Source organism: Aquarana catesbeiana, linkage group LG02 (genome assembly GCF_042186555.1).
Source record: "Aquarana catesbeiana isolate 2022-GZ linkage group LG02, ASM4218655v1, whole genome shotgun sequence".
Classification (NCBI taxonomy): Eukaryota; Metazoa; Chordata; class Amphibia; order Anura; family Ranidae; genus Aquarana; species Aquarana catesbeiana.
Window position 1 is genome coordinate 195485284 of NC_133325.1, and position 140719 is coordinate 195626002.

General features: G+C 42.0%; 2 protein-coding genes across 2 annotated transcripts; both read left to right on the forward strand.

Moving 5' to 3' along the window:
• The first annotated feature begins 23928 nt into the window (after positions 1-23928).
• On the forward strand, positions 23929-99767 carry LCP1 (lymphocyte cytosolic protein 1). The gene is made up of 16 exons (XM_073614146.1): positions 23929-24082; positions 43384-43468; positions 45392-45555; positions 52683-52812; positions 55744-55876; positions 62773-62854; positions 67575-67740; positions 69372-69514; positions 74822-74917; positions 75530-75725; positions 76404-76482; positions 84705-84819; positions 85767-85900; positions 89013-89136; positions 95884-96008; positions 99378-99767. The coding sequence occupies exons 2-16, from the start codon at positions 43405-43407 to the stop codon at positions 99505-99507; spliced, it is 1881 nt and encodes a 626-aa protein (XP_073470247.1). The 5' UTR covers positions 23929-24082; positions 43384-43404; the 3' UTR covers positions 99508-99767.
• A 3810-nt stretch (positions 99768-103577) lies between these two features.
• Positions 103578-113657, forward strand: LOC141127564 (type-1 angiotensin II receptor-like). The gene is made up of 2 exons (XM_073614147.1): positions 103578-104308; positions 111542-113657. Exon 2 carries the CDS (start codon positions 111572-111574, stop codon positions 112571-112573), a length of 1002 nt encoding a protein of 333 aa, XP_073470248.1. The 5' UTR covers positions 103578-104308; positions 111542-111571; the 3' UTR covers positions 112574-113657.
• Positions 113658-140719: the final 27062 nt, after the last annotated feature.

Below are 140719 nucleotides of genomic sequence, written 5' to 3' on the forward strand. Positions count from 1 at the left end.
TGGCCAACAAAGGATGGCCTCCCCCTCACCTCTCATCGCCCGCGAACGAGAGCCGACCGCCTATGGCACCGGGGGGGGGTCCGATCGGACCCCCCACCCGCGGGAGGCAGATCACGTACGGGTACGTGATTCTGCCTGCCCGTGCCATTCTGCCGCCGTATATATGCGTTAGGCGGTCGGCAAGTGGTTAAAAGCGAACACATATGAATTACACAGGTTCTGAGGCTAATTTATTGCAGATAAGGCGCTAAGGCTGCTTTCCCCCTGGGGCGCTTTACTGTCGTTTTAGCTGCACTTTTCGGTCACTAGCGGGTGCTAAAACCATGTTGCGACGCTTCCGAAGTGCCTGAACCCATTCACTTCAATGGGCAGGGGCGAGCACATAGCTCCAAACTGTCCCTAATTTGGAGCAATGTCCCTCTGTCCCTCCTACCTCCTCATTTGTCCCTCATTTTGGTCTGATCTATAAAGATGTATATAAAATGCACTTTTTATCTATCAAAAAGTGTTTTGCAGTGCTAAACCTTTCATCTGATTTCTAAATTGCTGTATTTGTAAATTCCAAAAGCCGATATAAAGGAATAGTAGTGGTTAAAAAAAAGCACTTGTGGGTTTAACCAATCTTTTTTTTTGTACAATTCTCCTTTAAGGGGACATGGTCAGGGGTGTGTCCTATGCCTGTATACTTTTGCTGATAGGTGTCAAGGTATGCAAGCGCTCCTACACCGCCCCAAAGATGCGTGATCCGACACTCTGGCTTTCACACATGAGATCCGACACTCTGGCTTTCACACATGAGAGGTGCTTTACAGGTGCTATTTTTAGCACTAAAATGCCTGAAAAGCACCCTAATGTGAAAGGGGTCTAAGCAGGGGTCAATTCCTGGGAAAAAAAGTGTGGGAACTCTCCAGGAGGTAGGTGTATGTGTGTCAAAGTCAACAATCAAGAGAAGACTTCACCAGAGTGAATACAGAGGGTTCATCACAAGATGTAAACCATTGGTGAGCCTCAAAAACAGGAAGGCCAGATTAGAGTTTGCCAAACAACATCTAAAAAAGCCTTCACAGTTCTGGAACAACATCCTATGGACAGATGAGACCAAGATCAACTTGTACCAGAGTGATGGGAAGAGAAGAGTATGGAGAAGGAAAGGAACTGCTCATGATCCAAAGCATACCACCTCATCAGTGAAGCATGGTGGTGGTAGTGTCATGGCGTGGGCATGTATGGCTGCCAATGGAACTGGTTCTCTTGTATTTATTGATGATGTGACTGCTGACAAAAGCAGCAGGATGAATTCTGAAGTGTTTTGGGCAATATTATCTGCTCATATTCAGCAAAATGCTTTAGAACTCATTGGACGGTGCTTCACAGTGCAGATGGACAATGACCCGAAGCATACTGCGAAAGCAACCAGAGTTTTTTAAGGGAAAGAAGTGTTATGTTATGCAATGGCCAAGTCAATCACCTGACCTCAATCCGATTGAGCATGCATTTCACTTGCTGAAGACAAAACTGAAGGGAAAATGCCTGAAGAACAAGCAGGAACTGAAGACAGTTGCAGTAGAGTCCTGGCAGAGCATTACCAGGGATGAAACCCAGCGTCTGGTGATGTCTATGCGCTCCAGACTTCAGGCTGTATTAGACTGCAAAGGATTTGCAACCAAGTATTAAAAAGTGAAAGTTTGATGGCTGATTGTTAATCTCTCCCATTACTTTTGGTTCCTTAAAAAGTGGGAGGCACATATACAAACTGTTGTAATTCCTATACCGTTCACCTGATTTGGATGTGAATACCCTCAAATTAAAGCTGAAAGTCTGCAGTTAAAGCACATCTTGTTCATTTCATTTCAAATCCATTGTGGTGGTGTATAGAGCCAAAAAGATTAGAATTGTGTCAGTGTCCCAATATTTATGGACCTGACTGTGTATATATATATATATATATATATATATATATATATATATATATATATATACACACACACACACACACACACACATAACGTCCTCAGGCTGCCTGTGTTGATTGTACAAAGTGGGGCCGAGGACCTGGGCTGCTCACTCCTCAGTGCCCATCAATTGCAGCCTTACCAGTATCTATAAAATGCAGCTTTACCAGTGTCCAGCAATGTGGCCTGCCCAGTGTCCAGCAACGCAGCCTCACCAGTGCCCAGCAATGCAGCCTGATCAGCGTCCCCAGCAATGCAGCCTCACCAGTGCCCAGCAATGCAGCCTCACCAGTGCCCAGCAATGCAGCCTGATCAGTGTCCCCATCAGTGCAGCCCGATCAGTGTCCCCATCAGTGCAGCCCGATCAGTGTCCCCATCAGTGTAGCCTGATCAGTGTCCCCAGCAATGCAGCCTCACTGTGCCCATCAATGCAGCTTTACTGTGCCCATCAATGCAGCCTCACTGTGCCCATCAAATGCAATTTCACTGTGCCCATCAATGTTGCCTCACTGTGCCCATCAATGCAGCCACACTGCCCATCAAATGCAGCTTTACTGTTCCCATCAAATGCAGCCTCACTGTGCCCATCCATGCAGCCTCACTGTGCCCATTCATGCAGCCTCACTGTGCCCATCCATGCAACCTCACTGTGCCCATCCATGCAGTCTCACTGTGCCTGTCCATGCAGCCTCACTCCATTCAGCATCACTGTGAACGTCCACAATAGGGATAAAACTTTTTCGCAAAAGAGAGTTTAATAAGACTCGTGGCCACTCATTACAATTAGAAGAAAAGAGGTTTAACCTTAAACTACGTAGAGGGTTCTTTACTGTAAGAGCGGCAAGGATGTGGAATTCCTTCCACAGGCGGTGGTCTCAGCGGGGAGCATTGATAGCTTCAAGAAACTATTAGATAATCACCTGAATGACCGCAATATACAGGGATATGTAATGTAATACTGACACATAATCACACACATAGGTTGGACTTGATGGACTTGTGTCTTTTTTCAACCTCACCTACTATGTAACTATGTAACTATGTAACTATGTCTCACTGTGCCCATCCATGCAGCCTCACTCCATTCAGCCTCACTGTGCCCGTCCATGCAGCCTCACTGTGCCCGTCCATGCAGCCTCACTGTGCCCATCAATACAGCCTCAGTGTGCCCATCAATGCAGCCCCACTATGCCCATCAATGCAGCCCCACTATGCCCATCAATGCAGCCCCACTATGCCCATCAATGCAGCCCCACTATGCCCATTAATGCAGCCTCACTATGCCCATCAATGCAGCCTCACTGTGCCCCTCAATGCAGCCTCACTGTGCCTGTCCATGCAGCCTCACTTCATGCAGCCTCACTGTGCCCGTCAATGCAGCCTTACTGTGCCCATCCATACAGCCTCACTGTGTCCGTCCATGCAGCCTCACTGTGCCCTTCAATGCAGCTTTACTGTGCCCATTAATGCATCCTCACTATGCCCATCAATGCAGCCTCACTATGCCTGTCCATGCAGCCTCACTATGCCTGTCCATGCAGCCTCACTGTGCCCACCAATGCCGCCTTACTGTGCCCGTCAATGCAGCCTCACTGTGCCCATCATGCAGAGTCATTGTGCCCATCAATACTGCCTCACTGTCCATCATATGCAGCCTCACTCTACCCATAAATGCAGCTTTACTGTGCCCATCAATGCAGCCTCACTGTGCCCGTCCATGCAGAGTTACTGTGCCCATCAAAGTCACTGTGCCCCTCATGCAAATTCACTGTGCCAGTCTATGCAGAGTCACTGTGCCCGTCCATGCAGAGTCACTGTGCCCATCCATGCAGAGTCACCAGTCAGTAACTGGATTACACACAGTGGTCCCCCCGCTGTGTCACGGAGCTGAGTCTGAAATAATCATCCATGCTGTGACAAAAGTCCTGCCTCCTCCTAGACCAGCTCGTGTGATAGACGGAACAGTGATCTTATGGCAGGAAATTGAATCAGTGTTCCGTCTATCACACGAGTTGGTCTAGGAGGAGGCGGGACTTTTGTCAAAGCACGGCCAAACATTTCAGACTCAGCTCCGTGACACAGCGGGGAGACCGCTGTGTGTGACATGTAAATAAGAGGGGGAGGAGGAGGAGGAGGAGAGAAGGAGGGGAGCACTGCAGCCACAGCTCAAAGCTGTCCCAGGGCAGGCAGCCTATGGAAAATGTCCCAGTATCCCGGTAGGCCAGTCCATCCCTGCTCACAGCCCTGCAGGATGCTTCTGCTAATGGGAACAGTGTTCCTGCTCTGAAAAAAGTGCAGGAACGTCGTTCCCATGCGTTCCCGCAGGACTCGAGCCCTGGGTCTAAGTGAGTTTAATTACCACCTTAATTAGCAACAAAACCTGTGTAATTAATATGTGTTTGGTTTTAAAGGGATGAGGTGGCAACTCTAGAGCAGAAAGCAGTTATACCAAGATCATGGCTACAGCTGCTGCAGCCAGGGTTGCCATTGTTGTGCCGAAAACTTCAACTCACCAAAATATCCAACCATGTCACCCCGGTGACTCTTCAGCACCAATCATTTAAGATTTTGATGAGTTGCCTGTTTTTACATAAGAGCGGCAGAGTATACAGTATGGTACACCAGGAGTTGGCTGTTTTCACAGAACACCAGGTAAGGAGGAAAAAAAGTTGTCGCCACCTTGGAGGCGGCCATGTTGTTGATTATATTGGGAGAACTAACATTGTCCACTCATTATATGGTGTACCGTAGTGTATATGCTGCCGCTGTTCTGTGAAAACAGGCAACTCGTTGAAATCTCCAATTATTGGTGCTGGAGAGTCACCGGAAGTGACGTGATTGGAGATTTTGGCAAATTGGAGTTTTCGGCAGAACACCACCTCATCCCTTTAAACCCGAACACATATGAATTACACAGGTTCTGAGGCTAATTTAATGCAGATAAGGCACCAAGTGAGTTTAATTACCACCTTAACCAGTCACAGAACCTGTGTAATTAATGTGTTTGGTTTTAAAGGGATGAGGTGGCAACCCTAGCTGCAGCCATGATCCTGATATCAATTGTTATAGCTGGAGAACAGCTTTCATGCAGAAGTAATACAAGTGTCTTCAGAGCTGCACAATCACTTTTACAGGGCCATTCCTTTGCTCTTCATTGCAAGGACTGCATGCAGTCACATTGGCTGCCCACCAACTTGACTGCTTGCAGCAGTCCTGGGAATGAAGCTGGGAGTGACACGGATTTTGACACCTCCAGTTTTAGCCAGGGAAGATCTGTGCCTTGAAGGGCAGAGGAAGGATCAAAGGTCTACTAAACCCCTGATGTCTTAATGAAGAGGATCCTCCCCATCCCACAGTGCTCACATGGAAATGCAAACATGCACGTAGATTCGGCACGCGTATGTAAACACTGTCTGCATAACACATGTGAGGTATCGCTGTGAGATATGAGAAGGCTTCTGTTTTGCTAGACTATACCAAGAAGAGCAGTTTATGCAGAAATATGTGGTTTACCAAAGGCAGGCATAGGCATAGGAGGGTGCTGAAACATGCAGGCAGGATCTCACTAGGGTTGCCACCTTTGTTCTGGCATAAAAAGAGACAAAGGTGTGGCAGGTGACGTGGCAAGTGGACAATCCGCAATGTGTGGCAGGTGACGTGGCAAGCGGACAATCCGCAATGTGGAGCAGGTGACGTGGCAAGTGGATAATTTGCAATGTGTGGCAGGTGACGTGGCAAGTGGGCAATTTGCAACATGTGGCAAGTGACAATTCACAACTTGTGGCAGGTGACGTGGCAAGTGGACAATCCGCAATGTGGGGCAAGTGACGTGGCAAGTGGATAATTTGCAATGTGTGGCAGGTGACGTGGCAAGTGGGCAATTTGCAACATGTGGCAAGTGACAATTCACAACTTGTGGCAGGTGACATGGCAAGTGGACAATTTGCAACGTGTGGCAGGTGACGTGGCAAGTGGACAATTTGCAACGTGTGGCAGGTGACGTGGCAAGTGGACAATTTGCAGCGTGTGGCAGGTGATGTGGCAAGTGAACTATGCGCAATGTGTGGCAGGTGATGTGGCAAGTGGACAATCCGCAATGTGTGGCAGGTGATGTGGCAAGTGGGCAATTTGCAACGTGTGGCAGGTGACGTGACAAGTGACAATTCGCAACTTGTGGCAGGTGACGTGGCAAGTGGACAATCCGCAATGTGTGGCAGGTAACGTGGCAAGTGGACAATCTGCAACTTGTAGCAAGTGACAATCCCCAACTTGTGGCAGGTGACGTTGGCAAGTGACACGCTCAAGGCTCCCACTGATTCTGCATTATGGTGAGTTGAACTATTTCATTTTATTTAACAATGTAATAATAGAAATATTGTGTTTCCATCATCCTGACACCATACCAATCATGGTGCCATGATGATTGAAGCGCCAACGTTCATTGTTCATTTTTTTTGTTGGGGGGGGGCCCATACAACATTTTGCTATGGGGCCCTGTGATTTCTAGTTACGCCCCTGAATGGTAGGTTTATTTTAGTGAGAGACTAAATAACAACAAAAATATCCAGAAAAAAAAACTTTCAAAAAAGTTATAAATTGAGTTGCATTTTAATGAGTGAAATAAGTATTTGATCCCCTATCAGTCAGCAAGATTTCTGGCTCCCAGGTGTCTTCTATACAGGTAACGAGCTGAGATTATCAGCACTCTCTTAAAGGGAGTGCTGATAATCTCAGCTCGTTACCTGTATAAAAGACACCTATTCACAGAAGCAATCAATTATTTAGATTCCAATCTCTCCACCATGGCCAAGACCAAAGAGCTGTCCAAGGATGTCAGGGACAAGATTGTAGACCTACACAAGGCTGGAATGGGCTACAAGACCATCACCAAGCAGCTTGGTGAGAGAGTGACAACAGTTGGTGCGATTATTCACAAATGGAAGAAACACAAAATAACTGCCAATCTCCCTCGGTCTGGGGCTCCATGCAAGACCTCACCTCGCGGAGTTTCAATGATCATGAGAACAGTGAGGAAACAGCCCAAAACTACATGGGAGAATCTTGTCAATGATCTCAAGGCAGCTGGGACCATAGTCACCAAGAAAACAATTGGTAACACACTACGCTGTGAAGGACTGAAATCCTGAAGGGCCGCACGGTCCCCTTGCTCAAGAAAGCACATGTACAGGTATGTCTGAAGTTTCCTAATTAACATCTGAATGATTCAGAGGAGAACTGGGTGCTAGTGTTGTGGTCAGATGAGACCAAAATCAAGCTCTTTGGCATCAACTCAACTCGCAGTGTTTGGAGGAGGAGGAATGCTGCCTATGACCCCAAGAGCACCATCCCCGCTGTCAAAAATGGAGGTGGAAACATTATGATTTGGGGGTGTTTTTCTGCTAAGGGGACAGGACAACTTCACCGCATCAAAGGGATGATGGACAGGGCCATGTACCATCAAATCTTGGGTGAGAACCTCCTTCCCTCAGCCAGGGCATTGAAAATGGGTCACGGATGGGTCTTCCAGCACGACAATTACCCAAAATACATGGCCAAGGCAACAAAGAATTGGCTCAAGAAGAAGCACATTAAGGTCCTGGAGTGGCCTAGCCAGTTTCCAGATGCTAATCCCATATAAAATATGTGGAGAGAGCTGAAGGTTCGAGTTACCAAACGTCAGCCTCCAAACCTTAATGACTTGGAGAGGATCTGCAAAGAGGAGTGGGACAAAATCTCTCTTGAGATATATGCAAACCTGGTGGCCAACTACAAGAAAAATCTGACCTATGTGATTGCCAACAAGGGTTTTGCCACCAACTACTAAGTCATGTTTTGCAAATGGGGTCAAATACTTATTTCACTCATTAAAATGCAAATCAATTTATAACTTTTTTGAATTGCGTTTTTCTGGATATTTTTGTTGTTGTTCTGTCTCTCACTGTTAAAAAAAAACTACCATTAAAATTACAGACTGATCATTTTTTTTGTCAGTGGGCAAACATACAAAATCAGCAGGGGATCAAATATTTTGTTCCCTCACTGTATGCCTACTATTCTGCAGACAGTAGTACCACATCACTGTCACAATATCGGCCGAGGTGACTTTGATGTGTGGGTTTTGATTGCAAGCCTATGCAAATCCAAGGGATTTGTGATTACTAAACCTGCTGGATTCTAAAGATCTATTCATGGTGGACCCATTGTATTATATGTATGTTCGACAGTCAGGCAAAATTTGGTCCCAAATGATGCTGGAGAGAAGAGGGGTCCCTCATGCAGCAGCAGACTATTTTAACTGTGACTTAATTGTGATTGACAATCTCTCTTCACCTTTGCTGTGCTGAGCACAAGGCAAGATGGCAGCATACCATTAGGGAATAATTGTGTCTCTGGGGACAGACTAAAGCACAGAGACTTATAAAGCTTGTCTGAACTGTCAGAAAATAGAGGATGGAGAGTTGAAGTTACACTCCACAGAGCTCAGTGAGAGTTGATTTGGAGGGAAGGGACACATCCCCTTCACAAAGCACACAGGAACAGAGCTGAGGCTGTCAATCGGCTGGAGCTCCCTCCTGTCACTTTTTTTCTCTTGGTGTCAGGAAAACTTGTCCTAATTGATTCATGGTGATAACAGAGGAACGAAGCAGCAGACAGAAATGAGACGTAGTGCTTTTATTTGAGACAAGTATACGCTACAGAGGGATATACTTTGTTCATATTTCATGTCTGAGGTTTACAACCTTTGCTTAGTCAGCAAAGAACGAGGAGCCAAACAGCAGTTCCAAATTTTCTATTCTTGAAGGACCACACTGGTCTGCTGAAATTCTGCTGCAACTGATAAAATCACTGATAACTTGTAGAACATACTTGTGTAAGCCAAGTTCTGCTATTTATTTATATCTAAAGGCAAAACTTTTTTTAGATTTGGGTGGGCTAGAACCACCGTCAGATCTTTATTGCTTTGGGAATTCATGCTCTCCATTTGTCCCGGTGACCATTGTCACTGTGATTAAAAGTTAGGGTTTTTCAGAATTTTGAGTTGCCACCAGAACAGGAATAGAGGGGAAATGTTCCAACAGGGACACTTTTTCGTGTGATGCCTCTCTAAGAGGATATTTACCGCATAATATAAATAAGTCCTCTCACTTCCTGATGAATGTGCAGGACAGGAAATGAAGAGATATCTTCCGAATGAGGCATAAATGGCAACAAAAACAAATTCAAGGGTAATAACATATGAAACTTCAGATGTCACCATATCTCCTTGAAGGAATCAATGTAAATGGGTATAACTGTTATAATAATAAATGATCAACTGAGTATTATAATGTTTTTCATGTGGAGAGGCTTTGATATAGGATATAAATCCGAATGTTCTGTTCTGCTGAATCAAAGATTTTCAGTGCCAATCACTGTCAAAAATCTAATTATAGCTTTGCTGCCTGAAGTGACCAATAATTATTGGCTCCATCCAAACACTAAATAAAGACTAAGCTAACATATACAGAGCAGAAAAGGAATTCACAGGGCAGAGAGCAACACTGCACAACCAAAAAAGCAAACAGCTATGCAATGGTCCAAACAAAATAGCATTAATGTGGACCCTGAAGTGTGTACATAACAAGGTCTTTCAGCAATGAAGAATCAGAAACAGGCCAGTGATGAAGCAATGTTTAGCAAATGTAGGATCCTTAATTATATCTGCATCATTATTCAATATCTGTAGGGTCCAAGAGAAGCACAGTAGAACAGCCAGGCATCAGCTTAATCGGACCCTTATAGGTCAAAGTATATTATACCCTGCATAAATATGAAATTGTGAATACCTCTAAATGGGATTTTAAGGGCAATTATAGAAAAACGGGAAATATATATATATATATATATATATATATATATATGTATATTTTTTAGAAAAATTGAAAATGTATTAATACAAAATTTTTTACATAATAAAAAGATTCCCACAAGGGAAACCCAAAACACATATACATGTATCATAGTGAAATAAATAGTATCACAAGTGGTATCACCCCACTACACATAAGGAGTACCATCCATACAAATTACAGAGGATGGTGAGTAGTGGGAGTATCCAACGCGTTTCAACATATGTATGAATTGTATTCTTCTTCAGGGACTGATACCACTTCTGAAAATAGAGAGTAAAGTATAAATACATTTTGAAATCCAAATCAATGAATATTATATGAAACATGAAGAATATTTTCGAATTATCAAACTTACATATCAATTATATTATTGTAGAGAGAATTTGCTCAACACTGATGACCATCTTAACAGCTTCCGGACCAGCCGCTGCAGTTTTACTGCGGCAGGTTGGCTCCCCTGCGCGAAACCACGTAACTATACAATGGCTCGCGGGGTCCAGATAGCAGGCGCACTCACTCCCGCTGCACAGTGGGGGTGCCGATGCTCCTGGCCAACTGTCGCTATGACCACTAGCCACGAGCGATCATGACCAGGAGAGACAGAACAGGGACGAGTGTGTGTAAACACACACTTCCCTGTTCTGTTTTGACAGGAGTGACAGATCGTGTGTTCCTATTAGCTAGGAACCATGATCCGTCACTTCCTCTAGTCAGTCCCCTCCCCCTTCAGTTAGAATCACTTCCCAGGGAACACAGTTAACCCCTTCACCACCCCTAGTGTTAACCCCCTTCACTGCCAGTGACATTTTTACAGCAATCAATGCATTTTTAATCACACTGACCATTGTATTATTGCAAATGCTCCCAAAAATGTGTCAAAATGTGTCTGACATAATGTCGCAGTCATGATAAAAATCACAGATCGCCGCCATTACTAGTAAAAAATAATAATAATAATAAAAATGCTATAAATCTATCCCCTATTTTGTAGATGCTATAACTTTTGCGCAAACCAATCAATATACGCTTATTGCGATTTTTTTTACCAAAAATATGTAGAAGAATACATATCTGCCTAAACTGAGGAAAAAAATGTTTTTTTATATATTTTTGGGGGATATTTATTATAGCAAAAATTTAAAAAATAATGCATTTTTTTTTCAAAATTGTCGCTCTTTTTTTGTTTACAGCGCAAAAAATAAAAACCGCAGAGGCGATCAAATACCACCAAAAGAAAGCTCTATTTGTGGGAAAAAAAGGACATTAATTTTGTTTGGGCACAACGTCGCACGACGTAAAGTCAGTGTCAGTAAAAGCAACGCAGCCCGGAATCGCAAAAAGTGCTCTGGTCAGGAAGGGGGTAAATTCTTCTGGGGGCTAAAGTGGTTAAAGTCTGCAGAAAATACACCTTTCATCACATAAGGGGGCCACTGGACTAATCCCATAAGGGCATCAAAAAAGCAGGAACAGGGAGGGAACCCAAAATTTCCAGCTGAAAAAACTGAAAAAAAGATATATTTGTAACAATATGCTCAATTCTGTGATACTATTTATTTCACTATGATACATGTATATGTGTGTTTTTGTCTGAGTTTCCCTTGTGGGAATCTTTTTATTATGTAAAAAATTTTGTGTTAATACATTTTCCATTTTTTCAAAAAATATACATATATACAATTCGCATTTTTCTGTAATTGCCCTTAAAATCCCATTTAGAGGTATTCACAATTTCATATATACAGGGATGATGGCAATTTACACGTCAGCTTGCATGAGTCTAACTATTTTCTACACAGTAGAGTAACCAGGCACCAATTTCCTGAAGGTTGTATAAGTCAGAGTACTGTATATCGTAAGCTACCAGGAAGGCTTAAGGCACATAAGTTACTGCGTAACATGGAAGACTGTGGAGACCAGAAGTCCCTGTCTTGCATATAAACTGTGTAGCCATCAGTCATCCATGTCCAGCCTTTAAGCACAGAAACTGAAAGATGGGATAGCAAGGGTCACTTCAATGCTGAATTGAAAAGCCATGTCTTGGACCTTCCTCACTGCAAGTCATCAATGCAGCATGGTCTTGCACGGGTCTCACCATGTGATTGGAAGGATAAGGCACAGCAGCATACTGATGAGGCTATGTCTGTGCTCCTGTCAGCATGCTGATTGTTTGTGCAGCACAGAAACACACATCCAGTGTAAACACAATGATTGCACCAGTGTAAACATGGCTCTGCATTTTTAGTTTTAATTACACTCCATAAAGCTGGCCATACACTACATGGATGGAAATTTGGCTGGTTCAGCAGGGACCAGGCGAATTTCGATCCATGTATGGGCAGACTGGTTGTACAGAAGTTGATCTACCAATCAACTTCTGAAAAACCAGCCTGTTGTATAAATGCTGCTCAATTAGCGCTGATCAGTGTGTTCTGATGGTGGAGAAGTCTCCCAGCTGTCAAAACACAATAGCTCAGTGGGGGAGAATTCCCCCACCGAGCTCCCCACACATAGCTCCCCACTGAGCTATGTGTGAATTGGGTGATTTTTTTTTTTTTTTTATTCAACTTGTTGGTTGAATGAAAAAAAAAATTCATCTACTCGGATACACAGAGTTTCTGCTGCTATTTTGACCTGTATAAGTGGTGTGGAGAGGAGGAAATGCACAGCTGTAGTATACAGGAAATCTTACATATTCTTAGCTGCAAGACACATATAAAGTTACTTAACAATCTATGTCTCTATACAGATGACATTTTTGTTTTCTGAATTATATTTAGGGTGGATTTACAAAGCTTGGTGTTGTTCAGAATGTATGGCTGTAAACGTATCTGCTATGAATATATATAGAAAAAATGCCCAGCTTTGCGAATCTCATGAATGTGTATCACAGTAAGATTCTAAATAAGACTGCTAACAAACACCTTTGTTTTGAATCAGTACATCTGAATAAGCAGCAGCAGGCCCCATGTACATGGGACGCTGCTAAACGGAGGCAGTTGGACCCTTTTTTCAACTGCCCCTGAACTCATTCAGTGTTATCCTATGTGACTATGTACACAGTCTCGTTTATTGTCGTTTTTAGGCAGTTGCATTTAACAGCGTTTCTTTGAAAGCAAAAAAAAATGGGTTCAGACGCCGAAGATTTCCACGTTTCAGATGCCAAATGTGACTAAACGCGGTACCGGCGTTTAGACGCAGTTTCGTTTAGAAGCGTTTTTAAAGTTACCCTATATTTTTGACCTGAAAAGACAAAAAATATGATGGAAAACGATGAAAAAACATTAAAAAAAAATTAGGTTTAAAATGTTTTAATTACTTGTGATGATTCATAGACCATATATAGCCCTTGATGCAATGCAATACACCACTAGCATTGCTGTATCCAAATTTTAATTGGAATTTGACCCATATCAAGAGCAACGTCAGGAGCATTTCCTCACATATGCTCATTATGAGATCCATTGCAGAAAAAAAGCACAGAAATGGAGGCAAATACAAGTAGACAACTGCTCTCTCTACTGCTGCTACTCACTCTGGTCAAAATGGCTGAAATAGTTAAACAACAATGTTTTTTGAGCTTGGGGAGGGTCTTAATGAGGTTATCTTAATAAACGCTTCTACACGCAAACACAGTAAAACGCCGCTAAACGCGGCATGCAAACGCAGCAAAACGGGCGTTTCTAAACGCCGGTTTCAAGTTCGTTCAGAGGAGTTTGCCCCAGTGTCCCGTGTACATGGAGCCTAATAGTCTGTGGTGTCAGTATAAGAAATAATAAAAAAAATATATTGGTCTGTTTAGTAAAGCATTGCAATCAGGAACAAAGATATCTAAAATGTATTGTTCTATAGCTACTTGTAGCAATAATTCTCTCTTGCTTTATGCAGGCTATCCACTACAAAGAAAGACGCTAGCCATTAGTTGCTGGTATTTGCACATTGCTGTTTTGCTCTATTAAACAAACCCAGAAGTTTTTTATCTTTTCATATTTTGCATTGGCTGCCTTTTATCAGACAGTCCCAAGTTTTGTCACACAAGGGTCTGCTTGATAAGTTCAATGCAATACTAGTGCTCAACCATAAGGTTTGATTACTGAAAAATGTATGTCCAATTTTAACATTGCAGTGCAATGTTTGGGTGTGAATCAAGTTGTGTAAGTTATGTAACATGGCATCATAAAATCTGCCTGCTGAATGCCTCAATTTTCATAATGACCTTTATCTTCTACAACAAGCCACCCTTGTTTACCAAAATTCCCAAAGATTACAGGGACCTTACCTTCCGGGTGGCAACAAAGATATCTATAGACATTAGATGATAGCTGTCTCATACAACATACAGTGCCTTGAAAAAGTAATCATATCCCTTGAATTTTTCCATATTTTGTTGTGTTACAACCAAAAACGTAAATGAATTTTATAAGGATTTTATGTGATAGACCAACACAAAGTGGCACATAATTGTGAAGTGAAAGGAACATGATAAATGGTTCTCTAAATTTTTTACAAATAAATATCTAAAAAGTGTGGCGTGCATTTATATTCAGCTCCCCTGAGTCAATACTTTGTAGAACCACCTTTCACTGCAATTACAGCTGCTGAGTATGTCTCTGCCAGTTTTGCTCATTCTACTTTGCAAAATAGCTCAAGCTATGTCAGGTTGGATGGAGAGCGTCTGTGAACAGCAATTTTTAAGTCTTGCCACAGATTCTCAATTGGATTTACAGTAGGTCTGGACTTTGACTGACATTCTTTTTTTTTTTTTTTTAATTCTTTATCTAATTTATATATAGCCATACAAAAAAGAGTTTACAATAATCATACCACCAATACATTAATAACTCCCCTCATATCCGCCATAGGTCCCCCCTCCCCCTTGATTAAAACCCAAAAGCCCCCCCCATCCCTCCCCTGCAGACTCCACTCTTTTGTTTCCTACTTGCCCCATTTGAACCAGGTCAACACAGCCTCTTCTCCGCATACCTTGCTGATTTCTTAAAGACCACCCAACTTGCCCATCTACCTCCCTCTGTCTCGTGCTCCCTAATTGACGGGTCTTTCTCCTTTTCCTCTAGCTTGTATGTTTCCTGCACTCTTAGGAGCCAATGGCTAATCTTGGGGCCTTCGACATTCTGCCATTTCTTAGGTATTTCACTTTTTGCTGCATTCAGTAAAACGGGACAATGGACATATTGTACTCCCGCTTTCCTCCCTCCGAACTGTGAAACAGGCAAACCCACGGGTCGTAAGGGATCGTTTTGCCCGTGATCTCCTCTATAATTTGGAGTACCTCCTGCCAGAACTTTTTGACCACCGGGCAACTCCACCAAAGATGGGCCATAGTTCCCACCTCCCTACACCCCCTCCAACAGTTTGGAGATCTATCTGGTTGATATTTGTTGATTTTATCCGGCGTAGCATACCATCTGGATAAGCACTTGTATTTTGTCTCTGTCATTTTAGTATCCATTGTCGAACTGTGTGTTGCCTTCAGAATGTTACTCACTGCGTTTTCCTCTAAAGTTGCCCCCAAATCCCATTCCCATTTTTTAATGAATGGCGGCATTTCCATCTCTTCACTGTTTAATAACATTTTATAAATCACTGAAACATATCCTCTGGACCTGATACTGCTAAATATTTTTTCTATTGGTCTAAGATCTTTTTCCTCTCTTATGGGCCCAGGGAGACTTTCAACAAAATGAGAGAGCTGTATATACCGCCAACCATTTACTTTCATTAAATCCTTTTGTGTAACTAAGTGCTGAAAAGTGCAAATTTTCCCATTCTTTGTGATATCTTTTAATTGTGTTTCGTTATTTATGATCCAGTTTCCACCTACTCCCTCCCTCCCCGGGGGAAACAGTTCATTATTTTTTAAGTATATCAGCGGTGAATTATATTCCCAGCTATTATTTGTGTGCATCAAGTCTCAGGTTTTGAAGGTGAGTTGTGTGATAATGTGTGTATCAGGGCCTAATTTTCTAAACCGTGGGGGATTCCATAACAAATATTTCAAACGTGAACCACTTAACCCCATTTCTAAACTAACCCATCTTTTATTGTGCCCTCCCTTAACCCAATCCACTGCCCGTGCAATTACTATTGCATTAAAGTATTTTTTGAAATCTGGCATGGCCAGCCCCCCTTGTGCTTTTTCTCTGCAAATCACTTTATGTGCTACTCTGGGTTTCTTATTATTCCACACAAACCCATTTAATATTTGTGTTAATTTTTTAAAATAAATTTGGGGCAACGGGATTGGCAGCATCTGCATTTTATAGAACACTTTTAGGGCCAGCACCATTTTTACTGAGTTGATTCGCCCAATCCATGAGATCGGGCGATGAACCAGCCTTTTAACTTCTGCTCGGATTTCATCCAATAGCAGGATAAAATTTAATAAGTAGGTCTTCTTTACCGAATTTGATAACTTGACTCCTAAGTACTTTATGTTTTCTCTTACTGGGAAGGGGAATGTTACTCTGATCCACGCCTCTTCCTTCTTGTCTATGTTGATGTTTAGCGCTTCGGATTTCCCCAAATTAATTTTATAATTTGAGATCTCTCCGAACCTCTTCACTGTAGCTAATATATTAGGAATCGAGATTCTAGGGTTTGTAACGTATAGAAGAACGTCATCGGCATAAGCAGCCACCTTATGCTCCTCCCCTCCAACCCCTTATGTCCAGGTTTTTTCGTATAGCAGCCAACAGGGGTTCTAGTGTCAGAACAAAAAGGAGAGGAGAAAGAGGACAGCCTTGCCTGGTACCGTTCCTCATTTCGAACTGGGCTGAGGCGATATTGTTGACTTTTACATAAGCTGGGGGATGATTATATAAAATTTCAATCCACTTTATCATTTTTTCTCCAACACCTACTGCTTCTAGCGTATTGATCATGAAACCCCAGTCTACTCTGTCAAAGGCCTTTTCGGCATCTATTGACAGAAATAGTCCTGGGGTTCCGCTGCTCTTGATGGCTTCTGTAATGAGCAAGGACCGCACCCCATTGTCTCTGCTCTCTCTCCCTGGGACAAAACCCACCTGGTCTGGATGGATCAGGTGAGCCATCTTCTCCTTAAACCGCGTTGCCAGCACCTTCGCATACACTTTAATGTCTGCGTTTATAAGCGCTATAGGCCTATAACTGGAACACAGGGTGCGGTCCTTTCCCTCCTTCGGTATTAAGGTCACAGCCGCCAACAGAGCACCCTCACTCAGCTCTCCCTGCGTCCCAAGCTCATTCCATAATTGGCATAGCCTCGGGACCAAAGAGTCCCCAAATGTTTTAAAGAAACAAGCCGTGAAACCATCAGGGCCGGGGCTCTTCCCGGAGGGAGATGATCTTAAAGCCGAGCGGATTTCTTCTTCCGTTATGGGGTTATCCAGATCTTTTATGTCCTCTTCGGTCAGCTTATTTATCCCTGCCTCCTTTAAGAAGGCCTCTACCCTTTCCTTTTTTCCCCTCCTACATCCTTTTGTGTCGACAGAATATAGAGATGCAAAATACTGTCTGAATTCCTCGCCAATTTCTTTTGATGAAAACCTCAGGTCCCCTTTTTTATTTTGAATCTTATCAATAAAGTTTTTATCACGTTTTCGCTGCAGAATTTTTGCCAGATGTTTACCTACTTTATTACCCCACCTCAATTTGTCTCTCAAATGTCTATTTATAATTTGATTTGTCTCCTCTTCCATTAAGTCTCTTAATTCATCTCGCCTGCTGATCAGCAGTTGTAATGTGGTCCTACCGGATCCTGTTTGGGTTTTATGCATCTGTTCTAATTTAAAAATTTCTGCTATAAGCATTTCTTTTCTTTTTTTCCTTTCTTTTTTCAATCCTGCCCCCACAGAGATCAGGACCCCTCTAATATATGCCTTGAAAGCTTCCCATACTGTGGCCCCCGGTATCTCTCCCGTATCATTAATTAGAAAAAACGAATCTATTTCCTGTTGGATCTTTTCAGCAATCTTAACATCTCTAATTAGACTCTCATTTAGCCGCCATGTAAACGGGGGTTTATGGACTTCTTTAAATCTTAGTTTCAACGTAGCAGGGGCGTGATCTGACAGTGTTCTGATCTCAATCCTGGTTTCTTCAACTGCCTCCAGCAACCTATGATCCACCATCAGATAGTCCAATCTGGAATAAGTCCCATGCACGGAGGAGAAGAAAGTAAAGTCCCTGACCCCCGCATGTTGAATCCTCCACACATCTATCAGCTGACAGTCATGTAATTTTTTCCCTATTCTTCTCAGAGTACTCTTACTCATCCCCCGTGCATTTGATGAACTATCCAAGGATGGATCCAAGCTGAAGTTAAAATCTCCTGCTACTATCATTTCCCCCTCTCTAAATTCCAGCAGACTGTTGAGTACCTTAGAAAGAAACTTGGTCGGATCCCTATTTGGGCAATAGACGTTAGCCAGGGTGAGGGTCCTCTCTCCAATTCTAATCTTCAAGAAGAGAAAACGCCCTTCTGGATCTGTCTTCCTATCTATTAAGACATAATTCAAACCTTTCGCGAAGCCAATTGCCACCCCTTTTGCCCGTCTCCTAGGAGTATCGCTGTATATCCAATTTGGAAAATACCTAGAATAAAGCTTTATACCGGATTCCCACATTAGGTGGGTCTCCTGTAAAAAAACCACGTCTGCCTCATAGTGTTGCAGCTCTCTCAGCACTTTATGCCTCTTTTTGGGCGAATTTAACCCTTTAACATTATAAGTCAAGCATTTCAAATTCATTTAACCTGTACCATGAACCTTGTTTAGGACCTGGTGTTTACCTAAAGTGCTCTTCGAAGAGCGAGTCTGCACAGGAAAGAACCCCCCCTTCCTCCACCCTCCCCCACCCCTTCCCCTCTCCCCCCACCAACCGCCCTCCCCCCCACCTCCCACCCTCCCCCTCACCCCGCATCCCTCCCTCTCCCCCACCCCCCACCAACCTCCCTCCCCCTCCCACCTCCCGCCACTACTAGGCCGCTGGGTCGCAGTGCCGAGTTCACCATACTCATGCCCTGCACACCCTTGTGCATTGGAGTGGGGCCCTGGTGATGGACAGCGGTGACAATAGACCTCCCATCTTCAACAAACTTCAACATCACCTACCTACCTCCCCCCTCCCGCCCCACCAACCTCTGTAGTGTTTTTACTTGTTTTTCTAGCGTTGAGATTTCTTCTCCCTGCTGTTCCACCACCTTCTCCACTTCTTCCACTCTTTTAAGAAGATGGCCCATATCTGTCCTTACATTAAGAATTTCCGCTTTAATTACTTTTTCCAGCTTCGAGAACATGTCTTGTATCTCCACTTTCGTGGGAAAAGCTTCACCTGCAGATCCTGCAAGGTCCGTCTCCATACTTTGATCTGGTTCTCCTTCAGAATGGGTCCCTGCATTAGCTGACCCCCCCTGGGCCCCTTTATTTTTAGCTAAAGCCTTTTTTTTTTCCTTTGTCTCTTATTTGTTTTCCATGCCGGGACTTTTTAAGTATTTTTGAATTGTACTGGAGTTCAAACTGTCTCTGGGTTTATTAGGATCTGCTGATTTTTGGGGACGTCCTCTCATATTCATCCCTCCTTTGCACACCCCCCTGTCCCCCTTTATGTGTTGGCTTTAATCACGCACTGTGATGACAGTCCTGTTCTCAGCCCAGATATATCTCGTAAATAGGGACATTTTTACAGCTTGTATTCAAATCTTCCCAGCTCGTCACTTTAAGGGGTTGAAACAATTCACTTCACTGCTATGATTACTTGATAAGGGTACAGGCAATAGCTACAGCTCCACTCTGTATGATTGTTGATTTCTCAAACAGTCCCTTTACAAACCTCCAGTATAATTGATCAGTTTTCTTTCTGCAATCAGCTATCGCTAGCAATTAACTCAGGCATGTAACACAGTTCTTATAGAAAGAGTTCAGCCAGGCTGATCCTACCTGGATCCTGGGGACCTCCGGGGGGGGGGAGTCTCGAGCTTCTGTGTGGGCTGCTTGATCCTTTTTCACTGTCAGCACTGCGATGTGGGAGGGGGGGGGGACCTCCGCACCACCCGTTTCCCCGGTCACTGCCACTGATCGTCCTGTTTTAGGATGAGAAGGCACATCCACTTTCCATGCTCTGTCTCCACGCGACCGCCAGGCTGAGGTGGGCAGGACGGAGCACTGTCAGGGATCCACAGGCGAGGAAGGGGGGGGGAGAGCCAGAGGGGGGAGAGCCAGGGGATGCCGCAGCCGCGCACCTCCGCTCCACAAATCCTCCGTAAGCTGCGCTGATGTCAATACCGGCCCGCGGTTTCTGTACGGCCGCCTCTGCTACTCTCTGGAGCCAGCTGCCTGCCGCCTCGGAGGAGGTATATCCTTCAGTCACGGGCTCTCACCCCGTGCTTTCTGGAACGCCATCCCGTTCAAAGATGCCTCGTCCACCGCCCCACCACCGGACCCCGTCCCCAAACCTCGGCACGTCACATCCTCTCCCTGAAAGAAAAGATCCCGTGTTGACTGACATTCTAACACATGAATATGCTTTCATCTAAACCAGGGATCTCCAAACTACGGCCCTCCAGCTGTTGCGGGACTACACGTCCCATGAGCCATTGTAAAACTTTGACATTCATAGACATGACTGGGCATGATGGGAATTGGAGTTCCTGAACAATAGAAGAACAACAAGGGCGCCACTCTAAGTGCAGTATTTAAAAACAAATTTAATACATCTTAAAAGCGGGTCCCTGTAGATTAGGAAGAAGCAATCCTCTGGGTACTGTAGGAGAAGAACAACAAGGGCACCACTCTAAGTGCAGTATTTAAAAACAAATTTAATACATCTTAAAAGCGGGTCCCTGTAGATTAGGAAGAAGCAATCCTCTGGGACTTAGCACTTAGAGTGGCGCCCTTGTTGTTCTTCTCCTACAGTACCCAGAGGATTGCTTCTTCCTAATCTACAGGGACCCGCTTTTAAGATGTATTAAATTTGTTTTTAAATACTGCACTTAGAGTGGCGCCCTTGTTGTTCTTCTCCTACAGTACCCAGAGGATTGCTTCTTCCTAATCTACAGGGACCCACTTTTAAGATGTATTAAATTTGTTTTTAAATACTGCACTTAGAGTGGCACCCTTGTTGTTCTTCTCCTACAGTATCCAGAGGATTGCTTCTTCCTAATCTACAGAGCTGGCTTCTATAGTTGCTCTTATTGGACTATATTTCAGTTCTTTTTGGACTTTAGCAGCTCAGAGTCTGTTGTTCTGATTACCCATTTATCATTATAGTTCCAGATTGTTAATTAATGTTATTAGTTGTGTATTAACCTTCCTAACCACCCCATTTTTCCTCCATTAAAAGAAATTAGTTTCTGGGGGGTTACAACTGTTTCTAATTGTGCTAAACTTAGCGCTCACATCCACATGGAGTTCCTGAACAACTGGAGGGTGATAGTTTGGAGACCCCCTGATCTAAACCATTCCGTTGTAGCTATGGCTGTATGTTTAGGGTTGTTGTCCTGCTGGAAGGTGAACTTCCACCCCAATCTCAAGTCTTTTGCAGACTCTAACAGGTTTTCTTTTAAGATTGCCCTGTACTTGGCTCCATCCATCTTCTCATCAATTCTGACCAGCTTCCCTGTCCCTGCTGAAAAAAAGCATCCCACAACATGATGCTGCCACCACCATGTTTCACAGTGGGCATGGAGTGTTCAGGGTGATGTGCAGTGTTAGTTTTCCACCACACATAGTGTTTTACTCATGGGCCAAAAAAATAATTTTGGTCTCATCTGACCAGAGCATCTTCTTCCACATGTTTGCCATGTCCCCCACATAGCTTCTAGCAAACTGCAAACGGGACTTCTTATGGCTTATTTTCAACAATGGCTTTCTTCTTACCACTCTTCCATAAAGGCCAGATTTGTGGAGTGCACAACTAATAGTTATCCTGTGGACAGATTCTCCCACCTGAGCTGTGGATCTCTGCAGCTCCTTCAGAGTCACCATGGGTCTCTTGGTTGCTTCTCTGATTAATACTCTTCTTGCCCGGTCTGTCAGTTTAGGTGGAAAGCCATGTCTTGGTAGGTTTGCAGTTGTGCCATACTCTTTCCATTTTCGGATAATGGATTGAACAGTGCTCCATGAGATGTTCAACGCTTGGGATATTTTTTTAAAACCTACACCTGCTTTAAATTTCTCCACAACTTTATCCCTGACCTGTCTGGAGTGTTTCTTGGCCTTCATTACACTGTTTGTTCTTTAAGGTTCTCTAACAAACCTCTGAGGGCTTCACAGAACAGCCGTATTTATACTGAGATTAAATTACACACAGGTGGACTCTATTTACTAATTAGGTGACTTCTGAAGGCAATTGGTTCCACTAGATTTTAGTTATGCCCCATACACACGGTCGGATTTTCCGACGGAAAATGTGTGATAGGACCTTGTTGTCGGAAATTCCGACCGCGTGTAGGCTCCATCACACATTTTCCATCGGATTTTCCGACACACAAAGTTTGAGAGCAGGCTATAAAATTTTTCGACAACAAAATCCGTTGTCGGAAATTCCAATCGTGTGTACACAAATCTGACGCACAAAGTGCCACGCATGCTCAGAATAAATAAAGAGATAAAAGCTATTGGCTACTGCCCCGTTTATAGTCCCGGCGTACGTGTTTTACGTCACCGCGTTCAGAATGATCGGATTTTCCGACAACTTTGTGTGACCGTGTGTATGCAAGACAAGTTTGAGCCAACATCCGTCGGAAAAAATCCTAGGATTTTGTTGTCGGAATGTCCGATCAATGTCCGACCGTGTGTACGGGGTATTAGAGGTATCAAAGTAAAGGGGGCTGAATACAAATGCACGCCACACTTTTCAGATATTTATTTGTAAAAAAAATTGAAAACCATTTATCAATTACTTTTCGCTTCACAATTATGTGCCACTTTGTGTTGATATATCACATAAAATCCCAATAAAATACATTTACATTTTTGGTTGTAACCTGACAAAATGTGGAAAATTTCAAGGCCTATGAATACTTTTTCATGGTACTGTACATCCTTTTTATGCAGCGAGAGGAGGTTGCTCGATATTCAGCCCATGAAAACGCAGCTGCTTTCTCCTCATAAGTCTCTCCTTGGGCATTGTAGTCCACTGGTCCATTAACTGTCATAGCATGGTTCCTTTCTCAAACTACATCTCCCACATTTCAATGCAGCCAGCATCCAAGTCTCTTGAGCTCCTTCTGCTTGTCAGCTCCCCCTGTCAATCCATTCAGCCTGATAGTTTGGTGGGAACACAGAGAGCAACTGCAGCACAGTGTCCTAGAATCATTCTCTCTCTAGCCAAGCACCTAGCTGCACACAGCACAAGTGCTCTCTAATGTATGTGGTTGCCTTGTGTATGAGCTTATAAAGCTGTAAGCCAATGGGGTTGATTTACTAAAATCAAATAGGCTATTTACTTTGCAAGAAAATGTTCGCTTTGCAAGAGAATTTTCCCTTATCTTAGTGAATGAGGTGAGCCTCTGCTGACCTACTTCGTCCAATCATGTGCAAGCAAAAATACTATCTTTTTATTTGCATGCACTTGATTGAGTATTCTTTACAAAGTGAATTTTCACCACATTCACTAAACTAAAGGAACATTCCCTTGCAAAACGACAGCCTATTTTTCTTAGTAAATCAAACCCAATGTGTACTCAGACAACAATCTCAGTGTACCCACTCCTGCCTTGCCTCTGCAATAAAACAAAAAAAAAATGTAATATGCTTTCACATGATTATTGAAATCTATTGTAAATTATTTGCCACGTGAAGCTTGGAGCCAACAATTTCACAAGACAGGATGTAAGTAATTGAAAGGCTCAAAACCTTGTAGCAAACTGGTATTTGACGCAAAACCAAGGCTTAATCACTATGAAAAGTAGAATTAAATTCACAATTTTATTTGTCTAAACTGTTGTAGTAGCGACTATCAACGCAGACATTGCATAGCTGAAAAGTATCACTAGCAGCACTCCAAGTTGCAAAAGCACTCTCTAAGCAGCTTAGGAAGTGGGTAGCAGTGTTAACATCTTTTTGACTAATCAGGTGGCGCTTGAAATAGGGGAAGGGTTAAAACGGCTGAATTTCCTTATAAAGACATAAATTCATGTCAGTTGTTTCCTTCTTCTAACCACAAAATAAAGCCTGACTAGGGTGCTTGCTTGATCTAACCCTACTTGTCTTACACGTAACTAACATCATTTGGAACAAGGTAAGCTTTTCCTAATAATGTATAACCAGCAAGCACTTACTATAGGGTCATGGTTGGTCTTTGCATCAAGCAAACCAACGAGATAACACTGTATCTTTTCTATGCCTAAATCATCCCTACAACTGCAAAGGAAATATGTGGTCAGTAAGCACATCAATCAGTAAATTGAGGCATGTGCTAGATTTTTTCATTTGTAAGTCTTTGTAACATGTCATTTATATCTTATGGTTTCTTTTGGAAAATGTTGATATTGATCAGAGGTGTAAGGCCTCTTTCACACGGGGATCCGTATGTCCGTTTTTCATCCTTCCGTTTTCGGATGAAAAACGGACATACATTCATCCCTATGGAGCGTCGGATGTCAGCGGTGACATGTCCGCTGACATCCGACCCCGCTCCGATCCGTAAAGTGTAACGGAGGAAAAACCTACTTTTCCCTCCGTTTTCGGATCGGATCGGATGACGACGGACACTACGGACCGTCATCATCCGATCCCCCCATAGGGGAGAGCGGCGCTCTGACAGGTCCGTCGCTGCACACTGTGCAGCGATGCACCTGTCATCTTCCTGCTCAGCGGGGATCGGCGGAGCTATCCCCGCTGAGCAAGCGGATATTCACGGGGCGGATCATCACTGATCCGCCCCGTGTGAAAGAGGCTTAACTTGGTATTTTTTCTGGGTTTGATACAATTTAATAACTTTCTTTAAGTCAAGCTGAAGTGTTTAAATGTCTTGTCCTTTTTTTACTATGCCTGGAAGATTTCCCAAGACTGTGACAGTCCTATTGAACACTGTTTTTGTTCAGGGTGAAATATTATCCACATTTCCTTTTCTCTTCCGTTGAACTGCCATGTCTGGCATACTACCACTGTACAAAAAGTACGCTGTAGGAAAATGCAGTTCTTAAAAACATTTGGCTCAACTAGCGGAAGTAAAAAGCACGTGTAACATGCCACGATAATCTTAATTTTCAGCCAAATAAATTTTATTTTTTTGTTTTATTGATGAAAAGAACGGTTAATTATGACAAATAATGATTTTTATGGCATAGTAAATTAGACCTATAATCTATGATAGAGAAAATAGAACAGATTTGTCTACTGCACAAGAAAGCTGGGCCTGGTGGTGTTTTACGTCATTGTATTAATTCTATTAACATCAACAGTGCACCTGTATTGAAAAGTAATATTTGAACATTTCTGTCTTTAGATTTAAAAAGTGTTTCTACTTTTGAAAACTTGAGCTCACTACCATACAGCTTTAATGTTTTCAGTGGAAGGCAACAAAATTATTATAGCCTGTCTCTGCTATTGGTCAAGGCCCCAAAAGATGAAAACCTAGGTGGGCATTGGGAGAGTTATGATGTACCTTCAAGTTCTTTTGAACATATACCATTAAAGTCAATGTGGAAAAAATGCAAGTGTCACCCTGAGCAATCAATAATTCTTGCAATCAATCAGTACTGTCCTTGTTTGAAGTAGATTTAAATGGAAAAAAGAATCAAATTGGTTGTTGAAGGCAGTACCTCCATTTCCTCTGCTTATAAATTATATCCTCCTAATCAACAATTTGATGTTTTTGTTGTAAATCTTTATTTCTTAGTAATTCCTATGCTTCCATTATAATATACTTTTAAAAGTATTAGTAAACATTTAATTAACATTGTACTATATTTTAAACTTACTGAATTAAACCCCTATTACATACAACATTGTTAGATAATATATAATGTATACTGTATAATAAAAATAGCTATGACTATTCAATGAGATGGCCACTATCTAGCTCTTATCTGATTTAAATCTGTTGCATGCTTTTCATGTGTAGTATGTCAGTCTGCTTTAAAGTTGATTTCCACTTTCCATCAAGACCATAAATATAAATGATTGGATGTTCAAATATCATTTTCATCTCGTTTGACCTTTCTAACCAAAGGCAATCCTGCTGCTGAAAACGGATTTCAACTAAACCGTTATCTCAACTTTGGGTGGATGTTGGGTAGTTGAATTGCTCTTTACCATTTCATATCTTTTGGGAAATAAACTTTTTTTTTAATCAACTGTGGTCATAATGACAAGTTCCTATTGGCTTTTTCATTTAATTTTCATGACAGTTGGAGGAATGAAATTGGGTGTCATTGAGTTCCTTTTGGCCCACATGATAGAGTCATGTTTACCTTACCTTACACTGATGAGGGTCAAAAAGCACAAAACAATCAAATGTCATTTATAATAAAAAGATTTACATGGCATCTTTGCTATTCAGCAACAGTTCTGGGGTGCAAAGGAATAATTTGCATGACTCGGACTCTGCCCATTATTCTAAGTCATATGATTGTGTCTGTCCTAGATGATTTATTCTCCACCAAACCTCATCAGCTACCCAGCTTTTTAACAGTATAGCATTCAGAGAACAGGGAGTGCGGAATAAGCCTACATTCAATAAAAGGAAAGTGGCTTTAAAGCAGCACTATACAGTATCAGTAGTACCAGACACCCAATAGGCCCCTTTGAAGTCCCACCTGCCCTCCTCCCCACACAGCAAGTCTGACAGCAGCTTGGAAGGAGATGGATCCTTGGTAACTTTCCAGGAGATGTTCCCATCTGTGGTTAGGTATAATGGAATGTCCACACAATAGATGCCTTCGGCCTTCACATTAATAAAGTGCATCAGTATTTACAAGCAGTTCATTCAGCATTCCAGGTGGAGGTAGCACAACCTTGTGGCTCTAAAGGCTGAAGGTTTTTTACCTTAATGCATTCTCTGCATTAAGGTAAGAAACCTTCTGGGTACAGCCCCCCAGCTTCCCCATTATATATATATAATTTTTTTTTTTAATCTTTCAATTTTTATTTGTTTCTCAGATACATTACAAATGCTTCTTGGTACATTTACATATAGATACAGAAAGGAAAAATACATATAAACAGGATAAATAAACAAAGGTGTTATCAATCCAATCTACAATTAAATGTTGTCAATGAGTTACAATACAATGGTAAGAACTACATACCCTATCGACCCCGTTAGGACCATATTGTCATTAGGGAATGTTCCTAAACCAAAAAGGATGGGGGGGGAGCCAAAGGAAAGGAATATATGGATATGGAAGTCACTTTATAATTCAACATGTAACATAGTTATTAAAGTCCTTCAGATATTTTGAAGCGTTAGGATGTAGCAACCAGGCTTGCCAAATCCTTTTAAATTCTGCAATGTTAAAATTTTTTGTATGCCAACATTAGTTCATAGTGGGCCTGTGTGTTTACTCTTAATTTCTGCCCCATTATATTTAACTGAGCCTGATCTTGGTCCAGCGCTGTGCATGAGAGCAGCAGCTCTCTAAGCTCATTCCCTCCTCTTAAGTTCAGAGACAGCAGCGAGGAACAGAAAAACTGCTGCACACTACAGCAGGATGCTATGCGATGCTCTTTTTCCAACGATGATATCAGAAGCAGCACAAGATACAGGAGATGTTGACACATTTCACACAACAAAGTGCTTAATCATTACCAATTCCTCCTACATGGTGAGTCCTGAGCTAGTCACCTCTGAGAATCCAATTCCTCCTTCTGAGCCTAGTTACTACAATCCCAAGGAACTTTTTGCCTAAATTATACACACATATTTTATATATATATATATATATATATATATATATATATATATATAGCCACCCCCACTGTCAGAAGCAGGGCATAAGTTTCTTCTAAGAAACTCCAAAGAAACTTTCTCCTAAGAAGCTTAACTCACGGCTTCTTATAGGGACACCTAGCGGGGGAACAAGGGAACTATAATGGGGAATTCCTGTCCCCTGAAGATGTCCAATTGCTGATGAAATGCATAGGGTGGGGCTTTGGCCTGTAGTGTCATCACACCTGCCGGTGTACAAAGGGGTGATGTTACATGCCTTGCCTCTAAGATGTTTGTGAGATTTTTTTTTTTTTTACACAAATAAAGCATGGAATTTTGGTGGTTCAGCATTTTGGAAAAACTGCATGTCTAGTTTAAAAATAAACTTGAGGGGAAAATTGGCCTTTTTTAAGTTAAAGTATAACTAGAGTGGAGAGGGATGAGAACCCCTGTCAGTTTTTATTGCTGTCAATGCCCAGTTTAGGGGTTTATTTGTCCTGTTTACCATTAATATTGAATGTCAAATTAAAGAAAATCCTGCATTTTGGGTTGTTCAAGAAAGGTAATAGAGGGGAAATCTTCCAATAGGGACATTAGTTCTGGTAACCTGGGGGTACCCAAGGGATTCCCTAAATTGGGAAGGATTTTCTCTCACTTCCTGTTTGGCCATAGGATAGGAAGTTCAGGGATGCACTATGTACCAAGTGCAGGATTCATGGGTGTGCTATGAACAGAGTGCAGAGTTCAGGGATGCAATGTGTACAGAGTGCAGGGTTGAGGAGTTTGCTACATACAGACTGCAGGGTTAAGAGATGTGATATGCACAGTGTGCAGGGTTCCAGCTGAAATAAGCCCTAGGTGCGAGGGCCACATGAAATGGCCTGGCAGGCCGGATTCGGCCCATGGGCCCTGTGTTTGACACATGTGCTTTAGATGGTTTATATTTTTCATAGCATGTTAACAAAATCTTACAATGCATATTGCTAAAATTCATGTGTAAGAAATACAGACAGCACAAGCCTTGTTCAGAAAAGCAAAGTTTACAGTAATGATAATGCACAAAGTGTGCTAATCTATAACATTCTATAACAGCTTCTATCTTATTTATAATAAAATCAGCCCTTTTTTTGCAATGTCCATAAATGAAACATCTGTAGAGATAATGGATTATTTGAATATGGACATGAAATATAGTTATGCACAAATATTAGAAAAAGCTGAGAAAGAGGAAACAGGTGTAACCACAGAGTATAAATATTTAATTTAAATAAAAGTGTATTTTTAATAAGTGATGGACCTAAAACAGAGAGGGGCAGATTTATCAGGGAAAATAAAAGTGTATCTGATGCCCAAATCCTATGAGTACATAATTTATTTTCTCCCTAATTACCTAATTTGCAAGTGCAGATTGTAAGTAATAACATTTTTAGCAAATCAGTTTGTTCTCATTGAAAAATTCTCAATGTGCCACACAGGAGAAAGATGGAGGGAAGCTTCCAACATGAGCTCCAGCAGAACATTCTGTTCATGATCTGTGACCTGCTGACAGTGGGGCTCTATGTTCAGAACTTTTACTGTATGGTCATAGTTATTGGGAATACAAAAAACAAACTGATTATTGATATAGCTTGAAGTGGTTGTAAACCTCAGACTTGAAATATGAACAAAGTATATCCCACTACAGTGTGTACTTGTTTCAATTAAGAACACTAAGTGTAATTTCTGTCTGCTGCCTCACTGACAAATTTTCCTGACACCAAGAGAAAAATGGTGACGAGGAGGGAGCTCCATAAATTGACAGCCTTAGCTCTGTCCCTGTGTGCTGTGTGAAGCGGGGTGTGTCCCTTCCCTCCAATCAGCTCTCAGAGCTCTCCTCACTGATGTAACTTCAGCTCTCCGCCCCATGCCTTTCAGACCTGAGAGATCCTGTGTATATTTTGCACTTTGAATGGATGTAGGGGACAGACAGCTGTAGATATACAGGTACAATTTATGTTGGAGGATTTTTTTAATCTCTGTGTATCACCTGAGGCCAGTCACTTCGCTGGGTATACAGTATGTAAGGGTTTACAACCACTTTAAAGAATAAGGGGAAGCTGTGCTCACTTCAGTGGTGCAAATAATGTGCAAGCAAAAGTCCTGTTTTCCCTGCCTCCTTAAAGTGGAACTTTATAAACGTAATAAAAAATAATGTTCTTTAGCAAGGAACATACATTCCACATTATTAATTTTGCTACCAAAATGAGTGTGTGCTGTAAATTGCCTCCAGCATTGCTCCTATTTCTTATTGCTGAAGGCTGCCATTTTGCTGAAGCCCAGAGCCCCTAAACAGCACTAAATCATAAAGTGGAACCAAACCCATTGATTTAACGGTTTTAAAAAACAGTTACATTCCTGGAATGGCGGGATAGCTAATTGTTGCATTTGCTTGTGATCTCAACCAAACTGTCAAACCATCAAATGGCTGGTGTCATAACTGATCACATGTGCAACAACATAGCAGTTGCAAACAGAAGCAGCTTTCTTGGCTGTAAAAGATAGGAAGGTTTAATTCCACTTTAAGGCTGTCGGTAGATTGGCCTCTATAAACGCGGCAGTGTTTAAAAACACCTAAAAATGGAGAGCAACTGAGCATGTGCAGAGCAGGGTGAGACAGTGTATTGTTGGATTTTAACCAGTATAGGCACTTATTTTTTACATAGATATACTCTGCAAAATCGGCCAGCTGGAAGTGATCTAGCAAGACTTAATTTTCTGATTAAAGTTCCACTTTAAGTTAATCAACAGCTGCATATCTGTGATAATAAACATGTCTTTTAAACTATTGTGGGTTATGGTTGTTGACTGAATGTGAAGCTCAATTTGTCAATCCACATTTCCTACCTGGTACTGCAAGAATGAGAAACGCAATCTGTTTGGTCACTATACGCAACACCTAGATGATGCTTTTCCCCTCTTGTAAATCCACAATACGTAAACTTTATAGCTGAACTCCAGAGGGATGTAAAAGACACCGGTTAGAGCAGCACTGTATTTCTGTATATCAATAAATTTATTTTTAAGGGCAAACACTATGCCACAGTAGTTTTACCCTGTAAGAGACAAAAACTATTGTTCTCAGTAGGAAAAGCAGAACTGTAAAAGAGAAGTAAAAACAGTTGAAGCAAGGGAAAGACCAGAAGAGAAGCAAGACTGAGAAGTTAGACAGGAAATGATGTGTCATATCTATGTAAGTTTAGATCATTGACTTTATTTTTCTTATCCACAATGGTACCATTCTAGAAACAATAATGATTAGATCTGCATATGCTTTGCCGCCATTTGTGCTGATTATCTGTGCTCATCACTTTTTTCAGCACGTGATTTGGGTAGAGAGTGTTTTTTTTAGCAAATTTTTGTATTTTGCATTTTATTAGAATAAAACATAAATGATATTTTATGGCCATTTTCAGATTATACCCGCCACAAAGATGCTGCTTGCAGGACTTTTCAGAACATCGTGCAAGCGCACCGCCCCAGTGTGAAAAGTTACACTGAAATGAATGGGATTTCAGGCATTAGTTAGAGGCTATTTCTAGAGCTGAAACGTCTGAAAAGCTTGAGTGGAATTCCGTTGGAAAAACCGTCCAAGTTTTTCCCGATGGAAAGTCCGCTCGTGTGTACAGGGCATAAGAAATAAATACCACATGATTTTTTGTCTTAAAATCATTCATGCAGTATTTATGTCAAAAGTGCTATAATCAATTCACTAAAAAACATGCGTTATATAACAAATTTGTTAAATATTAATATTTGCGATATTTAGAATTTAAATCTGGTATTGTTTTTTTTGTTTTCTTATTGCAGTTTTTTTCACAGGCTAACACTGCACCAGAGGAAGATTTGTTCTGCGAATGAAGGCACACAGAAATATTTTGAAACTTTGATAACTTCCTGTGACTTCATTTAGGGTCCTTTCACACTGGACGGATCCGTTTGACGGACTCCACTTGCTTAGCGGGGGATCGATCTGCTGATCCCCGCTGAGCAGGCGGATGACAGGTCTGTCTCCACTCACTGTGCTGAGAAGGACCTGTCAGAGTCCCGCTCTCCTCTATGGGGAAATCAGATGAAAATGGACAGGGGGTCCGTTTTCATCTGATCCCATCCGATCTGAGCCGCCAGACGGATGGAAAATAGGGCCACTGTTCATTTGGATTTGGTGGACGGGATTGGATCTGATAGCAGTGGGTGTCAGCGGACATGTCACCGCTGACATCTGCTGCCCCATAGGGGTGAATGGAAAGTCCAGTCAGGTCCATGTGAAAAACTGACAGGCTCACCTGATCGGAAAGCCTGTGTGAAAGGAGCCTTACAGAACCATCTTCTTGTACTGAAATGTTACATTTATTTATATTCCTGTGCATAGGGCAGAACATTACCACACTGAAACCAGGGGCGGATCCAGAGTCTAGTCTCGGGAGGGGCACTGCCAGAAAATATATTTTTTTGGGGTACATCTATCGGGGAAATGGCTGGTGTTGGCGCTTCAATCATCACTGCACCATGGTTGTTATGGTGTCAGGATGATTGAAGCGCATTATTACTATTATTACATTGTTATAAAAAATTAAATAGTTTAACTCACCATAATGCAGAATTAGTGGGAGCCCCGAGTGTGTCACTTGCCACGTCACCTGTCACCAGATGCATATTGTCACTTGCCACGTCGCCTGCCACATGTTGCGGATTGTCACTTGCCACGTCGCCTGTCACCAGATGCAGATTGTCATTGGCCACATTGCGGATTGTCACTTGCCATGTCACTTGCCATGTCGCCTGCCACATGTTGCGGATTGTCACTTGCCACGTCACCTGTCACCAGATGCAGATTGTCACTTGCCACGTCGCCTGCCACATGTTGCGGATTGTCACTTGCCACGTCACCTGTCACCAGATGCAGATTGTCACTTGCCACGTCGCCTGCCACATGCTGCGAATTGTCACTTGCCACGTCGCCTGTCACCAGATGCAGATTGTCACTTGCCACGTCGCCTGCCACATGTTGCGGATTGTCACTTGCCACGTTGCCTGTCACCAGATGCAGATTGTCACTTGCCACGTCGCCTGCCACGTTGAGGATTGTCACTTGCATGTCACTTGCCACGTCGCCTGCCACATGTTGTAGATTGTCACTTGCCATGTCGCCTGTCACCAGATGCAGATTGTCACTTGCCACCTGCTAAGGTGGTCTCTTGTGTCCCAGAGACAGGCAGCAGAGAGATGATGTAATCTCTCTGCTGCCGCAGCTGCCTGCATGGTGGGGGGGGAACTGCAGGGATGCAGGGCGGGCGGTGAGAGATGATGTCATCTCTCTGCTCCCCCGCCCGCCTGCTCCCTGATTGGCCACACATGTCAGCGGTGCTCTGTCACCTATGGAGCCGCCCGGCGGCTCTTTTACTCACAGAGCCGCCCAGCGGCTCTCTCTCTCACGGAGCCGCCCGGTGGCTCTTTTACTCACAGAGCCGCCCAGCGGCTCTCTCTCTCACGGAGCCGCCCGGCGGCTTTTTTACTCATGGAGCCGCTCAGCGGCTCTTTTACTCACAGAGCCGCCCAGCGGCTCTTTTACTCACGGAGCTGCCCAGCGGCTCTCTCTCTCACGGAGCCTCCCGGCGGCTCTTTTACTCACGGAGCCACCCAGCGGCTCTCTGTCTCACGGAGCCGCCCGGCGGCTCTTTTACTCACAGAGCCGCCCGGCGGCTCTCTCACAGTGACACTCACCTGCATTTCTCGGAGGGGGCAATTGCCCCGTTGCCCCCCCCCTGGATCCGCCCCTGACTGAAACATTGTATACTTTTAAAGTGGTTGTAAATCTGTGAAATGGAAAATAAACAAAGCAAGCACTTCTATACTGTAAACATGCTTCAATCCAAAGCACTGAGTGGGGGATTTATGTCTTATGTCTTCTTCCTCTGCTATTTGCATGAGTCACTTCTGACATTTTATGTTGACTCCAAGCAATCACAGGTGATGGGGGAGGAAGGCTCCAGCACACAGAGTGTGATTCACAGACTCTGCTGTGCATGTTTCCCTGTAAGGTTGTGTGTGTGATGGTGGTGGTGGGAGGTTGGGGTGTCCATTCCCTCTACTCAGAACTCAGATTACACTCAGCTGTGCAGTATTTGACATCAGATCCCCGCCCCCTGCCTCTGAAAGCTGAAAATGCTGTGTAAAATATACACTTTGAATGGCACTGGAGAACAGATTGCTGCAGATAAACAGGTAGCCAAGGGACAAGCTCCTTGTTGCAAACCATGAACATGGGAGAATCAGTGCTAATGAATTTATTCTGACAGTGGGGAATGTCCAGTGGCTAGGCATCAAAAGGAGACCCAGCTTAGGTGATAAGCTCATCTCTCTGTCACTCTGCTTTCTCTTCCTATCAGCAAGCTTCTTGTCAGCACATGAGCTAAATGGCTTTTTGCACTGCTTCCTCCTATTACATTCCAGCAGTGCTAATTTTGACATAAATTTTCTAATTAGTTTTAAGTATAGTCTTTTGATTAAAATGCCATTTTAGTTTTAGTCATATTTTAGTCTACTAAAATCTCCAGAACATTTTAGTCGAATGGGTTTAGTTAAATTTTTATGCATTAATACAGTAAGAGTAAAAATCTAATAACATATTATTATTTATGGTATTAAAGGAGAAGTCCAGGCTGAGCTCATTTGGCTTGGTTCTCCTATGGATCACAGGAGTGCAATTAGTTTTGCACTCCTGTGACCCGTTTTCAGCAGAGAAGGGACTGAAGTCCCCTCTCTGCTGACGTCACGGATATCAGTCCAGGCACTGCGTCATCCCGATAATGGGAGTCTGGATCCGCCAGGTGCCTGGACTGATGCCCATCTCAGCATATATCATACATATTACCTGAATATATTACCAACATTTAAATATCAAGAAAAAAAAATAAAAGCCTTTTTTCTTATTTTTTTTTTCTTTTAGCAACTTAGTAGATGCCACCCCTACATATTCCTACAGTGCCTTGAAAAAGTATTCACACCCCTTGATATTTTACACATTTTGTCATGTTACAACCAAAACGTAAATGTATTTTATTGGGATTTTATGTGACAGACCAACACAGTGGCGCATAATTGTGAAGTGGAAGGAAAATAAGTGGTTTTCGACAAGTGTGGAAAAGTGTGGCGTTGTGCATTGTTATTCAGCCCCCCTGAGTTAAAAAATTTGTAGAACCACCTTTCGCTGCAATTACAGCTGCAAGTCTTTTTTGGTGTGTCTCTACAAGCTTTGCACATCTAGAGAGTGACATTGTTGCCCATTCTTTGCAAAATAGCTCAAGTTCTGTCAGATTGGATGGAGAGCAATTGTCAAGTCTTGCCACAAATTCTCAATTGGATTTAGGTCTGGACTTTGACTGGGCCATTCTAACACATGAATATGCTTTGCTCTAAACCATTCCATTGTAGCTCTGGCTGTATGTTTAGGGTTATTGTCCTGCTGGAAGGTGAACCTCCACCCCAGTATCAAGTCATTTGCAGACTTTAACAGGTTTTCTTCTAAGATTGCCCTGCATTTGGCTCCATCCATCTTCTCATCAATTCTGACCATCTTCCCTGTCCCTGCTGAAGAAAAGCATCCCCACAACATGACGCTGCCACCACCATGTTTCATAGTGGGCATGGTATGTTCAGGGTGATGTACAGCATTAGTTTTCCGCCACACATAGCATTTGGCTTTTAGGCCAAAAGGTAAATTTTGGTCTCATCTAACCAGAGCACCTTCTTCCACATGTTTGCTGTGTCCCCCACATGGCTTCTCGTAAACTGCAAACAGGACTTCTTATGGCTTTCTTTCAACAATGGCTTTCTTCTTGCCACTCTTCCATAAAGGCCAGATTTGTGGTGTGCATGACTAGTAGTTGTCCTGTGGACAGATTCTCCCACCTGAGCTGTGGATCTCTGCAGCTCCTTCAGAGTCACCATTTGCCTCTTGGCTGCTTCTCTGATTAATGCTCTTCTTGTCCAGCCTGTCAGTTTAGGTGGAAAGTCATGTCTTGGTAGGTTTGAAGTTGTGCCATACTCTTTCCATTTTCGGATGATTGAACAGTGCTCCGTGAAATGTTCAAAGCTTGGGATATTTTTTTATAACCTAACCCTGCTTTAAATCTTCTCCAAAACATTATCAATGACCTGGCTGGTGTGTTCCTTGGCCTTCACGATGCTGTTTGTTCACTAAGGTTCTCTAACAAACCTCTGAGGAATTCACAGAACACCTGTATTTATACTGAGATTAAATTACACACAGGTAGACTCTATTTACTATTTAGGTGAGTTCATAGGTGTGCGCAGCCTATTGCATTAGGGTGTGCACCCTTAAGCTCAAACACACATGTATGTGCGGGTGTCTACATATATATGACCCCGGCACATTGATCTCCCTGACGGCACAGTGAAAGAGAAGAGCATAAACACTTCTCTTATGGCAGAGCCGGTAAGAGGGAGATCTTTCCCCTGTTTCTACTGCTATACAGAGTGATAACACTAATGTGCACGGGGTGATTAGGGTGTGCCTGGGCACACCCGGCACACCCTGTGCGCATGCCTATGGGTTAGTTTTGAAGGGAATTGGTTCCACTAGATTGTGGTTAGGGGTATCAAAGTAAAGGGGGCTGAATACAAATGCACGCCACACTTTTCAGATATTTATTTGTAAAAAACTTTGAAAACCATTTATCATTTCCACTTCACAATTATGTGCCACTTTGTGTTGGTCTATCACATAAAACTCCAATAAAATACATTCACGTTTTTAGTTGCAACCTGACAAAATGTGGAACATTTCAAGGGGTATGAATACTTTTTCAAGGCACTGTATGTGGTCGTGCAGTGTTATTTTAATGTCAAGATTCAATTTCATTTTAGTCATAGTCTTTTGACTAAAATGCCATTTTAGTTTTAGTCATATTCTAGTCTTAACTAAAATGCCATTTTAGTTTAAGTTGTATTTTAGTAATCTCAATTGGTTTAGTTTTAGTTGTATTTTAGTCAACTGAAATAGTATTAATTTAGTAGATGAAAATATTTCAGTCAACAAAATTAACACTGCATTCCAGTCCTGCTGTACAGGGACTGCAGGATTCTGATCCTGAGTAAATCTGCTTGCAATTAAAAACAAAATTTTGGCTATACTAATGATAACAGAACTGTAATAATTGCGTATTGATGGACCACTTGGTCTTCTGCTGCTGTCACTGTTTGAGGTTTCAATATAAAAGTAAATGTCCTGCCTAGGAGCAGATACAACAAGATGCCAGCTATCATGCGCAAAAATCCTCTTCAGTGCCCTTTTCTGATTTAGTTGCACTTTGTTACTATCCCTGTCCATTACAAAGGCCCTTACTGGTCACTGAGGAAGTCTCATTAGACAGGGGGAAGGCAGTTGGTGAAACCTTACCATTAAGTTAGCTAAAGCCAGGCCCCAGTAACAACGTGAAACTATGTCAGAAAGGGGCACAGAATATAATTTAGCTATAGTTGTTTCATTCTACATTTTAATGAGCACATGTAATTTAGCAGTCATTTTGTTTATGAGGATAATACAGAAGGTGGATATTGTTCTTGAGTGTCATAGTGATTAAGGGTTTAATGTATTTGAAAAGTGTGACGTTTAAGCCTTTATTTACCATATGAAACAGGAGTGGCTGGTCCATTAGGGGTGCAGGGGCGCTGCCCCCCTGCAAGGCACCTGACTCATTTTTTTTTTTTTTTTTTTTCAAGCCACATGATGATAGGAGCCTGAGGCTGGCTTGAAAAAGGTTGGGCTCTGGGCCACCCACTTGTGACAATAGCGAATTAATATTTGCTATTGTCTTCCGGCTTCTCCTCCTGGCCAATCAGGACAGGAGGCGGATCGGGTTGGCCGGCAGGAGAAGCCAAGGAAGCCATGGAGGGGTCCATCACTGTGGAGAGGCTGAGTGTGGGCAGACCGGGGGGGGGGTTTGTTTGCTGCCTCTCCCAAAAAAGTTTAGCACCAGTCGCCACTGATATGAAACATATTAATAATGCAGCAGGATGGTAGAAAGCAGCATCAAACTAGAACCTTTACTATTTACACTTACAGGCTTGTTTTATATTTACCTTGTTTAGCCACTCCTAAACACCTTTGGGTAAATCTATAGGCAGGATTTATTTAAGGAGGGGTGAAGGGCAACTACAAAGTGTCTAAAAGACTCTCTGCAGCTCATGTAATCTATGGTCTACTCTTTCTTTAAGCTCTTCATTGGTTAACTGTACTATTGTTTTGCATATGACTCAGACACCATTGCTCGCTCCAGTGTAGAATTCTGGCTTTAGTATTAAAAGTGTCAGTACCGTAATACAGATGGGGAAAGAAGTGGTGTGGCCTGAATATAAGATTGCAAAATAAGCTTAATGTTAAGCTGGCCATACACTGCGGGCTGAATGAAAGCATTCTAACAGAAGGATCCATCCACGCTAACAGCAGGGATCCACAGAACTTTGGCTGTAGGCTATTGTACTCTGCCACCTGTCAAAATCCTCAAAGAGTGCCCGCATCTGATTTGATACAGGTGCTGTTTGGCCAACAATTTTCAACCTGGCTTCTTCGACAAAAGTCGATCTGTCTTCAACAGGGTTGAATAAGCCCAAACTCGATGAATGTATAGCCAACTTAAGTCCCCACAAGATGGGCTTTGAAATATGTAACCCTAGGCTACAATTCTTTTTATCTTCCCCAGTGGTACACAGACAAAAAATAACTTGGCAGGATCTTTAGCCCTTCCGTACTCACCAATGAAAACTAAAAAAAGAATTGTCTCTACATACACTTTAAGGTGTGTTGTGTTAGGCAGCCCATTTAAAATGCATAGGCTGTCAAAGCGCCTCACTGCACAGAAAAACAGATCCTGCATGATGTTTTCCATGCAGGGCAACAAACAATGCACAGAGCATATGTGAGTGGTGGTGTGCTATAATGCAGGTTCTTTTTGGCATAATGTAAATGTACATTGGGATGAAGTTAACCACTAGCCGACCAGCCGCCGTCATTCTACTGCAGCAGGTCGGCTCTCCTGCACAAACCACCGTAGCTGTACGTCAGCCCTTTAAACAGCTATAGCAGGTGCGCACCGCCGGAGGGGAACCTGATGTGCGTGGCCGGCGGGCACGATGTCCACTGGCACACGTGATTGCTGGCACGAGAGCCAGAACAGGGATGTGTGTATGTAAACACACTAATCCCCATTCTGTAAGGAGAAGAGAGACAGATCGTCTGTTCGTACTAGTTAGGAACAATGATCTGGCTCCTCCTCTAGTCAGTCACATCCCCCCACAGTTAGAAACACACACAAGGGAACACAATTAACCCCTTGATCGCCCCCTAGTGTTAACCCCTTCCCTGCCAGTGACATTTACATTTGCATTTTTTTTAGCACTAATCGCAGTATAAATGTCAATGGTCCCAATGGTCCTCCTGTCAGAAACCATGAGTCAGACTGAGACAGAAGTACAGTTAAATCACACTTGTTTAATAATAAAAAAAGTTAAACAGAGTAAACATACTCAAAACATAGCCAGAGTTCAGGAACCGGAACGGATAGTCAGACAACCCAAAACGTCAGGGAGACAGAGATGAGCGTAGTAGAACAGCAACCAGGATCTGGAGCCTGTCAGCCAAGCAAGTCTTTAACAGGAACACAGGAGACGTCTCTAGAGATGTAACCAAGGCCAAGGTAGAGATCATCTGGACTGAACGGCTTAAGTAGGCAGGACTGACGAGCAGGATATCATAAGCAGGTGAGTCACTGTGGAAAGAAAGGAGCTGGCAATTACCAGCTGAGCAGCCAGCTTTGAGAAGGAAGGGCTGAGCCCAGCCCTGGCACCTCCGCAATGTCGCAGTACCGATAAAAATCGCAGATCGCCGCCATTAATAGTAAAAAAAATAAAAAATAAATAAAAATGCCATAAATATAGCCCCCATTTTGTAGATGCTATAATATTTGAGATAACCAATCAATATACACTTACTGCAATTTTTTTTTACCAAAAATATGTAGAAGAATATATATCAGCCCAAACTGAGGAAGAAATGTGTTTTTTTATATTTTTTGGGGGATATTTATTATAGCAAAAAGTAAAAAATATTGCTTTTTTCAAAATTTACGCTCTTTTTTTGTTTATAGCGCAAAAAATAAAAACCACAGAAGTGAACAAATACCACCAAAAGAAAGCTCTATTTGTGGGAAAAAAGGACATCAATTTTGTTTGGGTACAGCGTCGCACGACCGTGCAATTGTCAGCTAAACCAATGCAGTGCCGAATCGCAAATAATGGCCTGGTCATTAAGGGGACAAATCCATCCGGAGCTGAAGTGGTAAAAAGGAGAAGTATAGCTAAATGTCTTTTTGCCATACTTCCCATGTGGGTCACAGGAGTGCACTTAGTTCTGTACTCCTGTGACCCAGATTCAACCGACAGTGGGTACAGTCTGTGGGCTGATTTCACGGAGCTGGTCCAGGCTCTGGATGTATCCTGACAATAATGTTGGGATCCACCCAGATGCCTGACAGGCAGCTGGCTCAGCCTCTTAGCGTGCCGCTGAGAGCCTGAGCCAGCCACTCTTGCCCCCTCCATAGCCCAGTGCTCCAGTAAGCAATGGAAGGGCAGAACACAGAGCCAGTGACTGACAGTCACCGCTTCGTGCTGAGAGAATTAGATTAATGCTTCAGCCATCTAGGTGAGTATGTATGTTTATTATTTTGGTTTGCTGCACTTCTCTTTAACCACTTGCAGACCAGCCCACGCAGATACATTGCGGCAGGTCAGTTCTCCTGTGCGAACCGACATACCTGTACGTCGGTCCGTGCAAGGAGGATAGCAGGCGCACGTGCCCGCCAAGCACCACATGAGTGTTCCGGCGGGTCCTGCTGGCTCCATGTCTGCCAGCGACCTGCGATCACGGTGAAGAGAAGCAAAACGGGAAACTGCCTATGTAAACAAGGCATTTCCCCATTCTGCCAGATGACATGACAAAGATCTATTGTTCCCAGTGATCAGGAACAGTGATCTCTGTCATGTTCCAGTAAGCCCATCCCCCTATAGTTAGAACACTCAGGGAACACACTTAAACCCTTGATTGCCCCCTAGTGTTAACCCCTTCCCTGCCAGTGTAATTTTTACATTGATCAGTGCATTTTTATAGCACTGATCAATGTAATAATGTCACTGGTCCCCAAAAAGTGTCATTTGGGGACATCTGCTAAAAATCACAGATTGCCACCATTACCAGTAAAAAACAGAAAAAAAGAAAAAAGTCCCTAAATCCATCCCATAGTTTGTAGACGCGATAACTTTTGCGCAAACCAATCAATATATGCCTATTGTGATTTTTATTTACCAAAAATATGTAGAAGAATATATAAGCCTAAACTGATGAATACATTTTTTTAGCCTAGGTTCACATTGGAGTGATTTATCATGCGATTTGAAAGATCAAATTGCATGACAAGTCGCAGCCTATGGGTGGCAATGGCACTGTTCCAATCGGTGCGACACTGATTTTGCGTCGCCGCACCGATTTACAAAAATAGTTCCTGCACTACTTTTGCCGATTTCAGGTGCGACTTCAATAGACATCTGTGCATGAAGCCACACAGATGTCTATCAAGTAGCACCTGAAATCACGCTGACCTTGCTACTTTGAAATCGCGCCACTTCACTTGAACTAGCGCGATTTCAAAGTAGCATCGATGTGAACCAGGGCTTATTTTTTTTTTGGATATGTATTATAGCAGAAAGTAAAAAAGTTGATCTTTTTTTGTTTATAGCGCAAAAAATAAAAACCGCAGAGGTGATAAAATACCACCAAAAGAAAGCTCTATTTGTGGGTAAATATTTGTGGGCTGTTGGTACAGCGTTGCAATTATCATTATTATTATTATTGCAAAAAATGGCCTGGTCATTAAGAGGGCAAATCCTTCCAGGGCTGAAGTGGTTAAGCTTTGAATTGTAGTGCAAAGGTGTAGATCTAGTTTCATTAACAAAACAAGAACGAGCCAACCTTCTCTACCCAGCTTCTTTACATCAAATAATTGCATTTTAAATTGGCAACTTGATGCAGCCCTTTACCTGAATCTGAATTAAATTTAGATATCTTTCCACAGTGTTTATCAAATATAGGCTTGCTTTTATCTTTTTTGTATTACATAAGAGTTTGAATCATAGAACAAAAAAGAATAAATTGTAATATCCATGCAATATTTTTAGCCGTTTACGTCTGATGCAGGAAACATGAAACAGGATGAGGTTTTTCTGTAGACCTCATTTGGACTTTAGTTATCATAGCTGTAGGTGAAACATACTCAAATAACAAAAAATATGACCTGACACTACTAATAAAACTTTTGTTCTCATGCAATAATACAGCTGTTGTGTTTTTTATGGATAGCAAAATTTGTCAAAAAAAAAAAAACTTTGCGTAATTCAACTGAGCATTCAGTGAAGTGTTTAAGCAGAAATGACCTTCTGTGAAAATTGCATGTCAACAATCTTTAGTTTCAGATATACTGGCAGCTGAAGGTATATGCAGAATAAGACTTTCATAAAAACCAAGTTTAGCCCTACTTTTCTGGCTTTCCAAGACCCTTTTTTTTTACTCACACTGGTAATGGCCAGCCTCATTAGCCATTAGGGACGCTTACCAGGTGGGAGGACAGCCGAAATTACCAGTTTTGCTTTTACTGAAATGTTGTTAAAATCTATTAATGTTTGAATTGCCCATAAAAACCACCTTAATGTCATCTTCCCAAATGACTCCAGTGCATTTTTTTTGCAGAAATGCTGAATTTCCCCAAAAATTTCCCATTTATTATATAAAATTTGCTCATCTCTAGTGTGCACTAAATGGTAAATAAACAGTCAATTAGATTTTCTAGCCTTGGATTATTCACTGCTTGATTTCTTGGCTGAAAGTTTTTATTACTACAGTTTAACAGGTCTTTAATAAATTACAAATCTTGAATATGTATTATTATGCTTAAGCTAATGTATTTATTGTTATGTGGTGGATCCTCATGCAGTTACATATTTTTTTTTCAATAAAGCCCCTTTCACACAATCAGCCGCAAAGATCTGCCTGTCCATTTTTCAGGCGGATCTGAGTGGGCCATCCTTTTGACTTGTATGGGCAGGCGGATGTCAGCAGACATGTGTCCGCTGACACCCACCTGCCATCCAATCTGACAAGATCCTCTCAAAACAGACGGGTGGCGATACGTTGGCCATCCATCCAGAGGATGGGATCAGATGAAAACGGACATGCAATCATCTGATCTTCCCATAGAGAACAGCAGGGCTCTGACAGGTCCATCTCTGTACAGTGAGCAGAGACGGACCTGTCACTTGCCTCAACGGAGCGATCCCCCGCTGAGCTAGCGGAGTCTGCTGAACGGATCCACCCCATGTGAAAGGGGCCTAAGTTTTTGATTGTAATTGCAACTTTGCAAGTATAATTATACAACAAATTCTGTTCATTTTTAATGATATGCAGAATTTCCACAAGGTGAGGTGAATTGTTTTGATTGGTCTTACACATTTTTGTAGAACATCACGAAAGTCTCAATGTCTCAATGTCATGTTTTTTTACATAGAGCTGAACAGAACAGTGCAACATGGCGTCTCGGCCTATTACAGGAGAAGAAATGGAAGAGCTGAGAGAGGCATTCAGCAAAGTTGGTAAGCTATTTCAATTTCATCAACTGACCATAGCTAACAGTAGAACTCAGAGTTATTAAAAGCAAAGAAAGAAAAATCCCTTCAACAATATACAAAGTTTTTTACAAATGTTATTGCAGACCTTCATGTGCTTATCTGCCATTGATACAGAGCTTGGCCATACCAGTAGAATTTCCCAATCAATCGCAGTCATGATAAGTCCGTTGCTGACTGTTCACATAACAGTAACAGAATTCCTTACAAACTGTTCTGAAAAATACTTGCATTGCATACTAGCGCATTATGTGAAACTTACCTTAGAATGGCCAGATGTCATCACTGACACGGCTTCCATCTTCACCCGTCTTCCTTCCGGGTTCACGGGCTTCGGCTGTGTGACTGGCTGGACCAGTGATGATGTCATTCCCGCACATGCGTGCCAGAGCCAACATTTACGGCACAGGACTCTGAAGGAACAGCCTGGGAGATTTTCTTTAGATGAAAAAAAGTCCTTAAGCTCACCATACATTCTACAACTTGATTGAACAAAAATATACCAACAACCGTGTAATCTAGGGGCCTGTACATTTGGATATAAGTAAATTTGTCCTCATAATAGAAAGTTTCGGAAAATTTAAGGAAGATTTGTGAAATCAGATTGTAATGTGTATGGTTCCTCTTATTATCCTGTATAATAATAATAATAATAATAATAATAATAATAATCATTCTGAGAGACTAACATCAAACAAGTAAAAAGTATAGCAGGAAGTTTGACAAATAACTCCAAACAGACAAGACAAAAGGAAGGACTGAGGAAGGCTTAAATATCCTGCATTGCTATTTTATCCATAATATTCCAGGACCCTTTTTTCTTTTCTCCTTACCCAAAAAATGCAGGATTACATGATCAAGCTTCAAAACCTCACAATTTTAACCACTTCAGCCCCGGAAATTTGGCCCCTTAATGACCAGGCCATTTTTTGCGATACAGCTGACAATTGCACAGTCGTGCGACGTTGTACAAAAACAAAATTGACGTCCTTTTTTTCCCCACAAATTGAGATTTCTTTTGGTGGTATTTGACCACCTCTGCGATTTTTATTTTTTGCGCTATAAACAAAAAAAGAACGACAATTTTGAAAAAAAAACACAATATTTTTTACTTTTTGCTATAATAAATATCCCCCAATTTTTTTTTATAAAACGAACTTCCTTAGTTTAGGCCGATATGTATTCTCTTACATATTTTTGGTAAAAAATAAAAATTGCAATAAGCGTATATTGATTGGTTTGCGCAAAAGTTATAGTGTCTACAAAATAGGGTATAGATTAATGGCATTTTTATTACTTTAAAATTTTTTTACTAGTAATGGCGGTGATCTGCGATTTTTATCGGGACTGCGACATTGCGGTGGACAGATCAGACACCTTTGACACTTTTTTGGGATCAGTGACATTTATGCAGCAGTCAGAGCTAAAAATAGTCACTGATTACTGTATAAATATCACTGGCAGGGAAGGGGTTAACACTAGGGGGCGATCAAGCGGTTAACTGTGTGTTCCTAAGGTGTGTTCTAACGGTGAGGGGATTAGACTGACTGGGAGAGAAAACAGATCGTTGTTCCTACTTAGTAGGAACACACAATCTGTCTCCTCTCTCCTGACAGAACCAGGATTTGTGTGTTTACACACACAGATACCGGTTCTCGCTCTGGCGTGAGCGATCGCAGGTGCCCGGCAGTCATCGCGGCAGGGGAGCCATCCTGCCAGCAGCTGGTTGGGAAGCGGTTAATGAACAATATGTGAAAGTCATTGCTAATATAATTATTTTTGACTTTTTTATCACTCTTTTAATTCTTAAATACACAAAGGCTTCGTGTTGAGTCCCTGATGGTTCTATGTACTGATTTTGTTTTAATCTCTGCTTTGTCTCTCTTTTAGATACTGATGGAAATGGATTCATAAGTCCAAATGAGTTAAATGACTTGTTCAAAGCTGCTAATTTGCCTCTACCTGGATATAAACTGCGAGAAATCACCCAAAGTCTCATGGAGACTGGAGATCAGAACAAAGATGGAAAGATCAGCTTTGATGAGTTTATTTCAGTAAGTTCGTACAGAACACAGTGGCAATATAAACTTCAGAATAATTTTAACTGTATTTTCACTTTTGCATCCACATTTGGATAACCTCCTATTATTCTATATTTGTTACATGTGCCCCTTAACATCACACAACTAAAACATTTATGGTTACCTTTTTAAAAGCGGTGTTCCAGCGTAATTTTATTTTTTTTTTTAAAGGTCAGCAGCTGCAAACACTGTAGCTGCTGACTTTTAATAAGGAAACTTACCTGTCTTTACTTCTGGTTTCCGACTGGCGGAGTCCCGCGGCGCTTTGCGAATAGCCGGCTTGTCTTCTGGGGCACACACATGTCCCAGAAGACAACGGGGGGGGGGGGGGGGGACTGGGGGGCTCGCCGCAGAAGAGTATGTGACTTCCTCAGCTGTGGCCCGGATGGATCGGAAGTACTCTTAGTACTTCCAAAAAAGGTACGTTAAAAAGTAAGAGAAAAAATGGAATGATTCGCGCTATGTGAAAGAGTGAATGTGTGGCTAAATAGTCACATCAAAGCCACTAAATGCAACCTGTGTAAGAAAATGTATAAACCATATGTGCAATGATAATCGACAATCAGTGCAAAATATAAATAAATAAATAAAAATGAAGTCAAAACAGAATAAATCTGTTAGAAAATCGTTTTCACATAAAATCTCTTGTGAATGATTAAAAGTAATCCATAAAAAGAACCCAAAGAATGGTGAAATGGCAATCACAAGTTTTTCAACTGCATGGAGCCTCAAATGTATGGAACCAATCAGTGCAAACAAATCACAACCAATGCAAACAAATGTAAAAATAAAGTCCAAACAAAATGAATCTATTAGAAAATCATTGTGAATAATTAAAAATAGTCCATAAAAAGAACCCGAAAATAGTGAGATAGCAATCGCGGGTTTTTCAACCGCATGTGGCCTCAGTTGTATAGAACCATCACCGACAGTAAGAGCCTGGCCGCTTACCAGAACTCCATGACCCCCCGTTACAGAGGGTCTAGGAGGGCTTTTATGATCCTAGTGGTCCAAACTTTCCAGGAGCGAAGATGGAAATGGAAACTGGACGGGGCATCAGGTGTTGGAATGGAGATGGATGGGTCCACAAGAAGGGGGCTCAACCCTCAGCAAAGCAATGTCATCATAGAAGAAAAGAAGAGGAGGGCTCCCATAGTGTAAAATCTGATAGCAATTTATTTTAAAAATATAAACACTTACATGTAAAATAGGACAATCAGCATCTTCAGATGAAAGAACAAACTGTGGCACCGGCCGGATGACCACAGATAGCTCGTCCTGTTAGATGTACAGCGACAGTGGGAGGTGGCGCGATAATACCGCTCAGCCCACAGATAGCTCGTCCTGTTAGATGTACAGCGACAGTGGGAGGTGGCGCGATAATACCGCTCAGCCCGGGCTGAGCGGTATTATCGCGCCACCTCCCACTGTCGCTGTACATATAACAGGACGAGCTATCTGTGGTCATCCGGCCGGTGCCACAGTTTGTTCTTTCATCTGAAGATGCTGATTGTCCTATTTTACATGTAAGTGTTTATATTTTTAAAATAAATTGCTATCAGATTTTACACTATGGGAGCCCTCCTCTTCTTTTCTTCTATGATGACATTGCTTTGCTGAGGGTTGAGCCCCCTTCTTGTGGACCCATCCATCTCCATTCCAACACCTGATGCCCCGTCCAGTTTCCATTTCCATCTTCGCTCCTGGAAAGTTTGGACCACTAGGATCATAAAAGCCCTCCTAGACCCTCTGTAACGGGGGGTCATGGAGTTCTGGTAAGCGGCCAGGCTCTTACTGTCGGTGATGGTTCTATACAACTGAGGCCACATGCGGTTGAAAAACCCGCGATTGCTATCTCACTATTTTCGGGTTCTTTTTATGGACTATTTTTAATTATTCACAATGATTTTCTAATAGATTCATTTTGTTTGGACTTTATTTTTACATTTGTTTGCATTGGTTGTGATTTGTTTGCACTGATTGGTTCCATACATTTGAGGCTCCATGCAGTTGAAAAACCTGTGATTGCCATTTCACCATTCTTTGGGTTCTTTTTATGGATTACTTTTAATCATTCACAAGAGATTTTATGTGAAAACGATTTTCTAACAGATTTATTCTGTTTGGACTTCATTTTTATTTATTTATTTATATTTTGCACTGATTGTCGATTATCATTGCACATATGGTTTATACATTTTCTTACACAGGTTGCATTTAGTGGCTTTGATGTGACTATTTAGCCACACATTCACTCTTTCACATAGCGCGAATCATTCCATTTTTTCTCTTGCTTATGTTTTGTGTTTGTGTCACAATTTAGATATCACTGCTTTTTCACCACATTTAGATTTTTTGTAGCGCAATTATTTTTCTTCTTTTTCCTACGTTAAAAAGTAAAATTTTTTTTTTTAAATATCCAAAAACGAGGGGTGGAGAGGTGGTCTTTCGTTTAAGACCACCTCTCAAAATTGTGTGGAACTCCGCTTTAAGTGCTTTTTACTTGCCTAAAAATCCTTAATACTCCCTGTGCTTTGTAATGTTTAGGAGGGGTTGTAGAGTGATGTTTAACATAATTAACCCAGTCTGTACCATGTTCACAGTTCTTCAATATCAACTGTAAGCTAGATTTTAAAACTGTAGGGTTGATTTACTAAAACTGGGTTTTAGTGCAAAATCTGGTGCATTTGTGCATAGTAACCAATCAGCTTCCATTTTTTTGTCAAAGTTTAATTGAACAAGCTGAAGTTAGAGGCTGATTGGCTACCATGCCCAGCTGTATAAAATTTAGCAATTTCCAGTTCTGGTAAATCAACCCCTGTCTGTCTTAACAAAGGGTTAAAATGTAGAAACTGACCTCCCTCATTAAATGTTAATGAGGGATAGATTGCTCTGTGTAGGGACAAAAAGACTGACAGACCGTCCAGAAATTCATACACGGTTCGAATCTTGTCTGTTTCAGCCTGAACTGGCTGAGATTTGAATCAATAATGGTCAGGCTGAATGTACCACAATGGATTGATCAATCAACTTGGATACAACCAGCTTGCCAGATTCTCTTACAATTATCACTAGCGGCTGCTATAGCTGCTAGCAATAATTACTGTCTTCTCTCAGCGGAGATGGCTTCCCCCGCAGGTAGTAAACAATTGCTGATTCACCTGTCAACATTGCCTGTCTGTGTTGATGAGGGAATCGTGCAAATTTATTTTGCAGGAAACTGGAGAGTGCAAAATCTGGTGCAGCTGTGCATAAAAAGAAACCAATCAGCTTCATGTTTTTTTTTCACAGCTTAAAGTGGTTGTAAACCCCATTCATGAAATTTGAATAAAGCACGTTTATCTGTAGTGTTTACTTATTTCTCTCTAAGTGCCTTTCTCTCTGGTGCTTTGTTCCTCTGTTATCAGCATGGATCACTTCTGACAAGTTCTCCGACACATGAGCTAACAGCAGCCGAAAAATTTGTGTCGGGGAGGGTGCTCAGAGGGAGATAAGTAGGGAGCCTGTCTATTCAGCATACAGCTCTGCATGTTCCTTCATTCCTCTGCCTATGTGGAGTGGGGGTGTGTCTCTCCAATCAGTTCTCACACAGTGTAAAGCCTCGTACACACGATCGGACTTTCCGACGGGAAATGTTCGATGACAGGCTGTTGGCAGTAAATCTGACCGTGTGTACGATCCATCGGACAACTGTTGTCAGATTTTCCACGGACAAATGTTGGTTAGCAGGGTTTCAAATTTTCCACAAACAAATGTGTGTTGTCGGATTTACTGATCGTGTGTACACAAGTCCGTCGGACAAAAGTCCAAAGTACAAACACGCATGCTCGGAATCAAGGACAAGCCAGAAGCGATCTGTCTTGTAAACTAGCGATCGTAATGGAGAATTAACATCTGTGACGTGGCAAATTATGAAATCTAGAAATGCAGCGCACATTCTCTTCTTCTAATGGGATAATAATGAAGCTGCTTTACTGGTGATGCTGGTGGAGTTATTGCAAACAAATTTTCAAAGGCTTTTTTTTTCTAGTGATATCAAGAATAATATTATTATGCTTTTTTTAAAAATGTATTTGGGTAAGTTACCACAACACCATTATCCCATAGTTTTTAAGATCAAAGATACAACTATGTTGGTGTCCCTTATCAATTTTACATTGTATTTTTTTTAAATGTAACTGCCTACTCCCAAACTGTCATTTGAAGTAAAATACACAGCCAAGTATTATTCTCCACAATTTTTTTTATTGTGCATTAAAAAAAAAAAGAAAACAAATAAAATTAGACATGCTATCTGCCAATAGAACTTAAAAGAGCAAAAAGAGCATTCTATGTATCCAAAAATATAGAAAATATACCAAATTAAATCATTATTCAACCAAAAAAAAAAAAAAATGTAAAAGCAATAACTCCAAGGCCAATAATAAATAACACGTTATCTCCTCCGATTCTGCAACATGTCTGGTTGACAAACGGCCGTTCAGAAACGAACTGAGAAGCACAAACTGAAAAGAGCGAAATGAAAAGCGCAAATCAACACTCACCAAACTTCTACTAACACAAAATTAGCAGAAGGAGCCCAAAGGGTGGCGCTAGAGAGCTGAAAAACCATGTAGTACGTCACTATGTTTGTGATTGTTGACCAACAATTGTGTGCCGTGTGTATGCAAGACAAGTTTGGGCCAATGCAAAAGTCATGGTTTTGTTGGCCAACAATCTCATCATGTGTATGAGGCCCAACCTTTATGTACTGCTGAATAATAAAGAAAGATTTTTAACATGATCTGCACTTTTCAAAGGTTGTAGAAAGGGGAAAACAGCAGATATACAAGTACAAATTATGTAGGAGGATTTGTTTAATCTCTGTGTATCATCTGAGGCTGTTATAGGTATATGTGAGTACATACAACCACTTTAAACGCATGCCGACCACCCGCTGCAGTTATACTGCGGCAAGGTTGCTCAGCTGCGCGAATCGCTGTGCAGTGATTAGTACCCTAGCTTCTCTGGGCTCTAGCGCGCCTCTGGGCCAGCAGGGGAGCCATTCAGCAGGTCCAGCGGACTCAATGTCCGCCGGCCGCCCGTGATCATTCACCGCAGAGACAGAACGGGGATCTGCCAAAGTAAACAAGGCAGATCTCCGTTCTGAGAGGGGATTACACTGAAATCTTGTCTTTCTGCTATGCAGGAAGACGGATCTCTGTGTTATCCCGGGCAGCCCATCCCCCATGCAGATAGTAAACACACCCAGGGAACACAGTTAACCCTTTGATCGGCCCTGATGTTAACCCCTTCCCTGCCAGTGTCCTTAGTACAATATCAGTGCATATTTTTAGCACTGATCACTGTAATAATATCACTGGTTCCAAAAAAAATGTCAACAATGTCAGTTAGGTGTCCGATCTGTCTCCCGCAATGTCACAGTCCGGCTAAAAATCGCTGATCACTGATATTAGTAGTAAAAAATAAATGAATAAATAAATAATAAAAATAATAAAAATGCCATAAATCTATTCCATAGTTTGTAGACACGATAACTTTTGCTCAAACTAATCAACATACGCTTATTGGGTTTTTTTTTTTTTTTTTTTACCAAAAATATGTAGCAGAGTACATATTGGCCTAAATTAATGAAGAAATTGGATTTTTTAAATTTTTTAATTGGATGTGTTTTATAGCAAAAAATAAAAAATATAGTTTTTTGTTGTTAATAGCGCAAAAAATAAACAAACATCGCAGGGGTTATCAAATACCACCAAAACAAAAAGGACATCAATTTTATTTTGGTGCAGCGTCGCATGACTGTGCAATTGCCAAAGTAACGCAGTGCCGTATCACAAAAAAGGCCTTTTTGTGTCTCAAAGCGGTACAATTGTTTTGCATAGAAACTTGGCGTTTTATATTGTAGGCCTGTAATTCTTAGCAATAACACACTTAAATCTGTTCAAACAAAAGTCTAGTAGATATCTTGGGTATGATAAAGTTTGAAACACAAAATCATAAATTATAATATAATAAATAACTATAAATAATTCTAATAATAAAATGAATTTCCCACGATTCACTATCGCTCAATTCTGCAAGTGTTCTAATTTACTATCGCTGTTTTTTAGCTGGTCTAAAACCACTTTTGACGTAAAGGGACACTTTTTAGTTTGTATGAACAATCTCCAGTTTCCAGGCAGAAAGAACAGTATATATAATAAAAAAATGCATGCAGGGCATTGGACAAACCACTAGGGACAAAAGGGATGTGAAATGATTTCATACAGTAATTCAATCTGTAAGATTACACTGTACTGTATGTGTTATGAATTTTCAACTTTTTGAATTTGCTGCCGGGCTCCGCCCCCGTGTGTCGCGACGCTCGCAGGGAACAGAGCCCAGCACACAGAGGCATCAAGTGGAGGACAGAGCCCGCAGACACAGCGGGGGGACATTGCAGGATTCTAGGGACAAGGTAAGTATGCTGCACCAGTATCCTGCAATGCAATCCCTAGTGTGGCTCGGGATTACCGCTAATGGTACTGAAATTTAACCCCGAGCCACACTCGGGAAAAACGCCAGGGAGGTTAAGGGGGTAAAAACATTCCAAGGTTGAAGTGGTTAATTGAACAAGCTGAAGTTAGACGCTGATTGGCTACCATGAACAGCTGCACCAGACTTTTCACTCTCTAGTTTTAGCAAATCAACCCCATAGTGGTGTTTTCTCAAATTTGACTGCAAACATGCAAATACCCTTTCAGTTTCTGCTCCTGACTAATTATCATTATCTTGCAATCCTGAGCATATTCACTCCAAAGACATGCTGGTAGGTTAATTGGATCCTGTCTAAATTGTCCCTAGTATGTATGAATGTGAGTTAGGGACCGTAGATTGTAAGCTCCTTGAGGGTAGGGACTGATGTGAATGTACAATGTATATGTAAAGCGCTGCGTAAATTGACGGCGCTATATAAGTACCTGAAATAAATAAAATAAATAAAATATTCAAGTTACTGGAATGAAAATGTTGTTCATTTTAGGCACTATTTAAACATTTCATGAATTTACTGATGTTCAGTTTTATTCTTTTCTATCTTTTTATATTTATCTTTTTAGGTTTTTCACAATCTTAAAAGTTCAGATGTTGCCAAAACATTCAGAAAAGCCATTAATAAGAAGGAAGGCATTTGTGCAATGGGTGGTACCTCTGAACAGTCCAGTGTAGGCACCCAACATTCTTACTCAGGTAGGAGAACTTGGCATTTAACACTACTGTTCTGAACTTTTTAACGTTTATTGGCCTTAATGGATCTGTTCACACTTTTCCATTTCCTGCTACAAGTTTACCAGACAGGATCTTGCTGACTGAAACATAAAAACAAAAAATGTGATTTCAGATTGTTTAAATATGCTGTAGCACAATGTGAGTAAGAAGAGGCTCACATTAATAAATTAGCTTTCTTCTTTCCATTCTAAATTTTTATGAATGTAAAAATGCATATAAATGCAAAGGAGAAGGCCTTCAAAAACTACAATGTTGAGGGATCATCATCAGCATTCAGACTTTATAAAGAATGCAACAAGAAATGTAAGGGTGCAGTTAGGGTGGCTAAGACAGAACATGAAAGACACATAGCGGAGGAGAGCAAAAAAAAATCCCAAGAAATTCTCTCTTTAAGTATGTAAACAGTAAAGGGAGGGCAGACCATATTGGCCCCATAAAGAATGAGGAAGGACATCTAGTTACAAAGGATGGGGAGATGGGGAAGGTATTGAATTTATTTTTCTCCTCAGTATTCACGAGGGAATCGGGGGGGCTTCAGTAACCAAAACAGCAGTGTTTATCCTTATGACACATCAGAGGAAGCACCTCCATGGTTAACAGAGGACAGAATTAAAATAAGACTTGGGAAACTTAACATTAATAAATTACCGGGACCAGCTGGCTTGCATCCGAGGGTACTTAGTAATTGCCAGACCATTGTTCCTAATTTTTACAGTTTACTGACTGGAATGGTACAAGGTGATTGGAGAAAAGCCAATGTAGCACCAATATTTAAAAAGGGCCCAAAATACATCCCTGGGAATTACAGACCAGTTAGCCTAACATCAATAGTATGCAAGCTCTTGGAGGGGATGATAAGGGACTATATACAAGATTTTAGTAACGAGAATGGTATCATTAGCAGTAATCAGCATGGATTCATGAAAAATCGTTCTTGCCAAACCAATCTTTTAACCTTGTATGAGGAGCCATTGCCATTGCCATCTAGATAAAGGAAGGCTCGTAGATGTGGTGTATCTGGATTTTGCAAAAGCATTTGACACAGTTCCCCATAAATATTTACTGTAAAAAATAAGGTCCATTGGCATAGACCATAGGGTGAGTACATGGATTGAAAACTGAGTTCAGAGGGTGGTCAGAATGGTCAGAGGTGGGTAGTGGGGTGCCCCAGGGTTCTGTGCTGGGACAAATCCTATTTATTTTGTTCATAAATGACCTGGAGGATGGGGTAAACAGTTCAATCTCAATTCAAATGTATTTGCAGACGATACTAAGCTAAGCAGGGCAATAACTTCTCCGCAGGATGTGGAAACCTCGGGAAAAGATCTGAACAAATTAATGGGGTGGGCAACTACATGGCAAATGAGGTTTAATGTAGAAAAATGTAAAATAATGCATTTGGGTGGCAAAAATTTGAAAGCAATCTGTACACTGTGGGGAGAACCTCTGGGAGAATCTAGGATGGAAAAGGACCTGGGGGTCTTAGTAGATGATAGGCTCAGCAATGGCATGCAATGCCAAGCTGCTGCTACCAAAGCCCTACACCTAGAGTATGCTGTCCACTTCTGGGCACTGAAGGGCTTACCTAGGTTAGAGTCCATGGCGCAGAGATGTACGCTCACCCTTGCAAATACACACAGCCCATGGCAACAAAGAGATAAGCTACCTGGGCTGTGAATCTGTGCATGGGGGCTTGACAGGAATAGCCAAGGGATAGTCGAGGTAAAGCCACAGTCAGGGATTCCAGAAGTCAGGATAACGATAAAGCCAGGGTCTGAAGCCGGGGTCAGTCTTGGAACACTGCAACAGAAGACAGGAACACTTGGCAAACATGAGAAAGACAATGAACTGATGAAGCCCTCAGAGTGAGGCAGTGTTTTATACCCAGCTGATTAGGTAACCTGCCTCAGCTGATCCAGGAGAGACAGGTACTGATTGCAAGGAAAGATCCAGAGAAAAGCCCTCATTACTTCCTACAGAACTAGGCTTGGCTGGAAAGCAGGCAGAATTAGGAACTGAGGAGTGGCTCAGAGGCAAAGCAACAGGAGCACTAAACAGGTAGTCATGAGTTCAATACCTCCTTGAGCCATTTGGGGTGTGACCATGCCTGGCTGTCTGCAGGGCACGGTAGGGACCGTGACAGGCACCAGTCCTCAGGAAGGATGTACTGGAAATGGAACGAGTACAAAGAAGGGCAACTAAGCTAATAAAAGGTCTGGAGGATATTAGCTATGAGGAAAGGTTGCGAGCACTGTACTCTCTTGAGAGGGGATATGATTTCAATTTTTAAATACTGTACTGGTGACCACACAATAGGGATAAAACTTTTTTGCGGAAGGGAGTTTAACAAGACACGTGGCCACTCATTAAAATTAGAAGAAAAGATGTTTAACCTTAAACTACATAGAGGCTTCTTTACTGTAAGAGAGGCAAGTATGTGAAAGTCCCTTCCACAGGCGGTGGTCTTAGCAGGAAGCATCAAAAGTTTCAAAAAACTATTAGATAAGCACCTGAACGACCGCAACATACAGGGATATACAATGTAATACTGACATATAATCACACACATAGGTTGGACTTGATGGACTTGTGTCTTTTTTCAACCTCACCTACTATGTAACTATATTGTTCTTCATCCTGCTTTTAACTACAAATGTGATATTTACTGTACTTTTCACCAAAAACGTTTAGTACATATTGTTATCCTGAAGTACCCTGTGAACCAACCAGTGGTAACCCCTGGGATATATGTACCCCTAAAATCCCTGGTTGAAAACCTGTGACTTGAACACTGGTTATAATTAATATTAGTATATTATCATTCTTTAATATGGCTTTTAAATTGTAGAAGGTCACCAGATTTTCAGTGCTCTATATTGTCTTCTCTGACAGAGGAAGAGAAGTATGCTTTTGTAAACTGGATTAATAAGGCATTAGAAAAGGACCCAGACTGCAAACATGTCATTCCCATGAACCCAGATACTGACGACCTGTTCAAAGCTGTTGGTGATGGAATTGTCCTCTGGTAAGCTTATCTTAATTTATCCTCTTGACTCTATTCACATATAAACTGCTATTATAAAATTGAATGCAGTTTCACAGAACAATTTATTGGATCAAAGTCGCTCTACCAGCTAACAGATTCTTTGTATAGCAAGCTAGTATAAAAAGTGCCTTGTGCAATAGACATCAAATAGACATCAACCCATCAGCATAAGCTGGGAGCTAAATGTACTCCTACCTTAAAAAATAGCCTGATATGTATTGAAACAACAATACTGGAGTATTTAAGCTGAATTCCTGTTTGATGTGAATAAAAGAGCTATCATTAAAAAAAAAAAGTGTTGTGAAGTCCTCCGCACTGGACATCTTACAGCTGTGGCCAAAAGTTTTGAGAATGACACAAATATTAGTTTTCACAAAGTTTGCTGCTTCTGTGTCTTTAGATCTTTTTGTCAGATGTTACTATGGTATACTGAAGTAAAATTACAAGCATTTCATAAGTGTCAAAGGCTTTTATTGACAATGACATTAAGTTTATGCAAAGAGTCAATATTTGCAGTGTTGACGCTTCTTTTTCAAGACCTCTGCAATTCGCCCTGGCATGCTGTCAATCAACTGCGGTTTGGAGTTTGTCAGAATTTGTGGGATTTTTTGTTCACCCACCTCTTGAGGATTAACCACAAGTTCTCAATGGGATTAAGATGTGGGGAGTTTCCTGGCCATGGACCCAAAATGTCTTTGATTTGTTCCCCAAGCCACTTAGTTTTTACTTTTTCTATATGGCAAGGTGCTCCATCATGCTGGAAAAGGCATTGTTCATCACCAACCTGTTCTAGGATGGTTGGGAGAAGTTGCTCTCAGAGGATGTTTTTGTACCATTCTTTATTCATGGCTGTGTTCAGGCAAAATTGAGAAGCAACCCCACATATGAATGGTCTCAAGATGCTTTATTGTTGGCATGACACAGGGCTGATGGCAGCGCTCACCTATTCTTCCCCGGATAAGGTTTTCTCCGAATGGCCGAAACAATCAGAGGAGATTCATCAGAGAATATGACTTTATACCAGTCCTCAGCAGTCCAATAACTGTACCTTTTGCAGAATATCAGTCTGTCCCTGATGTTTTTCCTGGAGAGAAGTGGCTTCTTTGCTGCCCTTCTTGACACCGGGGGGGATTAGGGACTTTAAATGAGGCGGGTGTTGGTGGCTAAAGGATAAGTCAATGTTTGAGAAGATACTTTTATTGTCAAAAAGCATCACAGTATATCACAATATGTATACAATGAGTAAAATAGTAAGTCACATAATGCAAACTATGTATAATGAAAACAGTATTAGCAGCATAACAGGCCCATAGTGTGATGAGAAGCATAGATCTTCCATGTAAAAACACTTTAAGATCACAGAAATGTAGTAAGTTCAAATATTGAAGTCAATTAAACATCTAAAAATCATGTAATAAAGACATGTAAAATACAAATAAAAATATGCAAAAAAGTGCAAAATAGGAATAGGAATTGCCTGTCTGCAGGAGACACACCTGACTCAAGACACTAAATCTCAGGTAAGAAACAAGAGATTCCAGTGCCAATTCCACTCTGTGCATACCACCTACTCTAGGGGGGTATCAGTGTTAATAGGGAGAGAGGTGGCTTTCACCTGCAGACAGTGCAAAATAGATGGGGAGGGTCGGTACATTTTTTTGCACTGTATAATAGAAAACCAGGAATATGTGCTGGCAAATGTATATATCCCTCCACCTTTTAAATTGGATGTCTTGTATGATTTATTAGAGTTTATAGTAGACAAGAACAATATACCAATTATAGTAGTTGGGGATTTTAATGTGGTAATAAACAAAAAGATTGATAGATTCCCCCCAGGTAACCAGGGTCAGACGCCACAGGGAAACCGTATGAGCCACTTCCTTCAGGAAGCTGGTCTATTGGATCTATGGAGAATACGGAACCCTGGGACATTACAATTTTCATGTCACTCGGGTTCCTATTCTACATTTTCAAGAATAGATCTTGTATTGGGTAATGAGCTAGGCTCTCAAACAATTAAAAATATAACTTACCAACCTAGGGGTGTATCAGATCATTCGCTCCTAACGATCTTGATAAGTATTAAAAATAAGAAGGTTGATAGGTTATGGAAAATGAACCCAATATGGTTTGGAATTATAGCGGACCAAAATGAGATAATAGCCAAGGTAAATGAGTTTATAGGGTTTAATACGGATACCACAACAAGAGGGATGATGTGGGATGCACTGAAGGCCTATTTGAGGGGTTTATTTATACAACAAGTTTCTAAAATTAAAAAATCCTCGCTAGATTGGGAGGACAAGGTCAGGAAAGAGGTAATAACAGCAGAAAGGGAGTATGTGAAGGATCCAACCCCGGACAAACAAAGTTAATGGGAAAATAAACAACAAATATATAAAGATGCAATGTTTAGGAAGTCCGAGCACAAAAGATTATTTCAAAATCAAATAGTATATGGGGAGGGGGAAAGGGTTGGGAAGATGTTGGCCCATTTAGTTAGATCTGGATCCTCACCCTCCATGATACCCGCCATTAGGACAATGAGTGGAGAGATCTCATCTCAGGTAGATGTGATCACAGATACATTTAAAAATTATTATGAAGAATTGTATACATCCAGGGGGGCCGTGGAGGGAGAGGAGTTAGATAAATTTTTTGGAGATATTGAGATGCCCTCCCTTACAGAGTCAGATAGAGAGATACTAGAAGCCCCGATAACTCTGGAGGAAATCAAATTAGCCGTAACAGAAATGAAAAATCAGAAATCCCCTGGTCCTGATGGACTCCCTGTTGAAACTTATAAAAATTATGGGACGGTGTTACTTCCGGAGCTTCTTAAAATGCTTGAGTGGGTAAAGGAGGAGGGGAAGCTTCCCATAACAATGACTGAAGCCACGATAATAGTGCTGCACAAAGAAGGGAAAGATCCTTTAGATCCCGGGTCCTACAGACCTATCTCCCTATTATGCTCAGACGTGAAAATACTATCAAAGATCTTGGCTACTAGACTAAAGAAAATAATCCATAAACTGGTCCATTCCGACCAGACAGGTTTTATACCCCAAAGATCAACTAGCAGGAATATCAGAAGATTATTTTTGAACCTGCAGATACCAACTGAAAACACTGGTGCAAGGGCTGTGATGATGCTAGATGTGGTAAAGGCGTTTGACAGTCTTGAATGGGGGTATATATGGCGAGTAATGAAGGAGTTTGGATTCGGTCCTTCCTATATCAGTTGGGTTAAAATTCTTTATAACAACCCCAGGGCAAAGGTCAGAGTGAATAACGTTTTTTCGGATGGATTCCGACTTGAAAGGGGTTCTAGGCAGGGTTGTCCCCTGTCACCCCTGATCTTTGCTCTGGCAATGGAGCCAGTTGCCATTGCAGTAAGGCAGGACAGGATTATGGAAGGGTTCCGGAGAAGGGACAGAGAAGAACGGATCGCGTTATATGCGGACGATGTCCTCATTTTTCTGGGGGATACAGAGAGATCGCTTAGACAAGTGATGGACATCTTTTCGAGGTTTGGAACAATCTCGGGTCTTACCATAAACTGGGGAAAATCAGCATTATTACCAATAGATCCCATTAGTAAGAGTTCAGGCTTGGAAAATATTCAAGTAGAAATAGTAGAGAAAACTAAATACTTAGGCATATATATAACAAATGACCCAAATAATTATATAAATAATAACCTAGTCCCTCTACTATCTAAATTTAAGAACAAGAGTGATATATGGAAGGGACTCCCTTTATCAGTAGTTGGTAGATGTAACCTGATCAAAATGCTGTGGTTGCCTCAGTTATTATATCTGCTGCACAATTCACCAATTTGGATACAAAGAAAATGGTTTAAAAAAATAGATACTCTACTAAGAGCCCTTATATGGAAAGGAAGACAGCCTAGAATAGGCCTCCAGACCTTACAACTGCCAATTTTGGAGGGGGGTCTGGCAGTACCGCATCCGCGTAGCTATTTTTTAGCAGCCCAATTACAACATCTGGGTTCGGACATTGAAGGGGATAAAAGTGGGGAATTGATGATTGTAGATGCGCCACATAAGACATTAGTGGAGGTCTTGGAGGCAAATTCTTTTGCCTATAGACCCCCTACGGTTAAACTAATGATAAAAGTGTGGAAATCTATAAAGGATTTGAGGGGTATGGGAGGTATGGTTAAAGGCGTGCCGCTCTGGGACAATAAGAACCTACAAGAGTTAAGATCAATGGGGAAAATAAAGATATGGAAAATAAAGGGGATAGTTAGCCTGGATCAATTATATAATGGTAGCTCCCTAAAAACGTTTACTGCATTAAAAGAGGATTTTGATATACCAAACAACTCATACTATAGCTATTTGCAAATCAAACATGCTCTAAAAGCACAGTTTGGGGAACAAGGCCCGGTGTGGTGTACGGCTCCCATATATGAAAGAATAAATAGGTCTGATGGACCAAATGGATCCATAGCGGAATTCTACCCACATATATGCAGAAACAGTATTATGAGTTCAGGAAAACTAAAGTGCAGAAGTAAGTGGGAAAAAGATTTAGGAAGAATTCCGGATGACCAATGGAAAAAGATATTAGCCGGGGGGAACCAAGTTTCAGTTTCACCTGCCCAGAAGATGTCATACTTAATGCTTTTACATAGAACATACTACACTCCAAAAAAATTGTTTGAGTGGGGGCGGAGGGGGGATGCTAAATGCCCTAGGTGCCAAAATACCGGGGACCTGATCCACATGATCTGGAAATGCCCGAAACTATACCGTTATTGGACGGAAATATTAGATAATATAAATAAGATCTTTAAGCTGTCACTCAAAATGCACCCAAAACTGTGTATTATGGGTGTGGGGGAGAGGTTGGGGAACATTAAAAATAAAGCAGTGGTAAGGTGCCTGTTCCAGGCAAAGAAATTAATAGCGCAGAGATGGCAGGCAGAGAAACCTCCCTCCAAAGAAGACTGGTTTAAAACAGTAACGGAAACAATATGGAAGGAAAAGGTAGTATATGCAAGGAGAGGGAATTTAAAGGAATTTAAAAAAATTTGGTTGCCTTGGCTAGAGGAAATGGGTTATCCCATGTAAAACGGATGTAGGAAGAGATAAGGTAATGGATGTACGATATTAAGTAATAGGAAGACATGGTAGGAATGAGGGTAAGATAGGGGGGAGGATATGGGGATAAAGATGGGGATGGTTGGGGGGCGGGGGAGGGGGAAAATGGACAGTAATGTTTTTTTTGTTATTATTTAAAAAAAAGGTTTTGTACAAGGTGTATTTAAGAATTGTTGTTAAAAAGTAATGAGAAAAAACCTCTTTTTATACATTTTGAAAAATTGAATAAAGATTATTTAAATAAAAAAAAAAAAAAATGAGGTACGATATAGATCTGCAAAAAAAAAAAAAAAAATATGCAAAAAAGTGCAAATCAGTGAAGATGAAAAAAATAAAGTTTAAATGGAAATACTCAAAATAAACTTCCTAAGGAGTGTGTCCATTAAATAAATGACTTATAAGTCCTCTATAGAGATGGTGATGGTGCAACAAAGTGAATCAAGGTGTGAGACTGTGGGACCTGCCTGACCTGCACCATATGGAGCCTCTCCATTGTTTTCCTTTTTGCATCCTGGTTTGGTTGAGCCTTCACCTACCACGGCCTCCAGACAGCTCTCATTGGGCGGTAATCCTATTTTGTCTGGAGAGGCATCTGAATCCTGGGCCTTCGATTCAACTGATAGAGCCAAAGAGTGGACCTAACCCGTTTGGAGTTACCATCTTTTGCATCCGAGCCACACTTGCATCGGTACAACTCTCAATCTCGAGGCTTTCGGCCTAAATGAGCCTGATTCTCCCACTGCCGCTGGCAAGTGTGTCCACCTTATCGGATAAGAGTACCCACCTCATCTATTTAATAGAAGACCTCCTTGTTGCCACAGTCTCACAGCCTGATTCACTTTGTTGCACCATCACCATCTCTATAAGGACTTATAAGTCATTTATTTGATGGACACACTTCTTAGGAAGTTTATTCATTTTGAGTATTTCCATTTGAACTTTATTTTTCACTGTATTTCACTGATTTGCCTTTTTTGCACATGTGAACATTTTTGTTTGTAATTTACATGTCTCTATTACATGTTTACAGGTTTCACATATTAACAATTTCAGCCCATTGCTGTTGTGTTGTTTTATACTTAGCGCTACACTTGTTTTTTCACATTTGGTTGGGACTTTGTCTTATCCCGTGTACACACGGGCGGACTTTTCGGCATCAAAAGTCTGACGGTCTTTCCGACGGACTTTCGATGGACTTTTGACGGACTTCCGACAGACTTTCGAACGGACTTGCCTACACACGATCACACCAAAGTTCGACAGATTTGTATGTGATGACGTATTACCGGACTAAAATAAGGAAGTTGATAGCCAGTAGCCAATAGCTGCCCTAGCGTCGGTTTTCGTTCGTTGAACTAGCATACAGACGAGCGGATTTTTTCGACCGGACTCGAGTCCGTCAGAAAGATTTGAAACATGTTCCAAATCTAAAGTCCGTCTGATTTTTGACCGAAAAAGTCTGCTGCAGGTCCGATGAAGCCCACACACGGTCGGATTGTCCCCAGTCCGGTCGAAAAGTCCCCCTCCCCCCCGTGTGTACACGGCATTAGTGTCAACAGCTCTTTCTTTGCATGGGTTTGGCACAGTCATTTCTCTAATTCTTTTACATCTATATCTCCCTCCCTTCATGTATGTACTTTCCCTATAAAGGGTCACAACCATGGACTATAAAAAAAAGTCACAAAAGAGCAAAGCTGGAAAGCAAATGCTAGCATAAAGGTTAAAATCGAATTTGTTTTTCAGTAAAATGATCAATCTCTCTGTGCCGGATACCATTGATGAAAGAGCAATCAACAAGAAGAAGTTAACTCCTTTCACCATCCAGGTATAAACTAATTTTAATTAATTTTTTGCTATGAGCTCCTTTGCAATTTTTTGCCCACATGAAAGCATATGTTTGAATGTACATATTTTCATACAATGAGTTGTATTATTTTAAATTAATTAGAATAAATATTTTCATTTTCACCTAAAAATGTAAAATGTATGTGAAATAAAACATAATATATATATATATATATATATATATATATATATATATATATATATATATATATATATATATACATACACACACACATACTGTGTATGTATATATATATATATATATATATATATATATATACATACACACACACATACTGTAAAGTGAGTACACCCCTCACATTTTTGTAAATATTTTATTATATATTTTCATGTGACAAGACTGAAGAAATGACACTTTGCTACAATGTAAAGTAGTGAGTGTACAGCTTGTATATCTGTGTAAATTTGCTGTCTGCTCAAAATAGCTCAATACACAGCCATTAATGTCTAAACAGCTGGCAACATAGGTGAGTACACCCCTAAGTGAAAATGTCCAAATTGGGCCCAAAGTGTCAATATTTTGTGTGGCCACCATTATTTTCCAGCACTGCCTTAACCCTTTTGGGCATGGAGTTCACCAGAGCTTCACAGGTTGCCACTGGAGCCCTCTTCCACTTCTCCATGACGACATCACAGAGCTGGTGAATGTTAGAGACCTTGTGCTCCTTCACCTTCCGCTTGAGGATGCCTCACAGATGCTCAACAGGGTTTAGGTCTGGAGACATGCTTGGCCAGTCCATCACCTTTACCCTCAGCTTCTTTAGCAAGGCAGTGGTTGTCTTGGAGGTGTGTTTGGGGTGGTTATGTTGGAATAATGTTCTGCAGCCCAGTCTCCAGAGAGAGGGGATCATGCTCTGCTTCAGTATGTCACAGTACATGTTGGCATTCATGGTTCCCTCAATGAACTGTAGCTCCCCAGTGCCGGCAGCACTCATACAGCCCCAGACCATGACATTCCCATCACCATGCTTGACTGTAGGCAAGACACACTTGTCTTTGTACTCCTCACCTGGTTGCCGCCACACACGCTTGACACCATCTGAATCAAATACGTTTATCTTGGTCTCATCAGACCACAGGACATGGTTCCAGTAATCCATGTCCTTAATCTGCTTGTCTTCAGCAAACTGTTTACAGGCTTTCTTGTGCATCATCTTTAGAAGAGGCTTCCTTCTGGGACAACAGCCATGCAGACCAATTTGATGCAATCTGCAGCGTATGGTCTGAGCACTGACAGGCTGACCCCCCACCCCTCCAACCTCTGCAGCAATGCTGGCAGCACTCATTTGGAACCTGTCCTGTTAAACCGCTGTATGGTCTTGGCCACTGTGCTGCAGCTCAGTATCAGGGTCTTGGCAATCTTCTTATAGCCTAGGCCAGTGATGGCGAACCTCATTGGTCGCTAAAGGTTACAGCACATCATCTCCTCACTGCCTGTACACCATGGACTGGGGAGGTGAGGGGACCCATCAACAGACCGAAACCTCCTAGGGATCCTAGGACTTTCTTGGATCAGTGGAATGCTGGGGGGGGGGGGTCTGTGATCAGTGGCAATGCTGGGGGGTTGATGGGATCAGTGGCAGTGGTGGGGGGATTAGTTAGGAGGCAGTACACTGTGGCAAATTCTAAATCATGTAGAGCAAATCTGGAAATCTTTGGCAAGTATATAGTGTTGGATTGTACACTGACCACCAATGTAAAGGGGAATTTACAATTACCACCAATGTGAGGGGGGATTTACACTGACCACCATAGTGAGGGGAAATTTGCATTGACCACCATGTAACAGGGGATTTTACGTTACCCACCAATATAAAGAGGGATTTCTACACCGACACCAATCTATTAGGAGCAATTATACCACCCATCAGTGTTATGAGAAGATTTAAACTGACCACCAATGTAACTGGGACATTTAGCCTGCGTTCACATTTGTGTGTGTCGGTACACATGCACAATCGCTTTCCTGACACCACAGAAATGTGCTGCCCTTTAGCAGATAAACAGCAGTGCCATTAATTGTTAAAGGGGTTGTAAACCCTCATGTTTTTTCACTTTAATGCATCCTACTCATTCACCTGGGGAAAAAAACACTAGACAAGTTTTTAAAGTAATTTATTAGGCAGCTCCGGGGGTCTTCTTCCGACTTCGGGGGTCTCTTCTGACTTCTCTGCTCTCTCTGGCCTCTTCTCCCGTGTCCGGTTCTTCTCCTGCTCTCCGCCCTCTTCTCCCGCTCTCTGGCCTCTTCTCCAGGTCTCCGTTTTTTCTCCCACTCTCCGGTTCTTCTGCCGGGCTCCTCCGCTATCTTTTGCTCTTTTGCTGCTCTTTTGCTAGCGGTGGCCTGGTCTTCTCCGTCATCTTGTTCCCTCTTTTCTTCTTCCGATGTTGACATGACGCTCTCTCTCACTGTAATGCCGTGTGCGAGGTGCGCAACGACTTATATAGGCATGAGGCGTGGTCACCGGTTGATGTCACCGCCCCTTATGACGTCACAGTCCCATCATGCCCCAGGACTGTGATGTCATCTCGCACACGGCATTACAGCAGGAGAGAGTGTCATGTCAACATCGGAAGAAGAGAAGAGGGAACAAGACGACGGAGAAAACCGGGCCACTGCTAGCAAAAGAGCAGCAGAAGATAGCAGAGGAGCCAGGCAGAAGAACCGGAGAGCGGGAGAAGAACCGGTGACCTGGAGAAGAGGCCAGAGAGAGCGGGGAAGTCGGAAGAGACCCCCTGAAGTTGGAAGAAGACCCCCGGAGCTGCCTAATAAGTTACTTTAAAAACCTGTCTAGTGTGTTTTTTTATTGACACTTTTTTCCTCAGGTGAATGAGTAAGAATACGATGTACCCCATACTCATTCACATAGGGTGGGGGGGCCGGGATCTGGGGGCCCATTATTAAAGGGGGCTCCCAGATTCCGATAAGCCCTCCGTCCGCAGACCCCGACAACCAACGGCCAGGGTTGTCGGGAAGAGGCCCTTGTCCTCATCAAGATGGGGACAAGGTGCTTTGGGGTGGGGGGGGGCGCAGGGCGCCCCCTGCCCCAAAGCACCCACTCCCTATGTTGAGGGCATGCGGCCTGGTAGGTTTCGGGAGGGGGGGGCGCTTGCTCGTCCCCACCCCCTTTCCTGACCGACCGGGCTGCGTGCTCAGATAAGGGTCTGGTATGGATATTGGGGGGGACCTTCACACTGTTTTTTCGGTGTAGGGGGTTCCCCTTATAATCCATACCAGACCTAAGGGCCTGGTATGCCCTTGGAGGGGAACCCATGCCAGTTTTTTATTTAAAATTTGGTGTGGAGTTCCCCCTCATGATTCATACCAAACACCTGTCGGCAATGCTTGTCGCTCATCACGAAAGGAAAAAACAAATTTTTCCTTTCCTGATGAGCGAGCTGGCTCCCACGACGCAGGTTCGCAGGTCACCTACTGTACAAACACGCATGCTCAGAACCAATGCCAAAGATCAGACAACAATACGGAAGTTGACCAAATGGTGGCGGTAAAGAGCTAAAAAACCACGTGATTTGGTGAAAGTTGGCTGAAAAAGTCCTGCCATGTGTGTGCTTAAGTAGTTTACGGCCTACGCCCTTTCTACAAAAATCCACGGGAAAGTTTGTACAAAGTCCAATTGTGTGTATGGGCCTTTAGACAGGAAGTGTATTACTGGTAGGACCTCTAGATGAAAATAAAGGAAAAAAGCCTAAAAAAAGAGAATTAATGCAACCACTAAATTTAAGGATTGATAATCTACACTATATTAAATATTTGTTTTTGGCTTTAGATAAGCTTGAGAATGCAATATTTCATATACCTGACTTAAAAAGAACCAAAAACATATTTTTTAAACATAAAATTCCTTTAGTTCTCACTAAAATGTAGAAAGAAAATACTCTTCCATTGCTAAACAGCTTCAATAAATATTTCCTGTGAGGCACTACATATGCCTATGGTTACCCAATAAAGGGTTTTTATAACAGGCTTTAGCAGCATCTAATGATTGCTAAGCTGCAATATATTAAATAAATGGTTTTAGGTTTAATACCTCTTTAACTAATACCACAAAGGTATTACTTTTTTTCCAGATAAATTAACAAAGCCAACATTCAGCCAGTGTATGGCTAAGCAACTCACTCAATGAATATCCGGATGGGATACCAAAATGATCAGATGTAAAAATCAATGGCACAATGCATTTATATCTTCCCATGAATGGGATCATTGTACAAACATTTCTGTAACCCCCCCCCCCACACACACACACACACACCAATCCAAACCCAAACCCACACAGTTCAGAAGTTATTTAAAAACATTTTATAGAGAATTGTTTGAATATACTAAACACTGAGGGGTTCATTTACTAAAGAAAAGTTTAGTTGCATTCATTTTCCCCAGAGCTTAGTGAATGTGGTGTAGCTCTGCTGATTTTTATTACCCAATGATGTGCAAGCAAAAATGCTCTTTGTTTTCTTTTCCTTGTACCTGATCAGGTATTTTTTACAACGTGAAGCTTCGCCACATTCACTAAGCTCTGGGGAAAATGAGTCCAACTGCACTTGCAAAGTGCGCAGTCTATTCTCCTTTAGTATTCAACCTGTGTATGTTTTCAAGCTGTAAATTTAGTAACAATATATAGTATATTGGTGGAAATTTTTTTACATTTTTCTTCCTACAGGAAAATTTAAATCTAGCGCTCAATTCAGCCTCTGCTATTGGGTGTCATGTAGTAAACATTGGTGCTGAAGACTTGAAGGAAGGGAAACCATACTTGGTGCTGGGACTACTGTGGCAGGTTATCAAGATTGGGCTGTTTGCCGACATTGAGCTGAGCAGAAATGAAGGTATGAATATGTTCCTGGTTCATTTTGTATTGTGGTAGTTGTAAGCCTTTGTGCAGTGAGTGTTATTGTTGGAGGCTCAAAGGATGTTTGTTGGAAGGTGGGTAGCTGGATGTTACAAGACAGCTGTAGAAGCAATGGATTAGTGCATTATTACAGAAATGTATTTATAGCCCCAATAATTTGTGCAGCTCTTTATATACTGTACATTCACCTCAAGGTGCTTACAATCTAAGACACATGCTCCCCATCCTTTAGAGAGCAGGTGATGTCTTGCTAGTCCTTACTAAACTTGTACAAGAATATTCTGTAAAATGATTATAACAATGCACGCTTACCCATTAGATTTACTTACTTTGTCAGTGCCTGACCCTCTGAACTAATAATCAGAGTAAGTGATCACACTGCCTTGACCTCTTGCTGATAACACAGTTTCTTCCTATTTTTCAATATGAATAACAGCTTTCAATAAAAGGGTCCGTTAGTCACTTGTATTCCTCTTATATGACCAATACCATAAGAAATTTTGTGCTTCTTGAACTGTACATGTTATGATAGCATTCTGTTTCAGCAACTGTTTTAGGAAGATGTAAGTCATAGGAATAAGGTGACTACTGTAAGCATATACAGTATGCTTGTGCCATAGTTTGTGCCAAATTCTACCACCATCCTACTTACTTAACAGATTGGTCTACATGGAAAATGGAAATAAAAAGGCGATTTAATCTACCAAATACTAGCAGTATATGCATTATGATATTACTAGAATACAACATTTTACATGATAATTGTGCAACTGTTTCTGCGAACACATGCATTTTGTGGCCATACTTATAGCAGTTTTTATTAGCAGTTTCAACCAATTTCAATAGTAAAACTTTGGCAATGGATCAAAGCTATCTGCCAACCACCATATATATGAATATATATATATTGTTATATATTTCTGTCCTACTAAAGGGCTAGTTAAGCATGAAGCTGTGAAATGAGATACTATAATATCTAAGGAGCTGTTTATTTTAGTAATTGGCTACAGTTAGCCTTATATGAAGTAGCATGGAAGATTTAATGTTTACATCTGTAAAGTTCATCTTTTAACACTGTTGACCTTTACAGATAATGCCATAAATGGAAACTTGGCACCACATCGTGCCAATCTATATCTTACTTTTAAGTATGCTGCTGAAGGCCTATATGGAAGCCCCAAACTGGGCATTTTGCAGGATGCAAATCTTGATCTTGAACAGTCAGAGCAGAGGAAGGCCCTGAAAACTTTCCACATTGCCATGCAGAGTTTCAACAACCTACTGAAAGATGTCCCATCATGAGATGCATGAGGAGTTCTTCATTTCCCAAGTTTATGAAATCTGGAATTCTTGTACTGCAATGTGCCTATGTTTTGAAGGCTCCAAGTTGTGCCCTGCAGCAAACATATTACAAAGATACTAATGCAGACTGGCAATGTGCAGTGCCTAGTTTTTGACCAGAGCATTATCTTTACTTGTCACCCAAAAATCATTTCTGAATGGTGCCTATTTTGATCTGCCTTAATAAGGTGTTTGATAATGTGTAAATATTTTCATACAGTGCAACTACTGTTGTGTAAAGAATTTTCTATCCTCTTTCCTGTATAGCTTTGATTGCCCTGTTACGAGAAGGAGAAAGCCTAGAGGATCTCATGAAGCTTTCCCCAGAAGAATTGCTCCTGAGATGGGCTAATTACCATTTGGAAAATGCTGGATGCAACAAAATCAATAACTTTAGCTCAGACATTAAGGTTTGTGGAACTCTGCCCATCAGGTTATACATATGGGGAAGAGATTCAGAGTGATTGCAAACCTTCAGCAATGGCAAACCACTGAATACAACCAATATACATATATAGTGGTTTATTGTATGACCAGTTGGTTTCTTATATCCCTCTGGATTGTAGAGATATCTCTGCACACAAGGTCTCTGGTTACTATCACTTGAGTCTTCACCTCTGTTCCAGAATTCTTTATTATTTTATGACAGAGAAGTGAAACTTCATATAAAAGTAAAGCCTAGTACACACAGGAGCGGAATATCAGGCTGCATCGGCTGGTTCAATAGAAACCGCCCGACATTCAGCCCGTGTGTACAGCAGCCGGTCCGACAGAAGGGGTATGACTGAAAAAGGTCAGCCGATAAGCGTCTGATTATCAGGATGGGGTGCAATTCCCCTGTCAGAACACAATACAGTAGCTTAGCAGGGGAGATCACTGTACTAACATCAGATTGCTAGTACAGCGGCACCTCCTTGAGCTCTTCAGTTTTTTTTTTTGTTCAGCCTGCTGGGTCAAATTAAAAAAAACTACTAGTGTGTACCAGGCTTAACACCGAGCTGTGAATTCCAGCCAGGGAATGTTGCCTTTGGAGCCCTTGACAGATTTATTAAGTTAGGCTGTGAACAATTTCACCCTGGTATAGTATTTTCCAAAACTGAAACCAGTTTTTTATGTAGACTAGTCCTTTAAGGGGCAGGATACTTGTGAAGTTCTGTTTACAGTTCCTTCCGCAATTTCCTTATTCTGTCCAGATGTTGATAGTGCTGAAATAATAACCTAGAATAGACGATTATAATAAAAACATCATAGATATCCTGGGTAGATTATAGCAACAGATTTAGTTATTTTAAACCATGTCTAATACTAAAACAAACAAACAGCTTGCCATGGCAATTTTGTCAGAAAGCCAGTCAATTAGAAGGAAATACTGATTGGCACGTTTGAATGTCTTTTCATGATATGAAATTTCAGCTCAAGACATATAAGCCATATTGCCAATTCCATTAAACATATAGCCACCTACCATCATACAACATCTAGTGTTTGGGATAGTTAATTGACAATAGGCATAAAAAGAACCACAAATCTGTAAGTTGTGCCCCAAAAAAAACGGAAAGCAGAGAGCAAACAACAAGTTACCAGTATTACCTGTGGTCTCCCTGCTGTCGATCTTTTCCCCATCACTCACATACCGTGCCTCGTTCAGCACTATGTCTCTGCGTGAAGGTGGCCATCTGTGTAGAGGCCGAGCTTTGCTTCCTCATGTCTGTGCTCAGCTCTGTTGACTGGTGTTGGAATATTCAAAAAACAGTGGTAGAGTTGCAAGAAGATCCAAAGAATGAATGAGGCAGAAAAAGGAAGTTCCTTGTACTGCAGGTCCTCATGTATGGCTTAATCTCAAGCAAGGTAAACAGTTAACAGAGGAAACAATACTAATGCCCTGTACACACGATCGGACATCGATCGGGCATTCTGACAACAAAATCCATGGATTTTTTCCTACGGATGTTGGCTCAAACTTGTCTTGCATACACACAGTCGCACAAAGTTGTTGGAAAAGCCGATCGTTCTGAATACGGTGACGTAAAACACGTACGTCAGGACTATAAACGGGGCAGTAGCCAATAGCTTTCGTCTCTTAATTAATTCTGAGCATGCATGGCACTTTGTGCATTGGAATTGTCCACACACGGTCGGAATTTACGCAAACGGATTTTGTTGTGGGAAATATTTATAGCCTGGTCGAAATTTCCGACAACAAGCTCCAATCGCACTTATTCCATCGGAAAGTCCGACCGTGTGGCATAAGGCTCGGTTCACACCTAATGCTGATGCGGCCCACAGCAGGCGTCCTGTTCGTCCTGGTTCACCGCTTCAGGTCCGATTTCAGCTCAAATTTTGGGCTGAATTTGGACCTCAAATGGACCAAAAGACGCACAGGGCTCTGTGCAAATTCGCACCGGAGCTGCATCAGAGATATGTGAACAGGCTGCATAGAGAGCCGGACACAATCTCCTGCTATTGCGAATTGGATGCAGAGATACTGCATCCAATCCGCAATAGTGTGAACCCGGTCTTAATCTCATTCTAAATCTTGTAATACTGACAGTTACTGGCAGCAGTGCCTTAGATGTAATTTGATTTGTAGCTATGATTCTGATTGCACAATAAGTGCAATGCCATCGTTCAGGAAAAAGGTAAATCTTAGCACAACTAATATCTTTAAATGTTTACTATAAAATAGCAAATCTTCACCTTTTGAGTTCAATTCCACTTTAAGTCTATAAAGATTTTTCTACATTCACGGATAAGTGCATAATTTATTACTAACATGCAAGAGGCTGAAGGATGCAATAATATGGAACTTGGTATACAATATTTACATTACTGTTCATTTACAAACTATTTGTAACTTACAGTAGAAAGTTGCTATGCACTGTAAAAATACATATTTGGGGTTATTAAAAACAATGTTGACAGGAGATAGGGGTGACTGGGGAACTGTATGCCTGAATATAATATTGATGTTTCTGTAAAGCAAATATTTAATTTTTCCTAATGATTAATATATTTTTTTTAACATGATGTGTACCTAGCTTTTCCCATAAGCCATTTTCAACATTAGCCACAACAGCCTGATGTGATAATTACCTAAATAATTTATTTAAATAGAATCACATTAATATAAAGTGGATATGGATGAAATTATATTATGTAATTTAACTGCTTGCAAACCCGTCACAGTACATGGCACATCGACATACCCGTACGTTGCTGCCTGTTTCCGTATTTCGGGTGCTTGTATACACACCTGCCCGCCTACTCCCCTGTAATTTTACACAGCCGGAGTTTGTCAGCAGATCCCGGTCAATAATTCATGGTCGGAACCTCATGTTTGGCTGTGTTGAATCACAGCCCAGAGTCCTGTGTTGACAATCAACATAAGGCTCTGTACAGAGGGAAAGATTACTTTGTTTGAAACAAATCGATCTGTAGTAAAAAGCAGTACATATTACACACATTTCACATTGTTAGGCACACAATTAACCCCTTGATTGCTCCTTGCCAGCCAGTGTCATTAGTACAATGACAGTGTATATTATTAGCATTGATCCCTGTATTAGTGTCACTGGAGATGTCAGTGGCAGTTAGTCAATTCCCACAAAGTGTCAGTTAATGTGAGATTGCCCCCCGCACTATAGCAGTCTCACTATAAGTCGCTGATCACATACCATCATTTTGTAAATGCTATGATTTTCATACCAATTAATATACACTTATTGGAATTTTTTTTTACCAAAGACATGTAGCTGAATACATTTTGGCCTACATTTAAAAAGAAATGTATGATTTTTTATTTTAGTGAATATGTTTTATAGCAGAAAGTAAAAATATAGTGTTTTTTTTTCAAAATTTTCTGTCTTTTTTTTGTTTATATAATGAAATATAAAAAACCCAGTGATGATCAAATACCTCCAAAAGAAAGCTCTATTTGTGCGAAAAAATTGATATACATTTCATTTGGGTACAGTGTTGCATGACCGCGCAATTGCCAGTTAAAAAAGAGCTCCAGGCTCCCCCTAAAAATTAAATGTCATCAGCTACAAATACTGTAGCTGTTGACGTTTAACCACTTAAGGACAGAGCCTCGTTTTGAGATTTGGTGTTTACAAGTTTAAAACAGGTTTTTTTGCTAGAAAATTACTTAAAACCCAAAAACATTATATATATATGCAGCGGTTTTACAAGCGCACTTTTTTGCAAAAAATACACGTTTTTGAATTAATAGTAAAGTTAGCCTAATTTTTTTTTTATATTGTGAAAATGATGTTACGCCGAGTAAATTGATACCCAACATGTCATGCTTCAAAATTGAGCACGCTCGTGGAATGGCGACAAACTTTTACTCTTGAAAAATCTCCGTAGGCGATGTTTAAAAAAATCTACAGGTTGTATGTTTTGAGTTACAGAGGTCCAGGACTAAAATTATTGCTCTCGCTCTAACGATCATGGTGATACAAAAGTGTGGTTTGAACACCGTTTACACATGCGGGCGCTACTCACGTATGCGTTCGCTTCTGCACGCAAGCTCGGCAGGACGGGGAGCGTTAAAATTTTTATTTTTTTAATTTTTTTAACTTTTTATTCTTTATTTTTACACTGTTCTTTAAAAAAAAAAAAAGTGTCACTTTTATTCATATTACAAGGAATGTAAACATCCCTTGTAATAGAAAAAAAGCATGACAGGACCTCTTAAATATGAGATCTGGGATCAAAAAGACCTCAGATCTCATATTTACACTAAAATGCAATAAAAAAAAATAAAAATATAAATGTCATTTGAAAAAAAATAAATAAAAATGTCCCTTTAGGAGCTATGGGCAGAAGTGATGTTTTGATGTCCTCCCTGCAATGGTATGGGGCCGAGTGGGGGCCATCTTCCCCTCACTCAGCTCCATACCACACAGGGAGAAGTATCCGATCGCCTAAGCCGCTTCCGGTGGCTCTGGTAAACGGCGGAGGGCACCGGAGCGTGGCGGGTGGGGGTGCCCCTCTTCTGCCACCGATAAAAGTGAATTGGTGGCGAACCCGCCGCTGAGACCACTTTTATCTGAAAGCCGACCACCCGCTGAAGAAGTGGATACCGGGGTTATGACAGCTAGCTGCTGCCATAACAACGATACTCCAATTCAAACACCCGACGTATAACGACGGCGGGCAGTCGGCAAGTGGTTAATATAAGGACACTTACCTGTCATCCGAGCTGATTCTTGAATTGGCTTCGGGTGTAGGTTCCAGCATTTTAAGTAAGGAAAACCAGCAGTGAAGCCTTGTGGCTTCACAGCCGGTTTCCTACTGCGCATGCGCCAGCCACACAGCGCTTTGTGAACGGTCTCGCAGTCTTCTGGGGCCTGTGATGTGTCCCTGATGTAGTCAGGGAAATAGACAGACACAAAATGGAGCTAGGAGAAAAAAATGCAGTCAGGAAGCACAGCTCAGTCAGGACAGGCAGCGTTCAAGTGAGGTCAGGACAAGCAAGGGCAGCAACAAAGATCTATCCAAATTTGGAGTCCCACAGATAAACTAAAAAGATCTGTCTGGCTTTATGCATATGATCAAGCACCCGCTACAATGCAGTTAAATACAAAATGAAATTACATAACCAACTATAATATATTTGGCTTCCAAGCCACTTCTCAAGTTCTAGTGTTTGTCTGTTTGTTTTTTTCATATTGTATTGATAAGTGATATCATTTTGTTTGCTTCCACCATAGGACTCCAGAGCTTATTACAACTTGCTTAGTCAGATTGCTCCAAAAGGAAATGAAGAGGGCATTCCTGCAATTGACATTGATCTGACCGGACTCAGGGTAAAAATGTTTATCGCTAATAAACAAAGATCTTGAAGTATTGATATTAGGTTTTAATTATGATCAGAACATACTATAGATGTATAGTACCTTGCTTTCCTTATGTGCAGGTTTTAATATTTATTATATTAATAAGAGTATGACATAGCATGCTCACTGTGCTCCTGAGTACTATCCAGACAAAGCAGATATTTTTCAGCATACAGTATACCTTTAATTATCTCTATATGGCCATTTGCTCTGTAAATTTTGTCTTGTTTTTATACATAGAGTTTTGCCAAAATAATAAAAATTTAAGGGCTGAATTTTACACCGGATATTTAGAAATGTAAACCGGTATATGTAGAATGGACTTTTTATGCCTTCCTCAGCATTCACTTTTTTCTGACTAGCAAAAGTTATTTTGAGTAATATGCACAAAGTTTATAGGCAGGAAAGCCATTTCTTGACATATGTCAGTTACAATAACAGTCACATGTATGAACTAGCCATACATTTATATATTTAAATATCTATAAAAATACAAGGCAGAATAAACATGTACCACCATCATCCAGGCATTTTAAAAACGTACTACTGTAGTGCTTATTTCATCTCTATCACTATTAACAGGAAAAAGAAGACCTGAAGAGGGCAGAATGCATGCTGGTACAAGCAGACCAGCTGGGCTGTCGCCAGTTCGTCACAGCAACAGATGTTGTACGTGGAAACCCAAAGCTTAACTTGGCTTTCATTGCCAACCTGTTTAACAAATACCCAGCCTTACAAAAGCCAGAAAACCAAGATATTGACTGGAGCTTAATTGAAGGTATCCCTAGCAACAATTTTATAGAAAATCCTAGAGTACGAATACTTCAATTACATTTTTTTTTTTTTAGTTTTGATGTCCAAAACCTGTAATTTTATTTGTGCTTGTTGTTTATAGCCAGTATTTACAAAATCCCTAAAGCTGAACTCCAGACAAGCTATTAATTACATAATTGAAATTTATAGGAGTTGTTTTCCCTGCAACAAAATCTTTAACTGGGCAGTCACTTTGTGATCCAAACACTCTCACCAGATCCCAAATTCCACTCCAGCAGTAACATAGCTTGTTTTGACAATAGCCAAAATGCCCTCCAGCCTGCTAATTTGAAGGAATAGAAACATACTGACGATGTCCTCTTTTGGTTCCTTCTGCTGGCTCCTTTTGTCAACATATTCCCTGTCTGCACATGTAGATACAACATAGCTGATATCAATACAAATGCAGCTACCTGTGTTATTTGCATTTGAAAATACATGCAATCACATGTAATGAAAATAATATTTAGTGAATACATAACTGCATTTATTTGTGTTTTTATATCTGCTATAATATCTGATTTTGCACAGAATAAGCTTTTTCCACATAGCTATGATAATATATTATCATTTTTGGATGACAAAATAGAATTACTACCATTTTATAAGCTTATGCTCAACTTCTATTTATTTTATTGTCAAGGTGAGACAAGAGAAGAAAGGACATTCAGGAACTGGATGAATTCACTTGGTGTAAACCCCCGTGTAAATCATCTGTACAGGTAACAGAAACTATGCCATTAAAATGCCTTTTACCTTTTTAGACAAAAAAGACATCAGCTTGTTATAAATAATTTTATCAGTTCGTTAAAAGAAACCTGTACCAAAGAAAAAAAAAAAAAATATATATATATATATATATATATGTTGCCTTTGACCCCTCCTGAACATGATTTTTTTTTTTTTTTGTTTCAAATATTTTATTTTAGAACAGCACTTGGTAAATACAGAAACCACATTTATGGCAGTGCTAGACTGGAACACATTCAACAAGGCTCAGTTCACATATGAGCCACATGTGGCTCACAGGGGTCCGGTGCGTGCTGGTTCACTATTTCAGGTCCAATTTCAGCCCAAATTTTTGGGCTGAATTCAGACCTGAAATGGTCCAAAAGACGCACAGCGTTTTTCTGCAAAACGCACTGGACCTGCTGCGGAGATATGTGAACCGGCTCCTTAGACAGACGGTCAAAATCTCCTGCTATTGGTAGTTGGATGTGGAGATCCCACATCCAATTCACAATGGTGTGAACCCAGTCTAATAGTTTGATACTATACAAGCCATCGCAAGCAAGAAAAATAGAAAACATATACAGTATATGTAGAAAACACGGACTTGGAATACCAGGTGCTAGAGAGTCTCTGTACTCTGCGTGAATTTTATACATGGTAGATAACATTATTATACCATCAGAAAAAAGCAAGGCAAAGTCAGAAAAGCAGGAGGAAAACAGGGGGAAAAAAAGGGGGGGGGGGGGTGACTGAACATGATTTTTACCTTGTTTTAGTACTTTCAAAGTTAATTGGTATGTTACTGATCCCAGAAAAATCCAGGTAAGTAGCAATTTAAAAAGGAGTTCAGCAACGACAGACTCCAATTCTAGCAGGATTCACATCTGTGCATTGCTGTAACACACAGTAAATCACACAATTTAACGTCATGCTAGCTTAACACACAAATGACTGTGTATTATAATGCCATTTGTTTAGAATGGCATCCCATTGCACCTTGCAAATGCATTCCTACACATGGTGTTGTAACACATCACAACGCACAGATTGGAATCACCCGTTGTGTGTGCGGTGCGTTAAAAAAAATTATCATGATAGGCTATCATAATGCAGTTAGCGCTAATGCGTGGTAATGCACTGCAAAGCACTGGAGCAGTTTGAACAGGGCCTAAACATTTTAAATATGCATACTAGTAAATACTGTATGTTTATTGCAGTGTATACTTAACTGGTGAAATGTATACTGCATACTTCCCAATAGTCCCGAATTTGCTGGGACAATCCCGAAAATCCAACTCATGTCCCAATTTTTTATTGTCCCGGCATTTGTCCTGAAAGTTGGCATTTGTCCTGGCCCCCAAGCCACTCTGTCACCCCCCCACCTCCAGGAAGTACTGCCAATTGGTCAGTTGGGGGCATGGCCAGCCGAGATGATCCGCCCATTAGCATAGCGTCATGACACAGGGTGTCACGACGCTATGCTAATGGGCGGATCATCTTGGCACAGGCAACAATCTGCCGCCATGTGCTTCTCCAGCGAAGAAGGAGGGGGCGGGGCCATAAGAGTCACTGCTGCTCTGATAACGTCCTATGCCATGCTGCCTGCATGTTTGGGACCCTGCGGGGTAGGAGCTGCTGGGAGCAGTAGAAGGCTGTATTTACAGCCTGCGGATGGTGAGTGGAACTCGGCTGGCCAGCAGGACCCAGTATGTGCTGCCTACTCCCCATAGACTGTTCCTAAACCCTGACCTGGCTCTGGTGTTGCTCTATAAATAGAGAGCAAGGGTAACAATTGGACTGGCACACATGTTAACACTGCTGATGTACACTGCCCTGCAACCTGCTGACCTCCGTACACTGCATAGTTGCCAACCATCACGATTTGGCCTTCCTCCCTTTCTTTCTTTTTCTTTCTTTCTTTCTTTCTTTCTTTCTTTCTTTCTTTCTTTCTTTCTTTCTTTCTTTCTTTCTTTCTTTCTTTCTTTCTTTCTTTCTTTCTTTCTTTCTTTCTTTCCCTTCTTCTCTCCTTCTTTCTCTCTCTCCTTCCCTCCCTATCTCCCCTCCCTATCTCTTTTTCTCTCTCCTTCCTTACCTTCCTTCCTTACATATCTCTCTCCCTCTCTTTCTCCATTTCTTTCTCCCTCTCATCCCTCTTTCATCTCTGACTCTAACCACGACCCCTTTAAGCCACGCCCTTTTCTTTATCGTAAATCACGGGACACAGAGCCATAGTAGTTACTATGTGGGTTATATAGGCCAGCTTTAGGTGATGGACACTGGCACAACCTAAGGCAGGAAGTTCACTCCCTATATAACCCCTCCCATTGCTGGGAGTACCTCTTTGAATGGTACCTGTGCCTCGCGGCGGAAGAAACAAGATTTAGCTCATAACGCTTCTCTTGTTTGAGAGCTGAACCCCGGGATCCAGTGCTTTGGTTTTCAGCCATAAAGCTTCCTGGTGGGGTGCTATACGGGTCCAAGGGTGTGGATCCCCTGATAAAAAGGGGCCCCGGTCCGTGAAGGTTTTTTAACGGAGCCCGCCATGAGGGGTTAAGACTGGGTCTGTTGGTTTTGCCACAGAATCCCTGCAGCAGGATAAGGTAATTGGAGATTCCTAAGGATTTTTAAAATTTTCTTATGGATTGTCTCCTTTAAAAGTAAATGTCATGCCTAAAGTCACCACTGGGGGCTGTATAGAACAAGTACCTTGTTCTTGCTTCCATACCTTGCTCTGTGTCCGCAGAAGCTGCAGGCTTCCTCCGGCCAAGCAGTCCCAAGCCTCGGTAAGATGTTGAAGGGGGGATTTTTTTCTAAAAACACCCCGCACTTGGGCAGAAGCTCTTCCCCTCTCACAGAATAGGCAGGGGGAGCCAAGACAGCGGATGCCGCTCCACTCTTTCACCACCTCAGCACAGCGGTTTTCCATCTCCTCTCCTCCCCTGCACCACCCCCCCACACACGCCGATCCCATTGGATCGGAGGCCCGCTCACGTGCTGGAAAAGGCTCTTTTTTAAAAAGGGGGGAGGTAGGAATACGGAGGGGGGGTGGCTTAGCGCGGCGTTGGCATGCGGCAACGTCCAGCGCGGGACTGCATGATAAAAATCTCAATTTTGCAGACTGCAACTGATGGAGGGACACAATAGCAGAGGGGAGGTATGTAAGTGGTGACACAGGCATTACCTAGGCACATTTACTGAGCATCAGGCTGAGCATTAATAGCAGCGGCAGTTGCTGGACTATTTGCTCAAACAGTGGGTGCATTTTCTTCTGGCAGTACCTCTGCATTTGTGCATCGGGCTATGGACAGAAGGGGAGGTAAAAACACCCCAAAAAAGGGCCCAAAAGGGTCTCCCTCAGGCACTGAGGACCCTAGTCTCACCTCTACAATGCCATCCTCCCATGAGAGATCTGGGGTGGCTGGTCAGGGTGAGCCATCGGGGCCGTCAAATGTTGCAACTGTTTCCAACACTGCAGCCCCTGTCTATATTACTGAGGAGGTTTTTTCCTCAGCTTTGGTGGGATTGGAAGAAAGGTTAGCGGCTTTAATCGCATCTTCCCAGAGTGGGAGAAAACGCAACAGGTCCCCTTCTACTACCCAGGACCCTCAAACAGAGGAACTGGGGGCGGGAGAAGATGAATTCCCCTCAGGGGACCGTGAAGAGGCTGATGACTCCACTTCTGAGGGGTCAATTGCAGAAGGACCTCCTCCAGCTTCGCAATCTAATAGGTTGATGGTGCAATCTCTTACTGAAATGGTCCGCTCCACATTTATGCTACCCTTAACTGAGTCGGTTGGTAGGCCCACTTTTTGTTTAGGTTTGCTAAAGCCTCCTTAAGCTGTGCATGCCTTTCCTGTCCATTTATTGCTGGAACAGCTTATGTATTCTGAGTGGGATCACCCAGATAAGCATTTTTTTCCTCCTAAAAAAATTCTCAGTACTTTATCGTATGGAGGAAAAATTCACAAAGTGGGGGATACCAGCAATTGACGCTGCTATATCCTCTGTGAATAAAAGTTTGACTTGTCCGGTAGACAATGCTCAAATGCTTAGGAATCCAACTGATAAGAAATTGGAATTCCTGTTAAAAAATGCATTTTCTTTGGCAGGTTCAGTGACACAACCTGCATTGGCAGCAATTGGTGTATGTCAATCCTTGAAAGACCAGTAAACAGGTGCTCAAGGTTATCCCTGATCAGCAAGCCCAGGATTTAGCTGAGCTACCAGGGGCTTTATGTTTTGCAAAAGACGCTATGAGAGATTCTATTCTTCAGACCTTGCGCCTTACGCTTGGACTGGTGCATATGCGTAGAATACTATGGTTGAAAAATTGGTCAGCCGAAGCGCCATGCATAAAAAATCCTGGCTAGTTTTCCTTTCCGCGGTGAAAGGCTGTTTGGGGATGATTTGGATAAATACATCCAAAAAAATTCTAGTGGAAAAAGTACCCTTTTGCCAGTTAAGAAAAGGAGTAAACATATTTCATTTAAACAAGCTTCTTCTCCAGTGCCAGGTGCATCAGCCTCCAGGCAGTCACGACGGCCTCTGCCGTCAGGTTCAAGAGATAAAAACCTCAGGGTCAACCCCAGGGACAAAAGAAGTCCTGGGGGAGGAAACCTACAAAACAAAATACTAAAGCCTCCTTATGAAGGGGCGACCCCGCTTGCTTGAGTGGGGGAAAGACTTCTGCAGTTCTCAAGGGTTTGGCAGGAAGAGTGTCGAGACAGATGAGTGATTTCCTCAATAGCTCCAGGGTACAAACTAGAGTTCTGAGAGTTCCCGTCTCCTCGTTTTCTCAGATCAAACGTTCCCAAGGATCCAGAGAAAAAGAAGTCTCTCTTTCAAGCATTGGATCATCTTATGACTCAAAAAGTGATTATGGTGGTCCCCATGGAAGAGCAGGGATTGGGGTTTTATTCCAACCTTTTCACGGTGCCAAAACCAAATGCAGATGTCAGACCCATTCTAGATGTCAAGGATCTAAACCGGTTCCAGAATATCCGCTCTTTTCGCATGGAGTCAATCCGATCAGTTGTCTCCATCCTACAAGGAGCAGAACTTCTGGCGTTGATTGACATCAAGGATGCATACATCCATGTGCCTATTTTCCCCGCTCACCAGAAATATCTATGTTTCGAGGTAGAAAATCTTCATTTTCAGTTTGTAGCTCTACCATTTGGTCTAGCTACTTTACCTCAGGTGTTTACAAAGGTCCTGGCCCCTCCTCTGGCCAGTTTAAGGGCCCAAGGTATAACGATAGCTTACCTAGACGCTCTTGATAGACCAGTTGGTAGCCCGCTTAGACCAAAGTATGGTCACCACGGTCAACTACCTGGAATACCTAGGTTGGATTCTCAACCTAGAGAAATGTTCCTTAAAACCATCAAGGAGATTAGAATACTTGGGTCTGATCATAGATACAGCCCAGAAAAGGGTATTCTTGCCCCAGGCAAAGATCAGCGCCATAAAGGAATTGATTCAGGTGGTCAAAGCAAAGAAGAATCCTTCTATTCGGCTTTTCATGAGGTTGTTGGGAAAGATGGTGACTTAATTCGAGGCCGTTCCTTATGCTCAGTTTCATTCGAGACTGCTGCAAAACAGTATCCTATCGGCGTGGAACAAGAAGGTCCAAGCTCTAGATTTTCCATGCATCTGTCTCCAAAGGTGCGCCGGAGCCTCACTTGGTGGTTGATAACCAAAAATCTGCAGAAGGAAAAATCCTTCCTACCAGTTACCTGGAAGGTGATAACAACAGATGCCAGCCTTTCAGGTTTGGGAGCAGTTCTGGAAGAAGCGACTGTCCAAGGGAAATGGTCCAGATCAGAATTGACCTTGCCTATCAACATTCTAGAGATTCGGGCAGCGCACTTTGCCCTGAGGGCCTGGACATTCAGGTTGCGGAATTGCCCTGTCAGGATCCAATCCGACAATGCCACAGCAGTGGCCTATAGCAATCACAAAGGGGGCACAAGAAGTCGTGCGGTCCAGAGAGAGGTGAATCATATCCTTACTTGGGCAGAAAACAATGTACCTTGCCTATCTGCAGTCTTCTTTCCAGGAATAGAAAATTGGCAGGCAGATTACTTGAGTCGCCAGCAGTTGTTCTCGGGAGAATGGGCCCTTCACCCCAATATCTTCCTGGCAAGTTGCCAGAGATGGGAGATCCTGGATGTAGACCTGTTTGCGTCCAGGTTCAACAAGAATATCAACAACTTTGTGTCAATAACAAAGGATCCGCTAGCATGCAGAACGGATGCCTTGGTGGTCCCGTGGAATCAATTTTTACTGATTTATGCATTCCCTCCTATTCTGCTGCTGCCACGACTTCTTTGCAGGATCAGGTAGGAAGGAAAGTTGGTGATTCTTGTGGCCCCGGCATCGCCCAGAAGATCTTGGTAGCAGAGATCATAAAGATGGTGGTAGGGGACCCATGGACCCTACCACCACGTCCAGACCTACTCTCGCAAGGTCTGGTATTCCATCCTACCTTACAAACGCTAAATTTAACAGTTTGGCTATTGAGACCACATTCTGAAGAAGCATGGGCTGTCAGGTTCAGTGGTATCTACCTTGATTAATGCAAGGAAGCCGGCCTCTAGAATCATATATTATAGAGTCTGGAAGGCATATGTTTCCTGGTATGAATCCAGGGGTTGGCATCCCAGAAAGTATGTCATAGGCAGAATCCTTGACTTTCTGCAAATGGGGTTAGAGATGAAGCTGGCCTTGAGTACTATCAAAGGCCAGGTCTTGGCCTTATCCATATTATTTCAACGAACGCTTTCTTCGCATTCTTTGGTCCATAGCTTTATACAGGGGGTAACGCTGCTTAATCCACCGGTTAGGTCACCCCTGAACCCCTGGGACTTGAATTTAGTTCTGTCTGCATTACAGAAACAGCCTTTTGAGCCGATACAACATATTCCCTTGACCAGGAAACTAGTTTTTCTGGTAGCCATATCTTCTGCAAGAAGGGTATCAGAGTTGGCTGCTCTTTCTTGTAAAGAGCCATATTTAATTATTCACAAGGATAGAGTAGTATTGCGTCCTCATCCTAACTTTCTACTGAAGGTAGTGTCTGGTTTTCATCTAAACCAGGATATCGTTCTACCTTCGTTTTTTTCCAGATTCCTGTTCTACGGAAGAAAAGTCGCTACATTCTCTTGATGTGGTGAGAGCAGTCAAAGTCTACTTGAAGGCGACTGCTCAGATTCGAAAAACGGATTTTTGTTTGTGTTGCCTGAAGGTCCTAAAAGAGGACAGGCAGCATCGAAATCTACTATTTCTAAGTGGATTCGGCAAGTAATTGTTCAAGCTTATGGTTTGAAGAGGAAGATTCCACCTTTTCAAATCAAAGCGCACTCCACCAGTGCTGTTAGTGCTTCATGGGCAGTGCATCACCAAGCCTCCATGGCTCAAATCTGCAAGGCCGCAACTTGGTTTTCAATCCATACATTTACCAGATTCCAGCAGGTGGATGTAAAAAGGCATGAGGATATCGCCTATGGGTGCAGTGTGCTGCAGGCAGCAGTATAGGTCCTCTGGTCTCATGGTGCCCCACTTTTGTTGTCTCCCTCCCCTCAGTTAGTATTGCTCTGGGAAATCCCACATAGTAACTACTGTGTCCCGTAATGTACGATAAAGAAAATAGGATTTTTATAACAGCTTACCTGTAAAATCCTTTTCATGGAGTACATCACGGGACACAGAGGTCCCTCCCCTCTTTTGTTACACGTATATTGCTTTGCTACAAAAACTGAGGTACTCCCAGTAATGGGAGGGTTTATATAGGGAGTGAACTTCCTGTCTTAGGGTGTGCCAGTGTCCATCACCTAAAGGTGGCCTATATAACCCACATAGTAACTACTATGGCTGTGTCCCATGATGTACTCCAAGAAAAGGATTTTACAGGTAAGCTGTTACAAAAATCCTATTTTTTCTTCCCACCTATGCCACACCTACAAATGCATGCCCCACTCCTAATTAAAATGAGACCCCGCCCACAGACAAAAAAGTATCCCTATACATTTTTTTACAATGTTGGCAACTATGATACTGCAGAATGGGCTGGCAGATGCATGAGCTTGAGTGCAGATCTCACTGCTTTCTGTATATGCAGTCTCTCCTCCTGCATTTCACATACTGTGTGTAGGTGATATCTGGAAATATAAGTGCTATTCTAAGTACTCATCCAAAAATGTTTTCTTTGCAGTGATCTTGATGATGGATTGATTATATTTCAACTTTATGAGAAAATCAAAGTTCCTGTGGATTGGTCCAGGGTAAACAAGCCCCCATACCCTAAACTCGGAGAAAAAATGAAGAAGGTAATTTTCATATGATAGGCAATTTATGACATATGATAAAACAAGTGCCAAATTACCAAATAAGTAGAGTAGGCATCGGCCTATGGGCCCCATGTCATTTGAGGCCCCCACAACAACGGATCAAATTAATATCCATTTGATTGTAAAGGAAAAGAACAATGAAGCTTTCTTAAATTGTTTACAACAGATAGAAAAAAATGACTCAGCTCAAAGAATGAAAAAGTTTATACTGAAGACTATAGTGAAAATACTATATTAATATAATGTGCCTAATAACGACTTAAAGTGCATAAGCCTTAAACATGAGGTTCACATTACAGTTTGTCTCTTAAAAGCTCCTCTTCTTTCAGCTGTCCGTTTTCTAAAACAATTTGGTGTAACCAATGTACGTGTGATGTACAATAGTAATGGTCATCTCCATTTAGCAACCTATGTACACTCTACTTAGGCTTGGTTCACTGCCGCGACCTAAAAGTCACGCAACTTGCGGTGCGACTTTGCCAGGCGACTTCCTGGTGACTGGAGTATTAGTTTGATAAAAGTATAGCATAGAAGAGAAAAGAAGTCAGATAGAAGTTGCTTTGAAGTAGTACAGGAACCTTTTCTGAAGTCGGAGCAACTAACATGGGATTTCACATGTCACGCGACTTGGGAGTCTCACTTGGGATGACAGATTGAACTGAACCTTAGTTCAATGTTATCCCACTACAGCGTGTGCACAAGAAATCTCCACAAACCTGCAGGCGCCGATATTGCTTCACAGCCGGTTTCCTACTGTGCATGCGCGAGTCGCGCAGCACTTTCTGTTGTAGTATCTGCAGAATGAGAAAACAGTTTGCTATGTTGTTATTGTTAGTCTAAAGCCTTGCACTTTAATATATTTCTATTTAATTAATATATATAGTTTGGTATACTGCTAATTTTTCTACTGTTTTAAAAAATTCCAGCTTGAAAATTGTAACTATGCTGTGGAACTGGGAAAGAGCAAGGCAAAATTTTCTCTGGTTGGTATTGCTGGTCAGGACCTGCATGAAGGCAACAGGACACTCACACTTGCATTGCTGTGGCAGTTGATGAGAAGGTATAATTGTTGATTTTGTGATATTAAGGGCAGGGTTCTAAGGGAAAAAAACATTTAAAGAGACATTCATGCATAAAGCGGATGGTTAAACAGAGATCTGCTATACACCAGTGTTCATTATCCAGACCATCCAATGGTTCTATATTGAGAATGTCCTCCTCTAGGTCACGCAGTAGCATTTAATAGCTGATAGATTCAAAATTTCTTATAAACATCTCTTTACAACTGCTGCTATTTTCATAGCATGTGCAGCAATTGTAAAGAGATGGAAGAGCCTGGAAGAGTGAATTATTATTGCTGGACCCAAGGTACAGAAGTAATTCAGTGCCCTTCACATTGCTCTTCTTGGTGTTCCACTTTATAAAGATAGAAAGATGGTAGGAAATCACTATAACTAATGCCTCATACACACGGTCGGATTTTCCGACGGAAAATGTTCGATGGGAGCTTGTTGTCGGAAATTCCGACCGTGTATAGGCTCCATCGGACATTTTACATCGGAATTTCCATCACACAAAATTTGAGATCTGGATCTCAAATTTTCCAACAACAAAATCCGTTGTCGTAAATTCCTATCGTGTTTACACAACTCCGACACACAAAGTTCCACGCGTGCTCAGAATCAAGCAGAAGAGCCGCACTGGCTATTGAACTTAATTTTTCTTGGCTCCTCGTACGTGTTGTACGTCACCGCGTTCTTGACGTTCGGAATTTCCAACAAGATTTGTGTGTATGCAAGACAAGTTTGAGCCAACATCCATGGGAAAAACTCCATGGATTTTGTTGTCAGAATGTCCGACCGTGTGAACGGGGCATTAGACTGTTACAATGCTCAGCTTATGGGGCAAGAAGCTATTTTAGGAATATTAATACTTGCTCTTTGGCATGGCTGTTGTATCGTCCTATATAGTACAGTATACTGTAAATCAGGGTCTAATAAATCTAAAGCTACAAAGGCTAGATGTATTAAAGGATCAGAAGTTAAAGCTGGCAGCAAAAAAGATTATTGACGATACCTGTTATGTTGCAGCAGAGGTTGAGTGACTTTTACTTTACAAGCCACTGAAGACTGTGTACTTTTATATGCCTTAATTCGGGCTTTATATTATATTCTCCACAAGGGCAATGATCAAGGTGAAAGGGTTATAAAATACAATAGCAATTTTATTACATTCCCATCTATCTTGCATTCCCCCTTATTCCTATATACGGCCTCCCCTCATTTCTACTGAAAATGAAAACCCCCCTCTCCCCTTTTTGATAACCACCACCACCCCCTTTTTTCCCTTCCACTGTACTTATATACCCAAGTATAAGTTTGGCTATACTCTTCATACCTGCAAAGTCACAAAATGTTCTATCCTCACACCCTGAGATTCTTATATGGGGTATAGATGCAAATTTTCTGCTTTCTTTTTTGTTTTACACTCTTTACCTACAGTATCTCACAAAAGTACACCCCTCGCATTTTTGTAAATACTCAAATGTCAATATCTGTTACAATGCCAAAGGAGAGATGACAACAATATTGTGATATTTTGATAGATGTATAATTTAATAGTAACTATTGTGTATATTACAAAGATGGAACTTCAACCACGGATTCTATATGCATATAATACAATAGCCAAGTTTATATACCTTGTAGTGTTACCCCTGCAGGAGCTGCTGGTAATTTTGGTTCTCTGTTCTATGCCTCGACTCCAAGAACAACCTCAGCCCCTCTGACACACCTGGTTGAATGAAAGTTACTGCAAGCACTTATAAGAACAGGAGTATGGATACCTTTAACTTGCCTGTGATTTAGTACGAGGAAATAGATACAAGACTGTTTAGTGGTAAATTAAGTAAATGTGTTGGTATGGATTAGAGTAAATGAAGGCATAAATGAGCAAACAGTAGGTAGATACAGACACAGTCTGCTAGACAATGTAATCACTATGCCAATTTAACTTAGAATAGAGTTCTGTACCACTAGACTGGAATTAACTCATAACTTTGCAAAGTCAGCAAATAAACAGTTCATATAAGCATTAACTGCAATGTGAACAATAATACTATGCCTAGTCTAAAGTGCATTCAAAGAGAATGGCTAGGATATGGTGCAATGTCCCCTGAGAGGTACCCCTTAGCATAAGCAATAGGTAAAGGTCTTTGTGTAGCAGCTGTAAAGGGGAAGTCTTTATTCCTAACTCTTCAGCTGGCTAGGGTTTGGGCCCAGTTGTAATGTTGGTCCCAGTCAAACCTGCAGGCAGCAATATGGCTACAAGAACGCTGTATGGTCAGTTCACAAAGACCTCAGTCTCTCTCTCTTCAGCAGCAGATAGTAAATCCCCACAGCAGTAGATCACCAGTCCCATCGATATTGCAGCTCTCCATACAGTCACACACAGCAATTAGTCCACTTTGTGCTCTGCACCCAGGTGATTCTGTCAGCACCTCTGAGCTCAGCACTTTGTATCCTAATCAGGCCGCCCATATAAAGCAGTGATGGTGCACACTGGACAGCGATGGGCATTCTCCGGTCTCCCTCACAGCAAAAGTGTCCTTTACAGGCTGGGAAAATGCAGTTCTTTCCCCTACGTTTGGCATATTCTCTCAGGGGAACCCTCTGGATTACAGTTCCCACAGTGCATTGCTGCCCAATTTAGTCTATTAAACTCTTCATTCTCAATAGCTCCCTCCTTTTGCTGAAACAACTGTTAACTAGTTCAGCACCGCAGCTACAGAGAACAGCTGCAGCCAATGTTTCTCTCACTCTTATTCTTAGCCAAGCACCTGGCTACAACTGTTAACATATTGCTGATTTTTTTTTCTAAAAATAAAGACGGTGTTAAAACACAATAGCAATGTATACATCTACAATACAATAAATAACAATAGAAGCATCATGTAAACACGGTAATGTGCTGGGTAGTGTAAACTGTAAGTCGAAGAACAGGGATTTTTGATATTTAAAGTTATTAACTATCTTTCTGTCTTACCATTCTGCTTGAAGGAACAAAGGGATTGTTAGTTTACCCCCCTGTTTTAATAATCAAGTGGTTCAAGGCAGGAAATGTAATTCTGTCCTGTAAATACCTTAAATGTCATAACCATTTTTATATTCCAGGTATACATTAAATATCCTAGAAGATATAGGAGGTGGACAGAAGGTTAACGATGACACAATTATCAACTGGGTAAATGAAACTCTAAGAGAAGCTGGAAAGTCATCATCCATCTCTAGTTTCAAGGTAAAACTTGACAAACTGTTTACATGTGCCAAGGGGTAAATGTCAAATCTATCTTCCTCTGTCAGACCTTTGAACAATGGATCTTTACATGAGAGTGGGATATGGAAATGAGACATAGCGGCTTGTTTTTCCCCCAGTACTTTTAGACACTTATGCTGATCATACACCAGCCAATCTGCTACAATGAAAGTGTACAAATAAAAAATGGCATTTTTTGGGTTACCTGAATGTGGTTTTGCACCACAACCAATTAACAATTTACTTATCAACAGCAACATAATGAAAATACAAAAATGGGGAATTTATTATGGTTGCGTGATGCTTAAATGCAGCCTCTTGCTTTTTATAAGCAGACAGGCTGGTGGGCATCTTTTAAAATTCTCCTGAAATGACAAAAAAGATTTTAGCATGTTTTTTTGCTCAAAATATATAAGCCAAGAATGTAAAACAGAAACTGCATGCCTAAAGGCTGCCAATAATACAAATTATTCCCCACTTAAAGTGAAATAATTAATAACACTATTTTAAATTTCTGACATTCTGGACATTTTCTATATTCCATGATTTATTACTTTGCTGTATTTACTATTAAGCTAGTGTTGCCAACCTTTGGGACTTAGGTTGACTTATATTTTTTGATGTAAAACAAAGGGTGGGTCAGAAAACTCCTAACTAGTAAAAGTGTGAAATAGGCTAGTGATATGTAAGCAATCAGCGCTAATAAACCAGTAATAGTATGCCTATTGTAAGACACTGTACCTTATACCTGATTGCTAAATATATAATGTAACATATAGGTAGGTTCCTCTGAATCAAATGAATACATGTAGCAAAAGGACCAGAGGGTCTAGAAAAAAGGATTCTTCAGAGAGGAACACACATGTTTTGGAAAGATACAAAATGAAATATTTTATTTATAAATAGTCCACCCACAGTAACATTTAAAAACACTAATTACCTCCACCATTCAAGATGAAAGCATGAATATACCAATAACAGACACACCACATGTATCCTCCTCATACACTCCAGAACCTTTCAAGGTAGCCGGCTACCAATTGCTGACCCACTTAGTCTCGAGCAAGGATGAGGAAGTAATGAAAAAAACACAATAATGTGCCTTAAAAAATGGGATGAATCCTCAGCAGTCTCTGTAAAATATGAATAATATCAATCCTACCAGTATGCGGCGAATGGAAATGAGATACACTGTAGTGGAGAACAGCTGACAAGTGATTCCCAGTAGATCCGTGAAAGCTAAGTCAGATGTTCTCAAAGTTGCAGTACAGCCAGAGTTATAGAAAGTCTTTAGGTAGTATCATATGGATGACATCAAATAAATCAGGCTAGTGGAGACAGACACATACCTTCGCTCCGCTCCTGCAGAGGGCTGTCAGTGTATCTAGGAGATGAACTTGCCTCACCTATTGTTTGGAACTGCTGGTAAATTAGGTAGAAGTCATCTGTAGTAAAAGATCCCCAAGAAGTTCCAAGGAAAGGTATGATTATGTGCTAATTCTGGGCGGCACTGTGGCGTAGTGGATAGCACTTTCGCCTAGCAGCAAGAAGGGTCGCTGGTTCGGATCCCAACCATGACACTACCTGCCTGGAGTTTGACTGTTCTCCCTGTGCCTGCGTGGGTTTTGGTCGCTGGTTCGGATCCCAACCACGACACTACCTGCCTGGAGTTTGAATGTTCTCCCTGTGCCTGCGTGGGTTTCCTCCGGGTACTCCGGTTTCCTCCCACACTCCAAAGACATGCTGGTAGGTTAATTGGATCCTGTCTAAATTGTCCCTAGTATGTATGAATGTGAGTTAGGGACCTTAGATTGTAAGCTCCTTGGTGGTAGGGACTGATGTGAATGTACAATGTATATGTAAAGTGCTGTGTAAATTGACGGCGCTATATAAGTACCTGAAATAAATAAATAATAATAATTCTCAGGCAGTAGTGGATAACCAGGTCCAGAGAGAGCTAGCCAGAGCAGACAAAAGCACTTTGCTGGGCTCTGTACACGCTGCTCTGTTAACGCTTCCCACTGACACGCCAGGCACTTACCGTACGGCGATGGGAGCGGAGCCCGTTTGAAGACGCCCTAAGCGCAGGCTTGATACTTAACGCCCGAGCGCAGCTTTATTGATGAAAAGAAGGATATAACATTCACTGCCTATTTGCCAAGGTGATAAAGCAAGTTCAAAGTCCCAGAGATCCACACTGATCCAGTGAGATCATCCATTCGCCAGGCAGTAGTGGAAAAGGGGGAGGAGAAGTAGAGGGGTATTGGAAGTGGGTTCCAAGGTGGGTGCTGTGAATTTAGGGGTGTCTGGCTGACGCCTTTCAATCGGCAGGTGATTCTCCTCACGCTGACAGCGTGAGGAGAAAAAAAAGCAGATCACCGGCTCATCTGCAAGGGACATCGGTCCCGAAGAGAAAGAGGCAATTATGCCTCATCTGTGCCACCTGCCATTGCCACCTGACAATGCCCATGAGTGCCACCTATCAATGCCCACAAGTGCCACCTATCAATGCCCACCAGTGGTGCCTATCAGTGTAACCGATCAGTGCACCATTATTGCCACTCATCAGTGCCCATCACTGCCACTGGGCACTCATCAGTGCCCATCACTGCCACCTATCGGTGTCCATCAGTGCCGCCTCATCAGCGTACATCAATGAAGGAGAAAAATTACCTGTTTTAAAATTTTATAACAAAATGTATATAAAAAATACATTTACATTTTTTTAACGAATACTAAAAACCGCAGAGGTGATCAAATACCACCAAAAGAAAGCTCTATTTGTAGAAAAAAAATGATAAAAATTTCATTTGGGTACAGTGTTGTATGACCGTGCAATTGTCATTCAAAGTGCATCAGCGCTGAAAGCTGAAAATTGGTCTGGACAGGAGGGGGTTTTAAGTGCCCAGTAAGCAAGTGGTTAAAGGAATATTTCATTTTTATTGTTTTACTTTAAGCATTATTAAAACCATTGCTCCCGAAAAAACGGCCATTTTTAAAACAATACATTTGCATTGATTGCACTGATACATGTCCCCTGGGCAGGACCCAGGTCCCCAAACACTTTTTATCACAATAACTTTCATATAAGCCTTTAAAATGAGCACTTTAGACTTTTTCATGTTTGTGTCCCATAGACTTTGACGATGTTCGCATGTTTGTCTGACTTTTTTGCCTGTTCGCATGTCTGGTACGAACCGAACCGGGGGGGTGTGTTCGGCTCATCCTTATGCAAGAGTAAAATGGAGGGGAAGTGAGATGTTCCTGGTCACAATTTATAGGTTGTAGAAGAGGTTTCAAAGAGGATTGGAGTTGAGGGCTCTCACAGCCTGGGGGAAAAATTTGTTGAGCAGTCTGACAGTCTGGGCTTTGATACTCCGGTACCTTCTACATGGCAAGAGCTGGAAGAGACTGTGGGAGGGATGGGTAGGATCCTTCACGATACTAATAGCTTTGCTGGAGGATCGTGTATGGAAAATGTCCAGGATGGAGGGGAGAGAGACACCAATAATCTTCATAGCCGTCTTCACTAGCCACTGCAGGGTCTTGCGATCAGCAGAACTGCAGTTCCCATACCAGACAATAATACAGCTGGCCAGCACGCTCTCAATGGTTCCCCTATAGAATGTAGCAAGGGAGACTAGATGGGTGTAGGGAGACTAGCTTTTTTAAGGTGGCGGGAAAATATAGGTGCTGTTGTGCCTTCTTGGTTAGTGACATGATGTTGGTTGTCCAGGTAAGATGCTCGCAGATGTGCACTCCTAGAAATTTAGTACTGCTGACTTTCTCCACAGTCAAGCAGTCAATGGTCAGTGGAGGGTGATCAACAGAATTTTCTCCTGAAATCCATTTCAGCCTCCTTTGTTTTGCTTACATTAAGGGACAGGTTGTTTGTACTACACCATTTAACCTCTCTGTAGAGTTTGAATCAGAAAAGGGCTGGCGACTCGGATGCTTCTGAATAAAAGTCCTTTATTGGGTTACATGGGTACAAGGGTACAGGCTACGTTGAAGCGTTGTGGCTAAGAAGCCTTCATCAAAGTTTGCTTTGATGAAGGCTTCTTAGCTGAAATGCGTCAGCGTAGCCTGTACCTGTGTACCCATGTAACCCAATAAAGGACTTTTATTCAAGAGCATCCAAGTCGCCAGCCCTTTTCTGATTCAAGTACTGCATTTTGGGGCCTGAACGTATTGGCAGTGAAGCTGGGGTATCATTTTGCTTCTCCTCTCTGTAGAGTGTTTTGTCATTGTTGCTGATGAGACCTACCACAGTTGTGTCCAGGGCCATCTTTAGCGCAGGACAAATAGAGCAGCTGCCCAGGGCCCAATCATTTTTAGGGGGCTGCTAATTGAGCCTGCGCTGCTGCCCGCTGGAGTTCTGCCACTTGTTGGCTGCTCACTACTGTCAGTTGTAAATACAAGTAACAGCGCTTCTCTGTCAGCAGCCGTGCAGATCCCTCTGCTCTACACATCAATCTCTATATGGGAGCCGAGGAGTGAGAGCCGAGGAGGGAAGGGGAAAAAGGGGGGCAGGGAATGTACACAGGCAGGAGCTCCTCATGAAGCAAGCAGCCTGCATGGATGTTCTGTGAGTTTAGCTGCTCTTCTGTAGCTGCTCTCTGTGAGGTTTTCTAGATACTGGGAGAGGATTTGGGGAGGAAGAAAAGCTCTACACTGGAAGGGGGGATGGGGGTGGAGACAGGGGAGTGAGCTCTGAACTGGAATCTGGGGGGAGAGCTTTGTACTTAGGGGGATGGAGAACTTGGATGTACACAGCCTTCAACCCTGCACTCCATACAAAGTTTACCCCTCAACCCTGCACTTTGCACATAGCGCACCCCTCAACCCCGCATTCTATAGGTAGCGCACCCCTCAACCACACATTCCATAGGTAGTGCACCCCTCAACCCCGCATTCCATACGTAGCACGCCTCTCAACCCCGTATTCTATACGTAGTGCACCCCTCAACCCCCCATTCCATACGTAGCGCACCCTCAACCTCGCATTCCATACAAAGTTTACCCCTCAACCCTGCACTTTGCACACCCTTCATCCCAGCATTCCTTACATAATGCACCCCTCAACCCTGCATTCCATATGTAGGGCACCCTTCAACCCTGCATTCATTACATAACGCAACCCTCAAACCTGAATTCCATACATAGGGTACCCCTCAACCCTGCATTCCTTACATAACGCACCCCTCAGCCCTGCATTCCATACGTAGGGCACCCTTCAACCCTGCATTCATTAAATAATGCACCCCTCAACCCTGCACTTTGCATTTCACACTCCCTTGAACCCTGCATTCCTTATGTAGCACACCCCTCAACCCTGCATTCATTACTTAATGCACCCCTCAACCCTGCACTTTGCACATCACACACCCTTTAACCCTGCATTCCTTACATAGCACACCCCTCAACCCTGCATTCCATACATAACACACCTCTTAACCCTGCACTCTGCAGGTAGCGCACCCCTCAACCCTACACTCTGTAAATAACGCACCCCTCAACCCTACAATCTGTAAATAACGCACCCCTCAACCCTACACTCTGTAAATAGCACACCCCTCAACCATGCACTCTTTACGTAGCTCACTCCTTAATCCTGCACTCTGTACGTAGCTCGCCCCTCAACCACGCACTCTGTACGTAGTTCACCCCTCAACCGTGCACTCTGTATGTAGCTCAACCCGGCACCCTGTAGGAAACTCACTCCTTAACCATGCACTCTGTACATATCGCACTCTTCAACCCTGTACTCTATATAGTGCACTCCAGAACCCTGCAGTCTGTATATAGTGCACTCCTGAAATCCTGGTTTGTAACAATGCCTCACTGTTAGTACAATTTAGCCACACTCACAATTTGATGCAGAGGTAATGATGTGCAGTAACCTCTAGCAACCAATCAGTGAACAGTAATGATCTGCTGTAATCTCTAGCAACCAATCAGTGAGCAATTATGATGTGCAGTAACCTCTAGCAACCAATCAGTAAGCGGTAATGATGTGCAGTAACCTCTAGCAACCAATCAGTGAGCGGTAAGAATGTGCAGTAACCTCTAGAAACCAATCAGCAAGCAAAAATATTGTGCTTTAGCTTCTAGCAACCAGTCAGTAAACGGCAATGATATGCTGCAAGCTCTGGCAACCAATCGCAGTCGCTGCCTGATCTGCTGCAGTAAACTGATTTTGAGTCTAGTTGCTATTTAATATATATCTCAGAATGGGGGGGCCCAAGAAAATGTTTGCCCAGGGTCCAATCAATATTAAAGATGGCCCTGGTTGTGTCATCGGCAAACTTGATGATATGGTTGGAGCTGAACTTGGCAGTACAGTTGTTGGTCAGCAGTGTGAAGAGCAGCTGGCTGAGCACACATCCCTGTGGGGCACCCGTGCTCAGTGTGGTAGTGCTCAAGGTGCTGCAGCCAACACGGACTGACTGAGGTCTTCCGGTTAAAAAGTCCAGGATCCAATTACAGAGGGGCAGGTTGAGGCCCAGCGAGTTCAATTTAGTGATAAGTTGCTGAGGAATTATTGTATTAAACACTAAGATAAAGAACTGGGGGAGGAGCACAAAGTACAAAGCACAATAGCCCATAGCAACCAAACACAGGCTGATGATTTAAATAGTGATTGAGCAGGGCACTGTGTTTTCTACAGTGTATTTAAAAAAATTACAATATGTATTTTCACTAATACCTAATTTTTCTTTATACAAGGACCCCAAGATCAGCACAAGTTTGCCTGTACTGGACTTAATTGATGCAATTCAACCTGGCTCAATTAACTATGACATTCTGAAGACAACAGACCTAAATGACGATGAGAAATTGAATAATGCCAAGTATGTATGCCGATAAAGTATATTTTGATCCATACAGTATGTCTCAGTGAATAGCTAAATGATTTGCTTTATCGTAAAGTGGTTGTAAATGTACTGTATATGTTTTTATCAAATAATAAACATGTTATACTTACCTGCTCTGTACAATGGTATTGCACAAGCAGCCTCGAACCTCCTCTTCTGGGGTCACCAATAGGAGCTGTCCACTCCTCCACTTTCTATTGGGGCACTCAAGAAGGCTCATTCCCTGGGCTGTGTGTGTCTATAGAAACACCCAGCACAATTTGGCCCCACCTCCCTGCTCCCTCCTCACTGGATTTGATTGACAGCAGCAGGAGGCAAAGGCTCCCTCTACTGTCTCTGTGCCTGTGAGAGAGAGGGACAGAAGTCAAGCACTGCTGCAGAAGACACATCCCCGGATTGAAAGAGGAGGCAGGGAAGTATTTAAGGGGGCACCTGGGGAGCTGATCATGGTAGGTTTTTTACCATTATGCAAAGAATGCATTAGGGTAAAAACCCCATACCTTTAGAACCACTTTAAAGAAGAGGGAAATCTTCTATAATTACATCTAATGTCGCGTACACATGAGCGAAATATCCAACTGAAAAAGTCAGACAGAAGCTTTTCATCGTCTATTCCAATCGTGTGTATGCCTCATCAGACTTTTTTTCGAAAATTCTGACGGACCTAGAAATAGAACATGTTCTAAATATTTCCGATGGAACCAATTCCATCGGGAAAACTGCTCATCTGTATGCTGTTCCGATGGACCAAAAACGACGCATGCTCTGAAGCAAGTACGAGACGGAAGCTATTGGCTACTGGCTATTTAGCTACCTTTTTCTAGTCCCGTCATACGTGTTCCGTCGGAGAAACCTTCGGAGTTTATTCCGACAGCAAAACCAGTCGTGTGTACGAGGCATAAGACACACTCCCTGGAATTCATAAAGACTGACGCAGACAGCAAAAGTGTTTTGGATGAAGCTTATTGAATTCCCCCACTGTCACCCTGCCCATTCAGGGAAAAGTGATAGTGCCTTTGTAAACAATCCCCTCCTCCTGCTAAGCCATGATACTTATCGTACCAGCACTACCACTTCCCCACTGCATCCAGCAATAAAATTCCTGACATCTGAAGCTGGATGGTAAGGGAAATGGTAACATCACCCTGAGCGATTTGCTGTTAGACTGTCACATGGGAGAAGATAACCCTGTGTATTGGTTGCTGCTGCAATGGAGTCAGGAATGGTGAGGGACCTCTGGCAAGGTGAGTATCATAGGTTCAGGGGGAGAAGCCATACAAAAGCACTGTCGCTTTGCCCTAAATGATGTCTTTTTAATTTTTGTTCAAACGTGGAATGCATTGAAAATAAATAAGATACAGATACATTAACGTTCAGCATTGGAAGATCGGTGCTGATAGTTTTCATTGCAGATCCCTACCATAAGGCCCCTCACTCTAACTCCTATCTGCAATCTTAACCCTTACATCAGCGTTTCTCAACCAGAGTTCCTCCAAGAGGGGCTCCTTGGGCAATAAGCAATTTTTGCCTCTCAGATAAATTCCCACTGACACCACTAATCTTTTTTAGCTACCTGTAAAGGGGTAGTTGTTCCCAGGTACCACAAGTGTAAGGAGCATTCTTCCAACTGACCATCTCACTAATGCATCATGTGTTGTATATATAGTAATTTTTAGCAGGGATTTCCTGAGACTGGAAAGTAATTTTAAGGGTTCCTTGAAAAGGTTGAGAAAGGCTGACTTTCACTAATCCTTCCTGTAACCATAAACCTAACCCATCTTTTAAACATACCCCTAACACTAACCCTCCCTGTAACCCTAACACTATCCTTCCCTTATATAATCTTAACCCTTTGATTGCATACATATTCTGCACCAAGGACCAGACCTTCCTGAACTGAAGAGCCAGCAGTAGACATTACAGCTAATCATAGATCCTTGTAAAAATGGATATAATCTCTTTTTTATGACTGAAGCCATTAGTGCTAATTGATTCAGGATGGGTAGTGGAGGTTCAACTTAGATAAGAAAAGTTTACAGCCATAAAAATGTTCTGGAGACCATATGCTGCAGATTTCCATTCAGAGCTTAATTATATAAGGTTAATAGAGGCTAATATAGTAAAAATGTGTGCTTAGTAAACTACAGCGGGCGAAGCACCTGATCTAGTCTAAATACCTGATCTAAATATTAACTTACACAAAAACAGATGTGCACCTGTTTTTGTGTAGGATAGTGGGGGCACCTATTTAGACAAGGAGAGGAAGTCAGGATCACAGAAGAACAATAGAAAATACAATTAAAATTGACCTGTGAGCACTACCCATGTGGGCTACTGGATCATGCGCACTGGACATTTTGCTAACTTTCCTAGACTCTTTTATGTAAACGTGTGTAACGCTTTTAGGCGTGTTTAGATGCGTCGACCGCTTGGGTTTTATATATTGACACAGTGCATCAAGCGTTTTTTCTGCTAAAATGCCACTGCTCCTGGATACACTGGCTGTGGGTTTTTTTTTACTGCCTCTTAATACCCCTGCCTCTAAACTTCTCTAAATGCCTATGTGTGCATGGACACCTAAGCTAACACGCAGGGGCCCTGAGCAGCAGCAGAAAAAACATCCAGTGTGCATGAGGCCTTAAAGTGGTAGTAAAGCGTCTCTTCTGTATAAAAAAACGCTGACAGGCAGGGTTTTTATAACAGAAGAGACTCTAGAGGTCTCTTCTGTCATAAATGACCCCCTCCGCCTGTCAGCAGGTAATGCGATCTGAGCCGGGCGTGCGCAGCTCAGACTGCATTTACGGGCCCGCTCTGTGCGTTGTGGCGAAGTGACTCCCATGCGCTTGTGCGTAAGTGACATCACCTCAGCTCGGTCATTTAGGCGGCTGAAGATTTGGGAACCCTGAAAGAAAACCATAAAGAGCCATAAAAGCCCAGCACTGGACAGCACCGTCTGTAGTTAAGTCTCTCATAATGTATGATTGTGCGGTGCATACTCATAAATTATTAATTAAACCAGCGAGGAGCACATTTTTTAATCTCTTAATGAGACTTTACTACCAATTTAATATTAACATATTTTTATCAGCGTTGCCCTCTACAGAAGGAGAGGTCAGCAATGGTAGCCTATATATTTATCTTAGGCTTTCTTTAAGATGAAGCTTGTAGAGTCAGGGAATCTTATACTGATTCTGCTATGGAGTTCTATCATAAAAACCTTTCTCTATGAATTATGAAAAATAAATTTCAACTAGGCTAAAATTAAGCTATGACCTGAAATACTTTTAAGAAGAAACACAAATCCTTATTTATACCTCATGTGCATTATTTTTCTCTTTTGTGTAGATACACTGTTTCAATGGCAAGAAAGATTGGTGCAAGGCTGTACGCTTTGCCAGAAGACCTAGTGGAGGTGAAACCAAAGATGGTCATGACAGTCTTTGCCTGCTTGATGGGAAGAGGACTGAGAGTTTAGAAAGCCAGTAACATCTTTTCTGATAAAGTCTTTCTTCTCTACTGCAGATTATGCCAGCCATTTCTTTGATTAGATGAAATGATACAATACCAACATAGCCAAAACTATGAGAAATGTATCCTAGTGCTTCCTTCTTGTTTAGAAAAGCAAGAACGCATTCATTTCTGTTTGTAATAAAAATTTGGACATGTACAGTAGGAGCATGCTCTGTTTTTCCAAAACTTTATTCAAATGACATAATAAACAAGATCTGATTTGTATTATGCTGTGTTTTGTTTGCTGTGTCTCATAGATACACTTATTATATTGATAATTTATGTAAAGCCAAGCTGTATTGCTAGCATCGCAACCATAGCTCAGCTTGCAATCATTAGAAAGCCAATGATGGTGTATAGCTCTCCCTATAATGTAGCATAAACAACTGGATGGTATCCAAAAGAGAATGACATTTTTTTGACCTTTTGGAAGAGGACATAGACTAGTGCAGGGAAATCTTATATTTGGACCCTTAAAACAGTACATTATTAATATTACCATTGTCATCACAAAAGTGATATTTAACTATTTGTGAAGTTGTATTTTAATCCTGGGGTGGCAGTAGAAGATCAAATATTTCATTAGGAATAGTGGATTGTTGGAAAATGTGTTCACTACTGCTTGCTCTGCATATTTTCTGAACCCTGGACTTGGAAACACATGGAAGATGTACATACTGTATATTGTGACTGGATTGTGCCCTTTACTATGGAGGAAAGAGAAAGACAATTCATCTGTCACTAAGGGGGAGATTTATTAAAACTGGTGCACTCAGAATCTGGAGCAGCTGTTCATGGTAGCCAATCAGCTTCTAACTTGTTCAATTAAGCTTTGGCAAGAAAACCTAGAAGCTGATTGGTTTATATGGAGAGTTCAGATTTAGCTCAATGCAGTTTTAGTGAATAACCCTCAAAAAGTTTACTGTATTTGATAAAACTGTGCTAAAAAAAAAGCACATTCCTTGTTTGAAGATTTTCTCTAGTGCTGAAATATTAACCCTACATGACCTGATTAAAACAAGAATATAAGAAATCTATAACCTCTATTAATCTGAACCGCACTTGTACAGGGTTCCAGGTAATGACACCCAACCATTGGGTCACAATTAGTTAATAATTAGAGGGTTGCAGGAGGGGGAAGACCCATATTATAAGTGGTTTTGGACAGAGGTTATATTGAAATATAATCTGGAAAAACCTTTATCAGCCATGTCAACTGTGACTATGGCCTCATGTTAAACCTTCAAATCTAATACAACATCCATGGTATTGATCAGATCCATTTTGGTCACAATGGTAAATGACAGGATTAAAAAAATAGATACAGTATGTAAAAATATGTAAGAAAGAAGACGATATGTGGATTCCTAGTAGAAGGTATCTGCCTAACAAGTGTCCTAATGTAGATCAAAATGGTAATCCCAGTGTATGTTGGGACATGTGTTTTTATGCCTTAAATGTGTTTTTATGTCTTTGACATCTACTGTACAGCCACTAGCCAGATAAATACATATCTAATCCTACTAATCTCAATCTGTGAGACATAACTAGGACCTCTGGGCCAGTTGTATAGCCTTTACATGTATTCAATCTCTGAAGTGAATGTTTCTGGACGTTACGTTTTATTCCAAGCAAAGGATTTTCATTTGCCTCAGTTTCTTCCCTTCAAATTCAATTGACCAAGCCCAAGTGTAGTCAAAAACAGAAATAGAAAATCAGTTAAGGGACATAACTTACTTACTTAGTACAGTGTGTCCCTTGTGTGGATTCCTCTACTTTTAATAGTATTCCAATCAGTCTTGCACTCCACCTCTGCCACCGTAATCTTCCGAGGCGGCAGGGGTTAATACAATTCAGGCTGTCAGGAGTTTTCATGAGAGCTCAAGTATGTATGTTCTTTCCTGCACAATTCATCATTCATACTACAGCTTCTATGATTGACACAGGATCTAAAATGGAGGATGGAGTGGATGATTGATAGTTCCGCTATCTCCATTCAGAGAGCTTGTGTAATTCATATAAATTTTAGCAAGGCTTCTATGACTGGCAGATCTGGCACAGGAAGATTATGGTGGCAGCGGTTGGGGGAGTGGTACAGAACCGAAATTGTTTACCGCTAACAGAGGAAGAATCAACACAAGGGACACATCATACTGACTGTAAATTATGTCCCTTGTCCCTTGTGCTGATTTTTCTTTTTTTGCTTTTGGCTGCACTCCTCACCACCTGACCTGTCAAATGTCATCTGAGAGCAATCCAACTTCAGAAGGCCCCACATGTGTAAATGAAAAGTGTCTCTGCACACAGTACTGATGTATTAATGCCTGTTCTTCCTGGCCAAAAGTTGCAAAAGAAAATGTGAGTATGGTCTGTATAGTGTGCATTTGCATACATTTAGAAGCTTAAACATACATACATACATTTAGAAGCTTATTCATGAAATTTGAGCTGGGCACATATGTCTGCAGTGTTTTATCTCTCTTCAAAGTACTATGTCCCATGGCTTTGTCCTGCTCCGTTCTTCTGTTATCAGCCTAACCTTTGACAAGTTCTCTGTCACATATGATTAAACCAGCCTGAGTTTTGTGTTGGGGAGGATGCTATAAATAGATTAGCACTGAGCTAAACAATTCAAGGGACAGAGCTGAAAGTCTCTACTTATGAGGAGAGGGGGTGTGTGCCTTTCCTCCATTCAGCTGCCTTGGCTGTATGCCCAAGCTTCACTGCAGTGGTAAACACCATGTGTACTTTCTAAAAAGTATATAAAGCTGAAGACAGCAGATATACATGTAAAACTTATGTAGGGAGATTTGTTTCATCCCTGTGTATCATCTGAGGCTGTTCACTTTACTGGGTATATGTGAGGGTTTACACATATACACAGTTTAAATTTCCATACAGGTATAAGCAAATAAGAATTCCAGAATGATTCTTCTAGCTCCCAGAGTTGAAGGGGGTGTCGTTTACATGAATACATGCTTAAAATACTGACTAGTAACAGAGATGTGTTTTTTTTTGTCTTTTACAGATCTAAACACAGTGCTAATTTATTGACATTTACGAGCCTGTGTGTACAGGCCAATTGAATGCAATGGTCTGCATTTAGACCTGTAAAAAAAACAAATCGATATTGATGTACAAAAACAGTAGGGGTCAGAAAGGTTACAGTTAGAGTTGCACCGATACCGATACTAGTATTGGTAATGGTGCTAATATGAAGCATTTGCACAAGTACTTGTACTCGTGCAAATGCTCCGATGCTTGACCCGGTACCTGGACAGTCAGAGACAATCGGTGCGGCGGTGGGGGAGTTACAATTACCAATCTCCCTGTGTGGCTTTCAATAAAGCATCTGACAGCCGCTTCTCCTCCTCTCCCTCCCATGGCTTTCAGCTGCTTTATTGAAAGCCACACAGGGAGATTGGTAATTGTAACTCCCCCACCACCGCACCGATCACCCCCGACTGTCCTCTGTGTCCTCCAGACCTGTCCTCCTCTGGTTCCCCCCATGTCTTCCCTGCGCTCCTTCCTGTGCTCCTCTGGTTCCCCCTGTGTTCTCCTCCAGTCCCCCTCCATGCTCTTCCGTCCTCCCCTGTCCCAGATCTGTCAGTATGGAGAGTGGAGGAAGGAGCCAGTAAATATGTCATTTACGGCTCCTTCCTTTTCTGATCACTGACTGTCCATTCATAACTGAGCATCGTAAACTGTGTTTATGATGCTTCAGATTATGAATGGAGAGGAGCCTCTGTCTCCTGTCCATTCATCTTCAGTGCAGCTGAGGCTGCAGAGAAAGGGAGTATCTGTGTCCTCAGTCCCTTTCTCTGTCTGGGTTTAGACCCTGTTATCTCACCAAAGCCCCCCCCCCCCCCCCCAACAGGGTTTATTAAAAAAAAGGAAACATTGTATTAAATAAATATTTAAAAGTAAAATTGAAAAAAATAAAAAAACACTGACACCATCCACTCCCCCTCACCCCCCCCCCCCCAAATAGAAAGCATTGTAAAAAAAATAACAAGAAAAAATATAAATTGTAAAAAATTATTTAAAAAATCAATTATAAAAAATACAATTGTAAAAAAAATAAAAATAAAAAAACTATTGACACAGTCCACGTCTCATCAGGGCCACCTATCAGTGCCTGTCAGTGCTGCATATTAGTGCCAATGTCACATGACATTAAAAAAGAAATATCGGTAATCGGTATCTGCGAGTACTTGAAAAAAGTATTGGTACATGTACTCGGTCTTAAAAAAGTGGTATCGGTGCAACCCTAGTTACAGTTATTGCAGTACACTGGTTTATAATCTTCAATGAAAAATTCTAGCCAATTCACCATTTTTTCAGTATTTCTCAGTATACATTTGTACTAGCGTATGCAATTGTCTCATAACAGACATCCGTGGGTGGGACTATTATCCTGAAGGCTGCCCTGACAAAACTTGCAGTTAGTAAGCGTTAGTATCCAGCTATATCAAGATCAGTCCACCTGCTGACCTGCATTCTGCATATTTATAATGCAAATAGGAAGACACTGGAAGCACAGAATGTGATATGTCTTTCTAACGTATCTGGTACCACATAACTGGTGTTGATTTGAAAACCATTTCTGAGTCTTGACATTTATATACCACTTATAAGCTGTACCGAAGAAGAGGAACAGATCTCTGCTCTCCGGCTGTCACTGTCAAATCAGAATGTAGGAGAGTGGCAGAGAATTTGTGACATTCTGCACTAACGGACTACAAAACAAAAAAGACAACCACAGGGTAAGTATTACCTAGTACTACTAGGTAAATTTCATTTGCTTGCTGTTAAGAAAGCAAGAAGAGATGAGTTAATTCTAGGTGCATCTTGACTGTACATTTTTAGATAATAATCAGGTTATGCAGCTATGTTAATTCAAGAGTTTTAAGGTTAACAATTATTGAATTAATCTTGTGTAATACAGAGTGATTAAGACCTTCATTGCACCTAAACTATACTTACATACAAAGAAATATAACTTATGTTATGATAATGAATTGTGGACTACGCATGCCTGATATGAGTCTGATATGAGCCTGAGTTTATGACATGTGACGTTCTAGCCATGCCCCGCTATGTACGGCTTTGGCCGTTGCCATAACAACGGTGCTAAATCAGCTAAAAGTAGTTGGATCTGTATATGCGTTATAATTAATCGAAATTAGTCGTTTGATCGATTTAAAAAAAATCGATTAATCGAACACGAAAATTTTAATCAGTAACAGCCCTAATATATATATATATATATATATAAATATATATATATATATATATATATATAAGCAAATGTATATACTGGAATTTAGCAGGAATGCAATAGGAAAAGGTCTAACCCTATTTAGGAAAAAAATACAATTTGCAGATGACTGCAAATTGTGATATGCTAAACTTAGTTCAACGTACAGCCTCATCTTTACCAACATTGTTGAAGTAAGGTAAAGAGTAACTCTACTTTTGTTGAGAAAAAAAAAAACACTCCCCTCTGGGTAATCTATGTACATTGCATGGATTTTTGCAAACTTTGTTGCAGATTCTGAACTTTTGTTATTCTTAAGAAATAGCTGCTTCACTTGCAGGGTTCTAATGAGGAAAGTGGCAAGTTCTGCATCCCTGTAGACATGATTTCTCTTTCGGGAGTATCTCACTAAAAATGAATTTTTTGTTGCAGGAGCTGCCAAAAGTCGGACTTGTATCTTAGTGCAGACTTCTAGGAAAATCAGTCAGCCAATCACACAGGCAGGGAATGACATATCTGGGGGTGTGCTGCACACTATCTGTGTACATACCACCTCCAGGTTGCTATATTGCATTTACCAAAAATTACAGCACTGCAGATTGAAACTGAAAGGCAATTTTTAATAACATTTAAAGTGGAGGTCCACCCTGAAAAAAAAAAATTGCACAAAAAATACCTAAAAAAATGGAGGAAAAGAAAAAAAATTTTTTTACTTACGTGAAATGGCTGTTGCTAGGCAGTCTTCCTAATCTGCCTCCTCCTACGCGGCAGTGATGTTGTCTCTTCTCCTCCCCGCGTTGTCTTCTGGGGAATGAGATGCGGTGTGTTATGGGAACTGTGTGTCCCCCACAACACATCGTGTTCCATTCAAAAGGCGCTGCGTGACTCGCGCATGCGCAGTAGGAAACGGGCAGTGAAGCCGTAAGGCTCCATTGCCTGTTTCCCTTAGTTAGGATGGCGGTGCCGGGACCCGAGAGCCGAGGGACGGGTCGGCCTCAGGCGGCCGACATCGCGGGCACCCAGGACAGGTAAGTACTTATTTAAAGTCAGCAGCTACAGTGTTTGTAGCTGCTGACTTTTACATTTTTTTTTTAACGACCGGAATCCCGCTTTAATTACAATATAACTTGTGTATGAATTGTATATGCGATATAATTTTTTTTTATTTGCAATTTTTTCCCTCAAAAGTGGAGTTACCTTTTATTAATAAAAACATGTTTTATTGTAAGTTTCAGTCCCTTAGTTATTGCCCTGCTGTAACTGTAGGAATCTATGCAACCTTTGGTCATAATAATTTTTATGTTTTTCTTCCCTTTTTTTTTTTTTTAGTTTCTACTTTATGCAACATTTTTAAGTGGGAGGTGGAGAGCTAAGTAATAGCACAATGCCCTGATCATCCAGTTGTTTATTTATTACAGAATGGGCTGTGTTTGTTTAAGATTAAAGTTTTTTTTTTTTTTTTAAAGAATAAAGTAGAATGGGTTGTTTTTATGAAATTGCAATAGGGGGAGATATTGTCAACCCCAAGTACATTATCCATGTTCAAGTAAAAAGATAATCTTCTTGGTTCTGAAGATACTGAGACAAACCTTCTTCAAACTGACTGCTTATTAGAAGGTCTGCTACCAACCTGTGCTGATGTTGTAATACCATAAACACTGCGACCGGTGCATGGGATGCGTGGAATTTTAACTTTTTTTTCTAAGAAATTTGTGATATCATTTTTTAAAGAAAACTTTTTTTCTTTACAGGAACTTTATATTTGTTTACATATTTCCTTTTTTTTTTAATTACAGTCAGGACTAAAATACATTTTAAAAAATATTTTTCTTGATTGCATATTTATATTTTTCTTTCCTTCCTTGAGTCTTTAGGCTCTGCTCACATCTAGGCGTTGCTATTTTACAGGCGTTTTTCAGACTTTTTTTCCTGGTGTTTTTTCAGAGTTTTTGCAGAGTTTTGCAGCATTTTTGTACAGGCGTTTTCAAGGTTAAAAGGTCACCAATGTAAAAGCAGTAAAACACCTGTAATCTGTCAAAAAAGAAGCTCCTGTACTTTTTTGAGCGACGGGACAGGGGCCATTGAAATGAATGGGATTTGTCTTGTTGGGCATTTTTAGAGCTGAGGCTTACAGCAGAAAAACACCCAGGCGTGAACAGAGCCTGAAGTGGAGCTCCAGGTTCCATTTCACGTGTGGCCATATGTTTTCTTATCCCCTTTGTTGAAAAATGCCTCTTATTTACAGAGTTCAGTAGTTCAAGCTTAAAAGTTCCCCTTTCTAGAAATTTTAGTCCATGGTTTGAAACAGACAGAGCCAGCAACTGCTGCTATGCTGTATTGTTAGCTAAACCATTGTGTGTTGCAAATCATTTGTCATTTGTAGTAAATGTTATTTGTAAAAGAAAAGATTCTACATACGTTTATAAACATATAACTAAAATTAAAAAAATGTGTCCTAAATTGTTACAGCTTAAAGTGAGTATATCACACAATTCTCATGATGTACCTCTAAAAAAGAGAGTAAATTGTTGCTTCTCCCACTCCTGGCTTCATGGAACACTGCTTTGATGAAAACAAACCATCTGCTGAAATTTCTTTAGAAACACACACTTCCATAAATGTTTATCTTCTGTGTCTCTGTGGTTCTTCCTGCCAACCTCCTTATCAATAAAGGATACAATAGTGACATAGGGGTCGCTGGGAGCAATCAGGGGACACTGGGGAGTGACACTCTCAGAAGTATCAATTTCTAAAGAAACTAGAAGTAAATACAGTAATTACTCTTTTCTTTACTGGCATGTCTATTATTTTGAACTTTAATTTTTGCAATAGAGTCACTTCTTGGACTAAGTTAAAACATTTATGTTCACCTCTACTATAGTGGAGCTGCAATCAAATGACCTTGATTAAAAACCCACATTAGAAAGCTAGTTTACTCACCAAGTACTGTATGCTTTAGCACTGCAATAGGATATGCTTGAATAGTCTTTCTTGTGCATTTCATATGCTGTCATTAGTGTCTGTGCTGCAGGGCATGAACTGAGATAGTTACATGATAAAGGTGTAATTTGGATCATTTTCAAAATGCATAAGCCATAATGATAAACAGATGTACATAATTACCAAAGTGAGACAAACCTACTGACAAAACCATGTTCACTTGGAACACATACATGCTCATTCTTCTGTGAATGCTTTTATATATATAAATATAAATATATATATATATATATATATATATATATATATATATATATATATATATATATATACACACACAGTGCCTTGCAAAAGTATTCACCCCCTTGGCTTTTTACCAATTTTGTTACATTACAGCCTTTAGTTCAATGTTTTTTTTTAATCTGAATTATATGTGGTAGATCAGAACACAATAGTCTAAGTTGGTAAAGTAAAATTAGAAAAATACATACATAAAACTATTTTTCAGAAATAAAAAAATTATAACTGGCATGTGCGTATGTATTTACCCCCTTTGTTATGAAGCCCATAAAAAGCTCTGGTGCAACCAATTACCGTCAGAAGTCACATAATTAGTGAATTGATGTCCACCTGTGTGCAATCTAAGTGTCACATGATCTGTCATTACATATACACACCTTTTTGAAAGGCCCCAGAGGCTGCAACACCTAAGCAAGAGGCACCACTAACCAAACACTGCCATGAAGACCAAGGATCTCTCCAAACAAGTAAAGGACAATGTTGTTGAGAAGTACAAGTCAGGGTTAGGTTATTAAAAAATATCCAAATCTTTGATGATCCCTAGGAGCACCATCAAATCTTTCATAACCAAATGGAAAGAACATGGCACAACAGCAAACCTGCCAAGAGATGGCCGCACACCAAAACTCACAGACTGGGCAAGGAGGGCCTTAATCAGAAAGGCAGCACAGAGACCTAAGGTAACCCTGGAGGAGCTGCAGAGTTCCACAACAGAGACTGGAGTATCTGTACATAGGACGACAATAAGCCGTACGCTCCATAGAGTTGGGCTTTATGGCAGAGTGGCCAGAAGAAAGCCATTACTTTCAGCAAAAAACAAAATGGCACGTTTTGAGTTTGTGAAAAGGCATGTGGGAGACTCCCAAAATGTATGAAGGAAGGTGCTCAGACCTGATGAGACTAAAATTTAACTTTCTGGCCATCAAAGAAAACGCTACGTCTGGCGCAAACTCAACACATCACATCACCCAAAGAACACCATCCCCACAGTGAAACATGGTGGTGTCAGTATCATGCTGTGGGGATGTTTTTCAGCAGTCAGGACTGAGAAACTGGTCAGAGTTGAGGGAAAGATGGATGGTGCTAAATACAGGGATATTCTTGAGAAAAACCTGTACCACTCTGTGTGTGATTTGAGGCTAGGACGGAGGTTCACCTTCCAGCAGGACAATGACCCCAAACACACTGCTAAAGCAACACTTGAGTGGTTTAAGGGGAAATATGTAAATGTGTTGGAATGGCCTAGTCAAAGCCCAGACCTCAAGCCAATAGAAATTCTGTGGTCAGACTTAAAGATTGCTGTTTACAAGCGCAAACCATCCAACTTGAAGGAGCTGGAGCAGTTTTGCAAGGAGAAATGGGTGTAAAAATCCCAGTGGTAAGACGTGGCATAGAGACTTTATCCAAAGTGACTTGGAGCTGTGATAGCCGCAAAAGGTGGCTCTACAAAGTATTGACTTTAGGGGGTGAATAGTTATTTTGTTATTTTGTTATTTTGTCCTATTTGTTGTTTGCTTCACAAATAAAAAAAAAAAAAAAAAAGAAAACATCTTCAAAGTTGTGGGCATGTTCTGTAAATTAAATTATTCAAATCCTCAAACAATTCATGTTAATTCCAGGTAGTGAGGCAACAAAACACGAAAAATGCCAAGGAGGTGAATACTTTTGCAAGGCACTGTATATGGTATTTCCAGATATTGGGGGCTAATTTAGGTATAGCCAAACACTTTTTTTTGTTTTGGATAAATTAAGGCGCTGGATCATTCATTTCAAACAAAATATTCCCATAAGATTATATATGCATTCACTGTATCTTTCGCTTATTATTTACCCATTAAAGCCTTCCTTGTGTAGACATATTAAAGGACTTAGCCTAGTGCTGGGCACCGCCATCTTGGATGTAATGTCAGCAGCCCCTACAGATTCAAGTGAAAACCTGTAGTATTCTTCTTTGTTCCTCCCCTGGCAGCTACTCAACGTAGGGAGGTGAGGGGTGGATGCATTGACCAGCACAGACAGCAATTAAACACTTCCACAAGAGAAAAGGGCTGTGATATACAAGAAGGGAGGGGGCTGTGCTAGAGAAATGACTTTTGCTGGAGTAGTTACATTTTCTTGTAAGTTCAAAAACTAAAAATTGTTTCATACTTACCGTAATTTTCCTTTCCTGGTGCATATCCATGGCAGCATACCCACTAGTATGCTGCCATGGATGCACCAGGAAAGCACATTGCCAGTTAATAAAAAATAGTTTATAGAAAGTAAAAACAGCTTAAGACCGGCCATACATGGTTTCTTATCTCGGCTCTTTCAGCAGGAACCGGCCGAGATTCCAACTGTTAATGGGCAGGCTGAATGTACCATGTTAATCGATCGATCAACTTGGGTACAACCAGCTTGCTGTATTCTCTTCGAATTATCACTAGCGTCTGCTATAGCCACTAGCGATAATCACTGTCTTCTCCCCACAAAAGCTAGAATATGAAACATAACAATAATCAAACAATATTTCAGTGAAAAGTAAAAACATGCAACAAAAAAAATCCATATATTTTCACTTGTATCCCCATCTTAAAATGCCAACTGTAAATGAACCGCTTCGTAGCAGGCTATCTGGGTGTCAGGAGGGCAATAATAAAACTACTGAATTTCCAGCTGCAGCAACCTCTGGAAACCACACTGACTGGTTCTCTTTAAACATTTCCCTTGCATGTCCCCCTCAGATCTACAGCGACTGCACTTCCAAGTGCACTTGTAGTGCAAAGTAGATTTACCTTTAGTAAATAACCCCCACTGCAAGAAAAACCTTACAGAAAAAAAAAACCCTTTCTATCCTTTCCAAAACAAAAACACACATGATGCTTAATGAAGGTCCTTCTTAAACTATTTTTATTATAAAACGCATAATTGTGTTTTCAATAAAGAAAACAATGCATAGTGCTATGGGTGTACAATTTAGCGTACAAAATTCAGCAATTTGGAGAATGTGATGTGTAAGCACAGTGTGCTGTAAATAATGCAAACAGTTTGTAGTGTGTGTTGTGCCATTACAATAATAAGTGAAGAAGGTGAAGGTGCAGTGCCAGTCAGTTGAGAAGTGTATGGGGGCAGTGGCAGTCAGTGAAGAATTACATGGGTACAGTAACAATCAGCGAACATGTGTAAAAATGCAATGAGTGGAGAAGTGTGTGGGTGCGGTGGTAGTCAGGAGAAAGAGTGTGGGTGCAGTGACATTCGGTGAAGAAGTGTATGGGTGAAGTGGTAGTAATTGGAGACTTATGCTGTGTGCACTAGTGGCAGTTAGTGGGGAAGTGGACATCCGTGCAGTGGCATAATGTGTGAGGGTCCAGTGGCAGTCAGTAGTATGTGGGTCCAGTGGCAGTCAGTAGAGAAGTGCGTGTACGTGCTTTTGTTTCCTGGGCTTTCATTTTACGATAATATAGGATATGTTCTATTGCTATGTTCAAAAATTTTGATTGAGTACAATTTTTATTTTTAGGCTTGGAAACACAAATTACCTGTCAGAATAATGGATTTTCAACCTTCCAACTCCTCATCTGTATCAATTGAATACATTCCTCTCCAGGTTTCCAGTGACACAGGAAGCACAAACTGCTCTGCCCTCGGATATGATGCACCCTACCAATTTGTCCTGATTCCAATAATATACATGGTCATTTTTGTGATGGGGATTATTGGAAACACGGTTATCATTGTGGGATTGACATGCTATGTTCAGGCCAAATCAGTAGCAAATATTTACATTGTAAACTTGGCTATTGCAGACTTGTCCTTTGTTGCCACGTTACCATTGTGGGCTATAGATCTGTCAGGAAGATACAAATGGACCTTTGGTTCTTCTATGTGTAAGTTGTGTGCTACACTGTCATCAGTGAACATGTATGCTAGCATCTTTCTCCTCACATGTCTTAGCGCTGATCGCTATTACAGCATTGTGCGTCCAATAGAGGCTCTTGGAAGACGAACTCTAACCAAGGCCAAAATGATAACACTTTTCGTCTGGGTTTCTTCTTTTGCTGTCAGCACTCCAACAATATTTTTACGACAGACTTACTACTCTAATTACTCCCATCACACTGTCTGTTCCATGAAGTATCCACCAGACAGCATATTCTGGCCCTTTTTCTTATACTCTGTCAAGTACATAGTGGGATTTCTAATTCCTTTTATCATACAGGGAATATGTTATTTTTTTATATACAAAAAGATTTTAGCATCAGCTAATAATAAGCAAAGAAAAACGAAAAGTGACAAGATTTTAAAGGTTGTGTTAGCAATGGTTCTTGCTTTCTTTGTATGTTGGCTGCCATTTCACATAGTTAATTTCCTCAAGTTATTAGCTCGATTCAGGCTAATTCCCAGTTGCATGGCTATTCATAACCTTAATATCATAATACCATTTACTCTTTGTATAGCCTACTCCAATAGCTGCATTAACCCTATCCTTTATTATTTTGCAAGCAAGAGGTTCCGAAACCAACTTACAAAGTCATTCAAAAGGTCGCGATAGTGTTCTTTGCATCCTAGGGTAATGCCTTATGGAGGCCACAGGTGATTCTACTTCACCCATAATACAATCACCAAGTTCCATGACCTCATGTGTATAATTTGTCATCTACTAATCCAGAGGAACTTGAATGGAATTTGAGCTTGTCTGCCCTAATAACGGGGGTCAGTTAAAAGAAAAAGTGGCTATCCATTGACTGGGTTTAACTGTTAGGATTTTTCAAAAGAAGTCTTTATCTATCAAGTCTGGCTATGGCAACTTATGCTAAATTAGGGGTGTCCAACCTGCGGCCCAAGATAGCTATGAATGGGGCCGAACATAAAATCATAAACTTACTTAAACTTGTTGATTTTTGGGGGGGAATTTTTTGTAAAAATGTGTTTACACTTGGCTAACACATGTGGCCAAATAAAAATTTGACAGTGTCCCTGTACTGGACTTTTATAAGTTTTATCTTCTCAAAGAAAAATATCAAACTCCTCACAATCCCGCCTTATTCATGTCATAAATTTTTGGCAGCACCTACATTTGCAAGAAGCTATTTTCAAGGATGAATCGCACGAAGGGCAAAATTCAAACCAAAATATCAGATGAGTACCTTGTGAATTCGTTGAGAATTGCTGCTAAATCTATCAAACCAGATATTGATTTGGGTTTATCAAAAACTGTGTAAAAATATCACACTAGTTTTATGTTGCCCTATTTTACTTTTGTAATAAAAAAGATTACAAACATTTTTTTATTACATAGATAGGTAAATTATCTATATCAGTGATCATTAAAGTGGATATAAACCCTCACATTAACCCAGTGAAGTGAACAGCCCAGATGATACACAAGGATGAAACAAATCTCCCTACATAGATTTTACTTGCATATCTGGTGTCTTCAGCTTTAGATATTCTTTAGAAAGTTCAGATCCTGTTAGAGATCTTCTCTTCCAGTTCAGCAATGAATATAAAGTCTGGGCACATAGCCAAGACAGCTGATTGGAGAAAAGGCACCCCCCCCCATATAGGCAAAGGAAGGAAGTAATGTGCAGAGCTGTGCTCTGACAAGTCAAGCTCTCTGCTAATCTGTTTATAGCAGCCCCCTAGGACACAAATTTCCGGCTGGTTTTTCTCCTGTATCTTAGAACTTGTCAGGAGTTATCATGCAGATAACAGAAGAATGGAGCAGGAGAAAGCCACAGGACTTAGTACTTTGAAGAGAGATAAGAAAACACTGCAGATATACAGTATCTCACAAAAGTGTGTACACCCCTCACATGTTTGTAAATATTTTATTATATCTTTTCATGTGACAACACTCAAGAAATCACACTTTGCTACAATGTAAAGTAGTGAGTGTACAGCTTGTATAACAGTGTAAATTTGCTGTCCCCTCATAATAATTCAACACACAGCCATTAATGTCTAAACCGCTGGCAACAAAAGTGAGTACACCCCTAAGTGAAAATGTCCAAATTGGGCCCAAAGTGTCAAAATTTTGTGTGGCCACCATTATTTTCCAACACTGCCTTAACCCACTTGGGCATGGAGTTTACCAGAGCTTCACAGGTTGCCACTGGAGTTCTCTTCCACTCCTCCATGACGACATCACGGAGCTGGTGGATGTAAAAGACCCTGCGCTCCTCAACCTTCCATTTAAGGATGCCCCACAGATGCTCAATAGGGTTTAGGTTTTAGTCCATCACCTTCACCCTCAGCTTCTTTACGAATGCAGTGGCTGTCTTGCGGCCCAGTCTCTGAAGGGAGGGGATCATGCTCTGTTTCAATAAGTCACATTACATGTTGGCATTCATGGTTCCCTTAATGAACTGTAGCTCCCTAGTGCCGGCAGCACTCATGCAGCCCCAGACTATGACACTCCCATCACCATGCTTGACTGTAGGCAAGACACACGCGTGTTTGTACTCCTCACCTGGTTGCTGCCACACACGCTTGACACCATCTGAACCAAATAAGTTTATCTTGGTCTCATCAGACCTCAGGACTTGGTTCCAGTAATCCATGTCCTTAGTCTGCTTGTCTTCAGCAAATTGTTTGCAGGCTTTCTTGTGCATCATCTTTAGAAGAGGCTTCCTTCTGGGATGACAGCCATGCAGACCAATTTGATGCAGTGTGCGGCATATGGACTGAGCACTGACAGACTGACCCCCCACCCCTTCAACCTCTGCAGCAATGCTGGCAGCACTCATACGTCTATTTCCTAAAGACAACCTCTGGATATGACGCTGATCACGTGCACTCAGCTTCTTTGGTCAACCATGGCGAGGCCTATTCTGAGTGGAACCTGTCCTATTAAACCGCTGTATAGTCTTGGCCACCGTGCTGCAGCTCAGTTTCAGGGTTTTGGCAATCTTCTTATAGCCTAGGCCATCTTTATGTAGAGCAACAATTCTTTTTTTGAGATCCTCAGAAAGTTCTTTGCCATGAGGTGCCATGTTTAACTTTCAGTGACCAGTATGAAAGAGTGAGAGCAATAACACCAAATTTAACACAAACAAATTCAACACACCTGCTACCCATTCACACCTGCGACCTTGTAACACTAACGAGTCACATGACACCGGGAGGAACATTTTCACAAAATTTTGACACTTTGGGCCCAATTTGGACATTTTCACCTAGGGATGTACTCAATTTTGTTGCCAGCGGTTTAGACAATAATGGCTGTGTGTTGAGTTATTTTGAGGGGGCAGCAAATTTACACTGTTATACAAGCTGTACACTCACTACTTTACATTGTAGCAAAGTGTAATTTCTTGAGTGTTGTCACATGAAAAAATATATTAAAATATTTACAAAAATGTGAGGGGTGTACTCACTTTTGTGAGATACTGTATGTGCCCAACTCAAATTTAATGAATCGGGTTTACATCCACTTGAACTTGTGATATGCCTGACTTTTTCTGCTCATCAGCTATCCTTATTGTTAGTGTATTTTACGTGTGGCCCAAGACAAATCCTCTTCTTCCAATGTGGCCCAAGACAGTCCAAAGGTTGGTCTAAATGATTTGGGTGTCTATTATCATAATTTTTGTAAAACACTTCAAAAAATATTTTTATGTATAATATTGTGTACAAATCCTGTTGCAATGTGGAAAGTAAAAGAAAATATATATTTATTTACATTTTTTCACTTATATATTTGTTTCATATAAACAAAACTAAAAAGTTTTAAGGGATACCTAATATTTATATTATCAGAGTTATCTTGGATAGGTATCTTTTCTGTCTTAATTGACTTTTACATAAAAATATGTATACGGTTATGTAGGCATTGATGTCACCAAACTTATATGGGTGGGTTTATGACCCAGATAGCAGGAGAGACCATATACATGTATACAGGTTACTTGGTTCCTTTTACAATGGCAGCAATTGCCAGAAGTTAGGAAAATACTGTGGTCTTTATGAGAGAACGTACCACTTGGTGAGCACGCAAGTGTGCAAGCCTTTACTGAACATAAGCATACTGAATGTACTGTGTTTTCTGTATATTATATTTTATCATTAGTTTTATTGTTGTCAAATTTATAGATGCGAATGTCAAGCTGTAAATTTGTATATAGTTGAAATTTATGTTTAACCATCCTCTGTTCTGTTTGCCCATAGCCATGTATATGTTTTAGAAGTGCACAAGATATGTGTGTTAAGCAATGATCTATGTATAATGTGTGTTGTAATGGTTTCATTTATGGTATATCACAAAAGTTGACTGAACAGATGCATTTGTAAAAACAAGATGTCACGCCTACTCCTAGGTGGTCAGGCATTATAGCTAGCTGCTGTGTTCTTCGTCTACAGTATAGCAGCCCCTTCTCCCATAAGGCAAGCAGGCCTACCAGTACTCGGTAGCCCCCAGGTCTTATAAACAATGCTACAGTGTCTGGGCACCACGCTGTAGCAGGCGCAAACTAAGCACAGTGAACAGGTACTTGCAGTTGGCAGACAGGCAAAGCGGTCTGGGTTCAGAGCAGGCAGAGTACAAAGAGTAGTCAGAGTCAATCCGTGCTCAAAAGGTAGGCGGAGTCCTAAGCATAGTTGAAATCTGATCTGAGCTCTTTAAAAGGGAATCCAAACAAGCTGGCATCAGATGCAGGTCTAGGCATGGGAACAAGGCAAGGAAACAAGAAGCTTGAAGCACGTGTTACAAACACTATCACAAGCAAGACCATAATGCCGCGTACACATGGTCGGACTTTTCGTCTACAAAAGTCCAACGGACGCTGACGGACTAAGGCTGGCTGGTAATCCGATCGTGTGTGGGCTTCTCCGGACTTTCAACGGACTTTTTCAGCCTCAAATCCGACGGACTTTAGATTTGAAACATGCTTCAAATCTTTCCGACGGACTCGAGTCCGGTCGAAAAATCCGCTCGTCTGTATGCTAGTCTGACGGACAAAAACCCACGCTAGGGCAGCTATTGGCTACTGGCTATCAACTTCCTTATTTTAGTCCGGTGTACGTCATCACGTAAGAATTCGACGGACTTTTGTGTGATCGTGTGTAGGCAAGTCTGTTCGTTAGAAAGTCCGCCGCAAGTCCGTCGAAAGTCCGTCGAAAGTCTGTCGGACAGGCTGTCGGATTTTTGTAGCTGAAAAGTCCGACCGTGTGTACGCCCCATAAGGGTTTGGCAGGCTTAAGACAGGTTTGAGCTCCAAGCAGAGGGTGTGTCTAGCAATCATCCTGCAGGTGGACAGACAGACAGGGAGATTGCAGCTCAGCAAAACCAGGATGCCACAAAAAGAAGGGCAATTGCCATGGAACAGGAGCATTGCACTCTCCTGACACAAGAACAAATCAAAAATTTTGTTGAGCACGTCCTAGACCAGGGGTCTCCAAACTTTCTAAACAAAGGGCCCGTATACTATCCTTAAGATTTTGGAGGGCGGGCTGTGGCTAGTGGGAGTAGAAAATGTCATGGCATCAGAAACAATGCCCCATCAATGACCACAGGGACAGGGGGGAGGAGCCTGTGACGTCTCCAGCAGTGGCTGTGTGTGAGCACTGGCGGTGGATGAGCAGTCTCCAGCGCAGAGCTGTATGCAGCTGATCATTATAACCCTTATGCGATCTTACGAATGGGGATACGTGAGTAAGACTAGTATCCTAGCATTTAGTATTATTCTGCTGTGATCTCTGCGCAATGGATTTGTTTTTCTTTATTTTGCACGTCATGGAAATGAGCTGACAATCGGGAAAATCTCAGTACATGCCACCAGTGAAGGAGTGGTGATAGCGACAGTAAATCTGCTACTATTTATTTCACAATAGACTTGGCACTTATCTTTATTTATCATGATTTATTAATTAGTTGAACTTTTTAACATATATGGTTATTGCACATAATTAATTAATTTATTTATCTTATTTGTATTCTTTGAATTGGCACTGATTTTTATCTATCTTGATTTACTAATTAGTTGAACTTTGTAGCATTTTATGTTGGCGCACATAATTAATGTATTTATTTATTGACACTTTTTGGCAACTTCCACTAAGGATTATTGTGGTATTTTACTCAGAGGTGTTTTTATAAGGGTGAATATCAGGAGGATTGTTTTATTCACAATTAGAACATATATTTAATTATTTATGTTTTATCACTTAATAAGTTAAACACCTAAGTGCAGTAATAAGAGGTTAATATCAGCGCAATTAGTCACATACACTCAATTATCAACTTTTTTCTTATATCAATTGCAGCTATTTTATTTGGACATCTCTTAATAGTCATATTTTTTATATAATTTTATCCATGTCAGCGCTTGAGTATCCTCACAAACAATGCCCCATCATTGGTGTCAGTGAGAGGAATAGTGCCCCATCGCTGGTATCAGTGACAGGAATAGTGCCACATTATTGGTGTCAGTGGGAGCAATTGTTCCTCATCATTGGTGACAGTGGGAGGAATAGTGCCCCATCATTTGTGTCAGTGGGAGTGGGAGGTATAGTGCCCCAAGGGCCAGATAAAGGCAAGCAAAGGGCCGAATCCCCCCCCCCCCCCCGTCACAGTTTGAGGACCACTGTGCTAAACCACCATACTTAGCATTTCTAAAGAGGGGGTGGGGGAGAGTGCTAAAACTGGAGCACACAGAATCTGGTGCCGCTGTGTATAGTAACCATTAAACTTTTATTGGATTTATTGCCAAAGCTTAATCGAACAAGCTGAAGTTAGCAGCTGGGTGGTTACCATGCACAGCTGCACCAGATTCTGAGTGCTCCAGTTGTAGTAAATCCCCCCCAAGCTCCATCCTCATGATTGAGCCGTTTGAAGGTGCCATTTATCCTGAATCAAGAACGTCAATTTAATAAAACCTTTGTTAATAGATAGGTACATAAACTTTAGGCTTAATTCACAAGCTCTAGCACAAAGCCAAGGATCTCTAGAATAACCATGTTGCAGTGTTCAAATCTTATTAGATTTGGCTAATGATAACTGTCACTTTTTCAAAAATAAGTGTCTTTACCTTGGTGTGTTAGATTTTTGGATTGAGCCTCACTTCATCTTTGGGGTTGCCATCCAGCCAATATTGCATCATACAGGGGCCAAAGCTTCCTTTGAGTTATTGTCAATAAAGATGCCTGTAAATGACATTGCTGTAGATGCATAAATGACTGGTCTCTGCTTTGTTCCAGAACATTTCCAAAAAAAAACTGATGGATGACACAAAAAAGCCCATCAAAGTGATTGCCACCCTTTTCAGATCTGCAATCTGTGCAACGCTTTTTCTTTTCTTGAGGAGGAAGTGTCTAGGGGGAGAGGATGAACAATAGCATAGTACAAACAGCACACACAGATTATGCCATTAGATCAAGCTGGTTTGAGACCACAAATAAATAAATAAACAAAAACTATTTTCAATTTTGCAGTCACTTCCCATCTACATTAACCACTTGCTAAATGCCATACCTATATATGCAGCCTGTCAGCATGTGGTTATACCAAGGCCATGGCTGCAGCTAGTATTGTATTTTACAGCTGCTGATGAGCTGTTTATTAAAAGTAATCTGGGAAGCTGTAGATCACTTTTACAGTGTCGAGAAGGGCTGCCCACCTGGGCTTCCCCCCCAACTCACACCTCTTCCTGCTACTGCCCACGCTGGTTTCTGGACTCTTCTGTTTCTCCAGGACCACCATATATGGCTGGGACCACTTCACACAGAGGATATGGAGGTACATCCATTCCTTGAACTCCTCTGTGACAAATGAAACCAAAAGCAACAATGATTTTGTCATTTCCATGTTCAGAGCAGTAATTCCCTGGTTATTAGAGTCAGGTTAGCAGCTAACCAAGCATGATTTGTGCTTGATTAGCTGCTTTGGAGGACGGGGGGGGGGGGGGCATTGGGGGTGTAAAACACCCTGGATGTCTCCATAAAGAGGACTTGTCACTGCCCAAAGCTATCACATAGAGGGATTGTTAGTCCCCTTTTGATAGCAATAAAGTAAATGTAACATTTTTTTCAAAAGTTTAAAAAAAATACCCCAAACTACCCCCCACCCCGGCACATACATGTAAATGCAAACACACACATAGGTTCCACATACATATGTAATCAGCGATCTATTGCACCACTCATGTGAGGTATCATCAATAGCAAAGTGAGAGCAATAGTTCTAGGGCCTCCATTCATGAATAAAGTGGTTGTAAACCTCAGACATGAAACATGAACAACGCACATCCCACTGTATTGTGTACTAGCCTGAATCCAAAGCACCAAGTGTGGCTTCTCTCTGTTCTCTCCTCTCTCTGCTTTCTACATGAGTCACTTCTTTTTAGTTTTTCCCAACACAACAGCCTCCCGGATGATGGTCCGCCCCCCTCCAGTACATAGCAGGTGACTTTTTATTAAATTTTATTATGAACCTGTAAGCCTATGTGGAGGGGGCGGGGGGGTTCCTTTTCTCCAATTGGCTGTCAGATACCAGGGAACACAGTGCTCTATGCTCTGCAGTGTATGTGATGTCAGATCCCTACCCCCTGCTGCTGGAGCTGAGAAAAAATCCTTTGATTAGTGATTTTAGAAATTAATATATAATATGCTTGTGTTCACCCAAGTTTATTTAGGTGTATTTTTTCCTGAAAATTTGAGTTAGGTAAACCGCTGTGGAAACATTGTGTGACATAAACTGCAACAGCCATAATTTTATTCTCTAGGGCAACCACTTTCAAAAAGATATAAGGTTTGGGGGTTGTAAGTAATTTTCTAGCAAAAAATGCTGGTTGTGACTGTGTGAAAAATTAAAAACTTGCCCCAGATAGCAAGTGGTTAATGTACTCTAGTGATGGTTGCATGGCATTTCTCAGGGTGTATTTTCTGAGTGGACCATTCCTGCATACTATGTGTTGAAATGGCATATACTGTATATATATGTAGCACTACCCCACTGCAAGTGACAGGGTTACCCACTGCTGCACAGCGATGCACATAACATTTCCAACTTGCATCCAGACACGGTGAACAGTCCTTGAGCTTTGTTTCTTTGTTTCTGTTGTTCTATTGAGGGTTAGATTAGCAACAGCCCCTTACAGGCTAAGAAATCTCAGTCCCTTAGTAAGTAGCACAATGTGGTGTGAAGTGCATCCTGGAGTACCTCCACCCCCTTGTAGAAACTGGTCCGAGCTCTACCTCTGCAGGAAATGTTAGCCCACCTGGCTGCCCCTTCACCAGCCCACCTGGCTGCTTCTCTCTTCCCCAGTCTACCTGACTGTCTCTCTGGAGATCTCCCAGGGCAAGGCTTAAAGGAGACTTAGCCACAACGCTGTCTTTAAGAGAGACCTGCTACATGTGGCAGTCTCTCCCCTTGTAATCCCCTGCACCGTGCTTTAGTACCAACACTGTCCATTCCTTGTTCCTGCTGACTCTGTGAAAAGCCTCCTTCCAACTTCTCCTGGCCAGCCACTTTAGCCCCGGCCTGAGGCAGAGCCACCCCCCCAGACTAGGGGGTTCGCCTCAAGGGCCACCAACAGTCTCCATCTTCCACCCGACTCTCCTGCCAGCATGAATTCATGTCTATTTAAGAGATCACTTAGTCCCCTGCCAGGCCCACTTCCTGGGGATTGGCTTAGGACCCCTAAATATGCAGGACAACCCTCCTAACCTCTGCCCTCTAGCTTCCAGAACATTCTCCAACATTCCAGAACCGGGGGGGGGGGATTCAGCAGAGAGCTGCCTGTATGAGTCATGCTGCCCTGAGTCAGACTATAGTGTACCTGCTCTCACAGGTAACTCATTCACCTTCCTCTATCTTGCTCCTCTCTCTCCACGTGCTGAGTGTACTGGGCTAGTCTCAGACTGCAGATCCGCCTCTCACACAGACTTGCTGGCATCAGTAGCTCTGACAAGTAGGCCTTTTTTGTAACTCTTTTACAACCAGACTGAATTTTGCAGGAACAATTGTTATACACCCAGTCACTTTGAATGAACTGATGCTTGCAAGACTTGTTAGGACATGCCACTTAATCCCAGCCATGGTTGGACACTGGGTGCAAACATGGGTCTGTCACACTTATCCTCAATGCAGGTGGTCAGACACTATAGCTAGTTTCTGTGTTCTTCACCTATAGCAGCTGCCTTTCCCATAAGGTAAGCAGGCCTACTGGTACTCGGTTGCCCCAGGACTTATACACAGTGCCATAGTGCCTGGCCACCATTCCGAGGCAAAGAAAAGAGGTACTTGCAGTTGGCAGAAAGGCAGAGTGGTTCAATGACAGTCCAGGTACAAGACAGCAAGGTTCAGAATAGTCAGAGTCAATCCATAGTCAAAAGGCAGGCAGTGTTCAGAGAGATTAATATCTGATCTGAGATCATCAACAAGGGAATTCAAACAGCAGAGCAGGACAGACAAACAGAGCTTGGAGCATGTGTTACAAATGCAAAATCACAAGCATGAGACTGCAGACTTGGCTGGCTTAAATCAGGTTTGGTCTCCACCCTGAGACTGGCCACATCAATCACCTTGCAGGTGGACAAACAGGGAGAATGTATCACAACCAAAACCAAGATGCTGTAAAGAGACCAGCAGCTGTGAAGGATCGGGAGCGCTACACGCTCCTGACAGGGTCCCAGACTGTTATGCAGCAAACCTAGTCAATCTTGCTTATTTTTTTGTTATTTTTTACTAAAATGAATACACCCTCTCAGACCAGCCAGTGGTAAACTAAATGGCGCAATAAAGGTGAGAACCTGATGTATCATCAGGGCAATTAGGTGGTGATTAACATGTCAAGAAGACATTTCCTAATACAGGAGAATGACTGACTCACCAAAGCAAGTCTGAAAATGCTTGTTTAGTCTGATCCCATTAGGTTGGTGGGGAGTGCGTATACAGGCATTTTCAGATAGAGCCCCCCATTGTCGCTACATTACTAGTGTTTATTAAATCCTTTTCCTTTTTACTACTACTCTTAACAAGGCTTGATTACAAAGGAGAGGTCTTTCACATTTACATATAATTCTGAAAACAAAGACATTAAATAAGGAGAATAAATAACATATTACTAAATCTGGCTACAAATCTATTAGCAAAAGAAATCAATGAAGAATATATCTGGCACAGGAGGAGTCTGTAATTTATACACACATGAAGAGAATAAAAGAACTTGCACCATATCGGATCACAACGAAGAATTCTAGAAAGGACTGCTCAGGTAATTAAAAAAGAATAACCCTTTAGCACCATCTGTTGGTTATAATCAGGTTCTTTTAATATCAAACTACTAGTCATAAATGCCTGTAACACAAACAAAGATAAACCACACAACCACTGAAAATGAAAAAAACATTAAAAACATTTAAAAAGCATAACATGCTGATAGTATGGCCCCTTTATAATCAAAGCTTGATTTTGTTTGAATGCATGATGCTACTAGACGGTTCCAGGTTCATAGACAGCAGCCCCTCCGCTATGAGCAGAAAAGTTTTATACTAATTCTGTTAGTGAACATAAATATAAATTATGTATTCTTGCCAAGAGACTGCTACCAGCGGTGGCTCAAGACAATTTTTTTGGGGGGTGCTGTTATGATGCTGAAAGTATAAGTTAGGGAGTTAATGTGGCACACATAGTGCACCACCAGCTGTGCTCTTGTGGATGTGGCCAAAGGTGGGCGTGACCAAAAAGTGGGTGTTTTTTCATAGTCTATCCCATAGTATAGACAACATAGGGCCTTGGGTCACACTAAAAAGATTGTCAAGTGTCAGGGTCAGCCATAACCCCAGCAAGTGTAAAGGCCAGAATGGCATAATAATTAACCCCGGCATGAAGCAAAAATAAACACCCAGCCTGGCACAGTAATTGGCTCCAAGCACAGAACAATAATTAACCCCCAGCACAGCACAATACTTAACCATCAGCAAGGCAAAATAATATACCCACATATACCCAGCACTGCACAACAATTTACCTCCAATAATGCACAATTATTACCCCTTAGCATGGCACAACAATTAACTCCCAGCAAGGCCCAATAATAAACCCCAGCATGGCACAGTAGCTCCCAGCACAGCAATAAACCCCCCCAGGATTGTGCATAGTTAACCCCCAGAACTACACAATAATTAACCAACATTGAAGAATAATTACCTCCAGGAGTATACAGTACATTGAAAAGGTATTCATGCCCCTTGAAATTTTCCACATTTTGTCATGTTGCAACCAAAAACGTAAATGCATTTTATTGGAATTTTATGTGATAGCCCAACACAAAGTGGCACATAATTGTGAAGTGGAAGGAAAATGATACATTTTTTAAAAATTCTTTACAAATAAATATCTGAAAAGTGTGGCGTGCAGTTGTATTCAGCCCCCAACCCCTAATTAAAATCTAATGGAACCAATTGCCTTCAGAAGTCACCTAATTAGTAAATAGGATCCACCTGTGTGTAATTTAATCTTATTATAAATACAGCTGTTCTTTGAAGCCCTCAGGGGTTTGTTAAAAAATGATAGTGAACAAACAGCATCATGAAGGCTAAGGAACACACTAGACAGGTCAAGTATAAAATTGTGGAGATGTTTAAAGCAAGGTTAGGTTATAAAAAATTATCTTAAGCTTTGACTATCTCACAGAGCACTGTTCAATCCATCAGCCGAAAATGGAAAGCGTATGGCACAACTGCAAACCTACCAAGACATTGTCTTCCACCTAAACTGACAGGCTGGGCAAGGAAAGCATTAATCAGAGAAGCAGCCAAGAGGCCCATGGTAACTCTGGAGGAGCTGCAGAGATCCACAGCTCAGGTGGGAGAATCTGTCCACTGGACAACTATCCACAAATCTGGCCTTTATGGAAGAGCGCCAAGAAGAAAGCCATTGTTGAAAGAAAGCCATAAGAAGTCCTGTTTACAGTTTGAGAGAAGCCATGTGGGTGACACAGCAAACATGTGGAAAAAGGTGCTCTGGTCAGATGAGACCAAAATGTAACTTTCTGGCCTAAAAACAAAACACTATGTGTGGTGGAAAACTAACACTGCACATCACCCTGAACACACCATCCCCACCGTGAAACATGGTGGTGGCAGCATCATGTTGTGGGATGCTTTTCTTCAGCAGGGACAGGGAAGCTGGTCAGAGTTGATATGAATATGGATGGAGCCAAATACAGGGCAATTTTAGGGTTGAAAATTGAAAAGACAAGGATAGTGAGTCAGCTCGATGGCTATCGCCCATAGCTCAACTCCTATGAGCAAACAATACATTACAAGGGATATCAACTGTTGTCTGCTGTGAGAGACCTTCAAAACCAAAGGTTATTGTTGTCCATGATAAAACTATATAAAAGAATGAAGAAGGAAAAAGGAAAACAAATCAAATGAGAAAAAAAAAGAAAGAAAAGAAAAGTAGGAACCCACGTAAGGGCACGTACAGAGTGTGAGGGGAACAAAAAGATAGAAAGAGGAGTCATAGGAGAGAGAAAGAACTACTGGGAAAACACTTGTGAAAAGAGGTAGCTAGGGGATATGACACCTGGGAATTACCGTATATACTTGAGAATGGGCCGACCCGAATATAAGCCAAGGCACCTAATTTTACCACAAAAAACTGGGGAAAACGTATTGATTCGAGTATAGGGTGGGAAAATGCAGCAGCTACTGGGTAAACAATGCCCATTTGCAGCCTCACTGTGCCCATTTGCAGCCTCATTGTGCCCATTTGCAGAGAAATGTGGATATTACTGCGCTAAACCAAAATAGTTGAAGTGTCAAGCAGCTGCATAAAAATGTGACAAACATATATTGAATATAAGTGCTAAATGCTGCGACGCTAACCAATAAACACAAATGCATAAGTGAAAAGAATGGTGGATAAAAATGATAAAACAAAACAGATGTACAACGTGTTCAGTAAATGTGCAAAACTCTATAAATAGGTAACCAGACACCGAGGGGCCCTGGAAAATATGAAAATCTAGGCAGTGCAACAAAGTGTATAGGTTATAGTCCAACGAAGGCTGATCTTCTAGTGAAGAGTGGTGAGAAACCAAACACTGTCTGATATGGAGGACATCAAAGATATTGCATCATGGGGATCACTCTCCGTATGGAAAAAATTATATATCAGCATAGGGGGATCACCAAAAAATATGAGAAACTTTGGGCCCATTGGTTGGATATCCCTGGTCTAGCGCCAGTAGACTTGGTGTACGACCGCTTATTTTAAAGCTCATGGAGGTCAAATTGCTTTAAATGGATATAAAAGATAGATACCTAAATGTTGTGAATGAATAGTGGAACTGGAGGAAGGTAATTGCGGTTAATGAAGTCTTGTAATGTACTTTGAATCTGCTAAGAGTGAGAAATGTAATGCACTAATTGTTTTTTTTATATGTGCTATACTCTGTACTTTATGTGTACTGTCTATGCTCTGGAACTGTTTGTTATAATTTCTTTTAAATAAAACCCTTTTTGTTTGAGGAAAAAAAAAGATATTGCATCATCAATAGAGAAGTGCGTGTGCCCTTACCGGAACTGGTGGACTCCAATGTCATACAGATGGAGTCATACAGACATGGTGCCACAAATGGCCAAAGTGTGGAGCTTGGCAGGGTCCAGGACCTCCAGGGTGGAATCCAGAGAAGCGACGTAAAACCTCCAAATGGACCTCCAATCCTTGGTGCATTGAACTGGATCTGGATGGTAGGATCAACAGGACTCCGGAGCCACTCTCAGCAAAATATTATGTGGAGAAAGAAAGTGCTTCCACATGGTGTAGATTAAAAGATGATATTTTATTTCTAAAAACCAGCATACAAGTATAAAAGTGATCATAAGAATAAAAGCTGGGCAATGTGGACAGCGAAAAGCCAAAAAAAAACCCTAGCCCATTTGCAGCCTCACTGTGCCCATTTGCAGCCTCATTGTGCCCATTTGCAGCCTCACTGTGCCCATTTGCAGTCTCATTGTGCCCTTCTGCAGCCGTACCTTTGAAACATTGGGTGTCTCCCGCTGTGTTATTCCGTTCTTTTCGGCCGTCCATTGTAACAAAGCCCCGCCTCCTCCTTGTTCGTGATAGAGGAGGAGGCGGGGCTTTGTTACAATGGACGGCTGAACAGACTGCATAACACAGCGGGAGACAGCCGCTGTTTTAGTAATCAAAGGTACGGCCTATTCGAGTATAAGCCGGAGGTGGTTCAGCCTAAAAAATGGGCTGGAAAACGTGGCTTATACTCGAGTATATACCACCCTCCACCCTGCCTGTAGTTAAGCTGTGTCCTGGGATTACCTTGTGGGGGTCGAGAGCATAGTCGTGAGGGTATCCGAAGAGGAGAAGCGGAGCCAGATGGACCACAACACCTTGTATTTATCAAAGGTGTCGTTGTCTAAGGCCAGCATCTCCTCCATTCCCATAGTATGGTTCATGGTCGAGACCCCTTGTGATAGGGGAGGTGTGGTGGTTGTCTTACAGTATAATGGAATGAGCTGTTGTGCTGTGGACAGAAAAAAGCGGAGAAGACTCAGTTTCTGCGATGCCATAGATCCGGGGAGTATCGAGAGGAGGGCAATTGCTGGAGTGGGCGACAAAGATTCCTCATAAATTTTCAAGTACAGGGCAATTTTGGAAGAAAACCTGTTAGAGTCTGCAAAAGATTTGAGACTGGGGCAGAGATTCACCTTCCAGCAGGACAACAACCCTAAACATACAGCCAGAGCTACAATGGAATGTTTTAGATCAAAGCATATTTATGTGTTAGAATGGCCCAGTCAAAGTCGAGACCTAAATCTAATTAAGAATCTGTTTTCAAGACTTGAAAATTGCTGTTCACAGATGCTCTCCATGCAAACTGACAGAGCTTGAGCTATTTTGCACAGAAGAATGGGCAAAAATGTCACTCTCTAGATGTGCAAAGCTGGTAGAGACATACCTAAAAAGACTTGCAGCTGTAATTACAGCGAAAGGTGGTTCTACAAACTATTGACTCAGGGGGGCTGAATACAAATGCATGCAGATGTCTATTTGTAAAAAAATGTTAAAAAACATTTATCATTTTCCTTCCACTTCACAATTATGTGCCACTTTGTGCTGGTCTATCACATAAAATCCCAATAAAATTTACGTTTTTGGTTGTAACATGACAAAATGTGGAAAATTTCAAGGGGTGTGAATACTTTTTCAAGGCACTGTAGTCGTCAGTGTGCCCCCTTCCGTATGTAGTGGGGCATTGAGCAGTATGTACTGGGGGCAGTGAGTTGTATATACATGGGGCAGTGAGCTGTATGTACAGGGGCAGTGAGCAGTATGTAGTGGGGGATGTGAGCAGTATATAGAGGGGGCAGTGAGCAGTATGTAGAGGGGGAAGTGAGCAGTATGTGATAGGGCAGTAAGCAGTATGTGATGGGGCAGTGAACAGTATATTGTGGGGCAGTGAACAGTATTGAGTGGGGCAGTGAGCAGTATGTAGTGGGGGAAGTATACAGTATGTAGTGGGGCAGTGAGCAGTAAAAGTGGTGCAGTATGTAGTGGGGGCAGTAAGCAGACTATGCATTGGGACAGTATGCAGTATGTAGGGGACAGTGAGCAGTATGCAGTGGGGCAGTGAACAGTATTTAGTGAGGCAATCTGCAGTATGTAGTAGAGCAGTGAACAGTATGCAGTGGGGCAGTGAGCAGTATGTAGTGGAGCCATGAGCAATATGCACTGGGGCAGTATGTAGTATGGTCGTGGGGAAGTGAGCAGCATGTAGTGGGGGCAGTGAGCAGCATGTAGTGGGGCAGGATGCAGTAGGGCAGTGAGCAGCACGTAGTGGGGCAGTATGTAGTGGGGCAGTGAGCAGTATGTAGGGGGGGCATTAAGTAGCATGTAGTAAGGTAGTATGTAGTGGGGCAGTGAGCAGTATGTGTGTGGGGGGAAGGGGGCAGTGAGCAGTATGTAGGGGGCAGTGAGCAGTAGGCGGTGGGGTAGTATGCAGTGTGGGCAGTATGCAGTATGTAGTGGGGATGCAGTATGTAGTTGGGCAGTGAGCAGTATGCAGTGGGACAGTGAGCAATATGCCGTGGGGCAGTATATAGTGGGGCAGTCAGCAGCATGAAGTGGGAGCAGTGAGCAGTATTTAGTGGGGCAGTATGTAGTGGGGGCACTGAGCAGCATGTAGTAGGGCAGTATGTATTGGGGCAGTGAGCAGTATGCAGTGGGGCATTGAGCAGCATGTAGTGGGACAGTATGTAGTGGGGCAGTGAGCAGTATGTAGAGGGGGCAGTGAGAAGTATGCAGTGAGGCAGTGAGCAGTATGCAATGATGCAGTATGCAGTATGTATTGGGGCAGTATGCAGTATGTAGTGGAGCAGTGAGTAGTATGCAGTGGGGCAGTGAGCAGTGTATATTGGGACAGTAAGCAGTATGCAGTGAGGCAGTATGCAGTTGGGGCAGTATGTAGTGGAGCAGTTAGCAATATGTAGTGTGGCAATGAGCAGTATGCAGAGGGGCTTTATGTAACAGAAAGGAGATAAGGACGCTCTGGTGGAGGTGGGTAGCTGGTCAGAGGGATGAGGAGAAGTAACTCTGAAGATATAAAAAAGGAAAAGAAAGGCGCCTCTAAGTGCAGTATGTAAAATTTAATATTTAAAATTTAATAAAGTGCACAAAGGGTTAAAAGCACTTACAAGATTGTTCACGAGTCTGACGAAGGAGCTGCACATGCTCCCAAACGCGTTACCGCCCCCTTCTCTACACTGACACCATCAGCCTTGTGTGTCCCGCAGTGAATACAGGCTTCCCTGCTGCCTCCTCTTTCCAACACGCATGAGAACGCTTTACAGCTGCTGTACGGCTCTACACTTCTCTCTACCACCATGCTGAGGATGGACACATACCACAGATGAGGACTCCTGATTTTATCCTGTTTTTTAACACTCAACAATCTTGCTTTTAACCCTTTGTGCACTTTATTACATTTTGTATACTGCACTTAGAGGCGCCTTTCTTTTCCTTTTCTATATCTTCAGATGGGCTGTATGTAGTGGGGGAATTAAGCAGTATGTAGTGGGGGCAGTATGCAGTAGGACAGTGTGCAGTGTGTAGTGGGGCAGTGAGCAGTATGCGGTGGGGCAGTATGTAGTGGGGCAGTGAGTAGTATGTAGTGAAGGCAGTATGTAGTGTGGCAGTAAGCAGCATGCAGTGGGGCAATGAACAGTATGTAGTGGAGCAGTCTGCAGTATGTAGTGGAGCAGTGAGCAGTATGCAGTGGGGCAGTGAGCAGTATGTAGTGAAGCAATGAGCAATTTGCAGTGGGGCAGTATCCAGTATGTCATGGGGCAGTGAGAAGTATGTAGTATGGGCAGTGAGCAGCTTGTAGTGGGGCAGTGAGCAGCATGTAGTGGGGCAGTATGTACTGGGGCAGTGAGCAGTATGTAGGGGGGCAGTATGAAGCAAGTACAGTATGTAGTGGGGGCAGTGAGAAGTATGTAGTGGGGCAGTATGTAGTGGGGGCAATATGCAATGGGGCAGTATGCAGTATGTAATGGGGGCATTATGAAGTGGGGACAGTATGCAGTGAAGGCAGTGTGTAGAGGGGGCAGTATGAACTGGGGACAGTATGCAGTGGGTGCAAAGTAACACCAACCCCAGGGTCCCCAGGCATACAGCTCACAGAGAGCACCATTCCCCCAAATGCTAGGGCCCATAATCAAAAGGCAACAGGCTTGCATTCAGTCCTCTCCAACAGCCTCTATCCCAACTAGGTCTGTCACATTTCTCCCCTTTCGGCAGGAGACTAACACAGGAAGAGACCCCAGACGGGTTGACTCCGAAGTTAGTCAGTAGTTCCAGTCCTCTACTGCCTGTACCCACACAGTACCCCAAATAAATTATTCCAAACAGAGTATTACTCACCCAGCCAACCTCTGCCTCTCTCAGAGAACATATCTGCCGCTGGGGAGAGGCCTGGACTGGCCCTTCTCCCTGGAGTCCTTTCTGCCGCTGGAGAGAAGACAGGGGGACTGAGCTCACTCCATCCTGCTGTTGGGGATCTGGGCCGACTGCCCAGCATCCCTGGGGTATACAGGTGGGAACTGAAGCCCCATCCACCGACACCAGATCAAGCTGCAGTTGTGAGGTGATGACTGCATTCTCTCCTTGGATCCTGATCTGCAGATCGCGATAAACTGCCACCTCCTCAACTTGGGCCTCCACAATTGCTGCAGGTTTGGGGCAGAGGTCTTGGACCATCTGTCCGGTTGCCAGCACTTCTGCTGGGGATTTGCTAGGTGGTTCCTCCTCTACAGAAACGTCTATCAAATCCTCAGTTTCTGGAGTTGCTAAAAGTGTGGGACAAAGGTCTTGGACCCTTTGTTCAGTTACCAGATCTTCAGCTGGAGAAGTTTGTTGTAACTCCATAGATGCTGCTGGCAGAAAATCACATGTCCCTGTCAGTGTTGTGGGAGAAAGGCCGACTACCTCTTCTCTCAAGAAGGCCGAAGCCACTGTTGGTGCTGGGCAGAGCACAGTGAACTTTGGCCCTGATAGCAGCTCTTCTGCTGGAGGCTCATCAGGTTGTTCTTCCTCAGCAGAAAAGTCTATCAAATCCCATGTCTCTGCAACTGATGTCTGGGGATAGAGGTTCACCATCTCCTGTCCGTGGAACTCAGAAGATGCCATCAGTGCTGAGCAGAGCGCAATGAAGTTTGGCCCTAATCCCAACTCTTCTGCTGGGGGCTCACCCGATGGTTCTTCCTCAGCAGAAAAGTCTATCAAATCCCCTGTCTCTGCAACTGGTGTCTGGGGTTGGAGGTTCACCATCTCCTGTCCATGGAATCCAGAAGATGCTATCAGTGCTGGGCAGAGGTTAGCAGAGCTCTGCCCTGTTGTCAGCACTTCAGGCTTGGGGATGGCAATCTCCAGATTTTCCACTGCAGATTCTCTGGCATGTTGCTGGACAGGCACATTCCTCCATCCAAGATCATCCCATGCAGAAACAGGATCATCAAGGTCAGTCAGCACTTGCCCTGTTTTATACCAGCGAGCTGAAGGGCTCCAATCCAGAGCTCCACCCGAATCTGCTGCCTGAGCTCCAGGTATTCATCCTCAGACACTGTCCTGGTGTATGTTGAAAGGATGATCCGCAGCAGCCCCGGGAACTCTGATGCCAGGTTCATATCTCCGCTGGGGTGACTGAAGTCTGCTATGCTGATCTTGGATCCAGTTGGAGGTTTGGATGTCCCAGACTGCAGGAAGCTTTCCCGCTGCTTGCCACCAATATCACGGAACGTCCCACACTCCGCTTAAGTGCTTCCGTCATATACCACTTCCTCCCAGTCTGTATACAGATATCAGATATTCCAACCTCTCTGAGCACAAAACAAGGCGACACTTGCTGCATCCGCCTCCGCCTCCATAGCTGCTGGGGCAGGTTGGCAAAGCACACTATTGCTCTGCCACATTGCCGACTCTTCAGCCAGGATTTCAGGGTTGTCAGCTGGTATTTCCTGATAGTCCCAGGCAAAGGGAGCCCAGCCCTGGCACTGAGCAATGTCTAGCAGCCGTCTGTAGGCGATCTCTAGCTCCCATTCCTGAACGTCCAGAAACTCCAAATCTTCCTGTGCCCAGTGCACTTCCGAAATGTTCAGTAGCCCTTCTCTGAAATCCATGATTTCGTCCACCCGCCACTCCAAATCACTCCCAAAGTTAGAGTCCCCTGTCAGCTTCACATACAACAGTCCCAAGCCGCCGTAGCTTAAGCCTTCCGTTGGGCTGTCATCCGCTATCCAGGGACATGCTTGGGATACATGCCACCGGAGGGCTCTGTAGCTCTCATCCAGCTTTATCTCTGCCCATACCAGCCTGCTTAATTCAGCTGTCTGCTTCTTGTGTGGTTTTTCTCCCAAAAACCGCACCCGCAGTCTGTACTGCGACCAGTACCTTTCCTCGATGGAGGGGAGAACTTTTCCCTGGTGTCGCTGCTCATGGGCTAGCGCTTCCTTCCAGAGTTTGCAGCGAATAGAATCACACCATCCCAGCAGGACCTGCTCTGATACTGGTCCTCTGTTCTGTACCTGCATCTCTCGCAACCTCCTTCTGAATTCCTCATCCATGGCGGCTGGTATCTGTACCTCTCCTCTCCTGCTATCTGGACCTAGGATCCAGGTGTAAGTTTGGATGTCCCAGACTGCAGGAAGCTATCCCACTTCTGCCACCAATGTCACGGAACGTCCCACACTCCGCTTGAGTGCTTCCGTCATATACCACTTCCTCCCAGTCTGTATACAGATATCAGATATTCCAACCTCTCTGAGCACAAAACAAGGCGACACTTGCTTGTTGCTAACATGAACTCACTTTATTTAGAATCAAAATTACAAGACTTTATATGCCGTTGGAACCTCCTCTAACAATACAACTCTAACCTAATTAACATAATTAACATGAGCTAATTAACTAATCCTTTATACAGCCTAGGTGACTGAGACATGACCTTTTGCCCAGACTGAGTTAATTATCACAGGACACCTTCTCACAATAGCAGCAGCTCCAATAGGAGTCGTCCCATCTCCTACATTGTATAGAGGACAATGTGATCAGCTCATTCAATTAACATAAACACAGGTAGTTGGAGTTGATGACACCAGCATCTCCTCACAGGATGTGTCCCAACAGTATAATTCAGTCTTATCATTCTAATATGGCATATAAAGGGTTCCCAGAGTCTGTGTGTTTTGGGGGGACATGGAGCTGAATCCAAAGTAACACCAACCCCAGGGTCCCCAGGCATACAGCTCACAGAGAGCACCATTCTCCCAAATGCTAGGGCCCATAATCAAAAGGCAACAGGCTTGCATTCAGTCCTCTCCAACAGCCTCTATCCCAGCTAGGTCTGTCACAGTGGGGAAGGTATGTAATGTGGGCAGTATGTAGTGGGGGCAGTGAGCAGTATGTAGTGGGGCAGTGAGCAGTATGCAGTGGGGCAGTGTGCAGTATGTAGTAAAGGCAGTATGCAGTATGTAGTGGGAGCAGTATGCAGTGGATCAGAATGCAGTATGTAATGAGGGCAGTATGTAGTGGGGGCAGTATGTAGTGGAGGCAGTATGAATGGGGGCAGTATGTAGTGGGGGCAGTATGCAGTATGGAGTGGTGGCAGTGTGCAGTGGGGGCAGTATGCAGTAGGGCCATTATGCAGTATGTAGTGGGCCAGTATGTAGTGGGGGTAGTATGTAGTGGAGGCAATATGAAGTGGGAGCAGTATGTAGTGGGAGCAGTATGTAGTGGGGGCACTCAAACTTTGTGTGTCGGAAAATCTGATGGAAAATGTGTGATGGAGCCTACACACGGTCGGAATTTCCGACAACAAGGTCCTATCACACATTTTCCATCGGAAAATCCGACCGTGTGTACGGGGCATAAGAAGTGGAGGCAGTATGTAGTGTGGACAGTATGTAATGGGGGCAGTATGTAGTATGGGATGTATGCAGTTGGGACATTATAAAGTGGGGGCAGTATGTAGTGTGGGCAGTATGAAGTAGGAGCAGTATGTAGTGGTGGCAGTATGTAGTGGGGGCAGTATGAAGTAGGGGCAGTATGAAGTAGGGGCAGTATGAAGTGGGGGTAGTATGAAGTTGATGCAGTATGAAGTGGTGGCAGTATGTAGTGTGCACAGTATGTAATGGGGGCAGTATGAAGTGGGGGCAGTATGTAGTATGGCCAGTATGAAGTGGGAGCAGTATTTAGTGGGGGCAGTGTGAAGTGGGGGAGGTATGTAGTGGGGGCAGTATGAAGTAGGGGCAGTATGAAGTGGGGGCAGTTTGAAGTAGGGGCAGTATGAAGTAGTGAGGGCAATATGAACTAGGGGCAGTATGTAGTGTGGGCAGTATGTAGTGGGGGAACTATTAAGTGGGGGCTGTATGTAGTGGGGGCAGTATGAAGTGGGGCAGTATGTAGTGGGGCAGTATGTAGTGGGGGCAGTATGTAGTGGCGGCAGTATGAAGTGGGGCAGTATGTGGTGGGAGCAGTATGTAGTGTGGGCAGTATGAATTGGGGGAAGTATGTAAAGGGGCTGTATAAAGTGTCATCCCTGGGAGCAGATCCCAGCTGTTTGTGTGCAGGTTAGGGAACTGAAACATTAAAGATGGAAGGAATTCCTGCAAGGGAAAACTTCAGTCACTTACCTCATGGCTGCAGGTGAAGACTCCTATCTTCTGAAGGCTGCCATCTCGGCTCCTCCTCCCAGTCCAGTCCAGTGTATTTTTAGCCAGAGAAGGCACCAATGTTTGTGGGAGTCAGCCACACCCCTGCCCATCATCTCAATCAGCCCATGAGAATCTACACTTCTACAGGCATAAGAGAAAGTCCTTTTGGGCTGCCAGCCCTAGGTCAGCTTATCGCCGGGCACTACGACCAGAGACAAAGTCAGAGGCAGCTCTTGCCAGTTCCCCTTGCCATCTGATGGAGTGGAGGAGTGGCTATGGCCTATGGGTGGCCCTGGTCAAAACGATGGGGGTGCTAGAAATATTTTTGGGGGCGCTATAGCAAAAGAAAAAAGCTGACGAGGAGCTGATTGACAGCCTCAGCTCTGTTCCTGTGTGCTGTGTGAAGGGAGGTGTGTCACTGAGCTCTACAGAGTGTGACTTTAGCTCTCTGCCCCCTTTTCCGACAGCTCAGACAAGCTTTAGAAATCCTGGACTTTGAACAAATGAAGAGAAGAGAAGACTGCAGGTAAACAGGTACAACTTATGTAGGAGGATCTGCTTCATCCCTGTGTATCACCTGAGACCAGTCACTTCACTATGTATATGTAAGGGTTTGCAACCACTTTAATTATATTGCAGCTTAACAATTCTTAGATGTAATGACGGCATTACTTTTTTTATTTAGACTTTCTTTCTTCTATTTTCATCTGTTGACCCAGCCAGTAAGTCTGTTGTTTTTCAAAAAAACAAACTCTCCATTAGAATGTATTCGTTTATAAGGATGAGACAAACCATTTAAGACTGACGGGGTGCTTAAAATGATCATCTTTTATTTATTGATATAAAACCTTTATCCCAAAAGGAAAAAACTGTTTACTGTAACTGATTACAACATGTGAGTTGGACTTTGGTTTCAATCTGTTAGTGTATTTAAATCTGCTAGTACATTTAACACTACCCTCCCCCAGACTGACAATGCTGCTGTCTGCTGTGTCCAGGGCTGCTGATAGAAATCGCGGGGCCCCGTACAGACTACCTGACAGGGCCCCCCAGGAAAATATTAAAGCTATATTTCGCTAAAAATACAATAAAACTATTAGCAGACACAAATACAACATAACTCATAGAATTCCTGCTAAATCTAAAAGATAAAACTGAGTTAATAAATAAAAATGAAGACGAGATGAAAAAAATATACAGGCTGTGAGATCAGAGGGAGAGAAACAAAGTTAGGCTCTATGCACACTGGGCTTAAAAAAAACTCCAATCCACCTAGCAGAAAAAAATGCTCATATAAAGCATTTTTTGTACAAAGTTTAGACGAGTTTAGGAGTTTTACGTTTTTTTCTGCCAGTAATCTCCAATCAGAGATGCAAAGCAAAGGTTTTTTTTCTGCCTCTAAATGCTGAGCTCAAAATACTCTTGTAAACGTCCTAATGTGCATGGACACATAGGATAACATTGAGCTGCTTCTACAGACAGAACACAAAACTCTTATGCCGCGTACACACGGTCGGACTTTTCGTCTACAAAAGTCCGACAGCCTGTCCGACAGACTTCCGACGTACCTTCGGCGGACTTGCGGCAGACTTTCTTACGAACGGACTTACACACACACGACCACACAAAAGTACGACAGCCTAGTACGCGGTGACGTACACCAAGTCCGACGAGACTATAAAACGGAAGTTCAATAGCCCGTACAACACCCTTTGGGCTCCTTCTGCTAATCTCGTGTTTATCTCGTGTTAGTAGAAGTTTGGTGAGAGACGATTCGCGCTTGTGAGACTCGTATTTTTCAGTTCGTTTTAACTGTTGTTCAGTCTGTGCTTGTGAGGTTTGTATCTGCTTTTCAGTGCGTTTGGTCAGTTGGCATTGAGAAATCTTTGTTTTATTGGCCGCTCGTTCCTGATTTTCAGGTCGTTCTTCACAGGCCTTGCTGTTCTTCAGTGCGTTCTGTTTAGTGCGTTCTGACCAGCCGACCGTTTTGAAGCCATGTTACCTGTACGTACTCGTCGTAGAGCTCGTGCATTGTATGTGCTTGGTGCTGTAGTTTATTCTTCAGCCCAAGACCAGTCCATGAACAGGGCGAGGAGGAGTTCATGGACCAAGAATTGGTTGCTTCAGCGTGACCAGTTCTGTCACATGCCTTTGCTCCGTGAGATCCGTGAGAATAATCCTGAGGATTTCAGGAACTTTCTCCGGATGACGGACCCCGTTTTTGACCGTTTGTTGGCTTTGCTGACCCCCTATATCAGCAGGCAGGATACCTGCATGAGGCAAGCCATCACTCCGGAGCAGAGGCTGGTCGCTACCTTGCGGTATTTGGCCACAGGGAGAAGCCTGCAGGACCTTAAGTTCTCGACAGGCATCTCCCCCCAGGCTCTGGGGATCATTATCCCAGAGACCTGTTCTGCCATCATACAGGTCCTGCAGAAGGACTATATTAAGGTAAGATATTTTTCTTTTATTAGCATCACATGTTCTTTTATGTAATCTTTGATAATATAATGTATTTCTTGCTTCAAACACTACTTACCATCATTGCAATATAGTGTGAATGTCCCCTTTTTATCCTCACACATGCTGGATTTTTTTCCTGTTATTTTTTGTCATGCATGTATATTTTCCTTCAATAACCTTCCCAGCATGAAGTGATGGGAACATATCCACCTAGTCTACTCATTTGGAATGTATTTTGTTTGAGTGTATTTAGTGTGCTGCTAATGAGCAATTATCTAGATTTCACAAACCCCCCCCCCCCCCCCCCACCTAAACTCACTCCAAATAGTGTGCTGCTAATGAGCAATTATCTAGATTTCACAACCCCACCCCCCCCCCCACCTAAACTCACTCCAAATAGTTTGCTGCTAATGAGCAATTATCTAGATTTCACAACCCCACCCCCCCCCCCACCTAAACTCACTCCAAATAGTTTGCTGCTAATGAGCAATTATCTAGATTTCACAACCCCACCCCCCCCCCACCTAAACTCACTCCAAATAGTGTGCTGCTAATGAGCAATTATCTAGATTTCACAACCCCACCCCCCCCCCCACCTAAACTCACTCCAAATAGTTTGCTGCTAATGAGCAATTATCTAGATTTCACAAGCCCCCCCCCCCCCACCTAAACTCACTCCAAATAGTTTGCTGCTAATGAGCAATTATCTAGATTTCACAACCCCCCCCCCCCCCCACCTAAACTCACTCCAAATAGTTTGCTGCTAATGAGCAATTATCTAGATTTCACAACCCCACCCCCCCCCCCACCTAAACTCACTCCAAATAGTTTGCTGCTAATGAGCAATTATCTAGATTTCACAACCCCACCCCCCCCCCCACCTAAACTCACTCCAAATAGTTTGCTGCTAATGAGCAATTATCTAGATTTCACAACCCCACCCCCCCCCCACCTAAACTCACTCCAAATAGTTTGCTGCTAATGAGCAATTATCTAGATTTCACAACCCCACCCCCCCCCCCCCACCTAAACTCACTCCAAATAGTTTGCTGCTAATGAGCAATTATCTAGATTTCACAACCCCACCCCCCCCCCACCTAAACTCACTCCAAATAGTTTGCTGCTAATGAGCAATTATCTAGATTTCACAACCCCCCCCCCCCACCTAAACTCACTCCAAATAGTTTGCTGCTAATGAGCAATTATCTAGATTTCACAACCCCACCCCCCCCCCCACCTAAACTCACTCCAAATAGTTTGCTGCTAATGAGCAATTATCTAGATTTCACAACCCCCCCACCCCCACCCTCGTTAAAATTTGCTGGAATGTTCTGTGGTGTTGATTTGTCTAAAGCAAATATATGTTGCACTTTGCAAAATGCATGTGCACTCTACAAGTGCATTTGTTCCAGTGCTTTAGTAAATGAGCAGAAGCTCTGCTGATTTCCATCATCAAATCATATGCAAGCCTCAAAGTGTTTTCATTAATTGCCCTTGCATGTGATTGTGTACTCCTTGCAACATGAATGCCTTTTTACATTACCTCATTTACTGTAAGCTGGTTAGCAACTGCACCTGCAGAGTGCGACAACTGCAGTCTTGTAGCCTTTTTAGTCCCTAAATTCCTGCGTGTCCTAAAAGTAATTTTTTTTAGGGATTTCACAACCCCCTAAAATGTAATCAATGTTCCATCAGAGGGGGTGAGCAATCTGATAAGTGTGCCTTTCCATATTAGTTATTCCAGAACAATTAAATTATTGAATGTTATACTGATGCTGGGGAATAATGTTTTTAATTGTCTAATTTTCTTGCAATGTTAGCTTCCAAATTAATTGATTTTGGTTTTCTTGTTTGATTTCCCAGTTTCCTTCAACGCCACAGGAATGGCAGACTGTGGCATCCCATTTTGCCAGCCGTTGGGACTTTCCCAATTGTGGAGGGGCTATAGATGGGAAACATGTCCACATTGTGCCACCACCCCATTCGGGGTCATATTATTTTAATTATAAGGGGTTCCACAGTATTGTTTTAATGGCGGTGGTGTCGGCACACTATGATTTTTTATATGTGGACGTGGGGAAGAATGGCCGGATGTCGGATGGAGGAGTATTTGCCCAGACGGAGTTCTGCCAGCGTCTCCAGAGTGGTGGCCTGGGATTGCCACCTGATGAGGATAACGTGGAAGGACTCCCCTTTGTCTTCATTGCCGATGAAGCCTTCGCTCTCAGCAAGCACCTCATGAGGCCATTCCCCCAAAGAACACTCACCCCGGAGAGGAGGGTTTTTAATTACCGGCTGGCCAGAGCTAGAAGAGTGGTTGAGAATGCGTTTGGAATTCTGGCCAGCCGGTTCCGCCTGTTTCAAACAGCCATTAATTTGGCGGAATACAAACTTAATTTTATCATTTTATCGTGCTGCATTCTGCACAACTTTTTAAATAAGCATGCTCCAAATTATATAGGCACAGTTGGGCCTGAGGCCGGACAAATAGAAGCCAACCTTACAGGCCTGGATACTGTCCGTACTGGCTTGGCCCCCCAAAGTGCCCGTCAAGTTAGACAGCAATATGTTAATTATTTTATGGGTAGGGGGGCCATTGCAATGGGCCAGGATATATAATTTTTGACAATAAAAAAATTATTGATGAAATCTTGCATTATATTTATTGCTTGCCTTTCTTTTGGGCTGTCTCCTAGGTTATGGTCGAGCAGTTGTAGTGCCAACTGTATTGTAATTTTAAATGTCTAAATAAGCTCCATTGCCACTGTAAACAACTTTTTTACAATTATAACTAAAATGATACTGAGCCTTGAAATAACAAACCACACATTTATTTAATTCCTATAAGGAGATGTTTTTATTAATGGTTGTTATGCATTCAGTTCTGCATTTAGTAGAAAATGTTCATAGACAAAAATAGAATGATATCTTAATAATGTAGCAAAATATAATTATATCTAAATATTTATACCTAATCCACAAAAAAATATTTTTGGCTTTTTGATTTTCACAAACAGGCTTTTTTTTTTGTTTTGGGAAAATCAAGTTTTGTTTTGTGTTT

Excerpts from the sequence above, each read along its gene's own strand:
- LCP1 (XM_073614146.1), top strand. The coding sequence starts at position 43,405 with ATGGCGTCTCGGCCTATTACAGGAGAAGAAATGGAAGAGCTGAGAGAG. Across the intron at positions 62,855-67,574 it reads TAACTCCTTTCACCATCCAG|GAAAATTTAAATCTAGCGCT; the intron begins GTATAAACTAAT and ends TTCTTCCTACAG. Across the intron at positions 67,741-69,371 it reads TGAGCTGAGCAGAAATGAAG|CTTTGATTGCCCTGTTACGA; the intron begins GTATGAATATGT and ends TTTCCTGTATAG.
- LOC141127564 (XM_073614147.1), top strand. The coding sequence starts at position 111,572 with ATGGATTTTCAACCTTCCAACTCCTCATCTGTATCAATTGAATACATT.